Source organism: Ochotona curzoniae, unplaced genomic scaffold (genome assembly GCF_017591425.1).
Source record: "Ochotona curzoniae isolate NIBS_2020 unplaced genomic scaffold, NIBS_Ocur_1.0 scaffold_2453, whole genome shotgun sequence".
In the NCBI taxonomy this organism is placed as follows: domain Eukaryota; kingdom Metazoa; phylum Chordata; class Mammalia; order Lagomorpha; family Ochotonidae; genus Ochotona; species Ochotona curzoniae.
In genome coordinates, this window is record NW_024467094.1 from 5,500,719 (window position 1) to 5,622,614 (window position 121,896).

The 121,896-nt window shown below is 40.3% G+C and overlaps 3 protein-coding genes across 4 annotated transcripts; all 3 read left to right on the forward strand.

The window, feature by feature from the left end:
* The first annotated feature begins 25,365 nt into the window (after nt 1-25,365).
* LOC121169649 (myosin-2) lies at nt 25,366-47,344 on the forward strand. Its single transcript, XM_041000218.1, has 39 exons — nt 25,366-25,409; nt 26,761-26,984; nt 27,077-27,220; nt 28,598-28,754; nt 29,844-29,871; nt 29,955-30,069; nt 30,166-30,258; nt 30,718-30,781; nt 30,887-30,985; nt 31,466-31,569; nt 32,071-32,209; nt 32,559-32,677; nt 32,765-32,914; nt 33,027-33,197; nt 33,288-33,597; nt 34,170-34,243; nt 35,067-35,154; nt 35,237-35,354; nt 36,390-36,513; nt 36,633-36,769; nt 36,855-37,110; nt 38,779-39,021; nt 39,130-39,306; nt 39,387-39,532; nt 39,618-39,708; nt 39,795-40,184; nt 40,786-40,912; nt 41,553-41,671; nt 41,804-42,000; nt 42,719-42,902; nt 42,980-43,145; nt 43,231-43,355; nt 43,517-43,825; nt 43,911-44,114; nt 44,634-44,759; nt 44,852-45,022; nt 45,105-45,209; nt 45,338-45,433; nt 47,065-47,344. Exons 2-39 carry the CDS (start codon nt 26,781-26,783, stop codon nt 47,215-47,217), a joined length of 5,823 nt encoding a protein of 1,940 aa, XP_040856152.1. The 5' UTR covers nt 25,366-25,409; nt 26,761-26,780; the 3' UTR covers nt 47,218-47,344.
* A 4,312-nt stretch (nt 47,345-51,656) lies between these two features.
* LOC121169648 (myosin-4) lies at nt 51,657-73,533 on the forward strand. Of its 2 annotated transcripts, none has more exons than XM_041000217.1 (38): nt 51,657-51,863; nt 51,951-52,094; nt 52,229-52,385; nt 53,465-53,492; nt 54,167-54,281; nt 54,379-54,471; nt 54,591-54,654; nt 55,294-55,392; nt 55,486-55,589; nt 55,718-55,856; nt 56,308-56,426; nt 56,517-56,666; nt 56,778-56,948; nt 57,701-58,021; nt 58,132-58,185; nt 59,325-59,412; nt 59,495-59,612; nt 59,872-59,995; nt 60,114-60,250; nt 60,336-60,591; nt 62,035-62,277; nt 62,386-62,562; nt 63,214-63,359; nt 63,440-63,530; nt 63,617-64,006; nt 64,756-64,882; nt 66,428-66,546; nt 66,663-66,859; nt 68,083-68,266; nt 68,547-68,712; nt 68,802-68,926; nt 69,676-69,984; nt 70,070-70,273; nt 70,590-70,715; nt 70,806-70,976; nt 71,320-71,424; nt 71,524-71,619; nt 73,332-73,533. In XM_041000217.1, the coding sequence occupies exons 1-38, from the start codon at nt 51,660-51,662 to the stop codon at nt 73,482-73,484; spliced, it is 5,814 nt and encodes a 1,937-aa protein (XP_040856151.1). In that variant the 5' UTR covers nt 51,657-51,659; the 3' UTR covers nt 73,485-73,533. The 2 variants fall into 2 exon arrangements, with proteins under 2 accessions (XP_040856151.1, XP_040856150.1); XM_041000216.1 differs by having other exon boundaries at nt 51,660-51,863; nt 57,701-58,010; nt 58,103-58,185.
* Nucleotides 73,534-85,298: 11,765 nt separating this feature from the next.
* MYH4 (myosin heavy chain 4) lies at nt 85,299-107,607 on the forward strand. Its single transcript, XM_041000335.1, has 39 exons — nt 85,299-85,346; nt 87,695-87,936; nt 88,041-88,184; nt 88,546-88,702; nt 89,383-89,410; nt 89,509-89,623; nt 90,062-90,154; nt 90,323-90,386; nt 90,536-90,634; nt 90,745-90,848; nt 91,434-91,572; nt 92,126-92,244; nt 92,354-92,503; nt 93,030-93,200; nt 94,653-94,962; nt 96,082-96,158; nt 96,648-96,735; nt 96,811-96,928; nt 97,165-97,288; nt 97,377-97,513; nt 97,631-97,886; nt 98,560-98,802; nt 98,911-99,087; nt 99,308-99,453; nt 99,666-99,756; nt 99,843-100,232; nt 100,739-100,865; nt 101,269-101,387; nt 101,527-101,723; nt 102,838-103,021; nt 103,101-103,266; nt 103,373-103,497; nt 103,757-104,065; nt 104,589-104,792; nt 105,345-105,470; nt 105,561-105,731; nt 105,813-105,917; nt 106,015-106,110; nt 107,455-107,607. The coding sequence occupies exons 2-39, from the start codon at nt 87,733-87,735 to the stop codon at nt 107,605-107,607; spliced, it is 5,826 nt and encodes a 1,941-aa protein (XP_040856269.1). The 5' UTR covers nt 85,299-85,346; nt 87,695-87,732.
* The last annotated feature ends 14,289 nt before the right edge of the window (nt 107,608-121,896 follow it).

Sequence of the window (121,896 nt, forward strand, 5' to 3'; positions counted from 1 at the left end):
TGCACCCCAGCCCAGCCAGCTGGTCTTTTGGTTTGAAGAACAACTTAATCAGAACTAATCATGTGATCAATCAGCCTCTCAGCTTTTTCTCTACAACATCCCCTCCCTGTCCTTTTCCAATCTCAGCTGCTGCTCCCTGTTCCTGCTGTAACACTAAAGCTATCCACTGATGTTTCATAACACACAAGTCAGCTCCCTACACACAAGTTCTACCCTCAGCTCAAGTCCATTTACACAGGAATATGAACTACATTGATCATATCGAATGAATCTATATAGTCACGCTTCGATGGATAGACATCAAATCTTTATAGATACATAAATAATAAGAAAAATTAAAATAATGAAAGCAAATCTATCAATGTTCTATAATAGGAGTTAGGAACTTTTTTTTTGCCATGGACCATTTAGATATTTATGATGTTATTCATGAGACACATAAATAATCAACTTAAAACCATCAGACTGCCATAGATGTATTGAATTTTGACTCTCATCTGCAGTTGCCTTGGCAGGGCCAGACAAAATCATTTCAGTCAACCTTGCATGGTGTGTGGGTTGGACATTCTGCACCTGTGCTCTATAAAGAAACAGAAACGTGGGCTGGATATTGCCTGACACTGCTTCTAGTGTAGGATAACACAAAAGAAGACCAGTTTCTTCCACAATAATTATGATTACAAAGTAAAACACCTTAAAAAGCTATTGATGTAAACTCCAGTCACAAGCGTGTATTCAGTATCCTGGATCAAATCACTAAAGAACAACCCCCACTTGTTTTGCTATTATTGCTTCTTTATTCACCCCTTAGTGCTTCATTAAGATCCTGATCCTCTACTTCTCACCAATTTACCAGTTCATGTAAGAGATTCTTCTGATGGGCCAAGAGATGAAAATTGTTGCTATGAGTAACTCAAATTTTTTTTTCTTATAGACATGGAATTTTTTGTTGGAAATAAGTATTTCTGAAATCAGTCTGCCAGTAGCAAATTGTTAAATCATGTTAACAGCTTACTCTAAAATTACCATCCCATTATTTCAAAGATTCTCATTCCTAAACTGGATTAAATTTAAACATAGGCAGATTAACCTGTAAGAAGGAGGCTGCCAGGGTAATGCTCTAATTCTTGACTTGGGATATCTTGGGTTCTTGGGTGTATTCAATTGGTTGAAAATTCATAAAGTGTCATCTTATGTCACATATTGTTTCATATTTTTATCATTCTTGAATAAAGATTTTCAAAAAATAGCCATGCTAAATTCATATAAAAATATGGGAATTTGCAAATCTTCATGCAAGTTTTTAACTACTGGTACACTGGTGAACTACTCTAATGGCTGCTGCTTGAAATTAAGAAAGAGTTAAGTTTAAGAACCCAATCTTAGGCTTTGCAAGTACATTTTTATTTGTGGGGGCTTGTCTGAGTGCAGCCCACAGCAGTATCCTTTTAGTAATGACCAAACAGATGAGTGCAGTTCTCAGCTTTGGCTAGACCTTGCAGAAGAATCTGCTTGGTGACTAAAGCAATCCCCAAGAGACTTGGCTCCATGCTAACCAAATGTGCCTGTCCATCCTCCAGGCAGTTCAAGTGCAGGATGTCAAAGCCAGTTGCCACAACCTAGTTACAAAGTCACACACCCAGCCTGTCTGAAATCTTTCTCTTCCTCTCCTCTCCCAGACGTCTCAACTGACTCCTCAGACCCCCAATTCACCTCCTTTCAGTCCTCAAAGGAGCACTAGTGAGAGTACTTCAAAAAGTTCATGGAAAATGAAATGGGAAAAAGATAAGCTTATGTTGGTGCGGAATATTTGGAATCAGTGAATAGTTGTTTTTAAAAAAATAACTACACTAAAAAATTATACACATTTTCCTCAATTGGCATGGACTTCAAGGTTGTGTTGCATTGAAATAAACTTCTCTTTTAATTATATTTTCCACGAAGGTTTTGAGGTATCCTTGTAGATTTCCTGTTTAAAATGAACAACAAAAAGCTCACCTCCTTTCAAAGGTTTGTGCCTCTGTGCTTGTACAACGCTTGTTTCTGTCCATGCCCAGGCCCCTCTCCCCCTCACAGCATCTTCTGATTTCTGGCCGGGCATCTACCCAGGCCCAGAAAAGGTGAACACCTGCCTGCTGGCTCCAGGGACAGGTGAGCCACAGAGTTTACCCACCCCATTTTAAGTTTTATTTATTTATCTGTATTTTACTCACTTGCACCTAAAAGGTGGAGTAGGTAATTTACAGTGGAGAGCAACAGAACAAAAGATTCGAGTGCTCCATGATATTCCTAAGCATCCAGATCAAGCCCGGTCTCACACCTGGCACCTGTCTGGCCTTTCAAGGTCTATTAACTGACCTACTTACAGTTTCAGTCTATTTCTGTTGGAATTCTTGCTGCTGGTAGCAAAAATGTAGTATTTGATATACGTTTAAGAAGTTTCTTACGCTAAAGGTCTACACACTCACCTCGCACCACTTTTCTTTTCACCTCCTCTTGACCTACCTGCAATCAGCTTCACTGAGGAGCATAAACCAGCTCCCACGACTACCCCCTACCATGTAAAAAAAATTATTTTGAAAGAGAGAGAGAGAGAGAGAGAGAGAGAGAGAGAGAGAGAGAGAAATCGTCCATGTGCTAGTTTACACCCTAGATGGGTTCAATGACCAGTGCTGTGGTCAAGCTTAAGCCAGGAGCCAAGAGCTTCATTCAGGTCTCCCACAAGGCTAGGGGTGCAAGCCCTTGAGCCATCCTCCACTGATTTCCTAGGCCATTAGCAGAGAGCTGGATCAGAAGCGGAGCAGTTGGGACAGGAAATTTCATGGCTCTTTTGACAATGGCATTTGTTCTTATCCATCCCATTGTGCACTTTGGAAAACCAAAACACTTTGAAGAGATTAAAAAGCTTTTTGGATTTTTAAAGTTAGCTCTCTGGTTATTAGCCTTGACTTCTAGTGATACAGAAGTTTTTGTTTCTATGTGATCCTTGCAGTGAGACTATTTTTGTGTAGAGATTATTTCACGGCAGGACTATGAGTCAGTGGGCTTGATTCAGCCCTACCATCGATTCTGGGAACATGGTAGACAGTGTGGGCTCACAACCCTAGATCCACGGCCTCAGGGTCCTGTGTGATTGTAATTCAGTGTCTTTGTGATTTTAGGAATGTTCTGCAGTGCATATAAAATACAGTACTTGGCTGGGAGTATTAGGTAATCTTCAGGAGTTTCTTTAGAGAGGAAGCCACTTCCAAAGCAGATAGAACATGCATTGCTTCTGGCAGAGCAGTGGGGAACCACTGACTTGAACCCAGGAACAGATGTCTTGGCAGCCGAGTTAGATTCCCTCATCAATGCGTGGCTCATCTACCCTGGTTGTGAAAGAGAAACGGTCATCTGTGTGAGACTGTAATGACACTATCCATTGGACAAAGCCCTCAGAACAGTTCAGCAGTATGGAGAAGCAGTCCTAGGCTGTAATAACATGTCAATGTGGTTTCATCAATTGTAATAAATGCACCACAACAATGGGAGACGTTAATCGTAGTGCACACTGGTGTGGGAAAGAGATGGAGCTTGAAGGTCCCCAGCTCTGCCCCTGACTCTTGCTTCCTAGTGGTTCAGACTCAGGCAGACAGCAGGGACAAGAGGAACTGGGTCCCAGCCACTTAGGATGCTGGGGGTTGAGGTCCTGGCCCTGCCACCTGGCTGCAGGCCTGGACCAGCCCTAACCATTGCAGGCATTTGAGCAGTGAGTTAGAGATTGAGAGCGCTCTCTATTTCTCCTTCTGTCTCCATAAGCCTCTCTCTTTTCTTTCAGCCTTTCAAATAACATTTTAAAATTTAAGTTAGTGTATATTTTGGGGATATGCTGACTTTTTAATGAATCATATGATAAAGAAACTGGTAGGCTTTTAGTGAATGGGGGCATTTTGAAGGAGCAGAAAGGAGGATCTGTGTCTACCTTCATCTGTGAAGCTAGAGCCCTTACCCCCTCCCCAAGCCCGAGCACTGATACCCATCATTTCTTCTTTGCCTGCAATGCCAGGTGTTACTCAAGTCCCTGGTATTCCTACCTGTTCTGATGAGATGGAGTTTTCCAAGGAAGAGAAGTGGATGTTTTACATGGAGAGAGCTGAAGCGAAGATGTTTGGGAAGAAAAGGCCTAAGTCGGAGGGCAGGAAAGCCACCCTAGCAACCTCGTTAGGGAGAGCTGAGTTTCAGATGCTATTTCTTTCTCTCTCTCTCTCCCTGTCTCTTTTGGCACCTGCAGAAAGAACAGGAATGGGGCATGCAGGTTCTGCAACCACACTCATTGGGTTCACATTTCACTCCCACCACACAGTGGATGTGTGAATCGTGCAGAAGTGACTAAATCTCCCTGAGGCTCAGCTTCCTTTTTGATAGCCCGACAATGCCTTCCTCACAGGGTTGTTGTAAAGAGGGGGCAAAGCCATGCATGCAAACGTTTCAGTATGGTGACAAACACAAAGTAAATAGTCAGGGAAGGTTAATGAACTGTTTACTGGGTTTTACCTGCTACTGTCAAAATTATCCTTCCTAAGATTTCAATAAAGAAATTTACACAAGGATGGATGCTTAACAGTTAGAATGCCAGAGAACCATATCAGAGTGTCTGGGTTTGAGTTCTGATTCCCCTCCAGGTTACAGCTTCCTGCTGATGCGTACCTTAGGAGGCAGCAAAGGATGGCTCAAGTACTTTGATCCTGCCATCCATGTGGGAAGCATGTATCGAGCCTGGCTGTTGCAGGCATTTAGGGAATGAACCAGCTCATTGAACAGCTCTCCTTCTCTTTCCTGTAGATTAAATAAACGAACCAAAGAAATTTGCTTAGGAAACATGGCAAAGGAGTTCATTTTGGGGAGGCTAAGGGGAACAGAGTGGCAAGGGGGGTGAATGGAAGATGAGCTGTTCCCCACCAAAATGTAATATCCTGCAGAATCTGGAAGGGAGGGGTTGTCGGCCTTAAACAGGCTGCAGCTTCAAGTTTGAGAGGGGATGGCGACCAGTGGCAGAAAGAGTCACGATGCTATAAAACGTGTTGAAGAGGACCTATACGAAGACAGGCAGTAGAGCAAATCCTGCAGTTTAAAGAATGCTGCTTTCCTAGATGGCTATGAAGGAGAGAGCACAGTGAATAATTGGACATTCCAGTAGGAGGAAACTTTCTAAAACGGCTTGCTAAATTCAGAGAGGTTAGGTAGTAGTGGGACCAAAGAATGTCAAAGATAGCGTCTAGCCTGTCTATGATTTTTCTGAGAGCCTCCCACTCCTTCGGACTATTTCAGATCTGTTTCATCTCCTCAGTCTTGCCCACTCACTGAAACAGGAATCTCACTCGTCTCTAAGCTTCTCCTTGTACTCTTCCACCCCAGCCTGTACCATCCTTTGAGATTTGTTTCCAACGTTTAGCCTTCCTTTTCTTCTTGCCAGACCTTCAGTGGCTTCCATGACCTACTAAGCCGAAGCAAAAGAGTCCCCCTGGACACTGCAGGCCTTTCTGAATTGAACAGCTTCCCTGCTCCCCTTGCAACCTTTCTGGTCACTCTTCTTCCATAAGGACCCTCTACCACAAAAAGGTAACTGAGTAACTCTTTGGAAAAGGGTCTCAATGCCTTCTTCTCTTGCCTCGTCTCCACCTTTTACTGACAAGTGCCCTTTCAAGTTCTTTCTGCCATTGGGCCAAATCCCTGGGTTTTGATGCATTAAGTTGTCCTCAGCTCCTCTCAGTTGTTCTGCCCTTCTGAAGACTTCTTTGTTCTGACTGAATGTTTCTCCCTTGGAATGGGGCTGCTTACCTAGTTAGAGCTATCTGAACTTCCAAACATTGTTTTCCAAAAGGGATCTTTGGTGAATTGCTCTTTGAATATCTTGTCGTTAAAAAGCTCTAAATCTGAGTTCCACACATTTCAGTTTGTATTACAGATTAATCAGCAGAAAGAATTAATTGTCCCACTGTTTTTAATAGATCAGGAAGAGAAGGGATCATTTTCTTGACACCTAAAAGGATGATTCAATCAGGAACAATTTAGCTAAAAAGGAAGGCATTAACTTGGATTTGAAAGATGTCATTTCCTGTCATTCTTAGATCACAGAGAAAGAACTTGTTCCCTGAGAGCAACATTCACAGTGCCATTTTTCTTGACGTTGGTCTATTTTTTCTTCCATCTTTGTCACCTATTCTTTTGTGGGTGTCAGAGCACATGCCCATACACTGTTAGGAAGCATCCGATACCAACATTGTGTCTAACCTAGACTCACACCTAACATTTCAAAGAGTGAGTCAGTGCTTCCAGGTCCTTGATTTTATTTGTTTTGATGCCAAAGATAGATCAGAGGAAAATTACTGTGAAACTTCCTTTAAAGGTCAGTCCATTTTTTGAGTGACTTGCTACAAAAGATGTGAGGATCCTTCAAATCCAGCAGTCTCAGAGGGAAAAAACTTTCTTATAAAATAGCCTGCTCCTTCAGTAAGTATCACGCACACTTTTCCAAGTAAGTTAACCCTATTTAATGAGCATTTTGACAACACTCTGGATGGGAGAGTTACCAGTGGCCATCTCTTAACATAAAGTCTGAAGTCTGGATGGGACCACTAATTTCACTTGTCCTCCTGGCACTGTCATAGCCACTCCCCCACATGTTGATCAAACACCTGTCTTGATAATGCTGTGAAAATGTTTTGAAAGATGTGATTAATACTTTATTCACTCAGTGGATTCTGACTGGTGCCATCCAGTCAGTTGAGGGCTCTTAGCAGAAGCTACCAAGAACCCCAGAAAAAAACCCTTCAGCTTCAAGGCAGCAACATCAGTTCTTGGGTTTCCCGCCTGCTGATTTCTGATTTGTCAGCCCACCGTAGTCTGAGCTAATTTCTTAAAACGAACTCCTTCTCCATCCCCACCCTTTCTCTCTCTCTTTGTATACAATTTCTCTTAAGAATCCTACCTCCTACAGCAGATAAATAAATTTTTAAATGATCATATTGGCCCAGTGTGATAGTCTAGTGTCCAAAGTCCTCATCTTGCATGTACTGGGATGTGCTGGAACCCAGAGAGATCCAATGACTTGCTCAACACTGCCCAACTTACAAGGAGTGAGAGGTGGCCACCCTGCTTGCATACATGTTCTCAGTTTCACTATGAGACGTCATCAGAGCCCAAGTTAAGGCACATACTATAAAATACCCGGGCAGCATCCTTCATAAAGTAGCAAGGCCATGAAAAAAGGGGCAAGGATCAAGGAACTGTTCTAAGGAAGAAACCCCTAAGAAGACATGAGGACTAAAGGTGAGATGGCGCTCTGGGTTAGACTCTGAAACAGGAAAAGCACATTAGTGGAAAAATGGGAAAGAATTCCAGTAACTTGGGTAGTTTTTTTTTTTAAATCATAATTTCTTACTTTTGTCAAAGTTTCAGAGAATTTTAGCACCAGGGTAAATCTGAGTAAAGGATACGTCAGAGTTCTCTGTTCTAGCTTTGCAACTTTCCTGGGAACCTCCTATTACTCTAAAAATAAGAAGAGTTACTTTGAAAGAAAAGTCCCAAAGAAGAGAAGAATGTGGATTTCCAATGGCTTTACTGAATCCCTGAAATCCCTGAAGAAATTCAGACTTCTTCTTAGGTGAGGGGGGAAAAAGCCTTTTGAAAAGTGTGGCTTGAATTTGAATAAATACCAATACCAATCAATAAAACAGGTTTATAATTTTTCTGCTGTGTAATTAACTCCTAACATGCATAGCTGGGAGCAGCAGTATGAACTGGTCGCTGGCAAGGGAGCCAGCTCCCTACCCTCAGGGCTGGCCAGAGGTGTCTTTTCTTTTTTTTTTTTTTAAAGATTTTATTTTATTTTATTTTATTTTATTTTATTTTATTTTATTTTATTTTATTTTATTTATTGGAAAGGGGGATATACAGAGAGGAGAGACAGAGAGGAAGATCTTTCGTCCGATGATTCACTCCCCAAGTGAGCGCAACGGCCGATACTATGCCGATCCGAAGCCAGGAGCCTCTTCTGGGTCTCCCATGTGGGTGCAGGGTCCCAAAGCTTTGGGCCGTCCTCGACTGCTTTCCCAGGCCACAGGCAGGGAGCTGGAAGGGAAGCAGGGCCGCTGGGATAGAACCGGTGCCCATATGGGATCCCGGGCGTGCAAGGCGAGGACCTTAACCACTGCGCCACCGCGCCGGGCCCGGGGTGTCTTTTCGTCATAGCTTTAGTGATCAGTGCCCCAGCCCATTTTGGGGGCCTGTCTAAAGCAACATTACAGTACAACTTTCTTTTCAAGTTCCATTCATCCACAATTTCTTCTTTTCAACTTCAATTCATCAAGTATGATGAATTAATAAATACATAAAATGGAAAGCAAATCTCATTCAATGACAACCAACACTATAAAATATCTAGAAGCAAACTAATAAAGATGCTCAAGATGTATATGAATAATACCATAAAACTTTACAGGACATGAAAAAAGGCTTGAATAAAAGAAAAAGGCATTATATGTTCCTGGAATAAAGACCCTATATTGTAAAGCTGTCAGTGTTACCAAATTAATCTATAAATTAAAAATATCACCCATCAAAGTTGCAAATGTAAAATTTAAATCCTACAAACAATGCAAAAATGAACTAAAAATGGATCACGTATCTCAGCGTGAAACAAAGCCACATTACGTTTGTCAGATAACAAGAGAAAAATATTCATAACCAGTGGGTTCCCAGATGTGGTACCCAGAGCACAATCCACAAAAGACAACATAAGCTGACAACATCCCATATGGGTGCTGACAACATCCCATATGGGTGCTGGTTCTAATCCCCTAATCCTGGCAGCCCTGCTTCCCATCCAGCTCCCTGCCCGTGGCCTGGCAAAGCAGTAGAGCAAGGCCTGAAGCCTTGGGACCCTGCACCCGCATGGGAGACCTGGAAGAAGTTCCTGGCTCCTGGTTTTGGATTGGCTCAGCTCCGGCCATTGCAACCTCTTGGGGAATGAATCATCGGATGGAAGATTTTCTTCTCTGTCTCTCCTTCTCTCCGTATATCTGACTTTCCAATAAAAATAAATAAATCTTTAAAAAAACAAAAACCACAATGAGATCCCACTACACACTAATATAAGAGTAACATAAAATTACTGATCATAGAGCCTGCCATGGTGACCTAGTGGCTAAAGTCCTCGCCTCAATGCACCATGATCCCATATGGGAGCTGGTTCTAATCCCGGCCACCCTGCTTCCCATCCAGCTCCCTGCTTGTGGCCTGGGAAAGCAGTCGAGGATGGCCCAAAGCCTTGGGACTCTACACCTGCATGGGAGACCTGGAGGAGGCTCCTGGCTCCTGGCTTCGGATTGGCGCAGTACCAGCCATTGCGGTCACTAGGGGAGTGAATCATCAGACAGAAGATCTTCTCTGTCTCTCCTCCTCTCTATATATCTGACTTTCCAATAAAAATAAATGAATCTTCAAAAAAAAAATTACTGACCATAGGAAGCACTAGCAATAACATGGAAAAGCTGAAATTCTCATACTATGCTGGTAGGCATTTAAAAGGACATAGCCATTCTGAAAAAAGTTTGGAGGTTCCTCACAAAATTCAACCTGTGCTTAGCATACAACTCAGTAATTCCCATATACTGATAGTTATCTAAGAAGAGTGAAAACTTTGTTTACCAAGAAGACCTGTACATGAATGTTTAAGACAGCCCTGTTCATAATGACAAACAGCTTAAATGGCCTTCAGCTGGGGAGACTGGAATAACTATGACTTACCAAGATAGTGGAGCATTAACACAAAAGGACAGAGTCAAGAACCTGGGTGAGTCTCAAGGGCATTTGGCCAAGTGAAAGAACACTCTCACAGAGCTTCATGTTGCGTGATCCCATTTGCATAACAACCTCTAGAAAGTGAAATATGGTTACAGAGAACAGACAGTGATTGCCAGAGCACAGATTTAGGAAACGAAGATGTGATATCAAAGGGATGGTGGCACAAGAGAGTTTTAGGGGAAATCAAACTGTTTCACATCTTGACTGCAGAATCCACGTGTGCCAAAGCTCATAAAACTGAACATTCTCCCCCAAAGCCAGTTTACTACCTGTAAATTTTGTAAACTTTCCAACGTACTTCTTATTTTGCTTGCTTTTGAGAGGCACAAAAGAGAGAGAAAGAGATGGATAGAGAGGAGGAGAGAGGAGAAAGCAAGAGCACAGAGGAGAAAAACAGTAGGGCTGGAAAAGGGAAGGAAGGAAGACGGCAAAGAAAAGAAAGGGATTATACTTAAGAAATGAAATAACAAACATATTATGGAATGAGTACAGCTAATGTTATGCCATGAGGATTTTTTTTACATGTAGAACAAATGTACATAATGATTTTTTTTTTCCTTAAAGCTTGAATCAATCTGAAGGGGTATGCTCTGAACTCCAAAATTGGGAATGAAAGGCAGAGGTCAAGGACAATTCATTTTGTAACTCTATATACTGCATGCTTAATCTTTTTCAAAAAATTATTTTGCTTGAAAGTAAGAGTTACAGAGAGAGAGGAGAGATCTTCTATTGCCCAAAAGGCCACAATGGCCAGAGCTAGGCTGGGCAGAAGCCAGGAGCCAGGAGCTTCTTCTAGGTCTCCCATATGTGTACAGGAACCAAAGCCTTGGGCCATCCTCTGTTGCTTTCCTGGGCCATGAAATCAGCCTTAGTCCAGTCCTGCATGTTTCTGTTTCTCTTTCTCTTGGTCTCTGTCTGTATCTCTTTTTCTCTTTGTGTGTGTGTATATATATATATATATGTATGTATATATACCCATGTATATGTATATACATACACCCACATATATGCATATGCCTCCCAAACAAAATGTTTAAAATATATGTTTTTATTATTGTAAAGACAGAGAGAAGAGAGACAGAGAGGCTAGTACATTCCCCAAAGGGCTGCAACAGCTGGAAATGAGTCCATCTGAAGTCAGGGGTCTCTGCTGGGTCTCTCATGTGGGTGCAGGGTCTCAAGGCTTTGGGCCATCCTCCATTGTTTTCCCAGGCCATAAGCAGGGAGCTGGATGCGAAACGAAAAAGCTGAGAAATGCGCTAGTACTCATACAGGATCCCAGCACTTGAAGGTAGAAGATTAGCTAGTTGAGCTATCCTGCTGGCCTTTAAATATGTTTTTTAAAACTTAGTTTCTTTTGCACCCAATACAATGGCTCAGTTGACTAGTCCTCCACCTTCAAGCACCAGCACCCACTCCCCATCCAGCTCCCCGCTTGTGGCGTGGAAAAGCAGTTGAAGACAGCCCAAAGCCTTGAGACCCTGCACCTGCGTGGGAGACTCTGAAGAAGCTCTTGGCTCCTGACTTCTGACTGGCTCAGCTCCAGCTGTTAGGGTCAATTAGGCAGTGAACCAGCAGATGGAAGATCTTTCTCGGTGTCTCCTTCTCTATGTGAATCTGACTTTCTAAGGAAAATAAATAAATCTAAATCTAAAAATTAGCTTCTTTTGATAGAATGTTTAACATGTCAAGTAATAAGAATACAATTTCAATTTACTTCAACAGGATAAATACTCTCAAGGCAAACCAAGTCTTGTCTTGTGTTTTGAGTTATTCTCAATCACTTCAGTTTTACAGATAAAACACATTGCTACAGGAAGAAAATTCCTTTAAGCCATGCTCCTAGTTTTGAAGTCTTTTACTACTACTTGAGTAAATTGTGGTTCTATTTCTATTTGGAAGGCATGTGAGTTAATTAGCACAAGGGTGTTGAGTAAATGTATTTTCTTATGACTGACATAACCTGCTACTTTTACAAAGCTAACACAGCTTTCTATAAACAGTAATAAAAAAATGTTTTAATGTGGCAAATACATTCTTTTAAATACATATACATTTGTAACTTTAAAGTTACAAGTCAGTAGTCCTTGGAATTAGTAAAACAGATTTTTTTCCCCAGCATTACAAACAACGTCTGCTCTCTTAAAAAAAAAAACAGAAATTAAACTGCAGGGGAGACAGGGCAGAGCTTGTTGATTTCTTTTACATCCTATTCTTCTGTCCTTGTGTCTCTCTTTCTGTCTCTCTGCCTTTCAAATAAATAAAGAAATCTTTAAAAGGGTGGATGGTAGGCTGTGTGTACACCAGTGTTGTGGCTAAGCCACCATCCAGAATGCAGGCATCCTGTATCATAGCAACAGTTCTAGTCCCTGCTACTCCACATTCTATCCAACTTCCTACTAAAGCACCTGGGAAGGCAAAGAACGGCGGCTCAGGTACTTAGGGCCATGTCACCTATATGGAAGACCTGGTTGGAGCTCCTAGCTCCTGCTTTAGCCTGGCCCAGCCATGATTGTTGTTGCCATTTGGGGGAGTGAATCAGCAAATCAAAGATCTTATGTCTCTTCCCATCACTCTCTGCCATCATACCCTGCATATAAAAAATTAATCTCTTAAAAATTTCTATGCAAACATGTGGTCAGCTTTAAAAAAAAGATTTATTTATTTTTGGTCCTGGCACAATGGCTTTGTGGCTGGATCCTCGCCTTGCATGCATCTGGATCCCTTGTGGGCATTGGTTCGTGTTCTGGCTGCTCCACTTTCCATTCAGCTCCTTGATTGTGGACTGGGAAAGCAGCAGAGGATGGCCCAAGTCCTTGGGATCCTGCACCCACATGGGAGACCCGGGGAGGATCCTGGCTCCTGGGTTTGGATTGGTTCAGCTCTGGCCATTGCAGCCACTTAGGGAGTGGCCCAACAGGTAGAAGATCTTTCTCTCTGTGGATCTTTTCAATAAAAATAATTTTTTCTTTTTAAAAGATTTATACATTTTCACTAGAAAGGCAGATCAGAATTACAGAGAAGAGAGACAGACAAAAAGCTCCTCTATCTGCTGGTTCACCCTCCAAGTGGCATTAACAGCTAGAGCTGGACCGATCCGAACCCAGGAGCCAGGAGCTCCTGTACAGGTTCAGATCTCCATATGAGATCTAATATATGAAAAGCAGTAATTCACATATTTGACTTTGCATTTTGAGCATCCACATTCCATTTGAGAAATACTGTGTCCACCGAGGAAAGACCTGAGTGCTGATGAGATGTGCGTGAGAACTTAGACTCAGAAGCTGAAGAGCAGGGAAGATAATAAATTCACAAAGAAGCATAAAGAAAAATAGATGAGAATGCTGATCTTTGCTCTCTCTTTTTTTTCCCTAAGACATGAGCCCTTGGGGTAGTAGGAATTCTTACTCTGCATCTTCATGTGGTAGGATGAGTGTACCAGTGACACACAGTTTAAAGAGCCAAGTATGGAGGTTGCCACTGTGGCACAGTGGGTGAACCTGCCACTTCCAACATTCTGTATCAGAATGGCTTATGGAGTCTTGGCTCTTCTGCTTCCCATCCAGCTCCATTTAATTGCATTTGGGTAGGCAGCAAAAGGTGGTCCAAGTGCTTGGGCCCCTACCATCTGTGTGGGAGACTAAGATGGAGTTTGGCTCCAGCTTAGACCTGGCTGTTAAAATCATTTGCGGAAGTGAACCAGCAAATGGGAAGATCTCCATCTCTGTCTTTCCTCTTCTCTCTTCCACTCTGCCTTATAAACAAATAAATCTTGAAAAATAAAGAGCCAAGTAAGCTGTCTGGACAGACTGTTAATTGGATGCAAACACAGTGTGTTTGAAATTGTAGTTCTTGGTAGCTATGTTTGAAGGCAGATGGCAAAATGATTCCCACTTTCCCTCTTAATTCTGTAGGGCGAAAGAACTCACAGCAGTTTCACCATGGTCAAGAACATCACAGAAAACCTCAGAGAGTGCCTCATGGCCAATTCTCCTGATAGAACAAAAAATTTAAACCATCACATAATCCAGTGAAGACATTTAAACTTTTAAAATCTGACCTTTTGACTTGTTTTGCAGAATCCTCTCACCAGCAGAATCATTACCTAGAGTTATTAGATGAGCCACAAGTGCACTGTTTATTACCTGTGTGCTGTCTTACAGTAAATGGCACGCTCAGAGGGAGTATTCATCTTAAGGGTTGGCTGGACCTGATTCCTACAAAAGATGCCAGACCTTAGGAAATATAGTTGCTCATTACTTATCATACGGGCCTCAAAAAATATATAGAATTCCTTTTTCTTTATTTGACAAATACATTTTAGTTCAGGCCATGAGGTAGGCCCCGGAGACAGAATGATGAGAAAAAGCATACTATACCCTTAACCTTCTGGAGTTCACGAGGGATTGGTAGCTTTTCCACATTGGTCGTAGAGTTCACCCCATATCATTTGAACCAGAACCTCTAGCACAAAGATTCTGAGACTGTAGTGCACCCAAAAGTCACAGATTTCTGGGCCTTGCCTCTGGAGTTTCTGACTCAGTAGGATGGAAGTGCTCAATAATTTCCCCTTGTAGCAAATTCCCAGTTAGCGCTGATGCTGTTGGCTCCAGGACATCTGGAGAATCACTGGCCTAGACTACAGAATCCAAATATGTGTTAGGCAATTCTGATGTGTGCCCAGGGCTGAAAAGCAGGGGGGCACATGTGCCTATCACTGTGCTAGTTGCAATTCATGTTGGGAATTTCAAAATGAACACAAGTCCAGGCCCTGTTCCCAGAAACCTACAAAGAGAGGAGAAGAAACACAAAGTTGAAATTTCTTAAACAAGTAAAGGGCCTGGTTGTGTGTTACTGTGATACAGACAGAGAAACCTCAGAAATAAGGGAACGGAATGGAGACTGGAATGAGTGGAAAGATTTTTCCAAGTATTTAAAAGTGAGAAGTCTTTGGATGAATAGTGGAGAAAATAGGGTTTTTCAGAGAAAACTCACCTGGAATCTATTCATTCCCAATATGGTATGGCCAAAAAACTCAAGTATTAGTAGCAATAGGTCTGACTTTATTATCAAGCAGGGTTCTCCAGGGAAACAGAATCAATACAGATGGAGAAAGAGGGAGGAGATGCAGGTAGACTTCCCGAAGAGGAACTGTCTCAGGTAACAATGGAGACTGAGAAGTTCTGCCATCTGCTTTCTGAAAGTCAGAGGCCCAGGTGAGCTGGCAGTAAATCCACCCCAAGCCTGAATGGTTGAAAAGCCAGAAGCAAAGACACCTGAGAGGAGGAGAAGGTGGGTGTCTCATTCAGAGAACAATTTTGTGCTTACCCAGCTCTTTTGTTCTACTCTGGATCTCAATAGGTTGGATGCTGCTCACCCATGTGGGTGTGTGTGAGCCTCTTTAAGCAGTCCACCGACTCAAATGCCAGTCTCTTCCAAAAATTCCCCCGTAGACATACTCAGACATAACATCTTACTAGCCACCTGGGCACTCTTTGGCACAGTCGGGTTGACTCCTAACACTGTCACAAAGATAATTTAACATCACAAAAACAATATATGATCAATTTTTTGTATCTTGGTAGTTGTAGATACTTAAAAAATGTTTCGGGTGGACATCAACAGTGAAATTACAAGGGCTGTAGATCTGCTCCTAGGTTTAACGTGCCGTGTGACACAGAACTATGCTGCTTTGTCAACACAGTCATTAAAACGTTTTAATAGATAGGTTTCTAAATATCTGTTTTCTTTAGTAATCCTACAGGTATCACTTCATGCATCGAATAATGATATTCCAACTAGGGCCTCCATGGCACAATAGCAGGGTGGGAAAAAAACTTTAGAGGACCTGGTAGCTGTGTGAAGTAGGGTGTCCTGGATTGGTTACGTGGGGAGTCTGATGGTTACCGCGGCTACAGAGGTGGGAGGAGTTTGCGTCGGATGCAACGAAACCAAGTACTCCTACCTCCGGCCAGACCCAGAAGAGGCCATGTAGAGCCGGCATTGTCACTAGGGTAACGGGGCCCAGGTGGACCACTGATGCGCTCGGACCAGCATTTGCTGTCCTAATAAGGGGCACCCACTCGGTTTCTGCATCAGCAGGCATATAAAAGCCTCTGGGCCGCTCCTTTGCGTGCCTTTTCGTCCCCACGGCTCCCCGCTTTCTCTCTGCCTCTCTCTTGCCGAAGAAAAGGCCCGAGCGGACTTCCCCTCAATAAAGGCCTCTTGTCAACAGTCGACAGAGGCTTGTTTCTTTCCCTGTCGGTCAGCGACCCTGACAGGATTGTAAAACTCAAGGGCAGAATGCAGAAGGTTTGTGTGGATCAGATATCATCTAAGAAACATGTCAGACTGATACGAACTAGACAGCTGACTCAGGACTTCTCAAATGTAACTAAGCGTAAAAATACCATGAACCCTTATTAAAGCATGGAGTTTCTGGGCCCAAGCTGCAGAGTTTCTGATTCCATAAACCCAACATCTGCATTCCTGCTAAGCTCTCAGGTGATGTTCATTCAGATTCCCCACCAGTTACCATGCTGTACACACAAAGGCACATGCACCAGAAAAATAAAGCTCAGAGATATTGTGATAATCGCTTCCAGTATTTGTCAGTGAGATGCAAGCATGAACTGGGAAAGTCCCATGCCTAATCAAGTTTGTAGAGAAGTGCGCTAAAACACCTTTATTGGGCCAATGGCCACTGTTACACTCAGAATGAGAAGGATATAGTGCACAGTGTGTCTCAAGGCTAAGTGAACACAGAGTCCCTTTGTCATCAGTTGTACTGGACACATTTTGGGCAAAGCTCATTTAGGCTATCTTGGAAGAATAAACACCAAAGATGGCTAAAAAACTGACTACAGATAAAGACGTTTTGTTTGTAAGCTGTTGCATAAACATCTTAATAAGTTCAACTGACATGACAAGATGCAACTCAGGAGACTTTCCAGAAGCCCTACTTCATTTCATTCAAAGTGTTGGTTTTCCTGAATGCCAACTTAGGACAGATGACTTTAGTAAGACCCTGGTGGGGAGTGCCTGTTGGAACACTCAGTGACCGTGATGAGCCTGTACCATCAGGCACAGATGGGCAGTTTCACCACCCCTGTCTTTCTCTGAAGTGCACAGGGCTCTTCTGTTAAGCATTTACACGGCTGCTGGACACACATAAAAACACACTGCACCAATGTGCACGCATACAAATGTCCACCCATTAGTTCTTCACAGAATTTCTATGTTGAAGATGGTTCAATATTTGTTAGCTAATACTTTTCCTCAAGGATATGATAATTATAAGGGATTTCAATGATTACATTTTGTTCTCATTGTTCAAAAGAGAAGGAACACAGAATCTGAGGCTAACACTTCCCCCAGGGCAATAAGAACAAAGCCAATGCCTTGTTCACTGATGATTTATCAAAGCAACAAAGAAACCAGAAAATTGCTGAAATTCTCTATCACCGTATTTTTCAGGTGGGTCAGGGCAACAACTGGGTTTCCAGTGCTTGGAGTCTTGGAACTTGGCCGATAGCTGTGTTCCCTGTGGAGTATGCATCCTGAATCATGCCAACTCGCAGCTCCTGTGCAGGACGAGGGCTTTGAATGACATTGCCATCCTTTCCTTTAAAAAAAAAAAAAGCCTTCATACCTAAAAATACCCAGCCTTGGAGTGCAGCCTTGTTTTCAACAACTCCTCACCACTGGACCAGCTGCTTGACTTGGAACAAGCCACAACCACAAAGAAAAAGCAGCAGTTTTGAGGAAGTCGATCCACATTTGTGCCTCCTTGAAATGTCCAGATCATAGAATAGCAAAAACCTTTCCCCCTTCACGCTCAAGAATTTCAATTCCACTCTCACTCCATTTTTTTTTCTCTTTTAAGATTGAGATTTGGGGCTAGTGGGTTTTTTGTTTGTTGTGTTGTGTAATTGGGGAGGTGTCTTTGTTGTTTGGTTTGATATTATTTTTGAGGGAGGGATGATATTGGCAGAATAAGATAAAATACATTTGGATTGCATTTTTATTCTCACAATTGAGGTAAAGAAAACAGAATTGGGTTCATTAAATACTTTTTCCATTTCTAAAACCTCACTTTAAAAATCTCATCATAGTTTATATACGATTTTTCAAGGAAGCCTTGCATAGATTTGATTTTAGATCATGTGTAAGATTATGTTGGTACTAATTGATTTAGCATTTTAAGTTCATGGCAGTGTTATTTTGGCTAATTGCCCCACATTTGAGATTATTTTACTTAGGGGAAACTCCCATGTCTAGTGTTCAAGGGCCTCTGTTTTCACATTCTGTAGGGGGAATGGCAGAAGAGCCTGCCAGGTGGGTGGGAGTCTTGGTTGTTTCCAACTTCAAGGGGCATCAGTGGAACAAAAGACCACAGGATGAGGCTAGGGATAAGGTGCCTTTCCAGTCAAGTGTGTGGAAGAAGGAGAAAACCAGGCTAGAAGACGAGTCTAACTAGAGAAAACCACTGTGGCTAGTGTGGATGAGAGCAACAGAAATTGAGCCTAAATATAAAACTGAAAGAAAACAAAAGAAAGTTCAGAGAAAAAGGTCTGAGGGCCAAGGCCAGAGGTAGGCAATACTGTCACCCTTGTTTGGAACTTGGGGACAAGGCATGGTTCTTTAGATCAACTGCAGACTCCCTCCTTCCACTTATGTTCTCTCTGCTTCTTTTCCTGCACCTAGAACTTCCTTCTTCCTTCCTAGATCTCCACCTGTCAACTCTTAGGAGTCTTTCCTGGACCATCTCAGATGGTATGGCTATAAAACCTTCCTGGATCTCTCAAACCAGATGCCCCAGTTCATTTGGAAAATCAATTTATACTGTCACAGGTGGCATGTTCAGTTTGAAGAGACTGAACCAACAGGGTAGCAAAGAGTGAGGAGAGAGACCCAGTGCAGTAGCCTAGTGGCTAAAGTCCTCACCTTGCACATGCCGGGATCCCATATGGGCGCTGGTTCTAATCCCGGTAGCCCTGCTTCCCATCCAGCTTCCTGCATGTGGCCTGGGAAAGCAGTAGAGAATGGCTCAAAGCCTTGGGACCTGGGCTCCTAGCTTCGGATTGGCGCAGTTCTGGCCAATGCAGCCGCTTGGGGAGTGAATCATTGGACAGAAGGTCTTCCTTTCAGTCTCTCTTCCTCTCTGTATATCTGACTTTCCAATAAAAAAAAAAATCTTAAAAAATAAAAAAAGAGCGAGGAGGGAGCAGCTATTCCATCCTATGTTCTCTGGGCTTTCCCTGAGCAGGTTCTGCATTCCAGAGAAACTACTGTTACACTGATGATTCTGCCTTCTTCACAGCACTGTAAGATGTCTGGATGAGGTCTGCAGTTTACTGCGATGTCCAAATAGTCACCCTCAAGGAATTAGCACATGTAACTAAACACATCTGGCATCAAGAGCAATGGAGAGCAAAAAAGAGACTTTTTGAGCTCCATTCTGAGTAGGCAAACCACTATCTATCACTCGAGATCATGGTATCTGCAAAGATAAAAACAAAAAGAGAATATCTGCATTTATTCATAGTCCAGATTCTTCAAAAAGCCAAATAACTCCCATTTGGTAATTGCAGGGCATGGCACTATCCACATAGTGCTCATATATTCTTTAATTCTTCACCCAGCATGCATTGATGGCCTGGGTGGCAGAGAGAGCAATGGAGACCATATTGAGCACTTACTCATTAGTGTTCTCAGTTGCCTAATCAGGTTAACTTGATACAAATCGGTAAGGAAACATTGAGATGATAGCAGTGAATGTATTTCTTTTCCCTATGTTCACCATCAGGAAATGCCTCAGGCCTGGTATGATAGATAGCTCAATCCTGGCTAATCTTCCACCTTCAAGCGCTGGGATCCTGTATAGGCTCTGGTTCATGTTCCAGCTACTCCATTTCCAATCCAGCTCCCTGCTTGTGGCCTGGGGAAAGTACAGGATGGCCCAAAGCCTTGGGACCCTGCACCCACTCTGGAGACCCGGAAGAAGCTTCTGGCTCCTGGCTCCTGACTTCGGATGGTCTCAGCTCTGGCCACTGTAGTGAACCAGCAGATGGAAGATCTTTCTGCCTCTCCTTCTCTCTATATATCTGTCTTTTCAATAAAAATCAATAAATCTTTAAAAAAAGCAGAGCAAAGAAATAAAGGTCGGCTTAGTCTTAAGGGAATTAGTTTTACTTCTCAGATTTCCTTTGACATCTAGATTATGCTTGCTGCGCTGGTGGAACTTTTGGGCTTCAGGTATCAAACATGGCCTGTCTTTCACTTTCCTAAGCACTTAGTGTTCATATTGAATTTTAATGCAGCACACTTTTAGTCGTTTTCCCTATAGTCTTACCCCTGAATGCTTACACATGCAAACTTTCCCTTTACCACCTCTATTTTAAATGAGTAATAAAAAATTTAATCTACAAAAAAAGTCGCAATTATATGACAACACTAAATTATGAATGCTTTTTGTAGGGTTCTCATCATCCCTCAATAATTTCAACTTATGATATTTTCCCTGAGAGCATTGCTGGCACTTTCTTTCTATCTAAAGGCAAATTCTCAAGTAAAATTAACACCAAAATATTGAAAAATTATTTATTTCCTTATTTGCATATTATCTGAAAGGCAGAGTGACAGAGAGAGCTTTTGTGCATGGATTCACTTTCCAAATGCTCAGAATCATCAGGATTAGGCCACACTAATGCCAAGATCTTTGAACTCAGTTCAGGATTCCCACATGGGAGGCAGAGACCTAAGTATCTGAGTTATCATCTACTGTCTCCTAGGACTTGAATTTGCGGAAAGCTGAGTGCAAGTGGTTAAGACTTGAATCTGATGTTACAATATGAGATGCTATGACCCAACCACTGCACCAAATGCTTGTCACCAGACTGCACATTTAAAAGGACTGCTTTCCTTTGATGAGTATACATACATATAGGTTGCTGGTACAAAGGTATCAACTTTGAGCAAGAAAATCCATGCATTACTATAAAATAATATCAATACCCCTTGACTTCAGCATGCGGACAGAAGCCCCTGGAGTTTCTCCTAAGACAGATGGACAGAAATGGCTCTTGAAAAATTCCTGTTTTGGATCTCAGCTCCTTTCAGGGTTAATTTCCCATCTCTTTGAATTTCTGGCCTTACCATTTTTAATCCCAACAGTTCTTATCTTTCAATTATAGGGAGGATCTTCTTTTAACAAATAACCAAAAAATTAGACAGCTAAAATAAAACAGTGAGGAAAAATGTCCGGCGTGGTAGCCTAGCAGCTGAAGTGCTCGGCTTGCATGCACTAGGATCCCATATGGGCGCCAGTTCTAATCCTGGCTGCTCCACTTCCCATCCAGCTCCCTGCTTGTGGCCTGGGAAAGCTGTTGAGGATGGCCCAAAGCTTTGGGACCCTGCACCCACATGGGAGACCCGGAAGAAGCTCCTTGTTTCAGATTGGCTCAGCTCTGGCTGATTGGCTACTTGGGGAGAGACTCATTGGACGAAAGATCTTCCTCTCTGTCTCTCTTCCTCTCTCTATATCTGACTTTCCAATAAAAAATAAATTTTAAAAGAAGTGAGGGAAAAAAAGGAGTGTAGGATGAAATATTAGACTTTCTTCCACTTTGTTACCAATCTTTGACTATTTCCTCATCTCGGGATCACCAGTTAACCAATTTCCTGATCAATTTTTCCAAAATTTTATATTTTATTTGAAGGTCAGATTTTACAGACAGAAGGAGAGACACAGAGAAGGCCTTCCATCTGCTGGTTCACTCTCCAAATGAATGCATGGCCAGAGCTGAGCCGATCTGAAGCCAGGGACCTAGGAGCTTCCTCCTGACCTTCTTTGGACCATCCTCTGCTGCTTTCCCAGGCCACAAGCAGAGAGCTGGATTGGAAGTGAAGCAGCTGGGACATGAGCCAGAGCCCATGTGAGATGTCAGCATCACAGGTGGAGGATTATCTTGCTGTGCTACCATGCCAGTCCCCTGGCCAATTGGTGGTAGTTTTGATAGTTTATGGTTTAGTGAAAGCAAGCTCTCATTTACTCATACCCAGTTTCTTGTAACAGCTTACGTAAAATTGTCTGTCTCTATGGGTCAAATAGCTTTTTCTCCATCATGTGGAGTAACAGAAAAACAGCTGAGTAAGGTCTGTGTTGGATTTTGATTCTCGAGGGACAAGATTATAAAAGAGAGGAGAGCATTCCATGGTGATAGTGCGAAGCTTACCCAGAAGCCTGGCATACAGTCACGCCCTGGAAATGTCTATGAGGGAATTGAAATAAGCAGTGGAACAAGCACATGTAATTATCGCAGGGATTGGAAATGACACCAGTTGCATTACAACAGAGAGTTCAGAATACTAGGTAACAGAAGATGGGGCGACAGTGACCACAGCTTCAGAATCAATTCAGTGAGGTTTGAATACCGGAAACTGTTTTAAACCTTCAAGCACTTTACTATTTAATTTCCTCCTCAAAAACACCCTATGAAGTAGTGCTTCATCATCCATTTTGGAGAGTAGGACATGGAGTCCTGAAAAGACTAGTGAATTTGGGAGGATATTCAGTTGGCGCATAGATCAAAATTAAGTCCAGGTCCTAGTATCAATTATTGGGAATCAGATTAGGACAGAAACAAAGAACGTAGAATATCCTGAACTTTGTGAACTGGAATTCCGAGTGACGTCATTTCTGCAGCATTCCAAGTGTCAGTGATGGTCAAACAAAAGTTTAAAATGTGAGTCCTTCCCTGAAGAGGACTTGGACACTGTATTATTTCGATCTGCGATCACACTGTCGTGGAGGTGACTTGAGCTGCTTAATTAACGCTCTCTTGATGCTCAGATCGTAACCCTCCACAAGCAACAGCAGTGGCCACTGCCTCCTTGGAGCCTCCTTGCATAGCATAGATCAAGACTCTTAAATCCCCTCTCTTCCTGAGGTGTCATGAGATTCAAATGTGACCCGTATTAAGAGATAAACAGGGGCAAATAGAATGCCCTTGACTCACTACAGCTGTAGGAAAAATATCGGTGAAATTGAGAGAAAAGCAGTGAGTGAGTGTGTCTCTAGGACCTGTTCTTAGAGTGGAAAAGTTAATTATCCTCACTGACATATCCCTTAAGCCCTAGTTCTTTGAGAACATAGTCAGAGGTCATGAGTCAAGTGACACAGGAAACAATTAAGAAACATCTATCAGCAGAGGGGAATAAAGCATGACAGTTTCTTATTTACATTTAAAAATGTTATATGAGATTGCTCCAAAAAAGTTTGTGGAGAAACTGAATTAAAAATGTATTTTGGTGGGAAAAATATGTTCAAATCCCTGCATATATATATATATATATATTTTTTTTTTTTTTCCCATAATGTGCATCTTCCCTGAACTTTTCAAAGGCCCCTCATTTGGCTTCTACTGGCAGAAGAAGCATCCACTGAAGGAGTTTACAAACTGAGAAGACGGAATACATAACTGTGAGATGACTCAGAAGTGAAGATCATCTCAGTAACAGCATAAAAAGCACCCATGGCAGCTAGAATGGAGTAAGAAAATATTAGAATGATTGCTTGGGCTCTAAAACTGGTTGGTATCCTGGAGAAATTGGACCATCCTACAACAAAGCTGCCCAGGTAGTACTGCATCTGGAAAAGTTACAGATGCGCTAAGCTATGCTGATCCCTCCTCTCTGAGACTGGCTGCATCACGGGACGCAGAGGATGGGGGTGGGGCAGGGCCTTGGCTGCCCAGGGGTTCCTCCAGAAAGTGGCTTCCCCTAGGGCAATGGAGTTTGGCTGGGTACCCCTCTAATGCCGCAAAGAGGCAAGGATAATGGTGGCATCTGCCATGCCCTGAGTGGAGCCAAGGACTTGAGCAGCCTAGTCTGGTGCTGCCTACTGCAGTGAAGGGACCCCTGCAGTGATGAGGCGGGTTAACATTCCAGGCTGCCTGTGGCAGGGGAGCAAGCCAGCCAGGGCAAAGGGGCTGCAAGTCCGAGAAACTTGTATAGCTTGGAGTGAGAGCTCCAAATCCTAGATTTTGCAGGCACCTTTGTGTGTTTGCAATTGATTGTGCCCAATCTACCAACTGGTAGCTTTTGTTTGTTTGTTAAAGATTAGAGCTTTTCCAGCCTCTGAAATTTTTTATATGAAAAAGAATACAAATGAGTTAGAATTTTATTCTCATGATCCTAGCAAATTCAGCATCATGTTTTGTCAATAAAGGGGAACCGGGGGGGGGGCTGTAAAATAGAATTTCAACAGTTTTATGTTTTTATTTCCTTCCTACACAAAGACCTCCTGATGGTAATTATCAAGAACACAGATATTCTCTGCATCATTTAAATAGTTTTGATCAGGAAACGTGTGATACATCTAAATTATAAAGCTAGATACAAACAATTTTTGTGAAATACTATTCAGAACAAATTCTCCTCATACGTGTCAAAACCGATTTCATTTGTACACACTCAGTTTTTAGTTGTACCCTTAATACTGTGGATATTATTAATATCATCAAGACATACAAAGAAACAGCCTAACCAAATCTGCTCCAAATTGCTGCAGTACATTACACTAATACTGTCATTTTTTTTTCTTGGCATGTTCTGACATGAAAAATGTTGGGAGAACTCTCCAGAAGCATCTTTTCCTCCTAAACATTCTTTGCGTGTTCTTACTGCAGGCAAGCTGCATGAGTAGGGGTCTGAGGAATGGTGTGTTGTGTAAAGTGTGGGGAGAAGTGAAAAGGCAGGAGAGCATGCAAATTCCAAGACTGTCATCATATTGGAACAACCGAGAGAAGACTTTCTCCCTTTTCAAAGTGTTGAAAACACATAATTTAATTTGGCAGGGTTGAAAAGAAAAGATCAGCAGGTGAAAATTAACCCCCGGGAAATTAAATATTTGTATTTTTATTTATGTCACTTAATATGTGAAAAATGCAAAAATGATGCAATACAAGTGCGGCTGGTAGACTCAGCGAGGCCAAGAAGATGTTAAGAGAGAAGTCAGGTATCTTGGCTGCCCTGTCACTGCCTTTATCCACCAGCCTGAATCTTCTTTTCAGATCATCTTCTCAAATTATCCATAGGAGATTTATCCACATACTCAATAAGAAAACTATGTCTAATTATATCCAACCATTCTTAATATGAATGAGAATTATGCGGGGACGCTGGATTGCCAAGAGGTTTTTTGCCAAACAATTCCTTTTGACTTAAGAAAGAAGAGGCAGCTGCATTGTTTCCATAACTATCCATATAAAAAAGCCCTTGGAATGAGGCTGACTCGTCTTGCTTTAAAAAGCTCCAAGGTAAGTGGGAGCGCGCCACGGGTCTTTCAAGAAGGACACTGTCCACATCGCCCTGGGTCTGCTGCAGCTGCTAGCTCTGGTACCTTTCACAGCTAAGAATTCAGTTGCCTTCTGCTTACAACAACAAGTCAGACTTCACGTGGAATTTTAAAAAAATACTAAATATTTTAGTTAACTAACTGCTTTTCCTTTTTCTATTACAGGACCTTCTTTCTTCCAGGTTACATCTTCTCATTAACTAGCAAGGTAAGATCTGGACTAACCAGTCCCTGGAGTTAACTAGGGGAACCTCCTGGATGGGACTTCCATCACTGGGCACGTCTGGAGAAAGAGCTTGCCTCAGGACATACCTTCTAACAAGTGCACTTCTATAAAGGGGATGGAGAGACCGAGAAAAGAGGGAGGGATTTCCTGTGAAAACTGGGGACCCACCTTCATTTATGACTCCAGCAGTGGTGGAGTGACATTGCAGCAAAAGAATGCTTTATAATATAATGCCATTTTGTCTCTGAGGAGAAAAAAAAAATCTACACTCAGATCCTGCTGCAGAAAATCTCAAATTTAATTTTTTATACAAATATCTTGCTGTTGGGACTTGTTTAATAAACATAATACTCAATAAATAATAAAGGAAGTTTTTGGGACAATGCCTTTTCTTAAAAGATCTTGTAAAAGGAATGCTGTATGAAATTGAAACACTGGAATTTTCGCCATAATAATAATAATAGTAGCAACAATAGTATTACCTGCCTTATTGCTACACATAACATTTGTAAAGAGAGAAGCTGTTATAGCTGATTAGAATGAGTTTCAAGTAATTCGATCATGCAATAACTGCAGCAGCATTCTTTGCCAAACCTTTCACTCTATTGATACCACTGGGATCCTGAGATAATAGAATGGAGCAACTGGAGCCTGCCTTTTTTCAGGTGGAAATTTGAAAATGCAAGGGGGAGCCTTTGAGGTACAAGAATTAGGATAAGATTTGCTATAGTGGTTTAACAGGCTTAAATTGATTGAATTTAACATGCAAAAAATAATTATGATGAAGAAACTGACTAAGTACCCAGATAAGCAGAAAAAAATAAAAGCCAAATCACTGAACCTGAGCAACTCTGGCTGTACATATGAAGGAAATAAAATTATCTCATGTTACCTCGAAAGACACGGAATATTGTGACATTTACTAAGGGACATTTTATATGTAAACATACTATTTCAAGTTACTACTTTCTTAGTCCTGCTTTTAGCTTGTTGCTAAAGTAGCTTCAGTACGTCTCATGGGTTGTGAATGAGGAAAGGCAGGTATTATAATCCCTATTCTAAAGATGGGAACAGTGAGACTCAGAAGGGTCAAGTGACTCACCCAAGGTCACCGTCAACCAGGCAGCAGTATTGAGACTGTCACGCAGTCTTCTGAATAGGATGCAAGAGGGAAAGAGTTCTTGTGATGATTCTCATTTCACTGACTATGGCGGGGTGTATAGTGGACCTAGTGGAATTTCCAAACGGGCCCATACAGTGTCATCAATAGAAGGATTTGCTGGTATACCTGGCAGTCCAGATTCTCTAGCATGACATCTTTCATCTTCTTTAGGACCTGTGAGTTCAGCAGCCATGAGTGCAGACTCAGAAATGGCTGTTTTTGGGGAGGCTGCTCCTTACCTCCGGAAGTCTGAAAAGGAGCGCATTGAGGCCCAGAACAGGCCCTTCGATGCCAAGACCTCAGTCTTTGTGGCAGAGCCCAAAGAGTCTTTCGTCAAAGGGACTATCCAAAGCAGAGAAGCAGGGAAAGTGACAGTGAAGACTGAGGCAGGAGCGGTGAGTAGCAGCCCAGGAGTCTGTCCCATTCTACTGAGTGGCTGCTATTATTGTGTCACTCAGTGTAAGTGGTTATGTTTCCTGTTTACCAGACCCTCACAGTCAAGGAAGATCAGATTTACCCCATGAACCCTCCCAAATATGACAAGATCGAGGACATGGCCATGATGACCCACCTGCATGAGCCCGCTGTGCTGTACAACCTCAAAGAGCGTTATGCAGCCTGGATGATCTACGTGAGTGCCCCCTGCCAGTAGTCTTCATCATCATCACCGTATGCCCCACCAGCCCACTGCTTCCACGGTAACATAACTGGGCCATGACTTGAGAAATTAGTCGTGTCACTAGTGAAATGGCTCATAATTGCTCCTACAAGGCACAGCCACCAGTCAACACTACATCCTTGTCTTCCCATTAAAAGATGGGGAAGGCTAGGCTACTGTTATTGATTGAGACTGGGTTTGCTATGATTCTCTTGATGACACATTTGAGTGGTCATGGCTTTTATCTCGACTGTGTGCCTACACCTTTGCCTTTTGTGTCCAACTGCAGAATCATCCAGAGGGAAGACATTAAAATATGTTTAACACTTATTATTTTTTTAATCCACATTTTGGAAGAGTAAAGCCTTATCTTCCTCTCTCCAAAAATAGCAGCCATGAGGGTCTCAACTTCTCTGATCTATTCTACCTAAAATACAAACTCCTCAAGGAAACCATTCAACTTGCCCAGGCAGAGCCTGATTTCTGTGTTATTATTTCTTTCCCATCCAACAATACTGGCCATGTTTTTTCTTGATCTTTCACTCACATGACTGTCTCCTACTCGAGGTTTCTCAAGGACATCATTGCATTTATGTTTTCTACTGCCTTGCAGAAGCTGTGAACGATATATATTCAGTCAGTATTTGTGGACTGAACTTTCCACGTTACATTCATATTTTTGCATCACTTAGCCAGTGCTGATATTCAGCTTTGCCTTTACCAGTACACCTGGTATTTATGGTCACCCTCTGTCTCAATTGCTTGGTCTCTGTCCTAGACAAGCTGGTAAAGATTTCTGTAATTTCTGTGTTGTAACTATAATGTATCTACGTGATTTTTGTTCTGCCTCTTTATAACTCAAAACTAGTTTGCAAATACTTTTCAAGTGCTCCTGCAAACTTTTATGTTGCTTCTTAAAGTATCTGTATCATACTGCAAAAAGAGATTTATTAACATTCACCTTATTGTTGGGTACTTATGTTCATATTTACATTCTCTTAAATTTAAATTATATTAATGCCTCAAAAGAAACATCTGCCTGTTTTCTTTGAACAGTAAAAAGGTCACAATGCACACATTTTTTAAAAAACACATCCTTTTGGAGCAATCTGCTATATGAAATTCACTATTACAAACTCTGAGGGAAGCAATAAGAAATATGAATTGTGGTCCTTTCTTTCGAGGACTTTGCTACCTCATCAATTGAATCTGTCAGCTGGTTTCTATGCTGCCTTGGAGAAAGGCAGACTACTTGCTTAAAGTGATCCTTTTTGTTAAAATTCAATCCATAAGTGAATTGTCCAAAAAGCTGGGGAGACATTTGGGTAATTTTTTTTTTCTTTTGCACAGACCTACTCAGGGCTCTTCTGTGTCACCGTCAACCCCTACAAGTGGCTGCCGGTGTACAACCCCGAGGTGGTGACAGCCTACAGAGGCAAAAAGCGCCAGGAGGCCCCACCCCACATCTTCTCCATTTCTGACAACGCCTATCAGTTCATGCTGACTGGTGAGTGGCTCAACTGAATGCATTATATGTGTGTAACTTTTTAGAGAAGAACCATAGACATAGAGTGCAAGTAACCTGTACATAATTTTTTTGAGATGACCACCTTCTGGTTGAGACTGCTGTAGATGTGAGCAAGATGCTTGAGGGAAGATAATCTATATTATCCAACCAATTTCTACAATGTTCTAACTTTTAAAAGTCAATGGAGATTGGCCAGAGTTAGCTCATTTACTTTTGCATGATTCAGAAACTCAAATAAATTTGAGCATAAATATCCATATGTATATATATGCACTCACACTTACGCAATATACATATGAACTGAGCACATTGTTAGAAGAGGAGCAGGAGGAGGAAGAGGAAGAAGATGAAAGGAATTTGCCTCTTTGCTTTTATCCTGAATCAAATAAACTATGGCCAATGAACATCTGTGTTAAGGATGGCAAGATACCATGGCTCTTTGCCCAGAATCAATCTAAACAAGCTGAAGATCCTGAAGTCTATCTAATAGCAAGATAGTTATGTAGTAAATCTGCTTCTCACAATATTTCATGTGGTACAATTTAAGGTACTTGTAACAGCTTGGAAGAGGGCTTACCGAAGACTATACTGACTCCTTTTCACATATTACCCTGTCTGATGCCCTCTTAAAAGTATCTTTATATGCAAAATAAATATGATACAACCTTAAATTGTCATCCAAACTCAAATGAAGAGCCAGGTCCACTCGTGGTATTTACTTAGTGGCAGAATATTAAAAAGAAGAGAAAATGGTGCTTCGGGAAAATATAGCCATGTGATTATCACTCTATGACTTTCAAATATTTCTTTCACTCTAGAAACTTTTTCTCAAATGAAACAGTTCTTGTAAGAGTGGATTATAAAAATAGATCAAAGTGGTGGTGTTGTGTTTGAATGGGTGTATGTTTGTTAAACCTGGAAGGAACAGTGAGAAGTAGGAAGATTATAAAAAAGGTGATAGACCTTGGGCCCACCAAACCTTGAGGATCATAAAACTCACTGAGAATATTATGAAGTTCCTTCAAACATAAGAAAATAATGTTAATTTTTCCATCATTTTTCTTGTAGACCGGGAGAACCAGTCAATCCTGATTACGTAAGTAGATTTTACATTTACTTTTCACGGCTGTGACTGTGACCACCTTGACAACCCCATCTGATTTAATTTTCTTTTGATAGCGGAGAATCCGGGGCTGGGAAGACTGTGAACACCAAGCGTGTCATCCAGTACTTTGCAACAATTGCAGTCACTGGGGACAAGAAGAAGGAGGAACCTACCTCTGGCAAAATGCAGGTGAGTGTGATTGCCATGCGCGAAATACAGGCCCCATGGAAATGTCTGGAAGGAAATTTCAGGATCCCAGTTGAAGAGCTGCTTTTGTTTTTGCAGGGGACACTGGAAGATCAAATCATCAGTGCCAACCCTCTGTTGGAGGCCTTCGGTAATGCCAAGACTGTGAGGAATGACAACTCCTCTCGTTTTGTAAGTCTCTTGGACAGTAGGATGGACACTGTTGACTAATGAAAATTTATGGGATTCTATGAATATATTCTCTGCATCTTTTGCATTCACATTATATTACACTGTGGCTCTTTTCCCCTGAGCATGAAATAACGTGGATCAAAGCCTGTGCTAAAAGACATGTGACCCTTTTCCTGAGTTCTCTCTTATCTGTCACTATCTACAATTATTTAGAATTGCTAAAATTCTATTTTTAATTAAAATAATCCTAAATGATTAGGGGGTACAATGAGTAGTTCTGATAAATGTATGCATTATTAAATGATTAAATCAAGCTAATTAATGTATCATCACCTCACAATTTCTAAATCAAAGATAAAATTTTTTACTGACAAATAGGAGGACATATTTTTATACCTGCTACAAATAAATGGGAGATTGGTTTAACACCCTAGTATTAATATTAGTTTCCCTTTCTAGGGTAAATTCATCAGAATTCACTTTGGAACTACAGGAAAGCTGGCTTCTGCAGATATTGAAACATGTAAGTTATCTTTGAAAATTGTTTCTTTTGAGCTATAAACCTGACCCAAAATTACATTTGTATGGCTCATAAATGTTTACATGTTTTATGTTTGTTTCCCTTTAGATCTGCTAGAGAAGTCTAGAGTTACTTTCCAGCTTAAGGCTGAAAGAAGCTATCATATTTTTTATCAGATCACATCAAACAAGAAACCGGAACTAATTGGTAAGAGATTCCCTTGCAGAATTATCAGTCCAACATCTCTCATTGCATTGTCAAATCCATCTGAATTTTTTCTTGAGTTCATATGTTACTTTATTTTTAGAAGATTCTTTGCAGGTTTGATAACACTTTATTTGTGCTCATTACACAAACACATTAGAAAAAAAAAGAAAAAAATTAAAATGATACTACCGGTTTCTACTACTATGATATTACCACCATGAAAACTTGGATGAATATCATTCTTATTTTTATACATGTATCTTCACATATACAAGGCATACATAATAAGAAGTACATAACTTAAATCGTAGTTGTACACTCCTCTGTAGCTAACTTTTGATTTCAGAAGTAATACATCATAGTTTTGTCTATCTAAATAGAAAAGCTTCACATTATTGTTTCTGATAGTTGCATGGCATTCTGCTCCATAGCTAAGCAAAATTTATTCAATCATCTCCCTGATTTGTTTCATGTTTTTAGAAATGCTTCTGATTACTACAAACCCGTATGATTACCCATTTGTCAGTCAAGGGGAAATCAGCGTGGCCAGCATTGATGATCAGGAAGAACTGATGGCCACAGATGTAAGTATAATATAAGAAAATTAGAATTATTATGTTGAGTTAATGCAATGATCTGTCCAGATGAATATTCAGTCTCTAGAAGTAAAAGCAAAGAGAGACTCAAGAAAGACAAATGTGCATGTTCCTACTGGAGTCGATCAAAAAGACTAAGATGTGCCCCAACAGCATTTTACTTTTTCATAATAGTCTTATGAATAGTTACCATTCCTACACCTCTAAAAGGTTGCCTTGCCCACACCACCAGTTCTCAAGATAATCAATTCCTTAGGTCACTGTGCTTGTTCTCTGTCCTAAGTTTGCTTTTTGAATCTTAAGAAGATAAACATGAGCAATTCTACCACCTTTGGTTTACCAAGGTTCTCCACACTCAATCTAATGGGTCCTTGCCCTCCATTAGTCTTGGTGGTTTGAGCCTATGATTCAGGAGTGGAAATATAAGCTATTAATACTAAGTGAGTGTACCCTATAATCTAACAGCTATCTTGTTGGCTATATTGACAGAGTGCTATTGATATTCTGGGCTTTACTAATGAAGAGAAGGTCTCCATTTACAAACTCACGGGGGCTGTGATGCATTATGGGAACATGAAATTCAAGCAGAAGCAACGTGAAGAGCAAGCTGAGCCAGACGGCACAGAAGGTACCAACTGACTCCTTCACCTGCTTTTGTGTTTGTCTGAAAATCACATATTTGTTATTCAAGAAGTTTCCCTTGGAAGATAAATTCACTTTTAAGAGTCTGGTTTTAAAGTACATCTAATAATATGACACGTGAAGCATGGGCATTAGATGTATGTTTCCTATAATTACAAATTCTGGAGTGCATAATTAAAATCTTGGACATAGTGGGAACGTGGGCAAGAATACTTGATAATGCACATTACGTATTTGTGCATCCACAGAATGTATGCAGCTTAAAACAGGCCTTAAGGAAGTGGATTTTCAATGGCAATAGCACTGTTCATTCCATCCTTTATTTTTTCATTCAGTTGCTGACAAGGCAGCCTATCTCCAAGGTCTGAACTCTGCTGACCTGCTGAAAGCCCTCTGCTACCCCAGGGTCAAGGTCGGCAACGAGTACGTCACCAAAGGGCAGACTGTGGAGCAGGTAGGTACAAAACTCAAATTCATTAGAAGAGTGAAAGCATTCCATAATTCTCAAATAATTTCCTGAGACATAAATTTGTCTTTCAAGGTCATCAATGCAGTGGGTGCTCTGGCCAAAGCCATGTATGAGAAGATGTTCCTGTGGATGGTGACCCGTATCAACCAGCAGCTGGACACCAAGCAGCCCAGGCAGTACTTCATCGGGGTCTTGGACATTGCAGGCTTTGAGATCTTTGATGTGAGTTGTTTGGGTAAATGACCAAAAAAAAAAAAATCCCCCTACTTAGATCTGTTTTACCAAATCGCCAGTGGATTTTCCAAACTCACACTCTGGTGTTTGAAACCCTCAGTTCAACAGCCTGGAGCAGCTGTGCATCAACTTCACCAACGAGAAGCTGCAACAGTTTTTCAACCACCACATGTTCGTGCTGGAGCAGGAGGAGTACAAGAAGGAAGGCATCGAGTGGGAGTTCATTGACTTTGGGATGGACCTGGCTGCCTGCATTGAGCTCATTGAGAAGGTATCCTATTCCACCCACTCTTACACTCTCTGATGTTCATTAATACTATTTAGATTTACCCACATGTGTTCTGCATTGCCTCCCTTCAAGCCCATGGGCATCTTCTCCATCCTGGAAGAGGAGTGCATGTTCCCCAAGGCCACAGACACCTCCTTCAAGAACAAGCTGTATGAACAGCACCTAGGCAAGTCTGCCAACTTCCAGAAGCCTAAGGTGGTCAAAGGCAAGGCCGAGGCCCACTTCTCCTTGATCCATTATGCGGGCACCGTGGACTACAACATCACTGGCTGGCTGGACAAGAACAAGGACCCCCTGAACGAGACTGTGGTGGGGCTCTACCAGAAGTCTTCACTGAAAACTCTGGCTTTCCTCTTCTCTGGAGCTCAAACTGCTGAAGCAGGTAATGCTCCCAAGTGCAGGTATGACATGTGATACTGAATTGAGTTTGGTGATCTGGCCATGGCAAGGGGAGAGCTGCAGGCCTAATCGCCTGTTCTTCCATGGACTGAATATGGAGACTGCATTATGATTAAGAATTTGCAGTTCACCCACTTCTGACAAGAACCCTAAAAGCGTCAGAGAGGAAACACCAGCTTCAGAACCAACAAAAATCCCTTTAGCTTCCATGATTTCTGATTCTTCCTTCAGATCTTCTGGATACTGAGTATCAAGGGAGGGAATTATTTCAGGTGACAGAGTGACAACAGATTTTGAAGTTTATAAATGTCCCAGTAGTGGGCAGTCCCTCTTCAGATGCTAAAGTGAATGCCTTTTACTTCAGTTCCCAGAGGGGGAATGGATTATGCAAAAATTGATGCAAGCGCAGTGAAAAAAGAACACTCGAACACAGGGGTCAATTGAGTGGGAAACATGTCATATCTACTGGGCACAGAAAGCAGAAAACAGGAAAGCTGTAACCCTATTCATTCAGAATTGTGTTTGAATAACAACTTTTCTTCTTTTTTCCCCCAGAGGCCAGTGGAGGTGCCAAGAAAGGTGGCAAAAAGAAGGGTTCTTCTTTCCAGACTGTGTCTGCCCTTTTCAGAGTAAGGAAGATATTATTTTTGACATGCACCTATTTCTTGGACAATTTACTTTTAAAAGCACAATATCTGCCTTCCATGAATTGTTTAGGAAAGGACTGAAAGTGACAACTTTTGTTGACACAACTTTGGAAAGAGGGTGGTTAATTACTTAGGAATGATAAAATCATCTGCTATGCTAAATCAAGCCATGAAGAATACTGCATAGGACATTTTATAACATTTAACACCATACTGTGCCATTCATAATCAAGTTAAGTCATTAAAAAAGGAGAGTGACATATATTCAGAGAAACTGCACAAAGGCATTAAGGCTACTGTATCTAGCCACAATGAACCTAAGATGGTATCTTTGCTCTTAATCCAGATTTTAAATGAATGTATTCTCTTATGAATATGTGCTAAAAATGCATAGAGTTTGAAACAGGAGTATGCTTATGAGAAGATGCCCAAGTATGGATGAAGCTCTCCTTTTCCTACTGTAGAACCATGGCATTTAGTAGAAGCAAGTGTGACCATCCAGTCTTGTTCATGGACGTGAGTGGGAATGGAGCAGAGTAGGAAAAAAGGTGTTGCTGGTGTAAACTGAATAGAAACACATGTCAGGCTGTTTGGAATGCATAACTCTTGCTAAGCAAAGTATGGAGAGATACACCAAGGCAGACACTGCCTCTCAGGAGGTGCATTCGAGGTGCTACTTCCAGTGGAAGTATCCCATACTGCTTATGAGTCTCTGCTACAGGCACTGATGACACAGACATGACCAGTGACTCTTAACCATGTTGGCAATCAGAGTTAATAGAATTTTTCCTGCATGGGTCCACAGGAGAATCTGAACAAGCTGATGACCAACCTGAGGAGCACTCACCCCCACTTCGTACGGTGCATCATCCCCAATGAAACCAAGACTCCTGGTAAGATACTTGTGATACCCACACAAGCCCCTGTGTGTCTGCTGGCTTCCATGACCTATGGCTTGTGTGTGCTTCCTCTCAGGTGCCATGGAGCATGAACTGGTCCTGCACCAGCTGAGGTGCAACGGTGTGCTGGAGGGCATCCGCATCTGCAGGAAAGGATTCCCAAGCAGAATCCTCTACGCTGACTTCAAGCAGAGGTCAGAATCTCCTAATTATGACACATGTTTTAGTTTAGTATGAACAGATTTGATGAAGTTATGAGAAGCATGCCCCTATTTGTTACTTTTAATTTGTCACAAAATAAGAAAAAAAATTGCAGGTCTCAAAATATTCTTAAGTGACATTTTAAATACTGTGAATAATTTTTAATGGCTTTGCCAAGCTCAGCCTAGCTCACTGATGTACTCACTAATTCTGTAACTTTACTAACTGTGAGAACCCATTTTTTGTGCTTAACATATTTGGATTATCTCATAATTCCTCAGAAAAATCCAACACTGGTAAGACCCAATTTTGTAGAACAATAAGCTGAGTTTGAGAGAAACAACCATTTGTCCAACATCACACAATGAGTAAGAGGTTGAGTTAGGAATTCTTATACATGCATAGGGACAAATCAGTCATTTTCTGGTATTTCCTTGAATGCCATCCATCTATTTTTCTCACACATTATTTTCTCAGTAAGAGAGGACATGTCACCATCACAGTTCCTCTGATCCTTTTTCTCCTCCCTAGATGATGTTGGCAATCACAGAAGGGGCAGAGAGGACAGCTGCAGGAAATCTAGGTCTGGTGGACATGACGATGCTTGAGACATAAGGCATCCCTTGTTCTGATGCTAGGTGATGAGGGCAGTTCCCCATGCTGAATATCTATCTCGTCCCAGGTCTCTCAGTAACAAGTAACTTCCTTGGACTCAGTGTCTTAAAAAGAAGATGGATCTAGCAAGAATAACACACATTTTAACATCTTGATGTCAACAAGATGATAAATCTTGTCCTGAGAATGGGTTCTCATTAGGTGGAAAACAAGGTTGCAACAAGGATACAAAGTAAAAATAGATAAAAATTGATAGCTAATACTACAAGCATCAATGCAAATAATATCTTCACTGTGAACACAGAATTATCAGTCATATGAAGCCTCTGATTTTAAAACATGGATCATTTAATGTTTAGCTATTATTGGTGTCATCACTAAATCAAGTTTTACAAAGCTATCTACTTTAATAGATACAAGGTGCTAAATGCAAGCGCTATCCCTGAAGGACAATTCATCGACAGCAAGAAGGCTTCTGAGAAGCTCCTTGGGTCCATCGACATTGACCACACCCAGTACAAATTTGGTCACACCAAGGTACTCTTATTCTCTACATCTCCCCTGATGGGATGTAGCCCATCTCTGTCCTAGCTGTGTCTGTCTCCCTCCCTTTGTTCTTCACATAAAGTTTCTGAATCACAACTGTCTGGGCACAGGTCTTTTTCAAAGCTGGTCTCCTGGGGCTCCTAGAGGAGATGCGAGATGACAAGTTGGCCCAGCTGATCACCAGAACCCAGGCCATGTGCAGAGGGTTCCTGGCAAGAGTGGAGTACCAGAAGATGGTGGAGAGAAGGTATTCATGAAGAGAAGTTACTCAACCTCATCAGCCTTTTCATCCTGCTTCCTGCTCTAATCTGACATCTCTTTCTGTATCACAGAGAGTCCATCTTCTGCATCCAGTACAATGTCCGTGCCTTCATGAACGTCAAGCACTGGCCATGGATGAAACTGTTCTTCAAGATCAAGCCCCTGCTCAAGAGTGCGGAGACCGAGAAGGAGATGGCCACCATGAAGGAGGAGTTCCAGAAAACCAAAGAAGAGCTCGCCAAGTCAGAGGCAAAGAGAAAGGAACTGGAGGAAAAGATGGTGTCACTGCTGAAAGAAAAAAATGACTTGCAACTGCAAGTTCAGGCTGTGAGTTGGGGGACCACCATGGGCATCAGTAATCAAGACTCAAGTGATAGAAATCTGTCCATCAACGGCAGTGAATAGGTCACCAGCTTAGAAAGTCACCTGCTGGAGAAGATTATAACACTCCCATACATTCCTCGAGGCCCATACATTTCATCATTGTCCCAACCAACACCAAGGCAATGAGACAAAACTGCCTGACAGAATAACTTTATAAAACCATTCTGAACAACTTTATAAAATCATTCTGAACAACTTTATAAAACTATAGGATATGACTTATTTTCTCATTGTAAATATCCTTCAAAATGCTTTTTAATATGAAACCTTATTTAATAATATATTGCTGAACTAATAGCATACAGTGAATGAATTTATTTTCCCTGAAACTTTCTTGAATTTATCTTAGATGTCCAGGGGTTTTAAATCACTATAGGGACAGCTGACTAATAGCACTATTCCACATCAAAACAGATTGAGTTATTGCTGGTTATTGATCTCAAAAACTCAGATGCTCTCTCTCCAGTTCATCTTCACAGTCAGTGCCCCATCATGTCATACCCAGATTTCTGCATCAGCATCTCTGTTGTTCTGCCCACCTCCCACTCACTTTTCTGCCATTCACCTGCTCATTGCTCACTTCTGGACCGCTGATTTTTGAACTGCCTCCATCAGCTTGGAAATGCAATTTTAAGACTCTTTCATTTGGGTCAAATTGAATTGGTCTGTATAATTTACTCATCATAAAGTCATATTTTTTTTTCTTTTAAGATTGAGCTCTACTGTCAACTTGGGGCAGTGTAATAATTCTTCTAAATTGCAGAAGGAAGAACACTCTTTTTTTTCCCCCTGCTGCTACTCCCTTCAAATACAATCTGAATTCTCTTTTGTTGTCCCCAGAAACTTACTAAGAATCTTTCTAATGCCATTGTATTCACTCTGTGATTCTACATTTCACAAAACTATAAAGGATCACTGAAAATATGGGTTTAATGTCTTCCTCCTCTCCTTCCTGCCCTGCCCCTCTTATTTGGAAAGGGCAGGTTGCAAGAAGTTTCTTGCTTACTTTGTGCCTCAACATGAATTTACAGCACCATGATCAGGATCATCTTCCAGTGCTACAAAGAAAAATATTTCTTTAATCTCTCCATCATGAATTTGTCTCACTAGAATGCTCCCCCATATTACTCCTTTTCCTTTTCCTAATAATTTGGTTTTACAATTCTAAAGCCTGCTCATTTTTCAAGGGACAACTATCGCTTTTCTCATGAAACCATTGCTGATCCATCTTCTGTGATTGCTTACGTATCCAATTGTATTCTATATTGAGGCAAATTGGGGAGATTAGCTTTCTAATCTACTATAAAATATACTCTTATAAAGCAACAGTATAACCACCAGTCCATTTTTGCTTCTCCAATTTGGAATACATGTTGTATGATGTAGGTGATCCATGAAACAAAAGTTCGTGCAGATAGTAAATGGGAGGGAGAAGGAGCAGGAGAGGGAAGAATCTGTATACCCACATAACTGTACCACGGAAAATAATAAAACAATAAAAAGAATAATAGAACAAACAATACATACAACCTGCTGTCAAAACGTACTCTGTTATCACTGTAAAGTACTTCATTCTATCTTCTGAATTTTGATTTTTGTTTCCAAATCAAGGAAGCTGAAGGCTTGGCTGATGCAGAGGAAAGGTGTGACCAGTTGATCAAAACCAAAATCCAGCTGGAGGCCAAGATCAAGGAGGTGACTGAGAGAGCTGAGGACGAGGAAGAGATCAATGCTGAGCTGACGGCCAAGAAGAGGAAGCTGGAGGATGAGTGCTCAGAGCTCAAGAAGGACATCGATGACCTTGAGCTGACCCTGGCCAAGGTTGAAAAGGAGAAGCATGCCACAGAGAACAAGGTAGAAAACACACATGTAGAAAGGTTGTGAGTTTCTAGCACAAAATAAAACACAGAACTGAATCTGTCAAAATGTAATACTCAGTCCTAAGTCTTATTACTTCCCAAGGTGAAAAACCTCACAGAGGAGATGGCAGGCCTGGATGAAACCATCGCCAAGCTGACCAAGGAGAAGAAGGCCCTCCAAGAGGCCCACCAGCAGACCCTGGATGACCTGCAGGCAGAGGAGGACAAAGTCAACACCCTGACCAAAGCTAAAATCAAGCTGGAGCAGCAAGTGGATGATGTAAGTCTAGTGTTACCAGGAAATTATTTTCTTTTAAATGAAGCTAAGCACTCTGCCGGTTTGACATTCTTTACTTTCAGCTTGAAGGATCCTTGGAGCAAGAAAAGAAACTTCGCATGGACCTGGAAAGGGCTAAGAGGAAACTTGAGGGTGACTTGAAGTTGGCTCAGGAGTCCATAATGGACATTGAAAATGAGAAACAGCAACTTGATGAAAAGCTCAAAAAGTAAGCATGAGAGCTGTGCTTTTATAGATTTGTTTCTAGGGCTGGGTATGGGCTAAATCATTATCCTTTGCTACTCTCTAAAAAGGAAAGAGTTTGAAATGAGCAATCTGCAAAGCAAGATTGAAGATGAACAGGCAGTTGGTATTCAGTTGCAGAAGAAGATCAAAGAATTGCAAGTAAGTACATGATTTTCATCAGTCTGGTTCAAAGAGGCACAGGTGTGACATAAAGAAGCTGAGTCTGTGTTTTTCTCGGCTTCCAGGCCCGCATCGAGGAGCTGGAGGAGGAGATTGAGGCTGAGCGGGCCTCCAGGGCCAAGGCTGAGAAGCAGCGCTCTGACCTCTCCCGGGAACTGGAGGAGATCAGTGAGCGCCTGGAAGAAGCTGGTGGGGCCACGTCCGCCCAGATCGAGATGAATAAGAAGAGGGAGGCTGAGTTCCAGAAAATGCGCAGGGACCTGGAGGAGGCCACCCTGCAGCACGAAGCCACAGCAGCCACCCTGAGGAAGAAGCACGCAGACAGCGTGGCTGAGCTTGGGGAGCAGATTGACAACCTGCAGCGGGTCAAGCAGAAGTTGGAAAAAGAGAAGAGCGAGATGAAGATGGAGATCGATGACCTTGCTAGTAATGTAGAGGCCGTGTCTAAAGCCAAGGTACTACAGGTCCTGAAAAAGTATTATTCCTGACAATAATCCACTATGAACACATCCATTGGCACAGAACAGTTCAAACTCATTAAGTTGTTATTCATGATAATCTAGAGACATAAGCAGAAATAATATTAGCGTTTTCATGATTTCCATTATATAAGTGGATGAGCATACATACAAACATCCTTATTCACATTGTCCCCATCACACCATCTTTAAACTGGGTCATCTGTGTTCTCCCAGTCCCCAAGTGAAGAACGCAACTCTTTAATATTTGCAATTATCCAATAGGTAATATTTCAGTGCATATAAAAACAATGAAGTATTTCTGAATATGTTGTTCTGTAAATCAACCCCGCTATTCTCAGCAGATCTCACAATTTGGACCCTATTTCTAAGTTTTTCTGTCAATACTAAAGTTTCATGAATAATTTTCATAAAGTAGAAACAGTTTCTTATATACCGCACTAAACATAGGAAAATTTAATTTATTTGATGCAGGAGAATTAATATTTTATCTTCCACTTTTGGATCAAGCATAGCTACTGTGAAGATTATTAGCTTGAAATGCCTTCCTTGACTTCATTGCCGTTTTGTCCACCAGGGAAACCTGGAGAAGATGTGCCGCACCCTAGAGGACCAAGTGAGTGAGCTCAAATCCAAGGAGGAGGAGCAGCAGAGGCTGATCAACGACCTGACGACCCAGAGGGGCCGCCTGCAGACCGAGTCTGGTAATCCTGTTCTCCTCTGCACTCTCAGTGGGGACGCTGTGGTGAGGAACAAATGATTGGGTGATGTGAGAACCTAATAAAAGCAGCTGGGAACAAGTGTGATTCCCTGAATGGCTCCGACTCTCATCCTGTGTGCCATTTGAGGACAATGCTGGAGATGAAGATGGACCATGCTTGGTTCCAGAGAGTTCTTGAGGAGTTGTCCACAGAGGGGATGCTGGCATGTGGGGTCATCCAACACAGGCATCAGGCTTCTGCTACAGACTGAATTCCTTTTTATTTATGTCAGCATGAAGTTAATTCCTAATTGGAGTAGTAGACAGCCCCATCTCTCTCCAAAGTCAGAAAGAACTGGTATTATGTAGAATTAGATCATTCAGCTCCCTTGGAAAAGTTCTCACTGGATTTTTCTCGATGTCATAAAACTGAAAGAACCAGTTATGAGAAAAATAATAAGAATATAAGCTGGGACCATTCATTTAGGTTCACATGTAAGTTTTTCCATAGAAACCCGGAAATGGAGAAGTCAATCATCTGAACACTCAAGCTGAGGGGATGAAAGTTAAAGTGGATTTCTACCATAGCCTTGCAAAGTTTTTCCTTTATTTTCAAACATGATGGCATGTCTCTCATCTACCAGGTGAATTTTCACGCCAGCTTGATGAAAAAGAAGCTTTGGTGTCTCAGTTATCAAGAGGCAAGCAAGCATTTACTCAACAGATTGAGGAACTGAAGAGGCAACTTGAAGAAGAGATAAAGGTAAAGACATATATTATTCAAAGATGGATTTTTTTCTCATCAATCCATTAAATGAACATTGAAACAGTTTTAAGTTTTAAGAATTACATACTTAAATATCCAGCAAACTTAAGGCACTAACTACCTCCACAGGCCAAGAACGCCCTGGCCCACGCCCTGCAGTCCTCCCGCCACGACTGTGACCTGCTGCGGGAGCAGTATGAGGAGGAACAGGAATCCAAGGCTGAGCTGCAGAGGGCAATGTCCAAGGCCAACAGCGAAGTTGCCCAGTGGAGGACCAAGTACGAGACGGACGCCATCCAGCGCACGGAGGAGCTGGAGGAGGCCAAGTATGTTCACAGATGTGAGAAAGCTTGATTAGAAAGCTACTATCAGTCAGAAAATTATTCCACAAATATTCATTGATTAGCTTCTATTTTCTAGTCACTATCAGGCTCTGAAATTAAGATACAAATACAGCCAATGTCGTCCTTTGGCCTTCTAGCTTAAAATCTAAGGAAATGAAGACTAGTAAAATGATTTACACAGAAATTAGAGGACTTCTTGGTGTTTGTGAAGCATACCAAGCTCATCACTCTTCCCCTGGCTTGCACCTGCTATTCACATTTCTGAAATACCCTCTCCTCAGGATCTCCTTCCACTTTTCTTTCTGACTTCTTTTAGATCTTTACTAAAATGTTATCTCTTCTGGAAAAGCTTCACAGAATGCCTAGAGTAGTTGCTCATCACTTACTTTATTTTACTTTTCTTCATTACAATTACATATCTGCAAGACTATACATCTCCTAAACTGATTACTTTTCCCTCAATTTTAAATAAGCATCATGAGGTGGGGCCTTATTTTTCTCAGTAACAGCTTTGTACCCAGTTCTGCCTCATAAAAAGAGATCATCAATACTTGCTGAGCAAATTGATGGATGGATGGATGAAGTGGATGGTTGGATGGATGGATACTTTAAAAGGAAGCTTCCAATACTATGCAGTATAGTACAGTTCCTAATGCATGGTATGGATCATCATTCTCTAAAAACATCTGTAACCTTCTAGGAAGAAGTTGGCCCAGCGGCTTCAGGCTGCTGAGGAACATGTGGAAGCCGTGAATGCCAAATGTGCCTCCCTTGAGAAGACGAAGCAGCGATTGCAGAATGAAGTGGAGGACCTCATGCTAGATGTGGAGAGGACAAACGCTGCCTGTGCCGCCCTGGACAAAAAACAAAGGAACTTCGATAAGGTATTTCCTGAAGCATCCTCTGCCCTTCACTGTGTTCCTCTGGCCTTCACTGAAGGTAACCAGTCTTGATGTTTCAGATCCTGGCAGAATGGAAGCAGAAGTATGAAGAAACTCACGCTGAACTCGAGGCCTCCCAGAAGGAGTCCCGCTCCCTCGGCACTGAGCTATTCAAGATGAAGAATGCTTATGAAGAATCCTTGGATCAGTTGGAAACCTTGAAGCGGGAGAACAAAAACTTGCAGCGTGAGTTTCTTTCACTTTCAACACTATGCATGACTTTTCTCATGCCTCAGCTGTTTGATCAAATTCCAACCTTTCTCAACAACAGAGGAGATTTCCGACCTCACGGAACAGATAGCAGAGGGAGGAAAACGTATCCATGAACTTGAGAAAATAAAGAAACAAGTGGAACAAGAAAAGACGGAACTTCAAGCTGCCTTGGAAGAAGCAGAGGTACTGGTGAAATTTTGCATGATAAACCAATAAATGTAGAAAGAAGTTAAGCCCATCCACATATGTTAAATAAAAAGATACACAGCCCCAAATTATTGGTGAACAGAAGGACTATAAAATGCTGCTACTGCCTTATTAATTTCACTTTCACTGTCATGAAGGCATCTCTTGAACATGAAGAGGGAAAGATCCTGCGCATCCAGCTTGAGCTGAACCAAGTCAAGTCTGAGATCGACAGGAAAATTGCTGAAAAGGATGAGGAGATCGACCAGCTGAAGAGAAACCACATTCGAGTGGTGGAGTCCATGCAGAGCACGCTGGACGCAGAGATCAGGAGCAGGAATGACGCCATCCGGCTCAAGAAGAAGATGGAGGGAGACCTCAATGAGATGGAGATCCAGCTGAACCATGCCAACCGCATGGCTGCTGAGGCCCTGAGGAACTACAGGAACACTCAGGGCATCCTGAAGGTAATGGGTCCAGGAAGTGTTCCCAGGAGGAAGGGATGATGGTAGCCCTGAGAAGGGGATGGCTCACAGATGGTTCTCTCCACAGGACACCCAACTGCACCTGGATGATGCTCTGCGTGGCCAAGAGGACCTGAAGGAGCAGCTGGCCATGGTAGAGCGCAGAGCCAACCTGCTGCAGGCTGAGATCGAGGAGCTGCGGGCCACACTGGAGCAGACGGAGAGGAGCAGGAAAATTGCAGAACAAGAGCTCCTGGATGCCAGTGAACGCGTGCAGCTCCTCCATACTCAGGTAGAATCTTTCTGAAGTCAATGTTTGTGTGTTCCAGAATATACAAGTCTGAAATTTTTAAGTGACATTCATGGTTTCCATTTCTACTAAACCTTCACTACATTATTAAGAACTCTTTCACTAATTTATTGGGAAAATTTGTTACCGATTCCTTTCTCCAGTGGTTTAAGATTTGCCTATATTCTGTTGAATTATTGTCTCTATTGATCCTCCTCATCAACGGAGGTATTTTGCTTTTGGGGAATGTTATGATCATCTGTCATTATTTTGGCTGTATGAATGGTCACATTGGTAAATGGTGGGTATAAAATTATAGTTATTACATCTATTCATAAGCTATGCAGTGAAAGCTGCTGCATCTGTTTTATTTACTTGTATAACACAACACAATTTTTTAATGTTAAAGGGTATTATTTGTATTTGACAATTCTTTAGTTGCTTTTTTTTTTCCAAGAAATAGTTGCCATAGTATCTACTTGGGCAACATGCTAAAAAAATATGTAACTTATATTTAACCAGAACACCAGCCTGATCAACACCAAGAAGAAGCTGGAGACTGACATTTCCCAGATCCAGGGAGAGATGGAAGACATCGTCCAGGAAGCCCGCAACGCGGAGGAGAAGGCCAAGAAGGCCATCACTGATGTGAGTTGCAGGTGCATTTCTCCATTGATCTGGCAGTGAGATTCTCTAACATCTGTGGCTTTTGTGACTTTCTTGGTGTATTTGCTAATAAGGCTGCCATGATGGCGGAGGAGCTGAAGAAGGAGCAGGACACCAGCGCCCACCTGGAGCGCATGAAGAAGAACATGGAGCAGACGGTGAAGGACCTGCAGCTCCGCCTGGACGAGGCCGAGCAGCTGGCGCTCAAGGGTGGCAAGAAGCAGATCCAGAAGCTGGAGGCCAGGGTGGGTCTCCCAATATCTACCTATTTCCACCTGCTTCCAATGCCTTACTGGATCAACCATTTAAGAGTCCATTTATCCGCAGGTGCGTGAGCTGGAAGGAGAGGTTGAGAGTGAACAGAAGCGTAATGTAGAGGCAGTCAAAGGCCTTCGTAAACATGAGAGGAGAGTGAAGGAACTCACCTACCAGGTAGGGCAGATGTTTCTATCTGCTAAGCACTCTTTCATCTACATGTGAAATATTTACATGTGATGATATAATCCATAGTCATAGATTTTATAAGTGAGGCCTTATTTATGCTTTCTAAAATGTTTCAGACTGAAGAAGATCGGAAAAACATTCTCAGGCTGCAGGATTTGGTGGATAAACTGCAGGCTAAAGTGAAGTCTTATAAGAGACAAGCTGAGGAAGCTGTAAGTATCCTTATGCTATGTTAAGAAAAGCTAATATAGCATTATATTCATTACCCATTGTGGTAACCAAATTGCTTACTTTACAGATGATTGTGCTTTTAAATAACTTTTGTACATTTCTGTACTTACTGCCTATCACTTATGTCAACTACTTGATTTTAGAATTTAACTTTGAGTTCATAAAGAAAAGCTAAAAAAGAAAATGAAGAAGCAGAAATGTCATAGGGCATATTTTCTGACAACTGTACAATAAAATTGTGAAACAATGAGCAAAAAACGAATACATTCACCCACATTTTAAAATCTAAACAAAATGAACTTTCTTAAATATTTTTGGGTTGCGTTAGAAGTAAAATACATAATTACGGCATCATTTATTAATCATAAGATTACAAAAAGACAGTACAAAATCCACAGAATATAGTCAAAGCTGTGCTCAGAGGCTAATTCATTCTTTTTTTTTTTTGTTTTGCTCATTCACTCTTTAAAGTGTTTTTATTTATGATCAAAACATTTAAGATTGAATAACCTGACAATACATTGAAGAAATTGTAAATAATAATTCTAAAGCAACAAAAAAGTACTGCTAAAATGAAGGCAGAAATGGGTGGATTAGAATGTTCTACTTTCTAATTTGAGTGTTTCAGCAATATTTAATAATTTCTGGGTAATTAATAAATGCAAGTGTAACTAGGTTAAAGAAAGAAAAAGGAGAATACAAACTCTCATCGTTAAAAGGGCAACCCACCCACATAGAGGGTTATTTTCTTTTTAAAAGATGTTAAATATAAATAGTATCACAAAGTGAAATCCTGAAGAAACCAGTTCGGTTTTCTGGGAGAATATGAATTAAGAAGTTGACTAAGTCACTTCAGAATGATTTCTGAAGTGAAAATGGAACCAGGTCCCAATAGAGCTTTCAATATTTCAAGGAACAGATAATCCCCAAGGTATGTAAGCTGTTGAAGAGCATGAGAAAAGATGGAAAGCTTCCCAATTCATGTTCAGAAGCTCACATAACCCTCATACCAAAATCTCTCCAAGGGACAACAGGAGAAAGAAACTAAAGGCTGTTTTTCCCATATCCATTGCTACAGCCAACAATAAACTGCTAAGTAGTAAAACCTGTACTTTATTAATGGAATTGTCTATCAGTGATTACATAGACTTAATTCTACAATGCAAGGGACACCTAGTATCAGGAAATATGTCAACAGAATCATTACATCCAAAGTGACAGGGAAAAAAAAGTGATCATCTTATGCTAAAATGACATGATAAAATTCAACATTTGTTTCAGTTTTAAAAAATTCATCCTTAATATGATAAAAAAATCTAACCCAAGTGAACAATTATCATTGTACAAAAAGCTTCAACAACTCTGACTTTTTAACATTCCTGCTATCTTCTTCAAATCTTGTTTTTTCTCTTACTCTAAATCTCTTCACTACATTTTCTTGCAAAAATAGGATTGTTATTATTTGTGAGGTACCAAGCCCCTCCAAAGTCATGAAATTAATTTCAGTGATAAGCAAAACTTAGGAGCTGGCAAGATTCTGCTTCTCCTTAGATGCCCAGTCCTTTCTTCTCTTAGGTCTACAGAACCTAGACAATTCTGTTTCTATTTTCAGGAGGAACAATCCAACACAAATCTATCCAAATTCCGCAAGCTCCAGCACGAGCTGGAGGAGGCCGAGGAGAGGGCTGACATTGCCGAGTCCCAGGTCAACAAACTGCGGGTCAAGAGCCGGGAAGTTCACACCAAAGTCATCAGTGAAGAGTGATCAAGACCTGAGGCTGTGGGATGTCTAAAGAGAGGCACATAATGTGAACTCTTTGGTCATTTCCCTTTGTAATTACTGTCTATTCTGCCCTATTACAAAGGAAATAAAAGAGCATAGGGTGCTTTGCAAACAATATCCTTTGGCTGATCTTGCCTTTCTCTCTCCTGAAACGATGCTAACGTTCAACTGGACACTAGGAAATACGTATGTGTCCACCTTTGTTTTAGGTCCGTAGAAATACTCTGACTAAAAGTGTGTTACGTATCAAAGAAGCCTGTTCTGATGAACAGAAATCTGGGCATTGTTTTAATTTCTAACGTTTCCTGATATCTGAGAATAACAACAGCAAAATCCTAGAAAGCTCTTGCTTCTCCTAATAGGAAACTAATTTTCCAGGACTATGTAATGGGTGGTTATAAAATATCATATTATTTTATGTAAGGAATTAAGATAGACATATATCATTAATTCTCCTTGCTGAATAATTGTTATCAAGGATCAAATGCCAACTAATCTAAATTAGCCAGATAATCTAAATTACAAAGATTTTCATCACCACTACCAATATTCTGTGTTCCTTGGGTAATGGATTTGATGTGAGATATGAACTTTCCCCCTATGAAAGCCACAAAGTGATTGTCAAGTCTGCACATACAGAGAATATTATTTTATATATTGTTCTGTAGTGTTAGTAAGCTACTGGCCTATGCTTCAAGACTTTATGATCTCTTATAAAATTATTTAACAAGCCACATGAAATGAATAACAGTATCTGTAAAATATGAATCTCAAAGCAGATTATTCAAATACAATATGCACATAAGAGTAAGTGTGAGTTTGGTGCAAAAAAAGTAGACATGGCAGCAATCCAGATCACTTAATGAAGTTTTCCTAGAGGATTGAGTTTTTAAATTGGGCACAGGAGAAACACAGCCAAAAATATAGCCTTCCTGGACAGCGTCAGGGAAAAGTAAATAGTAACTTCCTTCTGAATAGAAAGCAAGAGTATCTTGGCTTAAACAGAAGCAAGGGAGGATCATTTAAATTAGATACAAGAAAGTGATGTTCACAGGTAAACTGGATTCACACCGTTCCTCCGGCCTAAAGGTAGATGTGAAACTGCTCTTCTCAATGGGCTGGTCCTTCTGTTGTTTTGCTCCTGTCTCATCTGCAATGCTCAAGTGCCTCCTACCTTGGCAGAAATGACTAGACACAATGCCTCGTTGTCTATTGATTGGTCTATTTATCCACAGCAGGATGCAGAACGTCTTAAGATCGATACTGAGCCCTAGGGATAGAATTATTAGCTCTCTTCCTGAGACCCCTGACTGCATTTTGCAGATTCCAGACAAAGACACATAGATAGAAATTAGCAAAATGATGTACCTGGGTTGAAGGCAGGCTAACAGCTGGCTAGGGAAGCACCTCTCAGATGCACAGGCCCTGCAAGACCCTTCCTGGTGGCTCTAATGTATTCCAGATGCAAGTGTCAGCAAGCAAGCATGCCCAGTGCCAGTCAGGTGACCAGAGAGTTTTATGGAGAGTTTTTATTAGTAAAATGAAGAACATGTATTACATGGTCCCTTGCAGTACCAAAATCCTATGGCAGTTATAATCAGTATCTATAGAGAGCTGTTTTTGTAGGCAATTTATTTCCACTACTTTAAATGAAATATAGATGCAGAGATGAGAGGAAAACAGGATGCACTGGGTCCCAGGTCCTACAGAGATGTGAAGCCACAGAGAAAATAAGATGGACATTTTAAAATTAAAAATCCGAATTTCAAGTGTTGTATGTAAACAGAGCACAGAGTACATACCATGGGGAGCCAATAAGGGAAGTCATACAGGCTGTGTTCTGACAGAGAAATGTCATCTTTCTAAAACTTTCTAGAGTTTCATAGAAGAAACAAGATTGCACAAGCAACTTCCTTTTTTTTTTTTTTTTTTTTAAAAATGAGAAAACCAGGACATCTTTGCTCAGCAAAGCAATACAACCCAATTTCGGAACAAGTCTGAAGTGGGAGTGGAATGATCTGACAATGAATCAAAGGCGACCGGAGGAAACAAAAGAAGCTGTCTATCTTTGGCTAGTCTTCATAAAGCAAGCTTAAACATTAAATTTCCAAGCATCCTTGAAAAAGCACAATAAATTCTGGGAGTAAAAAATAAAATTATGCTATCTTGGGAGGACTCAACAATCTTTTTTGTAATACTCAGCTAAGAGGCAGAGATCTTCTCCCTGGTATAACACTGCAATTGTGCAGGCAATGGAAAGCACTTGCACAGGCAACTTGGTGAAACAGAAGAGCAATAGGCAACAAAGTCCAGGGATTCTTGGCCTTTGCTGTCTTAAAACAACACCTTACATTATTCCAAAGGCAGATCACTTTCAGATTTCCAACAACTCAAATTATTTATAGGAGATTGATTCATATACTTAACCCAATGTGAGAGGAAATATTTCTAATTATATCCAAACATCTTTAATATGAAGGGAATTAGGCTTGGAGACCTTCATTGCCAAAAAGGTGTTTTGCCAAATATGTTTTAAGAAAGAGGAGGAGGTTACGTGTTTTCCATATTTGATCCTATAAAAGTACCCTTGGAATGAGTATGACTTGTCTTTCCTCATAAAGCTTCAAGGTAAGTGTGTGTGAGGACAGGGCTCTGTCTGTGGGACAGAAGGGATGCCTGGCTGCCCGCATGCATGCCACACATCCTTGCTCCTTCTGTCCCTGGCAGCCCCGCCAGTGAAACATCAACTTACTCCGTGGCAATTTTAATTCGATCTTGTACTCTTCCCACTCATTTCCTGTTATCCATTCAGAATTATGCTATTATTGGGAACTGTTAGAATTTAATCGGAAGCCATCTGTTCTGTTTCTTACAGTTCTGACCCACTTCAATATTTCATCTCAGAGGTAAGCCCTGACTTTTTCCCCTGCTTCTTTACAGAGTGCAGGGAGTCTTCTGCAGGGGTTTGGACAGTGGTTGAGGGAAAGGGGATAAAAGGGGGTGAAGAGCACTTCAATTTTATGGCTCATCATGTTTCTCTTGAAAAATTCTGAGGGGCTTTAGAAGTTGGTTCTCATTAACTCGCATTCTTTGGAACATATGAAGATGTTTTCTGGAGTCTTGGGGAGCTTTATGCAGTTTTTTTCCTATTTCTATTATTGTCATTTGTGTTTTAGAAGACTGCACTATAGCATACAATGCACCACTTCAGGGTGTAAGTCATTTGTGGAGAAGATGCAAATTTTCTACACTAGAGCCTTTACTTGGCACTAAACTTTGAGATGATGCCTGAATGTAGAAATAGAAGGGTCTGAATCTTTGCTTTGGAGAAGGTGCTTAAACCTAGTAGTGGTTTCACAACCTATAGAATGGGCTTTTAAAAAATGAGTGTACAAATGATTGTGAACACTTATGGTGAGTCAAAGCATTTTAATTGTGTCTTCTGAGTCACTTTTGTTTGAATGGGAAAAAATGCAGAACAGTTTACCCAAGTAGACTTTCCTAGAAAAGAGAATTTGAAGATTATAAAATTAATTATCTACTGTGCTTATTGGCAGCATTAATGAATAAGTGACATGAGATGTACCTTTTAAATAAAAAAAGTATCTGAAATTTTTATGACAATGTTGGTAGTAGGGCAAGAAAACATGGGTAATAACATTTTGTGGTGAATCGTGGAGAAACAGTCATGATGGCAGAAAAAGCTAACTTTGTTAAACTTATGGTATAGGAAAAAGAGAAATTGATGTGTAATAAAACTCTAACAAGACAGTGCATAACAAAACTCTGCTTTCCTTCATATTGGGCAGGCTTTGTAACTCCCAGGTCTATGTCTATAATGAAGACCTTCACCACATATAAAGCAGTTGCTGAAATTTTAGCAACATATTTCTATTGTTCGTCTCACTCACAAAGCCAGCTTTGAGCTGTTCTCTGCAGCCAGCATGTGTGCTAAGTGTGGTGAAGGACGCTACCAAGAGCAGTCCCTGCCTGCAAGGTGCTTATAATCCATTTGGGAAGGTAAAGCTCAAGTTGAAAGAGCTGGAAAACATCCTGTCATCATTTTAGCCCTGTGTTCTGTATAAGCCAATGACCTGAAGCTAATAAAGATTAATTTCCATAGCAAATGAAACAGACAGTGCCGCTACAGTATCACAGTAGGTAAGCCAGCAACAACAGTAGCAGTTTCCTTCCAAATGCATGATTAAGTGTCTGTCAACATTGGCACAGTACAGGGAGACTTGACATTTCATTTACAACCAAGCCAAAAAGGTTTTCATGCCTGATGTCCTGCTCAAAGCACTCAGTTTGGTCTGTGAATCAAAGAACCAATATTTTTTTGTGTGAATCTGAATTTCTGCAATCTCTTTTCTTCCCCTGCCAGGCAGGATCCTTAACTGGGCTGCTGCCAAGAACCTGCAGCCATGAGTTCCGATGCTGATATGGCTGTGTTTGGGGAGGCGGCCCCTTACCTCCGCAAGTCTGAAAAGGAGCGAATTGAAGCTCAGAACAAGCCTTTTGATGCCAAGTCATCAGTCTTTGTGGTGGACCCTAAGGAGTCCTTTGTGAAAGCAACAGTGCAAAGCAGAGAAGGGGGGAAGGTGACAGCCAAGACTGAAGCCGGAGCTGTGAGTAAAACATCTGGAGCTGTTCAGACTGTGGGAGAGGGCAGCTGACACTTGCTGTGTTTAACCTTGCCTCTGTTGTTTGGGCAGACCGTAACTGTAAAAGATGACCAAGTCTATCCCATGAACCCTCCCAAATATGACAAGATCGAGGACATGGCCATGATGACCCACTTGCATGAGCCCGCTGTGCTGTACAACCTCAAAGAGCGTTATGCAGCCTGGATGATCTACGTGAGTTCTTTCTCATGGCCTTCTGCACATGCAGGTGGTTGACTTTTTTTTTTTTTTTTTTTTTGCAGAATAGTAGCTGGTTAAAATAACCATCAAATAATCATACTCTTTTCTGTGGGCTTCTTTTGGTACAGACATACTCAGGGCTCTTCTGTGTCACTGTCAACCCCTACAAGTGGCTTCCGGTGTACAATCCCGAGGTGGTCACAGCCTACAGAGGCAAGAAGCGCCAGGAGGCCCCGCCCCACATCTTCTCCATCTCTGACAACGCCTATCAGTTCATGCTGACTGGTGAGTGGCTCAACTGGATTTTCTGTGAATTACTTACCATCCAGGGCCACAAAATTCTAGAGCTCTTACAGTCTTTGGAAACTGCCTTCCCCAACCCCGTGACTGTTTGGAAGAGGTAACTGCAGCACAGAAAGGCAACCGCACACACAAAGCTGGAGCTAACACTCAGCTCATCTCAGTCCACTGCCATGATGTTACCCCAGCCTCTACTCCACCTCCATTACCTGCGTTTATAGTAGACTTTTTTATTTAAACACATGATTTACTTCAAATATTTCAGCAATAAGAGTAAGATAAGCCCAGCTAAATTACGTATGTCAAAAAAGAAATGAAAAAAAATATGTATTCTGTCTTTTTAGTGTTTCAGTTTCTTGGTGATTGTGTTTAGAGACTTTAGAAGCAGTCATCTCTTTAAAGTCATCAGTACGTCTTAGTTTTAACAGCATGTCCTTCATTTAAAATGTTTTGAGATGCATACATACAGAGGGTCTCCTCCACACTAGTAAAAGGATTTTACTTTAACTAGGGCATTTGATCTTGTTTGAGTTTTCAAATGGTAGTTAAAGAATGCCGATCATACTTATGGTGGCTGTGTATGGCACTAAGGCATTTTTGTTATGTTTTGTTTTGAGACCAACTGACCCGCTTAGGAACTGCACCATGACCTTAACTCAATTAGCAATATCTTAAGCTAACAAATTAGTCTAAACTCTTACTACACTATGCATTTTAAGTTATCTGCATTATGTATGTCATATATATATATGCCATATGCCATATATATATATATATATATATATATAAGAGTTCATGGAAAAATGCATTCTATGAAAAAAGTATGCATTAATTTCTAATTTTTGTTGCCCTAAAATAAGTTTAGCTATTAATTTCATTTTAGCATCTTCAGGAACTTAAGATGAAGTATTTTGTGTTTCTCTTCCTCAGCCTGAGAGGCTGAAGAATACCATCCATAATTTTATATAGCTAGGATAGTATGGCGCTTACACAAAAATGTCCTTGGTACTTTCCTGTAGAAAGTTTTGCTCAAGCATACTAACTGTCCATTGTTTTTCTTCTAGATCGCGAAAATCAGTCTATCTTGATCACGTATGTATTTTTATTCTGGGACTTACTGGCATTTTATTCCCACTGGGAAAATGATAGCTCAAAAGAAACCAGTGAAAGCAGTGGCATGATCAGTCTAGAAGCAGATGCTGTTTTAGCTTCATTACAGGGTATAGATTGAGTCACAATGTAGAATAACAGTGCTTCAAAGAATCCAAAGAACTTTCTTTAAATCAGGAAATGTAAAATATCTTCTCAGAGCCTGGCTGAAGACCAACAATTGGTAGTAAGCAGTCTATAGACTCCTCAAAGTGGAACATATTAGGAATACTGCCATTAATTCATTTATAAGATCTCATTAGGGAATGCATGTGCCATTGAAGATTTACCTGAATCCTCACACCTAGTCTAAGAAAGCTAAAGAATACCCATACATTTATTACACAGTTGTTGAGTAGCTATTTTTTTGGACCCTCAGAACCAGGCTTACGTATGTAAAAAAAAATCTGACACGTAGAAATGCATGCTGAGTAATGAATTAACTTATCTTCTTGTCATTAAAATCCAACATAAATGACGTGACCTATATGCAGGCTGAGGAGAAAGATCTAGAAAATTTTCTGTCAGAGATATGAAAAAACGCATAAAATGAAAAATGGAAGATGTAATTTTGTTTCTCAGAATTTCACTTCTCACATATGTTTGGTCTGTGACAGTGGAGAATCTGGTGCAGGGAAGACTGTGAACACCAAGCGTGTCATCCAGTACTTTGCAACAATTGCAGTCACTGGAGAGAAGAAGAAGGAGGAAGCTCCTTCCGGCAAAATGCAGGTGAGTATGATTCTCAATGGAGGAATTCAAGCTCTGTCAGGGCTATGAAGTAAAAATCCCCAAGTTTCAGATATGAGAACTACTCTTGCTTTTGCAGGGGACACTGGAAGATCAAATCATCAGTGCCAACCCCTTGCTGGAGGCCTTCGGCAATGCCAAGACCGTGAGGAATGACAACTCCTCTCGCTTTGTAAGTCTCTTGGTCGCATAGGGCATTCTCATAGATGCCAGAGAAACAGAACTGTTTCAATTGCATCATTCTTATGTGCTTCAAATTTTGTATGTAACATCATCTTTTTTACTTGCAAGGGTAAATTCATCAGGATCCACTTTGGTACCACAGGGAAATTGGCTTCTGCTGATATTGAAACATGTGAGTAGCAGAACCTCTTAAATGGAATCCAAGAATGATAAATGATGGTTCAGAGGAATGCTTTGCAGCTCCTGCTGAGCCTGGGGTCTGTTGCCAAACATGCCACAGTTAATGCCAGTCTTATCCACAGTTCACAGTGTGCTTTACTCATTCTAGTCATAGAGCTAATAAATTTTGTAGGAACTGCCAGGAACTTTTAGGCTTGTCTGAATTATCCCAGCTTCAAAATTGTTATAATTTTTTTTTCTAAGGAAAAAAAAACCATTAGGGGCAAGTGAATTGCCCATGGGTTGAAAATATATGATTATTTCTTAGTCTGAGCCTTGACAGCTGTCATTTTCACTCAAAAGTGGCTCTCTACTACAGAGTGACAGGAGACCCTGGGGAGAGAGGGCTCAGTTACAGTCCAAATATCAACAATACACTGCATAGGATATGAAACCGTCTTGGGCCAAGAATGTCTTGCTTTCTCTCTAGATGTGCTAAGAGCAAATGGGGTTGTGTGTAGAGATGTAATATGTGATGTCTCATATAAACATTTAAGTGAAATCTCCAGGGGTTAGTGAGATTTAGCTAATGACAAGTTCCAAAACCCCTCCAGGTCACTTTCTATTTTGTTCTCTAACCTGATGTCTGCAGATCTTCTGGAGAAGTCTAGAGTTACTTTCCAGCTAAAGGCAGAAAGAAGTTATCATATTTTTTATCAGATCATGTCCAACAAGAAGCCCGATTTAATTGGTAAGAAAGAACTTAAACTTATGGGTTACAAGACAGTTATTGCACTAACATCTTCCAATACAAAATGCATACCTTGAATTCCTTGTCGCCCAGAAATGCTCCTGATCACCACCAACCCATATGACTATGCCTTCGTCAGCCAGGGGGAGATCACAGTCCCCAGTATTGATGACCAAGAAGAGTTGATGGCCACAGATGTAAGCATCATGTGTAGCTAGCCTACCCTCCACCCCCCAAAAAAAGAAACACTATCCAAAGAAGTAATAACATCTAAATAAATTAAAGTTTTCTGCCTTAACTTTTGCTTTCTCATCTCTCTTGGTAGAGTGCCATTGACATTCTGGGCTTCACTTCTGATGAAAGAGTGTCCATCTATAAGCTCACAGGGGCTGTGATGCATTATGGGAACATGAAATTCAAGCAGAAACAACGTGAGGAGCAAGCTGAGCCAGATGGCACAGAAGGTACCAAAAAACACCAATCTGAGTTGAATAAGAGGACATAGGCTTTTTTGTTAACTTATCTTTTTTTAAAAAATTATTTTTAAATTATTCTTTTATGATACAGTTCCATATGCTCTGGGATTTCCCATTCCCTTCCTTACCTCCCCCACTGATTTTCCCTCCAGTGTTACAATGGGTCCTTCATGACCAGTCATAAGTCCATCATGCTGTTATTAAAGTGCTTCTCGACATTGTAGCCATGAACAATGCCAGAGTCCAGCATCCTACTGGAGGATACAGGCTTTTAAATTTTATACTTATCTCTCTTTTACAGTCAAGTTTCTGATAAGCATAGGCAAATTTTGCATAGGCAAATTTATTTTATAAAGAAGGTGATTTCCTCAATATTCTGCCCCTATGAATGTGGCCCGAAGAGTATGTCATGTTGGGGGCCTGAATTATGTCTCTGCAGTTGCTGACAAGGCAGCCTATCTCCAGAGTCTGAACTCTGCTGACCTGCTGAAAGCCCTCTGCTACCCCAGGGTCAAGGTCGGCAACGAGTATGTCACCAAAGGCCAGAATGTGCAGCAGGTAAACACATAACCTCAATGAATCATACACTTTCCAAGCCACCTAGACATGGCTTTAACAACACTGACACATGTTACTCTCTCTGTGAAGGTGTACAATGCAGTGGGCGCTCTGGCCAAAGCCGTCTACGAGAAGATGTTCCTGTGGATGGTGACCCGTATCAACCAGCAGCTGGACACCAAGCAGCCCAGGCAGTACTTCATCGGGGTCTTGGACATTGCAGGCTTTGAGATCTTTGATGTGAGTTGTTTGGGTAAATGACCAAAAAAAAAAAATCCCCCTACTTAGATCTGTTTTACCAAATCGCCAGTGGATTTTCCAAACTCACACTCTGGTGTTTGAAACCCTCAGTTCAACAGCCTGGAGCAGCTGTGCATCAACTTCACCAACGAGAAGCTGCAACAGTTTTTCAACCACCACATGTTCGTGCTGGAGCAGGAGGAGTACAAGAAGGAAGGCATCGAGTGGGAGTTCATTGACTTTGGAATGGACCTGGCTGCCTGCATTGAGCTCATTGAGAAGGTTTGCTTGCTTTTTCTTTTCTTTTCTTTTTTTTTTTTTTTTTTGGACCACAGATTATACTACTAAACAATATTTGAGATAAAACCAAAAACTCACAGTACAGTACACGGTAATGATTGCTACTTAGAAACAAAATGCTTTCTTCTGTCAACTCTGAGGTAGCTATTCTAAATCTTTTTTCTTTTCTAAATCTTTTTCCAGAGTTCAGAATTCCACACTTACAGTTTGCAATGAAATATCATAATTTAAAGCTGCCTTTCCTTATAGACAGCACTGACCAGAATATTCTTTATGTATTATTTTCTCACCATCTTTGGATTCATTATAACTTGAACATAAAGCGTGCATTTCCAGTGCTTCACAACATGGACTCTCCCACTCCTGTCATGCTAAGGTTCACAAGGACTAGTTGATGAAATTACAGAATTTCCCTGTTCTTATCATTAGAAATACTTGCTGGCAACTGTGGCATGCTTTGGAATCTGCATTTTATCAAGTGATTTTGATGTAGCCAATTTTTCAGTCACACTTGGAGAAACATGGTTGAAGGTTTTTGCGATAAAGACAAATTTGACTAGATGGCTTTGCACAGCACCTGGATCTTGACAGGCACTTAAATTAATGACTTCTTCAACAAAATGTTGGGTTTTCATTAATTCCATAGAATTAAGGGAACTGGGAGTGTTAATATCTCCTATCTTTTTTTAAGCAAAAAGAATTCAAATGGCAATGGTTTCTTTCCAATCTTTCAGCCTATGGGCATCTTCTCCATCCTAGAAGAGGAGTGCATGTTCCCCAAGGCCACAGACACCTCCTTCAAGAACAAGCTGTATGAACAGCACCTGGGCAAGTCCAACAACTTCCAGAAGCCCAAGCCTGCCAAAGGCAAGGTGGAGGCCCACTTCTCACTGGTGCACTACGCGGGCACTGTGGACTACAACATCGCTGGCTGGCTGGACAAGAACAAGGACCCCCTGAACGAGACTGTGGTGGGGCTCTACCAGAAATCTTCAATGAAGACTCTGGCTTTCCTCTTCTCTGGGGCAGCAGCTGCTGAAGCAGGTAGGTTTTCAGTGAATTACTCGTTCATTCGATGTGTAAAACATAAACAGAAAAATCTGACTTATGATTGCTTGTGCTTTTTTTGTCTTCAGAATCTGGTGGTGGCGGCGGTGGTGGCAAGAAGGGTGGCAAGAAGAAGGGGTCTTCTTTCCAGACTGTGTCTGCTCTCTTCAGGGTAAACTTTAGCCTCTCTACTTAACATTCAGATATTAAAATTTACTCACTAATGTGGGGAAAGGAAATTAATCTTACAAAGGTGCTAGACCCAGATGTGACTCCAGGAGGTAAATCAGCTGATGATGACTAAACTGTGTGTGGGGAGTTTCTGGATTGTTTGGAAGATACTTCACTATAGAGAAGACTCAAGAGTCAAGAGGGATGCAAGGAAAGTACAGAGTCAGGCATGAGATGGAAAAACTCAACTCAAATGACCTGCAGATGGGATTGACTGACACATGAAAGACCCAATTAGGACAAGGTAGATACAGCATGAGATATGCTTGAAGCTTTTGAGAACCTTGAAGTCATTTAAGTATGTAACTATACATTGGCATAAAATGGAAATGGGTAGATTTCAACAGTTAAGATAGAACAACAAGGGTACAGGAACAGTGGCAGCAACTGGAGGGTTAGTCAAAGGAAGAAAATAAGAAAATTAAGAGTGATAAGAAACTCTTTAAGAAATATTGACATTTCTGTGTGGTCATTTTACTTCTAGTTCAGTGTTAATAACTGAAGCTCTATATCTGAAAAAAACCAAAGCTTCCACATGACAGAAAATGTCTCACATTTGGTAATATGGCAGGAATTTTCTGACTAGTCCCAGAAACACTAACACATGACCTTCTATGGAAGCAGCAAAAGGTTACAGCTCTGTGTCTGTGATAAGAAATGCACATGTGATAGAAAGGCAGAGAAAACTGAAAGCTAGGGAAAGAAAGACCTAAGTGATGAGTAAGAAGTAACAAAACCAGAACACAAATCTGGGCAAAAGAATACAGGTACATTATTTCATATTTTATGGTAATACATTAAATCTGTAGCATACATCATGAAATTCAACAGTAGTTAACAACAACTAGTATTACAAAAAAAAAACCCAGGTAATATAAAATTGCACTTAAAATGCACAAAAATAGAAAACAGAAGGACACATTGGATCTGCAGCAATTTCAGGGATAAATCTGAAAATTCTAATTTGGTTACTATTCAGTAGAACTAACCCAATGCCAGGACCTTAAAAATAATGTATGTCAATATGAACGTATGAAAATAGTGGGTTTTTTTCAATAATATATTCCCATGGGTCCACAGGAGAATCTGAACAAGCTGATGACCAACCTGAGGAGCACTCACCCCCACTTCGTACGGTGCATCATTCCCAATGAAACCAAGACTCCTGGTAAGATACTTGTGATACCCACACAAGCCCCTGTGTGTCTGCTGGCTTCCATGACCTATGGCTTGTGTGTGCTTCCTCTCAGGTGCCATGGAGCATGAACTGGTCCTGCACCAGCTGAGGTGCAACGGTGTGCTGGAGGGCATCCGCATCTGCAGGAAAGGATTCCCAAGCAGAATCCTCTACGCTGACTTCAAGCAGAGGTCAGACATTCTCATTGTGAATTATTTAGGAGGATGTTGCCATTTTAATTTTTCACTGATACTTTTTCTTATATTTTTCTTAAAACTGAAGAGAAAAAAAATTTTTCACATGCATGGACATGCCAAGTTCTGTGAATATAAAGAGGATAAAGGGGAATATATTATTCTTGTATATGTTAGATTGCTATGCTGCTTCAGGAATATTTATTGTTGTGGAAAAAAGTGACAGAAGTCTCTTCTATTTGTTTGGATCAAACAGATACAAGGTGCTAAATGCAAGCGCTATCCCTGAAGGACAATTCATCGACAGCAAGAAGGCTTCTGAGAAGCTCCTTGGGTCCATCGACATTGACCACACCCAGTACAAATTTGGTCACACCAAGGTACTCTTATTCTCTACATCTCCCCGATGGGATGTAGCCCATCTCTGTCCTAGCCGTGTCTGTCTCCCTCCCTTTGTTCTTCACATAAAGTTTCTGAATCACAACTGTCTGGGCACAGGTCTTTTTCAAAGCTGGTCTCCTGGGGCTCCTAGAGGAGATGCGAGATGACAAGTTGGCCCAGCTGATCACCAGAACCCAGGCCATGTGCAGAGGGTTCCTGGCAAGAGTGGAGTACCAGAAGATGGTGGAGAGAAGGTATTCATGAAGAGAAGTTACTCAACCTCATCAGCCTTTTCATCCTGCTTCCTGCTCTAATCTGACATCTCTTTCTGTATCACAGAGAGTCCATCTTCTGCATCCAGTACAATGTCCGTGCCTTCATGAATGTCAAGCACTGGCCCTGGATGAAGCTCTACTTCAAGATCAAACCCCTCCTGAAGAGTGCAGAGACCGAGAAGGAGATGGCCAACATGAAGGAAGAATTTGAAAAAACCAAAGAAAACCTTGCAAAGGCTGAGGCCAAAAGAAAAGAACTGGAGGAAAAAATGGTTGCTCTGATGCAAGAGAAAAATGACCTGCAGCTCCAAGTTCAAGCTGTGAGTATCTGAACTCATTTGTTCCAAGTATATGCTGGAGTTCATCTGGAAGAACACTATGGAACAGCCCAGATTCCACCTAATGAGAGACTAGTTGTCAGTCTCTCCTATTTCAAAATATGCTGAAATGTTCTGTGAACACTCACATTCAGCATCACTAAAAAGCACACTGGGAGAATTCCTTGCTGTAAAGAAGGGGGAAAATAGAAATAACTGATCTTTCCCCTGCTATTTTTTTTTTCTAGAAGAATATATGGACAGGAAATATGATTTTGTTTCCTTTTGAAAGGTGAAACTAAGAACAGGAGAAACAACAATATTGCCAAGGAAGTCAAAGAAAATGCTGGATAAAAACATGTCACCTTGAAAACAGTATTATGAATTTTCCATCAGCCTTCCTCTAGCAACTTTCTGTTCAACTTTGCTTTTCCATCTTTTGTAATATCCGAATAGCAGCATTATGGCAAGGATAATAATAAAGCTTTTTATAGATAGTGCTCATTTTCTGCAAAGTGTAAGAGGTTGCTCTCTTCATTCTGATGTCCCCCTTAACATCCCAATACCTGAAGAGAAATATTGTGCTCAAAAACCACTATCTTAACTGTTTTTGTAGCATAAAAAAATAAGACAGTTCAGTTGTTCCTAACAAAATTATGAAAAGAAACATTAAATACTACTATTTAGTTGTCTGAATTCAGAAGGAAAACTAGTTGGTTCACGGGGTCTATTGGTTGTGGACACATAATCACAAAATTGCTGGGTTGGATTGGCACGATGACTCTAATGTGCCTTGCATAAATGAGGGTTTTCAAGGTTGGGAAGTTCACGATGCCATCAATAATCAAGACAAAACTGAAAGGGGTATCCCAACTTCATCTAAACCTACTCCTATCCCTTCACTAGTATATGAGTTTCTCAATAGTACCCATGTGCTCTCCACTTTCTCCTAGCTCTTATAAGAAACAGCCATGCTATTTTCAAACACTGCCATTTACTGTGTTCCAGTCCACTTAGTTCTTGCCATCACTTCAAACTGTTCTGTCACTGGAGAATGTTTTACTTTAAGTTACTTATCTGCTATTATCCGTTCCTCTAAGCAACTTACCAAATACACAATTATGTTTTGTTGGCTTTTCAAATACTAAACACTCCTGAAAATAATACCAAACAAGGAAGATGGATTTGAAAGCATAAGCCATTACAGTAATATAGGTTACAGCAAGCAGAACTGCATCGGAATTTCACCAGGAATCATGAATTAAATTTGCTTTTTTTCTGGTCTCCAGTGTTATAAATGCCCAACAAATATTTTTCTGGATGGTGGAAAGCCAATAAATTTTAACCTGAGGCCTTAAAGGGTAACTTTCTTGGTGTCAACATGCTACTAAAACTAGAAGATATCCTGCAATACCACACCTAAATGTACCTATTATCTCTTCTCAGGAAGCAGATAGCTTGGCTGATGCAGAGGAAAGGTGTGACCAGTTGATCAAAACCAAAATCCAGCTGGAGGCCAAGATCAAGGAGGTGACTGAAAGAGCTGAGGACGAGGAAGAGATCAATGCTGAGCTGACGGCCAAGAAGAGGAAGCTGGAGGATGAGTGCTCAGAGCTCAAGAAGGACATCGATGACCTTGAGCTGACCCTGGCCAAGGTTGAAAAGGAGAAGCATGCCACAGAGAACAAGGTAGAAAACACACATGTGGAAAGGTTGTGAGTTTCTAGCACAAAATAAAACACAGAACTGAATCTGCCAAAATGTAATACTCAGTCCTAAGTCTTTTTACTTCCCAAGGTGAAAAACCTCACAGAGGAGATGGCAGGCCTGGATGAGAACATCGCCAAGCTGACCAAGGAGAAGAAGGCCCTCCAAGAGGCCCACCAGCAGACCCTGGATGACCTGCAGGCAGAGGAGGACAAAGTCAACACCCTGACCAAAGCTAAAATCAAGCTGGAGCAGCAAGTGGATGATGTAAGTCTAAGATGATGTAAAAATATCTTCTTTTAAAGATTCATAATGAAATAAGCATAAGTTGATATTCTCATAATGTACCAAGCATATGGGTAAAAGGAATTAAGAGAAATGCAAGTTAATGTTTCCACCAGGAAAAGCTATACCAACTGAACAGATCTTTAACTGGCCTTTAGTGATGATGGGAATATGAGAAGAGGCATTCTAAGCAGGAGCACAGCAATAGCAAAGTTCTAATTATCAATGAGGTTTTTTCTTTCCCCGGAACAAAAACCATTCTGAATAAGTCGTGTATAAGACAAATCTGATGTTACATGTTATCAGCTATATAATAGACAGTCCCTGTGAAAGGAAGGTATTAATAAAGGTCATGGTTGGGAAATATTACCATGACTTACATCCTGTGTGGTAAAATGTTTAGTAGGAAGATTCACTAAGCATGAAACCTCAGTAGCAGTTCATTATAATAATGTGATAATGAGGCACACTTCACCTTGTAAATGGTGAATCCTTGAGCTAGATAAATACCAGTAGAATAAATCTGCCTACTTCATAGAAAAATCAAAAGAATTTACTCATTATATATCAATTAAAGTTTAAAAGTTCAACCTGGGATAAAAGGAACCGAAGTAATGAATCATCAATGTTTAGCTTGAAGGCTCTTTGGAACAAGAAAAGAAAATCCGGATGGACCTAGAAAGAGCCAAGAGGAAACTGGAGGGAGACCTGAAACTGGCCCAGGAATCCACAATGGATGTAGAAAACGACAAGCAGCAACTTGATGAGAAACTCAAAAAGTAAGCAGTGAGGACAAAAGTCTTATGAGGTGTCTACCATGAATTTTTCAGGGACATAAAATGCTTTTCTCTTGTAACAGGAAAGAGTTTGAAATGAGCACTTTGCAAAGCAAGATTGAAGATGAACAGGCCCTTGGAATGCAGCTGCAGAAGAAGATCAAGGAGTTACAGGTAGGCACCTGACTGCTTCCAGTCTAACATGTAACCATCTCTAACTAATACACAGAAGCCAAAGCTGTGCACTTCCTGCCTTCCAGGCCCGCATCGAGGAGCTGGAGGAGGAGATCGAGGCTGAGCGGGCCTCCAGGGCCAAGGCTGAGAAGCAGCGCTCTGACCTCTCCCGGGAACTGGAGGAGATCAGCGAGCGCCTGGAAGAAGCTGGTGGGGCCACGTCCGCCCAGATCGAGATGAACAAGAAGAGGGAGGCTGAGTTCCAGAAAATGCGCAGGGACCTGGAGGAGGCCACCCTGCAGCACGAAGCCACAGCAGCCACCCTGAGGAAGAAGCACGCAGACAGCGTGGCTGAGCTTGGGGAGCAGATTGACAACCTGCAGCGGGTCAAGCAGAAGCTGGAGAAGGAGAAAAGCGAGCTCAAGATGGAGATCGATGACCTTGCTAGTAACATGGAGACCGTCTCCAAATCCAAGGTACCATCATGATTTAAGTCTCAGGGACTTCTGCAGGACAAACGGGAGTATTTCAATAATCGTTAGTAACAGGTGATCCAAGGCTGGAAACTTGAAAGGGAACAGCCCTGATGTACTCATTCTATTTAACAGCAATAGTGAAATATTATGGAGAGTGAAAATGTCAACTCTTGTAGTTTGAGAGTTTATCACTAGTATTATTATTATTGATTTATTTGGAAGAATGACACAGTGTAAAGGAGAGGAAGACAGGGATGTTTCATCTGTTGCTTCATTCTGCAAATGCCCACACCAGCCATGGGTAGGCCAGGCTGATACAGTGAGTCAGCAACTCCATCTGGTTGTCCCCTATGGGTAGCAGGAACCCGAGTGATTGGGCCATCACCCGCTGTTTCCCAGGTACATCAGCATGATATTGGATCAGAAGTGAAGAGGATCCAGGATTATAACCAGCCCTCAGATACAGGATTCAGGTTTCCCAATTGTCCCAATGGCAGCTTGATCTGCTTGGGTTGCAGGTTGAAGTTGGATATTACTTCACAAAGTAATTTATGAGTGATTGGTGTCTCAACTCTGTCCTTTGTCACTCTTTCCTAATTCCTGTTCTGTTTTGTTAAGATAGTTTTTTTTTTTTAATTCAAAATAAATGAGTAGCACAGCTCCAATGGACTGCTTGGGTCACTGAAACGTTCAACTTTTTGTGATCCAAATACATGCTTGAGATGCCTTCTTCCACCTTGTGCATGCAGGGAAACCTAGAGAAGATGTGCCGCACCCTGGAAGATCAAGTGAGTGAGCTGAAGACCAAGGAGGAGGAGCAGCAGCGGCTGATCAACGACCTGACGGCACAGAGAGCGCGCCTGCAGACGGAATCAGGTGAGGTATTTGTCAGTGTTCTACTTGAACGACAAATCTACCTTGGGCGGTTAATTTGTTGGAAAATTCTGCATTGAGGTATCTTGAGTTAATGAATTCCCTCCCTGGAAAGCATCCACTAATATGAACACATAACTAATTCACTGACATGTAGCTGCTTTGTTTCATATACAAGTACTTATGCAGATAGACAGGCAGGCCCAAGCCTGCTGTTTTTCAGCATTTTAAAGCAGATTTAACTCTAATCTTAAAAACTTAGCAAACACAAAATATATCTTCGCAGTGTCTGTATTCACTTTTCAAAATGTGTTCCTGGCTGTTTTTCACTTTATTTTCTTCATTTAAGAAATGACAGGTTCTGGTAGCAAGCAGGTGACATGTCCAAGAAGGCTTACTCTAGCTTTTTATTAGTTTTATCTTGTTTTGTTTTAACTTGATTGCCAACCGGTCAAATAAGGGAATAGCCAGGGACACAACCCAATTGAGACACGTTCAGAAGGATGTTTGCAGAGTGCGCATTGGCAGCCAAATTGAAAATTCTCTGTATTTACTCTTCTTTTTTTCAAACGGACTGGCACCAATTCCTACCATCCAAAGTAGAGGTAGGGAGATAGAAACTGTTTTATGGGTCACTCAGGATATGAAAATAATCTACAGGTGAAAAGATTCAAGATCTACTCTTTCAAATATTGTTCTTTCCAATAAAAAAAAAGCTCAAAATAAGGTTTGATTATTGGTAGAAAGTGGTCAGTACACTTCATGGAAACAAAAACTACATTCTCAAGAAGTCAAAATGTTCTTTTTATACTCTCTTCCTCAATACATACTTCCAGTCACTCACGAATATGAATAACACATATTAATGTGATACTTAACAAATGTCAAGACAAGGTTTCCAGATAACTAGTTCAACAAAGCTGCTGAGAGGTTTTTCCACTTTTTTAATGCAATCTAGTGATGAATTATGAAAGAGTCAAGACAGATTTAAATATCAGTTAGTATGGAGACTGATCAGGCATCCATGAACCAACTCATTCTAGCAACGGAAGGACACTCAATGATTTCTTCATACAGAAACATATTTATAGAGTTTTCTTTTGAACATCATTTCCACTTACAGAGGCAATTATTCAAAGTCTCCTACAAGATAAATGCTTTCTTTCAAGCTGTTCACAAGATAAATTCTTTGTTCCAATCAACTTCCAATGAAAAGTAAACTAGTACAACATTACTGTCTTAGACAAAAAAGAACTGGTATATTCAACTCTGATTTACACTTCTCTTCACATTTCTTCATTGACTTCAGATGTGGTCAAATAATCTTAAATATCTTGCCAAACCTTTCATGCTGTTTCTAAGCAAATACTTTGCCTCAAAGTTCTCCTGTCGTTTCAGTGTTGCCAAGTTTTACTCATCAGTGTTAGAGCAGATATTGATGATTTTTTTAATATACAGTCTGTATCAGGTTCAAACTGTTCCAGCTTCTAATGTAGAACCTTTATTTCCAAAGTCAGGCTGAATTTTCTGGCTCTTGGTTGTTAACAGGTGAATTTTCACGCCAGCTAGATGAAAAGGACTCATTAGTTTCTCAGCTCTCCAGGGGCAAACAAGCATTCACACAACAGATTGAGGAGCTGAAAAGGCAGCTTGAAGAAGAGATAAAGGTCAGTCCAATGTTTATCTTTATGCTTGTTTCTGTGGTTCTCTTTGCCTACTTTTACAGATTTACTTCTCATAAAATTCATATACCAAGCTAAGACACCAATTTCTATGTTCTCAGGCCAAGAGTGCCCTGGCCCATGCCCTGCAGTCCTCCCGCCACGACTGTGACCTGCTGCGGGAGCAGTATGAGGAGGAGCAGGAAGCCAAGGCTGAGCTGCAGAGGGCAATGTCCAAGGCCAACAGTGAGGTTGCCCAGTGGAGGACCAAGTACGAGACGGACGCCATCCAGCGCACGGAGGAGCTGGAGGAGGCCAAGTATGCTCTAGACTTAGTTAAAATTGAAATATCAAATAAGTACTACTTGTGAAAACAAGGCCTTATTCCCAAAGCACTTAAAAAACCTGGGGTAATACATGCATGAGATTAGCAAACCTAAGCAAGAAAACAAATATTCTAAGTTATCTATTGAAAGGAATTATGCCAAAGAATACAAAGAGAAGGCAAGTGAAGGTTGAGTACCGTTTTGTTGTTGCTATTTGTTTTTAAATAGGAGAAACTTTTGGCTTTATTCTAGCTAAACAGGTGCAGGAAGAGCAAGAGTAGTTTGTCCTGTCCTGTGCCTCTCCTTCCTCTAGGCCTCTTGAAATAAAAGTAGTCCAGGGTGATAGGTATGAAAGAGAAAAACCATCACACTTCTGTTTTGCAACTTTGACAAGTTGCAGGAGGAAAGCAAAAATGTACTGATAAAGACCAAAATGCATACAGAAAGGCCCCCAATGAGAAAGGAAATATTGTTTTTTAAAGGGTTTATCATGCAATACATTTTAAAAGTTCCAAACTGAACTGTGGTGTGGGGGGAAACTCCACAGGAATGAAACTCTGTGTCCAGAGGAAAGCTTAAGATGAAAGACAACTGTTTGCTCTGTGAATAATGCACAGTCTCATTGCCGGGAGTTGCTTCTTAGTGGCTGCCTCAGAAGAGATTGTGAGGGGAACTCTTGTACTAAAACTCAAGTCAGCTTGGGAAAGCTTCTTTTTTAATGAGCGGCCTCATGAAAAACTGGTAACATATGGAGTACACTTAAATAGACAAAATTAAGTATATTTCAATTTATGTAGCATTTGAGTCCTTACTGTGCAACAGCCTACTAGAATATAAGGCAAGAATACCCTGTGGAAGTGAAAATCAAATGGAAACATGAACAACAGCCAGTCAAGATATTCTGTAAGAAAAGAATAAACCAGCTACTGTGAGGTATAAAATGTTAGCTTATGCTTATCAAAGATAGCCTTTCAGCTTGACTATGAAGTACAGCAAAACTGAAATTTGCTTCTTGGAATTTGGTAGTAAGACAATGGGAATGAATTAACATGGCATCAGCTATCTATCTATCTATCTATCTATCTATCTATCTATCTATAGCTGATAGAGTTTGATTAGCAAAATGTTCAAGAAGTGTGTCTCCATAATATCAACTCTGAAACAGCCAGTTCTGCCCATGACCTTTCACCTCTTTTGCCCATGTTTCCCCTTCTAGGAAGAAGCTGGCCCAGCGGCTGCAGGATGCTGAGGAACACGTGGAAGCTGTCAACGCAAAATGTGCTTCTCTCGAGAAGACAAAGCAGCGGCTGCAGAATGAGGTGGAGGACCTCATGATTGATGTGGAGAGGACAAATGCTGCCTGCGCAGCCCTGGACAAAAAGCAAAGGAACTTTGATAAGGTATTCTGTCCAGTGTCTCTTCAGTTGACAATGGCCTGCACACTCTGCATTGTTCAAAGCATCGGGGCACAGTTCTGCACAGTTTTCAGTAGCTCTTACTCCACTGGCCAGTATATGTGTGAGGGAGGAGCAAGAGGTGATTTTTCTGTGGTATCTATTCTCAATCACAATAATTTTTCAGTCCCACATCACCTCAGATGTACCTGAAAGCTGCCAAAAAGACAGCTTTCATCCCATCCAAACTTCTCCACTAATCTTCCTGGCATTCCATGTCCTTTAGATCCTGGCTGAGTGGAAACAGAAGTATGAAGAAACTCATGCTGAACTTGAAGCTTCTCAAAAGGAGTCCCGCTCTCTCAGCACAGAACTGTTCAAGGTTAAGAACGCTTATGAGGAATCCTTAGACCAGCTTGAAACCTTGAAGCGGGAAAATAAGAATTTGCAACGTAAGTAGGTTTCATCTGTTCTTTAACAAAAGCTATTACATAATGTTTTCCCTCTCTGGACAAATGTTTCTACTTTTGTTCACCAACAGAGGAGATATCAGACCTCACGGAACAGATTGCAGAAGGAGGGAAACGTATCCATGAATTGGAAAAAATCAAGAAGCAAGTTGAGCAGGAGAAGTCAGAACTTCAGGCTGCCTTGGAGGAGGCAGAGGTACAGATATTTTTACATGTTCTGAAAAGCAATGATCAGAATCAGGTTCTACTGAATGTAAGGAATAGTAAATTAGAAGAAATAAAAAATCATCTTTACTCTGTGTACTAAGGCTGAGGATGGAAACTTGACCAAGTGATGTAATAAGTGATTTATACAAGTGCTCTATGTACATGCTAGGGACTGTGACAGACATTGGAAACACAGAGGTGAGTAAATAAAAGGCCCTGTTCTCAAGAGCATGACCTAACTGGAGAGTATTAAAAATCAACAATAACATACTGCAGAAATTTCTCCCAGGGGTATGTACATACAGTCATACCACACAAAGCACCATTTCAGGAAATAAGGGAGAAAATATACAACAGTAGTCTCATAAGACAGTCAAAGAAGGTGAACATTCCTATTACACAGTATTTTTTAGCATGCCTTTTTTATGTTCAGATATGTTCAGATATATGAAGACTGCCATATGTTACAATTACCTACAGAGTTCAATACAATAACACGTCATATGGGTTTGTAGCCTAGGAGAGACCATAAAATTTAGCCTAACATATAGTATGCTATATCCTGTAGATCTATAGGATTGTAGAGTGACACAATTATCTAATGGCACATATCTCATACGTATCCCTGTTGCCATATGACTTATGAGGCATTATGGTAGTACAAGGATCATAGTCACTCCTGTTTCTAGAAAACTACGCCCTTCCATTCCCTTAACATTGCCTCTTGTTGTCCTGAAGGCATCTCTTGAACATGAAGAGGGAAAGATCCTGCGCATCCAGCTTGAGCTGAACCAAGTCAAGTCTGAGATCGACAGGAAAATTGCTGAAAAGGATGAGGAGATCGACCAGCTGAAGAGAAACCACATTCGAGTGGTGGAGTCCATGCAGAGCACGCTGGACGCAGAGATCAGGAGCAGGAATGACGCCATCCGGCTCAAGAAGAAGATGGAGGGAGACCTCAATGAGATGGAGATCCAGCTGAACCACGCCAACCGCATGGCTGCTGAGGCCCTGAGGAACTACAGGAACACTCAGGGCATCCTGAAGGTAATGGGTCCAGGAAGTGTTCCCAGGAGGAAGGGATGATGGTAGCCCTGAGAAGGGGATGGCTCACAGATGGTTCTCTCCACAGGACACCCAACTGCACCTGGATGATGCCCTGCGTGGCCAAGAGGACCTGAAGGAGCAGCTGGCCATGGTAGAGCGCAGAGCCAACCTGCTGCAGGCTGAGATCGAGGAGCTGCGGGCCACACTGGAGCAGACGGAGAGGAGCAGGAAAGTTGCAGAACAAGAGCTCCTGGATGCCAGTGAACGCGTGCAGCTCCTCCATACTCAGGTGAGTATAGTAATAGAAAATAAAAGGTAAAAGTGATCAAAACGAAATTATTGCTGAAATCAGTGCCATCTGGGAATTTCCATAATGTTTCATGTAGAATAAAATTTTGAATGATTTTTTTGTCTAACAGTATTTCTTTTGAACTGTGACAGCAAGTTGATTGTCTTAAAAATGTATTCTCAACACAGATTTTATTGATGGAACAAGAGACATTATACTTAGTTAATTTAAGTAATGTTTATGAATTCAATAGACGTTCAGGCATCATCACTTGCGCTCATATACTTACTGTTTCTAAATTTGTTATTTTAACCAGAACACCAGCCTGATCAACACCAAGAAGAAGCTGGAGACCGACATTTCCCAGATCCAGGGAGAGATGGAGGACATCGTCCAGGAAGCCCGCAACGCAGAGGAGAAGGCCAAGAAGGCCATCACTGATGTGAGCAGAGGGCCACACACTGGGGAGGAGACGTGCAGCACGACACGCTCTCTCAGCTCTCCTAACCGAGTCTGTTTCCCTGCTGCACAGGCGGCCATGATGGCGGAGGAGCTGAAGAAGGAGCAGGACACCAGCGCCCACCTGGAGCGCATGAAGAAGAACCTGGAGCAGACGGTGAAGGACCTGCAGCACCGCCTGGATGAGGCCGAGCAGCTGGCGCTCAAGGGTGGCAAGAAGCAGATCCAGAAGCTGGAGGCCAGGGTGGGTCTCCCAGTGCAGCATGAATTACCATCGTTGTGATCCAATATATAGGTTTGAATACCTAGCACTACGAGGTGGTTGGAACTATACTGAGATGAAGGAGATTCCTTGTCGCTTGAGAACTTTCAATGGAGTAACTGGACTAACACTGTGCTAGTCATGTAGCATCTACAGCAATATAGATCATGTACAGCATGTACTGTAATAATGCACAGTAATCACAGTACAGTCAAAAACTACATGTAAAGCAGAGTAAAAGAAGTATGGTGCCCACTTGAGTTAATAGGGATTCACAGAGAGACTGGAAAGGGCCACTATCTGTAAGATATCCATCTTGTTCCAGGTACGTGAACTTGAAGCAGAAGTTGAAAGTGAACAGAAGCGCAACGTGGAGGCTGTCAAAGGTCTACGCAAACATGAGAGAAGAGTGAAGGAACTCACTTACCAAGTAAGGGAAATGACCTGTCTAGGTTTTCACCAAGTCTTTTCGAGACTGAAAATCCTGGGTTCAGCATAACGAAATGGATGCTTTAAAATCTCATTACAGACTGAGGAAGACCGTAAGAATGTTCTCAGGCTCCAGGACCTGGTGGACAAATTGCAAGCCAAGGTGAAAGCTTACAAGAGACAAGCCGAGGAAGCGGTGAGTCGGGGACTTGGGGTGCGGACGGGGCAGGCTTCCATCCTCAACTGTGAGCAGGCCAAGGGACTTCGAGGGGTGAAAGGAAAGACTAGTCAATGAGGAAGAGCGAAAGGAAAGCAACTGAAAGAAGCACTTGATGAAGTAAGGAGGCATGTTCCAGGGAGTGGGCAGGTAAAATAGAGAGCTTTGTAAAATGTCCAGCTCAAGACCTAAAAGGAATCAGAAGAAAAGACTGTGAGCTAAGGGGGAGGCCAACTACAAGGTCTCCTAGGAAACACGGAGTACCAGGATTTTCCCTCAGATGCAGTGAGCACTTGGAAGCCAGGCAAGGATTTCAGTGGAATTGCCCTTGATATGATTTACATTTTATGAGCGGTTTCTTGGCGACTCTGTGCAGAAAGGATTCTTGGATAACATAGAGAGCGATTATGATCAGCTGGGAAATATGTAAGGAAGTTTTCCAGGTTGTTCGGTGGCTTAGATTAAGGTATTAATAGGGCAGGAATAGAAATGCAGAGGTTCAAGATCTATTTTTGAGGCAGAAGCTACAAGATATGCTAGTAATTTGTGCATGAGAGATGGAAGAAAATCAGTCAAGGTTAGTTCATCAGGTTTGTACTGTGAGTCGCCAGGTGAGCAGTGTGACACAAAAGTGGGAAAGGAAAAACCAGATTTGTAGGGCAAAAAGAGAATAGATTTTGTTTCGAGTACATGAAGTATGAATGCCATTGTATAAGCTGGTGAAAATGTCAAGTAAGTAGCTGAATCTAGAATTCTGGAACTCAAAAGGCTTTAGTTATGTTCAAAGTAGCACATTCTTGGCACTCCATTTTATCTCCTTTCCTCATCCTGTGATTTCTCTGAAATAGTAATCAACTCGTACCCATTTTTTAAGTGTGCATGTGTGTGTATACACATACGTATCATAAGGGTGACCCTCCAGTCACTGAGGGCTTTCTTTTTGCCTAAATTCTAAGGTCTGAGAAGAGAGAGGCAGAGAGAGAGACAGCCAGGGCAGAGGATGAAGGAGGAAAAGAGAACAAATACACACAAACTCACACGCACACCACAACTTTCACATCTATGACAGCAAGACTTGAGATTTTCCTCAAGTTCTATTCCTTAGTGATGCTAAGCTTTATGATGTCCTAAATTTGAATGCTGTATTGTGGATGGTTCTAAATGGGACTTTTAAAAATAATGATCATTGGAAATTAAACTAAAATTAGTTTCCTCAAACGCCCTGCAGTGTATTCAAGCATAATCAGAGAACAATGAAACTATTTTTGGAAGCACTGAACTTATTTAATTTCTAACCTTCATTAAGTGGCAATAATTTACATTTAAATATAATAGTTTAGTATAATATCAACTGCTTATATTCATTTCTATCAAATTTGGCTTCATCCTCAGAACTCTAAAAAAATAAGTAAATAAACAAAGCTGTATACTTATCACATTTAGTAGAAGCCCTGAAATGCTTGGCTTTTCCAGAAGTTCAGAGACAAGTGTCATCAGTGATTCCTTGTTACCTATGAATTCAAAAAGCCTAAGGAGAGTGGATCTGGGGAGAAAGGACAAAACTCAAGGTTTCTTTAAAAGTTTACTGGAGTGAATCACCTTTAAGGAAAACAAAATTCAAGACCCACTGACCTGAGACTCTAGAAACACTAAACATTTTTTTTCCCCCTCACAAACTTTTCTATTCACAGGAGGAACAATCCAATGTCAACCTCTCCAAATTCCGCAAGCTCCAGCACGAGCTGGAGGAGGCCGAGGAGAGGGCTGACATTGCCGAGTCCCAGGTCAACAAACTGCGGGTCAAGAGCCGGGAAGTTCACACCAAAGTCATCAGTGAAGAGTGATCCATCCCAACGCTGCAAAGTGACCAGAGAAATGCACATAATGTGAAACTCTTTGTCACTCTGTTTTATACTTATGATTCTGGGAGATAAAAAATTTATCTGCCAAGAACTTGTGAGTCTCTTTTTCTCCCATGTCATTTGTTTTTAATGTGAAAAAAAAAAAGAGAGAAAATGAAAAACAACCTTCTTACATATTAGAGAAAAGCATTTAGTTTTCAAAATTAAAACATGACAGAGCAGCTGCACCAAGTCCATGGAGTGCTGCCATCCTCATCCTATCCCTGTGGGAAACAGGAGAAGCCCAGAGCTATTCATAGGCATGCAGAAAATGGGGTAATTGGCAAACTTCACTTGCCAGAACATCACCTAGTCTCTGTTAGTGAAATGGCTGATTTTCTTAAAATATCCTAAAATGCATAAAATGAAAGAAAAAGTTAAAAAGTTAAAAAAGTTGAGATTAAATGCTGTAAAAAATATTTAAAATGAAAACTCTTCACTTTAACCACTGAATTGAGAAATACGCTCTATAGTTTGACTCTTCCCCATGCTGCTTTTCCTCATGTAGAGAGGCCTTTTGCTTTGCTTTTAGCTCTTCCATATTATCTATTTTTGACATCTGACTTATTACTTATTAAGAATTCTGGCACCTGCCTTCTCTCTCCAGGCAGTTCTTACCAATTTCTTAAAGATTTCCAAATTCACATAAACAATTAATTCATTTTATTCATTCATTCATTTCATTATTTTTCTCTTCACCTCTTCCATAATCTTGCTCTAGACAACATTTTTTAAAGTACCCCATCTCTAAAGTCAATAAATCAACCATTTCTTACTGATTTTGTAGGTCACTTTTCAGATATTGCAAAGGTAAATTTTCAACCTACTGACATTGGCAGTTCTCAAATCTTTTGCTTTTGTCACATCCATCAACCTATTCTCTTTCCAACTCAGCAAATTTTCATAATCTATGCCCACTTTAATCATAAAAAGGAATAAAACAGAAATCTTGGAGCTAAAAAATACTGTTAGAACGGAAAAATTTTACATACAGCTTCAACAGCAGATTCAGTCATGCAAAAAAAAAATTTAGAGAATTCAAAGAGTATCATTTGAAAATACCAAATTAGAAAAGAAAAAAGAACCCTCTAAAAGTGAAGAAAGTATAAGAGACTATAGGAGGCCATCAAGCATACGAATGCATTAACTATGGTAATTCAACAAGGAAAAGAGATATAAAAAAATGGGGCAAAAAGTTTATTTAAAGAAATACTTGCTGAGGGGCAGATGTGCACAGCAAGTCAAGCCATAGCTTGCAAGGCCTACTGTCCCCACTGGGGTGCCAGCTTAAGTCCTAGCTGCTCCACTCCAACTCAGCATCCTGCTAATGCAACCCTGGAGGTAGCAGATGATAGATAGTTCAAGTGTTTGTCAACCATGTATGTGTATGGTTGGAGTTCCAGGCTTCTGGCCTGGGACTCCAGCCCTGGCTCATTCTTTAAAGTAGATACAAGTGGGCCTGGCACAGTGGCCTAGTGGCTAAAGTCCTTGCCTTGCACACACCAGAATCCCATATGGGTGCCAATTCTAATCCCTGCAGCCCTGCTTCCCATCCAGCTCCCTATTTGTGGCCTGGGAAAGCAGTAGAGCAAGGTCTGAAGTGTTGGGACCTTGCACTAGCGTAGGAGACCTGGAAGAAGATCCTGGCCCCTGGCTTTGAATTGGCTCAGCTCCAACTGTTGTAGTCACTTGGGCAGTGAATCATAGCATGGAAGATCTTCCTCTCTGTCTCTCCTCATCCCTGTATATCTGACTTTCCAATAAAAGTAAAATAAATCTTAAAAAATAAAGTAGATGCAAGTAAGCATTTTAACTTTTTAATTTCAGAATAGTTCTAAATTTACAAAGTGAAAGTTGTAGAATTGCAGTGTCCAAATATTTCCACATAGCTCCTCTTATTAACATATTAGTCTATTTGTCAGAATCCATAAACTGTACTTAACTTCCCTTATTTTTTTTTTAAATACAAATTCCTTTTATTCCCTCTCACCCTTCCTAGGCTCTAATAATCAACATTCTGTGTTCATACTGGAGATTTTTTTTTTGGCTCTCACTTACAAACAATAGAGAATAATTGTCTTTTTGTGTCTGACTTACTTCACTTAATATCATACCCTCCAGTTCCATCCATTTTCCTACAGATGACAGGATTTCATAATTTTTATAAATAATAATGAACTAATGAAAATAATAGCTATTTCATAAAACTGGCTGAAATTTTCCTAAATTTTGAGGTTAATGACATCCAGAATTATAAATCTCAAAGGGTGCCAGGAAAGATCATATATATGATCAAGTGTCTCTCTTGTAAATATATATCCAAAAGAAATGAAGCCAGACATGGTCATAGTTAAGACTTACTCATCTTCCAAGTCTTAACTTACATTTTACTTTTTTAGGAAAACCTTCCCAAATCATCCAGAACAGTTCATATTTCCCAGAATTTCTATACTTATTAGTAATTGCAACTATAAGCAAATATCTTTCTCTCTGTTAAAAGGTAAGCTACATAAATTTAGTTTCCTGCTTGTTCATTCCCATATTCTGTAACTCACTGTACTTTGAACAGAATTTGTGCTCAAGAATTGTATTTTAAAAGCATGAGTGAGTCAAAGTTTCCAACCCTTTGAATTTCTTGCCTGTATACCCTCTAACTCTGTTAAAATTATTAGTTCTTCAAGTCTCAGTTCAAACCTTATTACCCTTCATATCTTAATTTTCAGGTAGACTTGGTTTCTTTCCTCATACTTTATTATCACATTGACAAACTCCTGTTCCTACTATTTCCAGAGGAAATACTTCTTTTCTCTTTGCAAGTCAGCCACATCGTTCTTGAATGTCACTGGCTCCAGAGCCGTCTCTAACAGGAAGGAGAACCCAGAGCAATTGCCTAATGTTTCTCCTGTTCCAGTATTGCTTACTATCTTACCTCTGCTACTGAATTATTCCATCCTGAATATCCCCCCCTTTAATTCAGTTATTATATTCTGTCTCTGGTCTCCTGTGTAGTTATTGTAGCCCCTCTTATCTTTCTAGTGCAGATACTGCACCTTTTCATATCTCTCCTGATCTATTATTGCAGCCTCTTACCTTTCAAGTTCATTTACTGCACTTGTCATCTCCCTCCTGTCCAGTTTTTCTACCTTGTCTTATCTTTCCTCCCCAGTTATCTAATCCTGATCTGTCCCTCTTGCTGTTGTTATTGCAAGCTGCCTCATCCCTTCTGCATCTACTGCATCCTGTCTTATCTTTCCCACTTAGTTATCCTCCCATACACTGTGCACCTAGTCTTACCTAGCCTGCTCACTGTGTCCTGTCTGGTCTCTGCAGCTCAGTTACTCCATTCTCTTGTCTTTCATGCTCATTTATTGGATCCTGCCTTATCTCACCCCTCATTTATTCCCTCCCATCTTATCTCTCTCATTTATTGTATTCTTTCTTCCTCTTCCTCTTCAATTACTGCATTTTGTCTTCTCTTCCCATTCAGTCACTGCATCCTCTCTTACCTCTTCCATTCCACCTCATTTTATCTTGTACCTTTAGTCATTGCATCCTGTCAAATCTCTCCTGTTCAATCCAGATTTTGGATTGACGTCCTCTTTATCTTATATAAAGAGAATAATAGCTATTTTATTCACATTTCGCTTCTAAATTTTCCCCAAGCTACAACACATATTTAAGAAAAACTGTTGTCCAATCATTTCTCTCAGCTTCAGTATCTCCAAAATCAATATGTAACTGCTTATACAATTTATAGAAACCTTAAGTTCCCATAACTAGAACACAAAAAGGAAAGTACTTGTTCTATTTGTCTTATTTTTAACTGATTCCCCACTACTCAGTAAAATAATATCTTCTTTCTCTGCCTCTACCTCTATTTCTGCGAGGTCAGCTGTCAGCAGGGACAACTGTCTTCCTGGCACTTCTTTCCTATTAAAGGTATCTTGGTGTCATAGCCAACACTTGGGCTGAAAAAAACATAAAAATCCTTCTCCTTCTCTTAGTATGCATTTCTGTTTAATGGGAACTAAAAAGGAAGTGAGAATTTAGAGGTATAAGTTATAGCTAAATTTGTTTGCAATTTACCTTTGTTAAAGCTCATCAATGAGAAACTAGTTTATCAAATAAATATTCACATGACCGAGCAAAGAGAAAAGCACTCGATTTCCCACATCTTACAGTGGAAATGCCAGATAACAACTTGAGTGGAAAGTCAGAATACCACTGGAAATTTTAACAGCCGCCCTTAGGAGTCAGTGAGGCCCCACAGAATAAAAGAATAACCAGAAAACATCGAAAGCTTCCATCTCCCCAACGTCTGCACATTTAGACTTGCTCCCCCCAAATCTGTGTTAATTAAAATCGGAGTTAATTAAAACATCTAGCAATTTACTCATGACTTCAGTTTATTCACGGTATCCAGGTTAAATAAATACCTGCTTCTGCTGGGCAAGCAATTGCAGTATGCTCTGCAAGTCATCAACTCCAGATGCAGTACCCATACATTCAAATTTGAGTTGAGTAATTGGAAATCCCTCACTCAATATTACATTAATTTTTAAAGATTTACATATTTTTATTGGAAAGGCAGATATGAAGAGAGGAGGAGATACAGAGAGGAAGAGCTTCTGCCTGTTGATTCATTCCCTAGTGACTGCAATGGCCGGTGTTGAGCCGATCTGAAGCGAGGAGCCTCTTCCAGGTCTCCCATGCAGGTTCAGGGTCCCCAGAATTTGGCCTGTCTTTTACTGCTTTCCCAGGCCACAAGCAGGGAGCTGGATGGGAAGTGGAGCAGGCAGGATACGAACCAGCACCCATATGGGATCCCAGCACATGCAAGGCGAGGACTTTAGCCACTAGGCTACCATGCCCGGCCCCACATAATCTTTTACTTATGCAAATGTCTTTATGGGTCAGGAATGCATCACATTCAGTACAGAAATGGGATGGGACCTTGCAGGCTAGATAGTACCTAGACAACAACCTCTGGGGTCACCTAGCCTGAGAACTAACTCTCCACATACTAGCTGTGTGGGTCTGGGTAACTGGCTCAACTTCTTTTCAGTATTTAGGAATAATTGTATTTTCTATTCTTTGGATCTGCATAGGGATAAAAATGAAGCTATGCACATCAAGAGCTGAGAATATGGCTTGCAGGTGTTATTCAAACTACAGACCTATTTTTTCTCACTCACAATTTTCCCTACTTTTACATGGTTATGTCTTTCGCAGTATTCAAGTCACAGCTCAGAGAAGCCTACCTCTGCTTGCCATACCAAATGTGGCTCCCTGATCATGTTAATCTCCTTCTCAATAGTCTAGCAGCATATGGCACTTAGGATAGGAAACTAACTTCAAGTAGTTTTATGAGTTTTGCATCTCCCCTATTCCTTCCCATCAAAATGTAAATTCCATCAGAGCAAGGACTTTGTTTTTAAATTGATTTGTGTCTACTCAGTAAATATCAATTAAGTGGTGGATATGAATATGTCAAGAAATTTAAAATATGCTGTGAGCAGAAAAAGAAGAACGCCATCAGTAGCATGTGATCCCAGTTATATATGTACCATATATGTACCACATATGTGCAGAGATGTGGCTTGAATATAAGAAAAATTCCTTTTAGGTAATAGTTTGGGTCCTCTTTTTCCTAATCACCATCAATACCTGTGCCTCCTCAAAAACAAAAACAGTTTCAAGCATTCCATATTCTATGTCTGTACAAAGTGTTAAAACTCACATAAGGAGAAGTGAATAATATGAATAGGTCTCTATTTATTAAGGAAACTCAATAATGAATCCTATCAAAAATCCTTTCATCGAGGCTCAGTAGGTTGCACTTGTGAAATCTACCAAACATTTCAGGAAGAACCGATACTGGTTCTCCACTCTTACCCTCAAGAAAGGAAAACTACAGAGTAGTGATGCTTTTCAACAAGATGTCTGCAAATCTAATTCAACAGTGTTATGTGTGACAACTAGCTGGGAGTTACTCCAACAGCTTCAATGCCTCTGCTCTGTGAAGCTCACCTACTCCAGACTGTCTATCCCCACGACTCTGTGACATCAAGACTTCCTATCCACTGATACTCATTGTTCTGGCATCATCACTCGTATCACCACTTCATTCCTTAACCAAATTTGGGTTTCATGGTTGAATATTAAGTCACTTAAAAAGATTAATTCTTTGGGGTTGGTACTCTAGTCTCGTGATTACACTGTTGCTTGTGATACTGGCATCCAAGTTTGGATTTCTGGTTCTAGACTCAGCTGCTCCATTTCCAATCCTGCTCGCTTGTTAATGCGAAAAGGAAGCAGCAGATAGCCAAAGTACCTGGGAATCCTGCCACTTATGACAGAGATCAGGATAGAGTCCTAGCTCCTGTAAGAGAGCTGGTCGGGCCTAGGGGTTTGGGAGGGTGAATTAGTGGATGTAAGATTTGCCTCTGTCCACTGTGTGCGTGTATGTGCGGATGTATCTGCCTGTCTCCCTTAATCACTTTTTCAAATGCATAAATCTTCTTTAAGAAGAAGATAATTTCCTTGCTCCTCTCTACCTATATTCCACTTGCCTGACAAGTCTCGCTTTGGTTAAGCTCAACTAATCAACTTTTCTGAGACCACAACCAAGCAACTGAAGTTTCTGGAGGAAAATATTCTGTTTTATTGAATCAATGTGTTAAACTGGTCTCATTTTAACTTCATAATTAAAACTCAATGCTCTGGGTAAATGTAGGACATCTCCCACTCTCCAAATTAAACACTATACATCCCCTGTGTACCTCTACATCTCTGCCACTGTCCTGGGAAGTCCCAGTAACCTTGTCTCATCCTTCATTGAGAAAACTGAAGCAGGCAAACAGGAACTCTCTTGATTTCTCATCATCAAATCTACCAACTAACACGAATCATGCCTTCCCTCCCAATCCTGCTTAATATACAACGCGTCCCTGCTGTCATCAGAGTCCAACATTTCCATCTGGCCTCAGACCAGCACCTCTTGTCATGTCTTAACAATTAACCCCTCTCCCTGTAGTACCACCCATCTAACTTACCTTGCCCGTCTTTAGTCTAAGTCTGCCTCTAAACTCCACTTCATTTATTAGGTACCTTTCTCAGCCAGTCTCTTTTTGTCTCTGATTTTAGGACAACCTATATGCCCCTAGTTAGATATGGATTCTTAGGGTCTCACACATTACAGTACAGAGACTATTGTGTCCTTTCCAAATTTCAAGTCCTGGGCCCACAAAACACATGTGATTAATAAAGTGATCCAAGCAGTGTGGCAGAGTCTACCTACCCACACCTTTGCCTATCCTGCTCCATCCTTACTGCCTACATATACACTCCACTCAGAAACCAGAGTGGTTCTTTTCAGTTTCAGCCTGATTATATTGCTCCTCTCCTCTCCTTTCAATTCTCACTGGTTTTGCATCTCAGGTGGTAAGTTCAGGCTCCAGATGGTCTCACCATGGCCCACCTTCTCTGGCCCTCTCTAACTCCTTGCCTCCCACTCTCTCCTTCATCCATTGTGCTTCTGTCACAGGCTTCCTTGATAATTCTTTTTTTATTAAATTTATTTATTTATTTTTAAAGATTTATTTATTTTTTATTGGAAAGACAGATTTTTCAGAGAGGAAAAACAGAGAGGAAGATCTTCCAATCGCTGACTCACTTCCCAAGTGGCCACATTGGCTGGAGCTGAACTGATCTGAAGCCAGGAGCCAGGAGCTTCTTCTGGGCCTCCCATGTGAGTGCCAGGTCCCAGGGTTTTGGGCCGTCCTTGACTGCTTTCCCAGACCACAAGCAGGGAGCTGAAACGGAAGTGGAGCAGCCAGGATACGAACTGGCGCCCATATGGGATCTCAGCGCACGCAAAGCAAGTACTTTAGCAACTAGGCTACTGCGTCAGGCCTGGTAATCTTGTAAATTGACAAATAAAATAGTAAATGTGTACATATATTTTGCATATCATAGTGTGACATTTTAAAATATGTACACACTGAAGAATGAATGAAAGAAACTAATATATATATGGCTTCACATCTTCTTATCTTCTTTGTCAAAAGAACACTTAATTTCTACTCTCTTAGATATTGCCAAGTATGCACACCATGATACTGTCACCATGTTATGGAATAGATCCCTTGAACATATCCCTGTTGTCTAACTGATGTTATATACTCTTTGACCATCCTCTTCACAGCTCCATTCCCAACCCCTACCCAGTCTGATGTTTCTGCTTCTATGAATTCAATTTCTAGAAAATCGCATTTAGAAATGAAATCACACACTGTTTCCCTTTTTTTGTGCATGGCTTATTTCACTTATTGTAGTATCACTGAGGTTAATCTCCTTTGTCACAAATTCCCTGTTTGAAATCATCCTTTTCTAGATGTTCATATGGCTTTCTCCTTCGTCTCTCATATTTTTGTGCAAGCAGCACCTTAATCTAGGCGCCTGCCCGGATTACAAACCCTGGTGTACTATTCCATTCCCCCTTATTCTATTTTACTGTTCCTTTTAGCATGTAATACCTTGTGATATAAGAACATATGTGTTTATTTGTGCTTGACTGACATTCCCTCAAATGTATGGGTTTTGTGTTTTTACAGCTCTGTCTGGGCTACAGCAGGAGACAGCACAGAGTGGATTCTCGGGAAACATGGACTGAAAAAACCAGTGAGTGAATGTCTGCACCACCGGGAAGGATGAGAACTGCTGTGGAGAGTCAGCAGCGCATTCTCTTTTCACTAGTGATGTCCCTTTGAAGCTACAGAAAAATGTAAAACAAGACACCAAGCAGATGTGCTGAGTCTCGAGGGCTTTATTGACATGTTGCCGTGGCAGACACCAGAGGTACCAGGACCGGAATATCTCCAACCCAAGTCCAGACTCTACATTTTTAACAAAATCTATGTAAGAAAACAACAAACACTTGTTCATCAGACATTTCCTAACCACAGTCTACCTCCAGACCTTCATTACATCTCTACTCCTACGATGTACTTGGGAGAAATGTCAGTATGCCACTGCCACCTCAATCTCTCGGTAGGAAGTATTGATCACAGCAGCTCCTGGTGATACCTCTCCAAGCAAGTAAAGTAATAGGTGTGTGTGTGTGTGTGTGTGTGTGTGTGTGTGTGTGTGTGTGTGTGGTGTGAGAGAAAGAGAAAAAGAGAAAACATTAAAGGTCATACATAAATAATTAAATGTAAGTATAAAAAGTAAACTATAGTATATATATAAATCTAACTTAATGCACACAACTTGTGTATGCTGAAAGCGCTATTAGATTTTCACCAAATTTATGTCTTTAATAAATAAAGGAGTACAAGATCACAGAAGGTTATATATATATATTTTTTCCTAATTTGTGAGGGTAACAGGGAAGGAAGGTAATGCCAGACAGAAGCTTTTATCCAGGCTGCTTAAGCACAGCCCGAAAATAACTCTCCCAATTTAGACAAAGCCATCCTCCCCGCCACGGATAATCATAAAGAAACCACAGAAACACAGGAAGGCTTAGCAGTCACTCCTTGTGTTTTCTACACAGACAAGCCGTAGAGAAGGAAGTCTAAAGGCAATGTCTCCTCCCTGTCTCCCTCTTGCTTCTCTTCTCTCTTGCTTCAAGCTCTGAAGCAGTTTCTGATGCACTCCTGAGAGTCTGTGTTAGCTGTCACTCGACCATGGCTGTCCTGCATCACAGCTTTCAAGCTCTCAACGATCAAATCTATAATTGATCAAAGCTCTGACTTTTAGGCAGGGTGTTCTCATTAGCTATAATTCTGTAATCCACTGTATCTGTCTTAGTCTCATCCATCTCATCGATATTTTCTTCTTTCATTTTTCAGTTTTAAATGTTGTACATATATTTAATAAATACTTATCATGTCTATAATTCAGTTCTAAATTATAAGATAGAATTGAAAATAAGTGGATTTGTGAAAAGTCAGGACAGATTTCTGACTTACAGTCTAACAGTTTGGATACTTTCCTAGACTGTGAGTCATGTCCATGGAGATCTAAAAGAAACCGGAAAACCTGTACCATACTACAATATCAACAGAAATTTAAAAAATACAGAAATTTCATTTAGTTAAGGTGTTAAAAGATAATTTTCTAGGGGCCCGGCGCGGTGGCGCAGTGGTTAAGGTCATCGCCTTGCACGCCTGGGATCCCATATGGGCGCCAGTTCTATCCCGGCAGCCCCACTTCCCTTCCAGCTCCCTGCCTGTGGCCCGGGGAAAGCAGTCGAGGATGGCCCAAAGCTTTGGGACCCTGCACCCACATGGGAGACCCAGAAGAGGCTCCTGGCTTCGGATCAGCAGAGCATGGGCCGTTGCGCTCACTTGGGGAGTGAATCATCGGACGGAAGATCTTCCTCTCTGTCTCTCCTCTCTGTATATCCGCCTTTCCAATAAAAAAATAATAATAATAAAAAAAGATAATTTTCTAATCAATAGGATTATACACAGAAATCTCATTAATCAATGATTTAAATTAGCAGACAGCAGTTGAAAACATCACATCAGATATTCAAGATGCAGCATGGGGAGATTTCCTACCATAATCAGGAACACCTACCTTTGTAGCAAAAGCATCAAAATCTATTTTAAAATATTATGGCCGTATGTGGTGGCACAACCATCTTCTAAACTCACAGGGAGACCCCATGCTTTCCTCCCACCTTAAAGGGAAAAGAAGAAGAAGAAGGCTGTACCCACCTTATGTGAACTACAGCTAGTCACAAGGTTTTGCCCATGAACTGGGAATTTACGCTTGTGTCTCCTCCCATTATGCAATGGAAACATGCATGGAACAACACAAAGCATCCTGCTGTCCCCAAGTGAAGACACGTAACCTAGAAATACCCACTACAGTTCTCTCAGAAAAGCAACGGACATGTCTGTATCCTCTGTAACTCCCTTATGCCTTCCCAATTGGTTCATCACCACTGCTTAATTTAAGAACTCACTCTACTCTTTCGGTTTGACTGTCAGATTTCAAAAGAATCTTTCACCTTTCATTCTAAACTGCAGACTCCAGCTAGGAAATTTCTGTCTTAATATTCATCACTCACTGATTCTAGTCATGGTGTTGATCTAAAATTCATCCCAGACTCCTCAATGGTTCTAAGGACTAACAGATTGATTAGTCCGATACTCTTCATGCCTGCTCATTCTGTCAAACCAACTTAATAGTCAGGAGAGTAAGTGCAAAACTGGCTTTGGATCCTGTGATGAATGATGCAGCAGCCAAGCTGGAGAAACAGTCTGAGGAGTCCTGAATCCCCATCCCCTATCAAATGCCTATAAAGAACCCTAGATCATCTTCTGTCAAATTATTTATGGGTGACAAGAAATATTTCTAATTATATCCATTCACACAGTCACAGTCAGTGAATATTGTGCAAAGAGATTGCCAAAAAAGGTTTTGCCAAGTAGGTTCCCAGCTAGGACAGCTGAGATGGCTGCTGTGTTTGCAGAATGGTCTCTATAAAAGTGGAGCAGAGATGCTCCTGTCCTGTCCTTCCTCAATTTCTTCAAGGTAGGTATACGTCAAACACTCGGCTAGTTGTACATTCGCAATGATAATGCTTTCTTGGTTAACAGAGATGTCTACCATTTCCCAGTTCTTAATTTTATCTTCCAACATTCCTGAGCATCGCATTCCTAATACAGTTGCTAACATTTTATGATAAAATGGGTGAAAAAAAGAATCCCACATTCTCTTTGCTTTTGTTTGTTTCAACAGTAGTCTCTGCTTTGAACCTGCCACCTTCTCCATCTGGTAACACAAGAGGTAAGAGTGATTTATTATTATGCTCTAAAGAACAAAGGGATCTCTGCATTGCTATATCTTAGGGAGCTATCATTTTATTTCTTAGTGTAGCACTGGAATAAGATGCAAGCTGTTCTTTAAAAATAGCTTCTTACCCAATTTTCACTTTCAGACGACTTAATATTCTAATGAATATTAGAATCCCAGAAGAATGCAACCATCACATCTAAATTTCATGAGAACTACTCTGTTCTAACTTGGTTGTCAGGATGTATAAGGCAAACAGCACAATACGCTAACAGTGCATGGATCTGCAAAGTCACAATTTTTAGGTGCCAACCCAGGTTTTTCACTGCTTCTAGTTGCCTGGGACAAGACAAGTTTGTTTTTATCTAACTTGAAATGCAATGTGATGCTGTGGAATTAGAGGAATTAGCAGTGAATTAGGATTTAGGAGAACAGGACTCATCACACTCACACCTCTGTGACACTGAATGACCCTTCACCTTTCTGGGCTTTAGCTTCCTCATCAGTAAATTGAGGAGCTGGATTCTAGTCTGCTGCTAATGTCTCTCCAGCTCTCACCCCTGTGAGCTGTCAGGGGTTTCCAGAGACTCCCGCATCAACTCAAAGCATCGAAGGGCCTGGCCCTCCAATGGGATACATGATGTACATCCAACCTTACGTTAAGAATATTCGTAATAATGAAAACTTACTAGGCATCCAGTATTGTTTTAAATGAGTTTATGTGTAAGAGAGATAAATCTATTTAGGAAAGAACAGAAAACAAGTGTTGATGTAAAACACTGCTCAAGTTTGTTTGTTCAAATTTGAACAAACTATATGAGTTAGTTCCTGAAACATATCAGAGACCCACTGAGGGTTGTGACTCGAAAACTGAGGATTAGCTGACTTCAGCTTTGAAATAGAAAAGGTAATATCCTTTCTGTGCTTTGTGGACACACGATAGTGATCTCTACACGTGTTAGCATGACTGCCTAGTGCAAAAACAGAACAAAATAAAAAGTATGTAATAGAAAAGTATTTTCTATGTAATAGAAAAGTACATCTTTCATGAAAGAACTGTTAATGCTAGATGTTCTGGTATCTATGCCCTGAAAATGTCTGAATTTTGCTCCATCATTTGGAGACTTTTACAGACAAGACTCAATCTAGAGTACAGTATATGGAAAAATCTGTACCTTACATTCTAAATTGACAGGAAGTTTCATGCTGATGATAGGATACAATACCTTCTGGAAGGCTCACGAAAGGTTGAGGCCGTTGCTGTCATGGTGGTTCTATGACAACCATGACGTTGCTTTCCACAAACTGCCCTCTTCCAGTTCCCGGCATCACCTTCTTTTACTCTGGCCACACATTCTGGCCTTGCCACTACAGCCACAAGACTCATGTTGTTTTCTCAGTTAATAACTTGTCACTGAGGAAAATTTTCTAAGCTAATTTTGGCTTGAAACCTTATACTGCCTATCAGATTCAGAAGAGCTAGCTAGAAGATTAGCATTTTTTAAAGGGGGGGTAGGGAGGAGAGATAAGTATTACAAGCCTCAAACAGCAAGAATTAAGATTTTAGAAAACAACTGGTTTGCTGAAATTCAACTAAAAAAAAAAGAGGAAGACAAACTAAAAATACACAACCACTATGCAATTTCTTTAAAAATTGAGATGTTTATCTCTAAGAACCTCATAAGAAGTTACTTTTGGTTTACATAATAATTTCACATAATTTAAAAACTGATTGAGAGAGATTTAATTTTGACTCAAAGCAAAATGAGATTTTACCTTTTCCTGTATTTCTCTCCCCATTTATGATGCTTGCCAGCTAATAGGAGCTCATTCATGCCTCCCAGGAGATCTCAACCAGGGTTTGTGTGCTGAAACAACAGACGCGCCTTTAACAACTACTTTTAATTATTTGAAGCAGGAGGGAAATTTGCCTAAATAGTTGATGTTTGAAAATTGGATCATTTCGATTGTAAAATCATTAGAAAGTGTACTTTCATTTCTATCAATGCAACACCAAAACGTTAGGGGGGAAAAAAAGCAGGAAAAGGAAATATTCTGAACACACTTGGAGGATTACACATGTTGACTGGATATCAGTTCCTCTACATTCCTCAGCTATCATTTACATTATAGAGAATAGAATGGAGACGAATTTTGCAAAAAATTAAATTACACAGGGGGGCACACACAAGTCAAGGGGCTGATCTGTCAACAGCATGACAGGAGTGGTCCACAGGAGTGACTCCTAGAGGCAGGGTGGGGAAGCAAGCATGGTGCAAGTCAATGCCAAATGGGGTGCTCATTCAGCTTAACCCTGTGTCATTTGTCCCTGTCTTCCCTAGGTGTGCCCTTGCTGAGCTGCCCTTAGTAATCTGCAGCCATGAGTTCCGACGCTGAGATGGCTGTGTTTGGGGAGGCGGCCCCTTACCTCCGCAAGTCTGAAAAGGAGCGAATTGAAGCTCAGAACAAGCCTTTTGATGCCAAGAATTCTGTCTTTGTGGTGGACGCTAAGGAGTCCTATGTGAAAAGCACAGTTCAGAGCAGGGAAGGGGGGAAAGTGACTGTGAAGACAGAAGGTGGCGCTGTAAGTTAAAAACAAAACAAAACACCCAAGGAGTGGGGAGGGGGAATCATTGACCCGCATCTACTATTTGCTTGATACTCATTGGCTCCTTCTTTTCTTACAAGACTGTCACAGTTAAGGAGGACCAAGTCTTCTCCATGAACCCTCCCAAATATGACAAGATCGAGGACATGGCCATGATGACCCACTTGCATGAGCCCGCTGTGCTGTACAACCTCAAAGAGCGTTATGCAGCCTGGATGATCTACGTGAGTGCCCCCGTGACCTCCCTCAATCCATGAACATGCTGTGCTTGCTGAAACAAATTAAGGACTCTATTTTCAGATTTTACTCTGGCCATCTTTGCTTAAATAAGCACCATCTGGTTAATGTTGTAAATTCTAATGGATTTGAAAATGTACATGTATAAAACCAAACTGAATTCACTGAACAATATAGTATGTTTGTACAGCAGCAGATGAGAAAAGACATTAAAAGTGCATGAAATTACTCAGCGTCAGAAGAACAAGCATAGTACTTAGGTCCTTTCGCCCCTTGCCCTGACAGCGGGATTTCCAACGTGGATTAAGAAGGTGATTGCTAATTGGACAACTCTGTGCTTTCCCCCAGACCTACTCAGGGCTCTTCTGTGTCACCGTCAACCCCTACAAGTGGTTGCCGGTGTACAACCCCGAGGTGGTGGCTGCCTACAGAGGCAAAAAGCGTCAGGAGGCCCCGCCCCACATCTTCTCCATCTCTGACAACGCCTATCAGTTCATGCTGACTGGTGAGTCCCTAACTGCTACAGCCGTGGGTAAAATAGCTGTATTCAGATAGCTAAGAAGATAAAGGGTCCGAAGTGCCTAGCACAAATATGATGATAGTAATAATAAAGCCAGAGAACTATATTTAGAATAAAATGCAGCCATTCAAATATATATATGCACTTTTGCTTAATTTCTGTGCTAACATTCATATAATGAATGCTGGTTCCAATTTAAAATTAACCAAATTTAGGCTTCAAACTCCATTTCAACTGCAACTAATATACAATTTTTCCTAAAAAGTAAGTTTTGAAAACTCACAATGGGAAACTATGGCAAGCATTACATGAAACTTTGCACACTAATAACATGATACAATTATGGAATAAGGTGATCAAATGGAATGTGAAAATATTATTTATGTGATATTCATAAAGTAATATCATGGGTAAAGTGGTGATACAGCATATTACATATTCTATCACATTAAGCATAACATGGGTCTACATGCTGATTAATTGGCACATCTTCTGTTACTTATTTTAAAAAGAATCATGTAAAAGCAAAGCACAAAATTACAGGTTTTTTTTCTAATGGGGATTCTAAAGATAATTTTGAGTTTACAAATTCTGTGTTGGCCTGTGTGCTCTGTGTGTGTATGTTGTGTGTGTATTTAAACTTATCTTCTGTTTCTTTTCAACAGATCGCGAGAACCAGTCAATCCTGATTACGTATGTAGTCTTCAGCCTTTGTTTCTGTTGAGTGTTGACCAATGTGGTGGTTACTACTGCCTTAGGTTCTGACTGTTTATTCCATTTGGACTTGACAGTGGAGAATCTGGTGCAGGGAAGACTGTGAACACGAAACGTGTCATCCAGTATTTTGCAACAATTGCAATTACTGGAGAGAAGAAAAAAGAGGAACCCACTCCTGGCAAAATGCAGGTGGGTAAGATATTCACCTGAGGATGAAGGAGACAACAGATTATTCAAAACTCTAACTAAAGACTTTAGAATCACCTCAACCAATTGTATGCCATACCTGAATTTGAAAAATAATTCCTGGGAAGGCTTGTGAGAATAAAATGGATAAGTCACCATTAACAGCTAACGATATAATTATATAGCTATGAAACAGACTTAAGCACCCGCAATTATGTGTTAAGACTAAAAAGTGGGCCTGATGGATACAGAAACTGAGGCCACATCACTGGGTCATCTCACTCTCAATTTGCCTTCCTTTAAACTCCTGTTAGAAAGCCTAAAGTTGTAGAAGAGTGTGAAGGGACAAAATGGAGGAGAAGGAGGTCAAGTGAAAAGCTATTTTAACTGACGATCCACACTCTCCAGAGTTCTTTACCTATCATATTCATTTCTCCTAAGGGGACCCTTGAAGATCAAATCATCAGTGCCAACCCCCTGCTGGAGGCCTTCGGCAACGCCAAGACCGTGAGGAATGACAACTCCTCCCGCTTTGTAAGTCTCTTGGTCTTCCTTTTCATGTGAGATTTACCACTGGCACTCCACACATGTGGCACTCCACCACACAAGTGATGTCACTTCCTTCTCCACTTATCTGCTTCATAACTAAAGAAAAAGCTTTGCCTTTAATTTGTACAGTACACCTCTTTTTGTCTTTTTAAGGGTAAATTTATCAGAATCCATTTTGGTGCCACAGGCAAACTGGCTTCTGCAGATATTGAAACATGTAAGTTAATAAATACCAGTGGCTGAAAATCTTTTCTTTGGGAATACACAGAGGAAGTTCTTGTCCTTAACTGTATTGTGTGACATTTCAAAATGCTTAAATTATCAGTGTGGCCTTTTCTCTTAACTGTGTTTAATCTGACTTTCCAGATCTGCTGGAGAAATCTCGAGTTACTTTCCAGCTGAAGGCTGAAAGAAGCTACCACATATTTTATCAAATCATGTCCAATAAGAAACCAGAGCTTATTGGTAAGAAGTGTTTTTGATGTATGACTACCAAGAAAGTTGTAAGAAAGCCCACTGAAACGTTTTTGATGACCGAAGTAACTCTGTGTATATACTCTTTTTCCTGTTTTCAGAAATGCTTCTGATCACCACCAACCCCTATGACTTTGCCTTTGTCAGTCAAGGCGAAATCACTGTGCCCAGCATTGATGATCAGGAAGAGCTGATGGCCACAGATGTAAGTAATGCATATGAAACAGGAAAAGGCCAATTGATTTTCCAGTTTACAACTTTCCTGTATTAGAATGAAAAGTATTATCAGAAAGGCTATAAATAGGCTATATAACTTTTAGGTTTTATTACATAGGAGATTATTTACAAAATACTTCCAACCCCTTCTGCCACATGTATTAGAGAACTTTAAATATCTGCAATGAATGCTATGTTATTGGTATTCCTTGCCTAGCTGCTTATTTTTCTTTTTCTTTATCTTATTAATCATTTTGGTTAGTAGCCAAGAAACCATTAGGAATACATGACTAAGGAGTAAGGGCCAGTTGACATAGAAAAATGACTGGGTCTAGCTAAGTGACTGTCGCTAAATCTTATAAAATCTCTACTAGTCAAGGGACTCATCTGATAAACATCTCTTAGTGTTGCTATGTGGATCAAATAGGTCAAGACTATGAGTGTCTTCTGAAAATGGTAATGTGGTATCTAAGGCAACGCATGATGAGGGAAGAGGGAGAGGTAGGGCCCTGAGTTTAGGGGGAGTCTGCCATGGTAATAATTAGGAGGTAATGAAATTCAACCCTTTCAACAGAGTGCTGTGGACATCCTGGGTTTCAGCTCTGATGAAAAGGTAGCCATTTATAAGCTCACTGGGGCTGTGATGCATTATGGAAACCTGAAATTCAAGCAAAAGCAAAGGGAAGAGCAGGCTGAGCCAGATGGCACTGAAGGTAACCTCCCCTCATCAACTTTCCAGAGCCCGAAATTGTGTCTTCCTTTTCTTTGCTCTATCTTTTGAGGTGTAAAAATGTCAGGGAAAGGAATAGATGATACTCTGATGTGTTAAATGATTGAACAGATTGTGGAGATTTCTGACTGCTCCATTCTTCATTGACTTCTAAGCTAGGATTTGTGATGCAATTAAAACCTTTTTTTTTAATTCCAGTAATTCCACAAATTTCGGTGTCCATATGTACTGAAATGTCAACTTTCCTTTCACTACTATATTAAGGTTTCTCAAAAATATATTTACCTGTGACCTACTTTCACCATATTTTAAATACCCCGCAGAACACTGATTCTCAAACCTGAAATTTATCATTACCAGTAACGATTAAAGTTAGTGTGAATGGTGACAATGCTTTTAACAACATGAACAAATGGATAGGTGTCACAACATTTGCACATGAGTTTTCAAGGAAAGCTTTCTAATTTGTAATCACCATTCATATTTTAAGTGGCATAAGACATGGTCAGAATCACTGTTCTCCCCTTGTCCCACAGTTGCTGACAAAGCTGCCTATCTGACAAGTCTGAACTCTGCTGACCTGCTGAAAGCCCTCTGCTACCCCAGGGTCAAGGTCGGCAACGAGTACGTCACCAAAGGCCAGAATGTGCAGCAGGTGAACATGACTTAAACACCTTCCTGCCCTTGTTCATTTGAAGCACTGATGACTAAATAGTTTATCCTTATATCCAATTCAAAAAACTAAACTACCACTCTTCTTCAAGGTGTACAATGCAGTGGGCGCTCTGGCCAAAGCCATCTACGAGAAGATGTTCCTGTGGATGGTGACCCGCATCAACCAGCAGCTGGACACCAAGCAGCCCAGGCAGTACTTCATCGGGGTCTTGGACATTGCAGGCTTTGAGATCTTTGATGTGAGTAGAGAATGGATAGAAACTCAGCCAACTCAGTTTGCTCATCAGTTCATTAAATTAGTCTTATTAGGCAATGAAAATTATCCTCATAAAAAGTACAAACTGTAATTCTTGCCAAAGGCTCTTTGAAAGAGGTAGGAAAACAAGTAAATAAGTATAAGTAGGAAAAGAAAGAAATTTATTTTTTTCAGTTCTAGAAGTCTCATGGGCTAAACCATGAAAGATAAGAATATTCAAAATCTAGCCAGGATTCAAATGGCTGAGTACAAAAACACTTAAATTACTCTAAGAAAATATTTAAGAGTCCCCATTTAACAGTCGTTTGCCTAATGTGCATATTTCACAAAGTTACTTATAAAGTACAGTATTTGAGGATTCAATTCTCCTTTTCTTAACATTATATCATTAAGAAAACTATCTTGAGGCTTATAATTTAATAAGCCAAAATCCTAAATTCTGAAGAAAATATTGGTAAGTTCTCTATAATCACTTATAAGTTACTTCCTGTGTTTATCCTTTCCTGTAGTTCAACAGCCTGGAGCAGCTGTGCATCAACTTCACCAACGAGAAGCTGCAACAGTTTTTCAACCACCACATGTTCGTGCTGGAGCAGGAGGAGTACAAGAAGGAAGGCATCGAGTGGGAGTTCATTGACTTTGGGATGGACCTGGCTGCCTGCATTGAGCTCATTGAGAAGGTTTGTGTGACTTATCAAACATTTAGATTAGGAAAAAACAGCTCACTTCCCTATGCTTAACTAAGATCCTAATTCTCAAAAGAGGAATGGTGTTTAGTGACACACTTGTGCACACTGACCAGCTGTGAGGTCAATGAGTGTTACTAATGAATAAAGTATAGTAGCTGGTAGAAAATCATTATTACACATGCATGTAGTTATGCATTTATCTATCTAATAAATTCACTCTCTGTTATTCTTATTTGATTTTATGGTAGAAAAGGAGGAAATTATAGCAAGTCCTACAAGTACTAAAAATAACTTTGATACATCCATAACAATATATTGTGCATACATCATTTTTCATTTGGTACAAGGCAGCATAAAGGTGGGAGGTTACCATCTCAGTTCTTGCACTCATTATTTTTTTCTCAATTCATATTAACTAGTAAATAGACATCAAACTTCCACATGACACTGCCCAGAAAATTAGTCCTGAGTGTCCCAGTTATCAAGGGGAAGGAGCAATAGTTAGACCACATTTGAGTACGTTGTCAAGCAATCATTAGACAGTTTCAAAACTGTACTGGGAGCTCACTATTGACATTAATATGCGAATTCTGCTGTAAACAGTGGAAGAGGGAATAAGTTCAACTGCCACTTAAGAAACTTTCAAATACTCCAGTCAAAACTCACAAAATGATGACGACAAGAGCATAAAGGCAGGCTGAGTATGTGTGATTTTGAAAACAGATGTGAATTTTACCATGAAAGGTCTAGATTATTCATGAAAACTCTATGATCCTTAGGAAAGGCATGCATTTTCTTTCCTAGCATTTTAGTTTTGGGATCATCAAAATATGTTTTTCTGAGGCGATTTCTGAATTTGTAAAATCATCAACGCTGAATTTTCTTTCAATCTTTCACAGAAAATTTGCCACTGAAAAGAGACAAACTGCTTGGAAAGCAAAAACAAATTACCATCACTTAACTCCACAGTGGTGGTGAGCAGGGCTTAGAGTACAAAGAGTTTTAATGACAAAACACAACATGCATTTTTCTCCTGGGAATAGTTCATTTTTAGTCATTATACATAATTTATCTTCTCTTCACATTTTTTCATGTCTAGATCTGAGAAGAAAAAAAAAATTACCCTGCCAGTAGAGAAGAAAATATTCAGATATATACACTTAAGGAATAAAAGTACAATTTGGAAATAGTATACTTAGTCTTACATACTAAGTTGAACTTTGCCAGGCCATAGATGAACTTTTTAACTGTCTTCCTAACAGACATTATCCATATATTCTTGGTACATAATAGTGGTTCCCTACTCCAGTGCTGGAGTATAAGTAATTTCAGAGGCTTCCCTTAATTTGCTATTTCAAGGTTTCTTTTGAAACTTGGCAGTTTCAGATTTTCACCAGCCACGGAAATCCCTGATAATTTTTTTTTTCTTTTTCCTATTTTCAGCCTATGGGCATCTTCTCCATCCTAGAAGAGGAGTGCATGTTCCCCAAGGCCACAGACACCTCCTTCAAGAACAAGCTGTATGAACAGCACCTGGGCAAGTCCAACAACTTCCAGAAGCCCAAGCCTGCCAAAGGCAAGGCGGAGGCCCACTTCTCGCTGGTGCACTACGCGGGCACTGTGGACTACAACATCGCTGGCTGGCTGGACAAGAACAAGGACCCCCTGAACGAGACTGTGGTGGGGCTCTACCAGAAGTCTGCAATGAAGACTCTGGCTTTCCTTTTCTCTGGAGCGCAAACTGGTGAAGCAGGTAATTTTAAGCATCAGTGTGCTCTAAGAATCACATAATAGAAAAACAGAAATCACACTGCTCATCAGAGACAAAATAGTTACAGCAAAAAATAACATCAAAATACAAGCCAGTATAGATTCAATGACTGGAAACATTGAACAAGTATTATACAACCTTCTAATCACATGCTTTACAGCTAAAACTGACACAGTGCATGATTTAATCTATAGCCTAATTTCATCAGTGAAAAAATCAAGACTTGGGTAGGTTGAGTAACTTGCTAAAAATCACACAACTCAATTCTATAATCTTCATACTATTAATTTCTTTAAGTATCTAGCTAACTTGGATATAAGGAAATCATTTGTAGGGCTTGGTGCTTGAGAAATTGAACTCTGTTCTCTTCAGTCACCAGGCATGTGAGAGATCACATACAATTAAAAACAAACAGGATATCCTTTCCTCTGATGAGATGTCACTACACATTTTCAACAACAGGAAGAAACATCGAAATTAACCACATCATGAAGTTAATTAACATGGTATTGAGCTCTACTTTCAGACCCAAGGATGATCTCCCAATGAAACTGTTAAATTTATCTGGACAATAAGATGCTGGACTCTCCACATGGTCCATACCCGCAATGAAGGAATCATGACAGGATATGATCTGTACTGCTGTAACAATATGCAGGAATTCAATATGGGGGAAGGGCTTAGGGAGGGACTGGGGGAATCCCAGAGCCTATGAAACTGTGTCATAAAATGATATTAAATTTAAAAAAAAATCAGGAAAAAGGATTTCCCTTCAGAGGAGCAGAGCACAGGAGCTGGGAACTCAGTTTATCCTGGAGTACTAAAGTGCTACTACAACCTGGTCTATGGGCAACTCCTTACTAACTGTTGCTTTAGAAAAGGGGAGTACTATCCCTTACCAATATCTGCCATCTTCACTGCCATTCTTTAATATTCTTAGTATTTTTTCCGGAATGCCTAGAGAACCAATCATTATATTACACTAAAACTGAGCACAAAGAAATATTAAAATAAGAATGATGTAATTTTGGCAGTCTTCACTAGGCATAGTACTAAAAGAACAATTACAAACAGTTTTAACTTTTTGCCTTTACTTTTCAGAGAGTGGTGGTGGCGGTGGAAAGAAAGGCGGCAAGAAGAAGGGTTCGTCTTTCCAGACTGTGTCTGCTCTTTTCAGGGTATGCTATATTTTTGGATTTGATAGGACTAGATTTGCTAATTAAATTATCCTAACAGAAAAAAATATTACGACACATAAAAATGCCTTAGAAAAATTTTAACAAAAATATGTCTCTTCACATCAAATCTATGATGAATGCATGCTTTCTGCCAATCTTCAGAACGAAGAGCTCTGAGGTTGAACAAATTTCCCACACATCAAACCCTCTTTTAAGAGCAACCGCATTTGGTTGCAATTACTCCAACACAAATGTTCTCTGACCAGGAGTGCTTGAGGATAACAAACGGAAACAGCCAAATGTGTAGAATCTGTAATTTCCTGCCCATACTTCACATGGACAGCTCCTACAGGCCATCATGATTATTTTCTCATTGAGGCAGTTCATTAGAATGTTAAACTGGAGGAGAGGTAGCCATGGATCAATGATAGGGACTCTGGTGTAGATGCAAACAGAAATTATCTTAATACTTTTCATATGGCTTTATAGGAGAATTTAAATAAGCTGATGACCAACCTGAGGAGCACTCACCCCCACTTTGTACGTTGCCTCATTCCCAATGAAACCAAGACTCCTGGTAAGACATCTCTGATATCCCAATGAAACTCCAGTGTGCCTTCTCTTTGGAATACTCTAACATATCTTTTTACAGGTGCCATGGAGCATGAACTGGTCCTGCACCAGCTGAGGTGCAACGGTGTGCTGGAGGGCATCCGCATCTGCAGGAAAGGATTCCCAAGCAGAATCCTCTACGCTGACTTCAAGCAGAGGTCAGTGTCTAAATACTGCACTCTTATCCTAGCCTATGCCTTGTTCAAACTGTGATCATAAAAGGAGTCGAGCTAGTATTGTGTTATCCTAAGATTTTGTCAAACTGACCCAGATTTTTAAATGGCATTTTGTTGGCCCAGCATTATTTATCTTTTCAATGATAACTACCATCTGTTCTACCTTTTTTATTTTAGTGAATAAAGGGCACTTTTTCTGGTTATTTTTATTCTGACAGATACAAGGTGTTGAATGCAAGTGCCATCCCTGAGGGTCAGTTCATTGATAGCAAGAAGGCTTCTGAGAAACTTCTTGGATCTATTGACATTGACCACACCCAGTACAAATTTGGTCACACCAAGGTACTACCAGCCTAAATGTCTATCATCTTTTCAAAACTTTTCAGCTTTCTCATGAGTGGAGATAATACTCTTTTTATTATTTGTAAAGGTTTTCTTCAAAGCTGGCTTGTTGGGACTTCTAGAGGAGATGCGAGATGAAAAACTGGCTCAACTCATCACACGCACTCAAGCCATATGCAGAGGTTACCTGATGAGAGTAGAGTTTAAGAAGATGATGGAGAGGAGGTGAGGGATCAAGCACATGGCTTCTTTTTCTGCATTTTCACAATGGAATCTAGAGCAGTGATCACTTTTTTCGTTTTACACATTTTTTTTCACTTGCATCTATTTTCTGTGTCGCAGAGAGTCCATCTTCTGCATCCAGTACAATGTCCGTGCCTTCATGAACGTCAAGCACTGGCCCTGGATGAAGCTCTACTTCAAGATCAAGCCCCTCCTGAAGAGTGCAGAGACCGAGAAGGAGATGGCCAACATGAAGGAAGAATTTGAAAAAACCAAAGAAGACCTGGCTAAGTCAGAGGCAAAAAGGAAGGAACTAGAAGAAAAGATGGTTGCTCTGATGCAAGAGAAAAATGACCTGCAGCTCCAAGTTCAATCAGTGAGTATTGCACATTACACAGTTCACCCACATTTCATTTTGCAATAATTGTCTAGCTGAATATGAGAATTCTTTTTTAATTTAAGGCTTAAGAACAAATGCTTTTTCATGAAACATTTATGATTGTTCGCTTTTTAAATATACTAGCGTTGATACCAAAAGAAGGAATAGAAGCAGATCCACACACTATGCTGCATATGTCCACATAATCAACATTCATAAACACCTTGTCATTAGCATGCAAAGTCTTCCTTCTAAACGGGGTTTTCTTTTAGTTTAGGCTCTTAGTGAACATTTCTGAGTGTAAAATAAAAGTTATGTTGTTTTTCTCCTAGTAAAATAAATTCATACTTAATACAAGAAAACTAAGTCCCAGAATAAATGACTTTTTAAAATAGTAAAGGTTAATAAACAGTTGATTTTAAGACAAGTGACTAGTTTTCTTGATTTCCCCTTCCAGTAATGGATATTTGCAGGAAATGTGTTATAATACTTTCTCAGTCGACTGAAATTATTAACATTTTATCTATTTCATTTGTACAAGTTGGCAAGTGAATCGGTATATGCATTTTCCAAATATGTTGCCACCGGTGTTTTTTATCTTTTAATAAACTATTTTCTGTTTACACATATGGATTAGCCAAATAAAAATGTTTTCTTTTTGCCCCCTTAGGAAGCAGATGGCTTGGCTGATGCAGAGGAAAGATGTGATCAACTGATCAAAACCAAAATCCAACTGGAGGCCAAGATCAAAGAGCTAACTGAGAGAGCTGAGGACGAGGAAGAGATCAATGCTGAGCTGACAGCCAAGAAGAGGAAGCTGGAGGATGAGTGCTCAGAGCTCAAGAAGGACATCGATGACCTTGAGCTGACCCTGGCCAAGGTTGAAAAGGAGAAGCATGCCACAGAGAACAAGGTAGAAAACACACATGTGGAAAGGTTGTGAGTTTCTAGCACAAAATAAAACACAGAACTGAATCTGCCAAAATGTAATACTCAGTCCTAAGTCTTTTTACTTCCCAAGGTGAAAAACCTCACAGAGGAGATGGCAGGCCTGGATGAGAACATCGCCAAGCTGACCAAGGAGAAGAAGGCCCTCCAAGAGGCCCACCAGCAGACCCTGGATGACCTGCAGGCAGAGGAGGACAAAGTCAACACCCTGACCAAAGCTAAAACCAAGCTGGAGCAGCAAGTGGATGATGTAAGTATGAAAAACAAAATGCTTCCCCTTAGAAGAAATAAACAATTGAGACATACAACCATCTCTGATGCTCACAAATCTTTAGTGGCTGGTTTATGAATGACAATGTTCTTATGCTATTTATGAACCTTGTACATTTTTTTCTGTAGACCATTGAAGGTTAGTGGTCTAAAGCTCAGTCCTTATGAATGGATTTTTTAAAAATTTATTATAAATTTAGCTTGAAGGGTCTCTGGAACAAGAGAAGAAACTTCGCATGGATCTGGAACGAGCCAAGAGGAAACTGGAGGGAGACCTGAAGCTGGCCCAGGAATCCACAATGGATATAGAAAATGACAAGCAGCAACTTGATGAGAAACTCAAAAAGTAAGTGTATCTCAGCTTATTGTATATCATTGCAGATGAATATATGTTCAAAGAATCTCCTAACATGCAAAGAATGAATAATAACCCCAATGACTTTTTAAAAATGAAAATAGTATATTACTCTCAAAAAAAGCAGCAGTGATAATTCAGTTATACATACAACAGAAGACCTGCAAAAGAACTAACTTTGAGCTAATGCATTGTTTTAATAGGAAGGAGTTTGAGATGAGCAATCTGCAAAGCAAGATTGAAGATGAACAGGCCCTTGGAATGCAGCTGCAGAAGAAGATCAAGGAGTTGCAGGCAAGCCATAACCCTCTCTCTTTCCTGGGAAATACCGGAAACCAAACTGCATGATTTCACACTAATGCTGATGTGATCACACACAGGCCCGCATCGAGGAGCTGGAGGAGGAGATTGAGGCTGAGCGGGCCTCCAGGGCCAAGGCTGAGAAGCAGCGCTCTGACCTCTCCCGGGAACTGGAGGAGATCAGCGAGCGCCTGGAAGAAGCTGGTGGGGCCACGTCCGCCCAGATCGAGATGAACAAGAAGAGGGAGGCTGAGTTCCAGAAAATGCGCAGGGACCTGGAGGAGGCCACCCTGCAGCACGAAGCCACAGCGGCTGCTCTGAGGAAGAAGCACGCAGACAGCGTGGCTGAGCTTGGGGAGCAGATTGACAACCTGCAGCGGGTCAAGCAGAAGCTGGAGAAAGAGAAGAGCGAGCTCAAGATGGAAATCGATGACCTTGCTAGTAACATGGAGACCGTCTCCAAAGCCAAGGTCCTTACCAACTTGTTTCATTTTCATCTTTATTTGCACTAATTCAAAACGTCGAAGTTTATATATCAGTAGTCAAATCACATAAATACTAGATATTATTTGAAGTTTAACAGTTATTCCTAGCAATTGTTAAAGGTTCGGTGATTGAATTGATTGAATTACTGGTTTGCACATCTTCCTCATAGAAATAACTTCAGATTTTCATTGTAAATGCAATTACAAAAAAGACATATCCAAAAAAATCATATTTTGCATCCAGAATGTATCTTCCTTCTCTTCAAAAGAAAACACTGATTTTGATCACCTTGTGCTGTGGCATTTAGCCCAAACTATAAGCATGCTTCTTTTAATTTCTGGTCACCACACAGGGTTTTACAGAAACCTGTGTTTTATCAAAACAAATAAGTAAAACTCAGCCCCTTTCCACGAGTAATTACCTATCTCCAGATCCCAGGCTTCCAAATAGAAACGAGTTATCTTTTCCTGTCTTCCACTTCCCACCACAGGGAAACCTCGAGAAAATGTGCCGCACTCTCGAGGATCAGCTCAGCGAAGTGAAAACCAAGGAGGAAGAGCAGCAGCGCCTCATAAACGAGCTCTCGGCCCAGAAGGCGCGTTTACACACAGAATCAGGTCAGTCCGTAAGGACCAGCAGCCTGTGGAGAGGTTAAGAATAAAGGCGAAGCCTCCGCCTGAGAAACAAAGCCATTCATCACTTCTAAGTTACTTCTTGATCTTTTTATTATTACATGATAACATGATAAAAAGAGATGCTTTTACTAGAATTGTAGCAGGGAAAAAAGCCATCTAGGCTCAGGAGATTTCACCTCAGTATTACTCAAAAAAAAAAATCGAACAATCTAAAATCTGAGAAAGCTCAGCCATTTTTGAAGAATCAAGAAATAATCTTCTCAACAGCATTGATGCTCTTGAGTTTTTCATCATGTGAAATAAGGTGGTCCTAATGCTATTCAGTTCTTTCAATTATCCCTCACCTAGATAACAGCACTGAGTCACTCACACTTGTTTTTCACAGGTGAGTTTTCACGGCAGCTAGATGAAAAAGATGCCATGGTGTCTCAGCTATCCCGAGGCAAACAAGCATTTACACAACAGATTGAGGAATTAAAGAGGCAGCTAGAAGAAGAGACTAAGGTATGGTAGGCATATGGTCTACAGTTAACATTTTTCCATTTTCAGTCACTTGAATTGTGCAACTCAACACAGTACTGAACTTCATGTAGAGAACATCAAAAGAAAATAAACTCACATTACATACTTCTTCATAATCTAGGCCAAGAACGCCCTGGCCCACGCCCTGCAGTCAGCCCGCCACGACTGCGACCTGCTGCGGGAGCAGTATGAAGAGGAGCAGGAAGCCAAGGCTGAGCTGCAGAGGGCAATGTCCAAGGCCAACAGCGAGGTTGCCCAGTGGAGGACCAAGTACGAGACGGACGCCATCCAGCGCACGGAGGAGTTGGAGGAGGCCAAGTATGTGCTTTCAATGATATGGTCGGTCGGAGGAAATAAAAGTGAAAACAGTGTAAGAAAAATAGAATAAATTATGGCAGGCATGGGGATAGGTCAAAGACTCAACCTGTTTTCACGTACGGTGGTATATTCAACATAGTCTTCTTCTTACTGCCATGGAAGCACCTTAAATTTCTTTCCACCTGAATAGATTACTATCAGCATACCCTTTATGATTTAAGTATAATTAATTTTCTACACTTGAAGGGAAATGGAAACATTTGAGACTATCTAGTATAACATAATGGAAATTATAATCAGATTTTCCTTATCTAGAGTGCCAAATGTTCAGAATCAAACTACAATACACTGTCATCATTTTAAGTAACAGCCAGTATTAGTGGTTTTGTTCAAAACTATACACATGGCTTGTAGCATAATAATCATAGGAGTTACACAAGAGTAGGAGACAGAAATTACATTCTTAGAAAGTCTTCCTAAATTTGATCTGTTCAGTAGTTATTAGAGTTAAACCAAATGGGAGGGTCTAGCAAGGATATGTACAGGGAATATTCTTGTTAAGACTGTAGGTTGGGAGAGATTAAGAATTGAGTGGTTGAAGAAAACAGTATGTCAGAACTGGGACAATATTTGAGAATAATGGCATACTATTTAGTACCTATAGTCACTGAACCCAGAAGGTTACTAATTACACGACCTTAAATATGCATGTCATTGTGGGCCATAGATTCTATATGAGAATGTATGGGAAGGGTCCCATTTACTGCTAGCCCCCCACACCTGGCTCCCAGTATTATCTCACCTCACTTTTTACTCACATAAATATCCTGACCCACTTCCCTGCCCCGCCCAAATAAATGCAAACGGACCAATAAATGTTTGACGACTCCTTGGATAGTTAAAAATAAGAACTCATCAAAGAAAACAAAATTCTATAGGAGAAATAAAATGAGTATGGAGAAGCTATTTCAGAAAAAAAAATGTAACCTATGGATATGAGGGCAAAGTAACTGGAGCAAATATGCTGTTTAGTAGCTTTATTTAGTAGTTTTATAAAGTTAACTGTGGTGACTTTGAATCTGCTCTTGGTCATTCATTTTGACTAACTTTTCAGGAAGAAGTTGGCCCAGCGTCTTCAGGATGCTGAGGAGCACGTGGAAGCTGTGAATTCCAAATGTGCTTCTCTTGAAAAGACAAAGCAGAGACTACAAAATGAAGTGGAGGACCTCATGATTGATGTGGAGAGATCTAACGCTGCCTGCGCAGCTCTGGACAAGAAGCAAAGGAACTTTGACAAGGTAGCTCGTGATTACAGATTCCCGTGGGAGGAAGGACTTCACTCGTGACGTCAGAGGCTCACTCTCAATGTGCTTGCAGGTTCTGGCAGAGTGGAAACACAAGTATGAGGAAACTCAGGCTGAACTTGAGGCCTCCCAGAAGGAGTCCCGTTCTCTCAGCACAGAGGTGTTCAAGGTGAAGAATGCCTATGAGGAATCCTTGGATCACCTTGAAACTCTAAAGAGGGAGAATAAGAACTTGCAGCGTGAGTCATTCTAATCATCCTAGCAGAGATGGTACAGGCATATATATATGTAATTGTTTTTTTTCATTCTCAATTTTGAATTTTGGTATTTATTATTAAACTACAGAGGAGATTTCTGACCTGACTGAGCAAATTGCAGAAAGTGGAAAGCACATTCATGAACTGGAGAAAGTAAAGAAGCAGATTGACCAAGAGAAGAGTGAGCTGCAGGCTGCCCTAGAGGAGGCGGAGGTAGGTATTTCAGTTGCTCACCCATACATTATAAATGAACTGAAAAATGAATAGCAATTGAGATCCATCATGTTGTAAACTTCTAGGGGCTAGTGCATATAATTCAGTGAAAAATTAACTGTGCTTTGGGAATGCAGAACTAATAGGATAAATTAAAACATATGATTATAAGTTTTTTAAAAAAATATGTTCTTAGAAGAAATCATTGCAATATGGGAGAAGAATCTCTTTGAGTAACCTACATTTTGCTTTCATTAAGGGATCTCTTGAGCATGAAGAAGGCAAAATTCTTCGCATCCAACTTGAGTTGAATCAGGTGAAATCTGAGATTGACAGAAAAATTGCTGAAAAAGATGAAGAAATTGATCAGCTAAAGAGAAACCATCTAAGAGTGGTGGAGTCCATGCAGAGCACACTGGATGCTGAGATCAGGAGCAGAAATGATGCCCTGAGGATCAAGAAGAAGATGGAGGGAGACCTCAATGAGATGGAGATCCAGCTGAACCATGCCAACCGCCAGGCTGCTGAGGCAATAAGGAATCTCAGGAACACACAAGGCATCCTGAAGGTACTCTAGGAGTACTCACTCATACCTTGGTATAGTCTGGGCAACAATGTATAACTCAAGTGTTAAGGTTTTGTGAGGACCATAAATATTAAGAAATCTAGATTAGTTCTGAAATCTAGTATCATATTACTGAGGTATATTTAACTGTTTTACTGGGAGTGCTCCTTTTATTCAGGGGTAGAAATATTCAAGGGTATCTTCAGAGAGAAAAAGAGGCAACAGGTGGGAAGATAGGGAGTAATCAGAGCTCAGCCACATGCAACAACTCAAAATGATTCATTTTTCTGGACTTCATTTGTTTTACATATGAAACAACAACACTGAACCATGTTACCATTTTTTATGCTTCAGATCTAAAATAATCTAACATCATGTTATTTAAAGTAAACTGCTACTCTAGCCACTAAGGAATTTGTCATTATACATAGTTACGGATTGTTCCTACCCTGAGTTATTAAGATCAAAGTATTTGCGTGACCCCTTTAACTGGAGAGGGAGTAAACTGTATTCTGTTTCTGTGTAGGACACTCAACTACATCTGGATGATGCCGTCAGAGGCCAAGATGACCTTAAAGAGCAACTGGCCATGGTTGAGCGCAGAGCTAACCTGATGCAGGCTGAGATTGAAGAGCTCAGGGCATCCCTGGAACAGACCGAGAGGAGCAGGAGAGTGGCAGAGCAAGAGTTGCTGGATGCCAGTGAGCGCGTGCAGCTCCTACACACTCAGGTAAGGCTCAAGAACGTCTCATAAAGTGAAGATGATTGGATAAAATCAGCTTGTTTATAAAATACGATGTGCTCATGCCAGTGGTCTTTCCTGGAATTTTGGAAAATGTACAGTTAATACTGGGACCTAGCTGGTTCACATGTGTATTATATATTACAGGCTGGTATAATCAATGCCAAAATAATCTGGACTTCTAGAAACATCTGTAAAGAAACATAAAGACCGCCTGCAAATATCCATGTAACCAGCACTAGTAGACATCTTGCATTTCACTATTCTATGCGGTCAACAGCAAATACAATAGAGAATGATAATATGCAAGTAAATAATAGCTATGTACCATGTGTACACATGAGATAAGTTAACTGGATATAAAAAACGACAAATCCAAATTCCTGGAGGCCATTATTACTACTATCAAAATGTGTTGTTTATAGTAAAATTGTTAAAAACATGGTAGTATTTCCTTGCAATGCTAATAAACTACACTAGTTTCAATGACAATGTGAATACTTAAATGTGGTTTTTCTTTTTAAAAATATCTTTAACCAGAACACCAGCCTGATCAACACCAAGAAGAAGCTGGAGACTGACATTTCCCAGATCCAGGGAGAGATGGAGGACATCGTCCAAGAAGCCCGCAACGCGGAGGAGAAGGCCAAGAAGGCCATCACTGATGTGAGCAGAGGGCCACACACTGGGGAGGAGACGTGCAGCACGACACGCTCTCTCAGCTCTCCTAACCGAGTCTGTTTCCCTGCTGCACAGGCGGCCATGATGGCGGAGGAGCTGAAGAAGGAGCAGAACACCAGCGCCCACCTGGAGCGCATGAAGAAGAACCTGGAGCAGACGGTGAAGGACCTGCAGCACCGCCTGGATGAGGCCGAGCAGCTGGCGCTCAAGGGTGGCAAGAAGCAGATCCAGAAGCTGGAGGCCAGGGTGGGTGTCTACAGCTCCACTGGATTCCCACCTGTTCACATGGTTATGGCCAGGCTGTCATATACCTTTGATTTCTTGCAGGTGAGGGAGCTTGAAAATGAGGTGGAAAGTGAACAGAAGCGCAACGTGGAGGCCGTCAAGGGCCTGCGCAAACATGAGAGAAGAGTGAAGGAACTCACTTACCAGGTGACTGGCCTTTGCAGATTCCCAAGCCTGCAGCTTTTCAAGCGATTAAAACCACCGGTTGGATTCAAATAACGGTACCAACTGCCTCCTCTTTCAGACGGAGGAGGACCGCAAGAATGTTCTGAGGCTGCAGGACTTGGTGGACAAACTGCAAACCAAAGTTAAAGCCTACAAGAGGCAGGCCGAGGAGGCTGTGAGTATCTCCACAGGGACTGAGGCCGTCGGGTTTCGTGCGGCCTGGAGCTTATGGAATTTAAGGGATATCCTTTAAGGCAAGGAACATAGCACTGGAAGCACAGAAGTCCATATGAAAAGTACTCAGGGTGGAAAAAGCTTGCCACAAATTCTTAAAACTTTTAGACATACAGGCTCCTTTCTGCTGAAACAACTTTAAGCAATTTTCCAGAAACATTGCAATATAAATGCTTCTTGGTTGCAATGTACTTCCCTTACTGGCTAGAAAACTCTACAACTCCCACCATCACAGGAACAGCAAGCACATTCAGAGACTGAATTCACACATTTTCTTAACTTCATGATGAATCTACCTCACGGCTTTATTTTTTCCAGTTTCACTGTAGCTTTCGTTCTCTCCCTGCTAATTCTGAAAGCAATGTTAAGTTCTTTGCACCCAATACCACCACTGTATCTATTCTCTAAAGTTTATTTTAGAGAAATAAGTTTGAATCAGCTCTTTGCCTTTTTAATTTACTTATTGTATCACTGTATCATCTTTACAAATATGCATATATTTATAAAGATGATACGGTGATATATGTATATGTATATATATATGTATACATTTGAAAGTCAGAGTTACAGAGAGAGATGGAAAGACAGAGAAAAATAACTTCCATCTAATGGTTCCCTCCCCAGATGGCTACAACAGCCTGCACTGGGTTAGCCTGAAGCCAGGAGCTTCATCCAGGTGTCCCATGTAGGTAGCAGGGAGCCAGACACCACATCTTCCACTGCCTTCCCCGCTGACTTAGTTGTGGACTAGATCAACATGGACTGGCACTCATGTGGGATGTTGGTGTTATAGGAGGCACCTTTACCTGCAACAGCACATTGCTAGCCTCAGTCATCGTCACAGGTTTTCCAGGAAGACAGTCAGATGAAAGCCTGCTGAGACCAGTGGTGTGTTGTGAGTGCACTCATTAAGACAGGCAAGCTTGTGCCCAGTAAGAATAAGGAGATACCAGAAACTTTAAGGAAAGTGGAATTGCAAGGGAAATTTATTTTGGTGCAAACATTTTTGTTCTTGGCAGTTTTCTCACCATAAGTATCTTCCATTAATTTTTTGAGAATCCTTTGTATGCATGATTTTGAAAAACTTGTATCAAATTCATCTTTTAGTTCCAATTTCCATGACCTTTCTGAAATACCTGTATGCATCACAAAGTAACAAAACTTTTGCTTTCTTGCTCATAAAGTAAATCCTGTAGCTGCTTTTGGTAACAATCGTAATAAGAATCAGAGCGTGTCAAATTTTCTTGTTCTCTCTTACGCATTCTATTCACATTTTTATTCACAGGAGGAACAATCCAACGTCAACCTCTCCAAATTCCGCAAGCTCCAGCACGAGCTGGAGGAGGCTGAGGAGAGGGCTGACATTGCCGAGTCCCAGGTCAACAAACTGCGGGTCAAGAGCCGGGATGTCCACACAAAAGTTGTCAGCGAAGAGTGATTCACTCTATTGCTGAAAGGTGACCAAAGACACGCACAAAATGTGTAGTTCTTTGTCACTGTGTTGTATACCAAGGAAATAAAATTTGCAGACAATCTTGCAATCTAAAAGTACATTTGTCTCTTAATTATAAGCTCTCATTAGAATTAACTCATTTATCCATAACTGTTGAACTCCTACTGTGAGTAGCAGAAATGATGACAAAATTGAAATGTTGGTAGTGAACCCACTTTAATAGTGGTTTAAAAAAATGCCAAAGTGATAAAAGTACAAAGTGATAAAAGAACAGAGTGATTTGCTAAGCTACAGCATCCAGAAAGGCTCCTTGGAGCATCCCATGAGGGGCAGGTGCTTGGCCTAGAGCTGTACTGGTTAAGATGCCTGCATCCCGTATCAGAGTACCTCGGCTCAGGTTCCAGCTCTCTGAGTCCATCTTCCTGTTAATCCTGATTCTGGGAGGCAGAGGTGACAACTCAAGTAGCTGGGTCCCAGCTACCCAAGTGGAAGACCTGGACTGAGTCCCTAACACTCTGCTTTAGCCCAGCCCAGCCCTGGCCTTTGCAGGCAGTTACAGAGCATATCAGCAGATGGAGGTTTCTCTTTCTCTTTATTTCTCTCTCTTTCTCTTCTTCTTCTTCTTCTTCTTCTTCTTCTTCTTCTTCTTCTTCTTTCTCTCTCTCTCTCTCTCTCTCTCTCTCTTCCTCCTCCTCTCCCTGGGTGCATGTGCTTGTGCGTGTCTCCCTGTCCCTGTGTGTGTCTCTGTCTGGTTCTCAAGTGACATAAACATTTTTAAAAAGAAGAACACACTAGCTAGTTTTCCTAGAGGATGGATGGTTATCAAATAAAAGAGAAAAGGAGATGATCATCCTGAGAAAACAAGCTCCAGAAGTGTGAACCTAGGCTTCATGAGCAAGAACAACAAATGAGGCCAGACTGTGAAGAGTATGGCTTCACATGCAGGGCTGCAGAGGCAGACACGGATCAAACTGGTTAGCTTTCATGGATGACAGTGGAAACAACTGGGGCACTCACGTGGGGAGTAAGTAGGATGGAGAAGTGGACAAGAACACAGACGCAAGGCAGGGTCCTCACATCATTATAAAGAAAGGGCTGGAACACGCAGTGAAGGAAATCTCCCCAGTGTGGCTGTATGTTCGATTTCCTTTTGGGAGGATTTCTTTTCTTCTCAAAGTTCTTCCTTTCTGAGAAGAACTGACAGGATCTTTCAGATCAATCTACCTTGTTAATCTGCTGATGTCTAAACACAATCTGCTTATCAAAGAAACTACCTTTTTTTGCATTATCTTACATATTTCATAGAGGAAAAAATTTATTTTTTAAATTCAAAGATAATTATCTGAAATTTACCACGACTGAGTTTTTATTTGTCAGATTGAATTTTTTTTTCTTTAAAAAAAAAACTTCCTTAAAATTTAAGGTATTTGCGTATCCAAATATGATAGTAAAATACTAATTTATTATTTTACAGTGATGAATGTCCCTTTCTAACAAGATGTTTGCTCTGGGAAATTTCCTCCTTCATTCCTAATTAGTAATGAGAAGCTTGCTTCATAAGAAGAGAATCTGAAAGAGGTAGGCAGTAATTACAAGGCATATTTCACCTAGGCAACGACTAATAAAATATCCTGCACAAGGCATTTATTTTCAGATTTTAATTAAGCTCTGTAGAATTAACCTAATGACCTCAAAAGCACTGGGCAACTGCTATATCATTCCGTCATCCAACTATTTAAATAATGGCTTCTGCAGAACGCTGAGAGTGGATCCTATATATTAGTCAGTTGTTCTTTGTTCCCTGATGAAAACATCAAGCACATAGTATCATTCTGGTTGATAATCTTCCTTCCCTTTCTCACAGATGAGGTGAATCTAATTTCCTTATCTACTAAACAAAACCACATGTAATAATCTAACGCTGCTTCTACCATTCTTTATTTTTCTTTCACTGTTAGGTGGCATCACTGAGAACCGTTCTAACCCACTGAGGCCGGGTGTGAGAACCCACTAGGACACATATGAGGAGAGAACAGGAGGCTGTCTTTGAGGACAAACTTGAATTAGGAGTGATGGCAGTGATTTCAGTCTGATTCCTACCATATCACAGCACGAACACTACAATATAAAGAAAGAAACTGGGGGAAAAATGATGAAATGTTGCAGGGAACAAGGACTTTTTTTTCTATGTTACAGATGAAATTTATTTAAAATGTACACTCAAGGAACTATACATATACGATCATACCCTAGAGTGTGATAGTAACCAATCAGACATCATGACTGTAACAAATTTCTTAAAAATCCACAATAAGGCCACTATTCTTCAGAGAACTTTATTAGGAGCAAATTTTGGAAACACTAACATAATTACTTCTACATGGAAATACTGTGAAATCTTTTTCTCTCTGAACTTCCTACGTGTTTAAATAATCAAACAGATATCAAGAGCAGAAGAAACCTCAACATTCCTCCACATGAAACATGACCCCTCCCATTCTATTAGGGACTACTTTTGAGTGATCCTGGAGGTTGTTCACTTTATTTAACCTCTTATTAAATTGAAAGTACGATGATATCAACTGATAAGTAGTTACTAGCCAACGAACACAGAAACAACCTAAAGAAAGAGTTTTGTTTTTGTTTTTGTTTGTTTTTAAGAGGTCTATCTGGGGGAAAGCAGCCCTGAAACAAGAAAAGGAGGGAAATTTAAAATACGTCTCTACAAAGGTCACTGACTGACAATATTACTGAAGACTGATTCCTGATTTTAAGTCTTTGTGCATTGTTCTCCATGAGTTAAGGTATTTGTGAACATTCACATCAGTGGATCTCAACTTGACCACACATCAGAATCACATGGCAGCTTGTTAAAGCGTACAATGCCAGGGTTTCTGATTTAGTAGGTCCAGGCTGTTCTCAGATGACACTGATGCTGTTAGTCCAAGGACCATACTCTGGAAACCACAATTTTACCAACATAAAATTTTTCACAAAGAAATCACATACATATTCTAAATCCTAAATTTGCATCTATACATTAAAACACAGTTTTTGCAAGTAATTGCATGAGGAAACTGAGCTTAAAAAATTCTCTAAAAAACATGACCTAAATACTTTTTATTCCAGGTTAGACAGCACTGTCAGTAATAATGACACTGTTAAGAGTGTGTTACACCAATAGGATGTTTCATTTGCAAAAAGCTTGCAAACCTGATCCACACATATGCTAGTGGGTACTATAACCTAGGCTGGTCTGAGCTGCTCTTTGCTTTGGTTCTTGAGGCAGCCAAGAGAAATATGACTCACTCATTACAAGCTAACAATACGATCAAAGCCAACTTCTTAGTAAATATAAGAGAAGCAAGAAGGCAGTGGGATGACAGAAGCAGAATGTTCAGAGATAATGTCAGAGATAATGTTTAAGCACCTATCAATCAGAAATCTATGTGCAAAAAAGCTATCTTTCAAAAATGAAAGCAAAATAATTTCCCAGATAAACAGAAACTAGCAGACTTGACTTACAAGAAAAACTGGAAGTGAAGGGAAGTTTTCAACCCGGAAGCAAACTAACCCAGATATACAAAAACGGAAAGAACTCCAGTGAAAGAAACTATGTAATTCCTAAAAACAGTGCTAATACAAATTTTCTCCTTATTCTCATGTTAGTATAGAATAGTACATATATAATACATTGTTTGACTTATAACAAAGAAATGTGTAATATACAAGTGTAACCTTCTTGCCAATACAATATAGAGGAGGTTTGTGGAAGTAAAGATTGTATTAGATTTAAAAAATCACCATAAGAACTGTAATAATGTATTGTTAGGCTTAGGTAACATTAAGAGAAACATAATATGTAACAACATTATAAAAAAAAGGGTGGGGGAAGGAATAGAGATATAGAATTAACATATCCGTATTGGAATTAACTAGTATAAAATTGAAACTGATTCTGATAAGTGCAGGTAAACCCTAGAGCAACCATTAAAAAATTCAAAAGAAGCAAAAGAAAAAAAAAAAGCTAAAATGTTACATTAGAAAGCACTCATTTAACACAAAAGCAGGCAATAAAGGAAAAATACATGAGTTAAAAAATATATGAGACAATACATAAGATAATTTCAACTGCACCAATAACATTAAATATGAACAAATTAAATAATCCTATTCAAACACTCTCAGATTGGGCTAAGAATATATGATTCAACTATATGCTGTTTATAAGAGTCACAGTTTTGAACTGAAATATATATACATAAGCTGAAAGTAAGGAATAAAAAAATGCATCTTAAGAGATACTATTGCAGCACAGCAAGTTATAACTGTCACTTGCAACACTAGTGCCCCATGGGAGTGGGAGGCTCAGCTGCTGATCCAGCTTCCTGTTAACGTGCCTGAGAGGCATTGGAAAAGATTGGCCAGAGTACTCAGGCACCTGATACCTATGTGGACTAACTTGATGGTTGGACTAGCCCTGGTATTATGGTCACTTGGTCTCACTCTATCCCTCTCTCCCTCCTTTTATCTCTCTCTCTCTCCCAAATAACAATCAGAAGCTGAGAATAGCCATAGTAAAGGAAGACAAAAGGACACATTCATCAGAAAAAGCTAACATAGCACACCTAAGTGCACCTTAGTAACAGAGCAACAAAACATATGAAGGAAAAACTGACAAAAATGGAAGGAGAAACAGACAATTCAATATCAATAACTGAAGACTTCAATATCGCACTTTCAATAATGGATGCAATAAGAAAGATAAAGATCAACAAGCAGCCAAAAAAAAAAATTGAAAAACACTACAAAGTAGCTAAACATTTCTAGAATACCCTTCCAACAGTATGAGAATATAGATTTTCAAGTACACATGCCACATTCTCCAGGACAGATAAACTCAGGGGTGGGCAGCAGCTACAACACTGCTTAGAATGCCTACAACGCCATGTTAAAGTCTCAGAGTTAGATTCCTGGCTCCACTCCCAATTTCTGCTCCCTGTTAATGTCCACCCTGGGAGGTGCATGATTCAGGGGCTCACGTCCCTGCCACCGCATGGAAGATGGACATCAAAGTCCCAGCTCTCGGCTTTCACTTGGTCTAGCTCTGCTCTTGCAGAAGCCACGTAGGGAGTGAACCAGCTGATGGGAGAGGTCTATTTATCTCCATTTCTCTTTTCTGCTCTGACTTTCAAATAAATAAGATAAATAAATGTAAAGGTTTTCTTTTTTAAAAAATGAGTGGAAACTAATGCTATAAAGAATAGAAAAGTCATACAGGAAATTAATTACAGCCTAACATACCTCACAGATGTAAAAATTCAAACAAAATTGAACATATTCACAGAAAAAAAGAGAAGAAATAATATGCTTATCTCAAGAGATACGATAAAGCACCAGAAACACCCAACATTCATTTATGCGGGGAAAAAAATTCTCTCAATAAGCTTTCTCAATCTAATAAAAAGCAACTACAAATAAAAAGGACAGCCAACATATCTTTTTAAATGATAAAATAATAAACATTTCCTGCCTAAAACTGGCAGTAAGAAAAACATGTCCACTTTTGCCACTTCTAACTTCACTTCATACAGCCAGTGTAATAAGGCAAGAAAAGGGGAAAGTAGCACCGATATTTGGAAAAAAGGAAGCTAAATTTGCAGACAATAAAACTGTACACATTAATGATAAAGCTGTGTACTTCAAAAAGTCCACAAAAATAGTCTGATCTGTAAAGTTCTTTGAGCATGTCTCATACTCTGAAGCCAATATATATAAGTTGATTTTAATGGCAAGCAAGTAGGAAATAAAACCTTAAAAGCAATGCCACTTAGAATAACCTCAAAGAAACCATGAAATTCTCTAGGAATAAGGAAAAGGGAAAAACAGTGCCTACACTGAAAACACTCAATCACTGCTGAGAAAAAGTGAAGATTAAAATCTGTTATACACAGAGGGAAAGAAAAAAGAAGAGGGAGGGAGATGGGGAAGCAGGAGACGAGATGCAATGTAATTCCAAGTAGAACAAAACATCTTCGTGAAAGCTTACGCTACATCAATTACCTATCTATAAAAAAATAAAAACTAACATAATCAATTAAAAAATACACAAAACATCTTTCTGTAAATCCTAAAATCAAACATCTCCTAGAGAAAAAGGGAGCATGATTTTTACAATCTTGAACAATAATTCTTAGAAATCAATAAGCACCATATATACTAGCAAAAATAATCAGTGAATCCTCTTCAAAATTAAAATCACTGCTCAACTGTTCATCAAGACACTGTTGAAAACACAGAAAACAAACCATAGGCTGAAGACAAACACAATACATATATTCAACAAGTGATTATATGTATATATAAGATACTTCATAAAAAACAACTAAGGCCAAATAACCAATTAAAAGATGCTAAGCATCGATGGTTTAGGGAAATACAGATTAAATCTACAGAGATTGCACTATAGTATCACAAGAATGGCTTTATTTCTAAAGATAAACAATGACAAGCAGTGAATAGGAATCTGATGAACTACATTTCTCAAACATTTCTAGCAAGGAGGCAAAAGTACACAATTCCTATTGGGTAAAAAAAAAAAAAAACCTGAGCATTTCTCAGAAATTAAATACATATCTACTTGCTGATTTAACAATTCCATGCTGTGTTTTTTTTAAACCAAAATGAAAAATACGTCCACAGAAAGACTTTTAACACTATTAATTAGTGGAAGAACATGTAACACAATGGAATACTACTCACCAGTAAAAAGAAAGGACCTACTGATACGCACACAAGAACACAGAACATTCCTCTGTGAAGTGAGTCCCGTGAAACGTGGTTGGCAAGGAGATAACCACAGAGTTTCGTATTAGAAACAGTAGAGATGCCTTCGTGACTATAATTCATTTGCTTTACTCACTGGAGGACAAACGCAGAAAGACTTTTAGAGCAGAGGGAATCTTAGGAATTGCAAGCTACTTTCTGGCAGTGACTCCAAGAGCAGAAGGCTCATTAGATATGGTAACCTAATGCTTGTCCTGTGCTTACTTGTAAGTGGATATCCGGGAGAAGCACAAGCAACGGATACAAGCCAAACCTTGGGAGAGTCTTTAAGTTAAAGAAATGAGTTGTCACACAAGAATTGTGTTAGATGATCTCTCTGCATTGGAAAAAGCTTGGAAAACAGTAGTTAGGCCTCAGCAAAATACACGTCATTGGTCCAGTTTTCTTATACACATTCATGTTACAATTATTCACTGTTTAATGTTTTTAAATACTGCTTTTTTAGTTTTTAGTATTATATCTCAAAGGCAACCAGTGGAAAATGCATTATGCTGATCCAAATCTCAGATTAAACAGAGTGTCCAGTTTCAACCACTGACCAAATCATCAGGACATCATCCCTTAACAGGTGGTCACCAAATTAAACTACAAAGTAACTTTGCACACATTTAGGTTGTTCCTGAACTTTGCTTGACATAAGAAGAAATACAAAATGCATAGCCCTGAACACATCTTCCCATCACAATGTAAAGATGGTGATGAGTTAAAATGCTGCAATTTTATATACTAAAACTGATTGTCTTGGAAATTGTACACTCTTATTTACTTACTGAGAGCATCCATTTCCCCACACCATCACCATTTGCAACCATTAATTTTTTTGTCAATCTGATGTGTAAAAACACATTTAGCTCTCTATTATTTGATCTTCCACCTACTAAGACTATAAACACATGTATGTTTATTGGACATATGCATTGTTTGATCCATGAATTATTTATATTTTTTGGCCATTTTTCTATGTTCACATCTCTCCTGTTGACTTGAAAAACACATGCTACTTATATATTATACACATTGCAAATACTTCTCCCAGTCTGACATTTATCTTTCAATTGGCTTTTTCAGTCATTCAGAGGTTTTGTACCTTATGTTAAAACTTAAGCTCTACTGAGTCATTGATTTCACCACTTCTGAGGTGCCTTTTTTTCCAAGCACATAATTTCCTAAGAGATTCAAGTTTTTCTAGTTTTATTTTTGTGTTACACTTGAATGAACTCAATTTTATACATGTGTATTCTTTTCGCCTTCCTTATTAACAATCTCCTCTATGCCTAGGACATAAACATATTCTCTTACATCTTCTTTAAGTACTTTTACTTTTTTTATGCCCAAGGATTCAATTCTTCTGGAATTTATTTTTATAAATGGTGCTAGGCAAGGAGATGATCTTATCCTTTTTCAAATGATAATTCTGAACTACTCATTAAATTATCCCTCCTAATGATATGAAATGCCAACTTTCACATACCAATTGCCACACACGTAAAAGATATTTCTGGGGCTCTATTATGTCCTACTAAACTACCTGTCTTTACCACCTCTAATTTTATATTGGTTCAGTTCCTTTTTTTTTTTTCCTTTTCCCACGGTCTTGCCCACAAGTGTAGGTTGTATGTCCTAAAAGTCCTGGTGTCCAGAGACTGAATGTTTCTGCCACATGCTGTGTGCCCCTTTTGGTCAATGGCTTCCTTTTAAAATCTGTTTTGGTTGCAAATGGTAGAATCTCATTGTTTTTAATGGCTAACTAGTATTCCACAGAGTTGATGCACCACATTGTCTTTACCCACTCCTTTTTGGACAGGCATCTTGGTTGTTTCCATGTCTTTGGTATTATGGATTGTGCTGTTGTAAGTATAGGATTACAGATTCCTTTCTCATACACAGATTTTATTTCCGTTGGATATATTCCCAGAAGTAGAATTGCTAGGTAATGCAGCAGGTCAATTTTCATCTCTCTTTGCACTTACATACTGATTTCCATAGTGGCTGTATCAGCCCATACTCCCACTAGCAATGAATGAGGGTACCTTTCTCCCCACATCCATGCCAGAAGGTGTTAGTAGGGTTCTGAACATAGACCAATCTCACTGGAATTAGATGGAACCACAAAGCAGTTTTCATTTGTATTTCCCTGACAAATAGCGAGCCTGAGCATTTTTTCATACGCCTATTATCAATACGAATTTAATCTTTTGAAAAATATCCGCTCGTTTCCTTCACCCATTTCTTCCCAGGACTGTTTGCTTTGCTGTCACTGAGTTTCTCTGCAGCTCTTTGTAAATCCTGGCTATTACTCCCTTATTGGTTATTATCAGATATTACTACCCTACCATTTGCACCCATACGATCCCAACTAGAGACCATTATGCTCAGTGAAAAAAGCCAATTACAAAAGGACAAATATCATTATGTTTTCTCTGATATAAGACAAACTTCATGCAAAATATGAAATCAATAGCCCTTTCAATACTATTTTTGCTACATCTCAGGGGTTGATATTTTAGTTTTTATTTTCATTCATTCAACAAATTTTGTTTTTCTTATTAATTTCCTCACTGATTCATAGGTCACACAATAGCATCATTTGCTTCAGGAAGGTAGAGACTATCATATACAAATGTGAAGATATAATGCAGTGTGCATTTCTACTTCCAAATAAAAAGTGGATTCCCAATGAAACTGTTGAACGTATCTTGACAACAGGATGCTGAACTCTCTGCCATTGTCCGTGACTACAAGGTCAAAATACACATAGATAGCAGAGTTATGGACTTGTGACTGGTTATAAAGGACTACATTTTTATAATGACATGGGGCATGTTTCCAGAGCCTATGGAACTGCATCATGGAATAATAAAATATAAATTTAAAAATCTGTTTTGGTGTGGTATATGCCTTTTATTTCTGGAAACTTGCTTTCTTTTATTAAAGAAATCTCTTATTGTAATTCTCCATCCAGATAAAGATCACTACCCTATCCAAGTCTATTTTCTTTCCACGAGAAACATTATCTCCAATTTCAGAAACTTCCATTTACTTCTAATTACCCTGGAGTAGAACCAATTTAAATGGTTCCTGAATATCTAAAATTATCTATCTTTCACTGAAAGGGCAGTCAAACCTACAGCCTAAATACCTCTTGATTTTTATTCCCTTCTTTCCTTCTTCAACAGCTACTGGCTTAGTTCACGTCCTCAAGCCTTTCCTAAAATAGCACAACAACTGCTTAAGCAGGCCCTTTATCTCCATTTCACTGCTCCAATCCATCTTCCACGCTGCCATCACGATTGTCTGAAACACAAATCTTAATGTCAGTTCTTTATTTAAAACACTGCCACGATATTCCATCACTCAGAGGATAGGGCTCTATATCTTTTATATTATTTTAAACACAGTGATAAACGTCAGTATTTTTTTCTGTATTGTCTGTGCTGTCATGTAAATGGTTTACCTCTGTGTGAGGGGGTGGGAGATTATTATTTTCCTTTCAATAGATGAACAAACAAAGGTTTAAAAAGGTTGAGTGACTTGCATAAAACCATACAAAATAACACGTAGTTGGTTATGGTGGTATGTAAAACATTGTGCACAACACAGAAGGCATGCCAGCCAGCTTCCACCCTAATCCACTGTGATGAGCATTTAGTTTTGCAGTTAAAATCACCACATCCTAACTTCAAAGCTGAATTCATCCCAACTCTTCCTGAATCCAGCTTCCCAAGAATGCAGGCCCTGGGAAACAGTAGTGATTGCTCTTGTAATTGGATTCCAGCCATTCATGTGGAAGACCACAATTATGTTCTCAAGCCCAGCTTTGGCGCTGGCCTGGCTCCATGTCTGTTCATTTATTTGGTGAATGAACCAAAAAATGAGAGTGCTCTCTCTCTCTCTCTCTCTTTCTCTCTCTCTCTCTTTATGTCTCTCTCTTTGTTTCTCAAATAAAGTTTTAAATAAAAAAAATTCTATGAAAAGAGGAATATATGTTATTTAGTTTTAGTTTTTAGAAGTCAAATGTATTATGTATACATATAAAAATTAAATGTATAATTCAGCTCATAATGAATATTTAGCTACTTAGTTTTAAAAATTATATAAAGTAACTTAGAAAGGATGCAAATAAAAGTGTGGGAAAATATAACCCGCATACATGCTACCAGAAAGTGAACCCTATAGAACATCACTGAAATAAGATGTAATAGGTTTCATGGCAAAATATCATGAGTGCCTTTAAAAAGTTGATGGAAAATGCATGCTATGAAAAAACACACACACATTTGAAAAATTAATTGCACTAAAATTAACCTACACTTTAATTCCATTTGTTTTTCCATGAACCTTCTAAAGTACTCTCATATTAAAAGAGACAGGTACACCTTATGTTTTATTGTCACAGGACACAATGTGCCAGAAAGGTAAAATGGTAAGAAATTTCTAGAAGATTAGCAATTATCTTTGAGTTATACTGATGAAAATCTGATATATCTGAGCAAAACCATGTTGGAGGATTTTGACTTATACCATAGACAAACGGCAGATCAAGCAGACTAAAACAAATACACAGGTAATTTGAAAACACAAACCACAAGTTCAATGGTAAAGATAAGTATAAACCCTCAAAGTTAACAATGAGAAAATATAAAGGTTTTTGCACATCTAACATATGTGTTTACAACACAATGATATTGCCCCTAAGGTAGTAAAAACTAGAACTACAAAGAACAAAAATAATCTTAGATATTGCAATGGCTTGCACTCACCTTCAATGCTAAATCCCACTTGGAAAAAATATTTGTTGTTTAGATTTTTTTTTCTTTTTATAGGAAGAAATTAAATTGAATTTACATTTATCTTATTTTAACTAAATTTTAATTCTTTGTGTTTCTCTCTAAAAGGAAAAGGAAACCTAAAGAATTTAATTGAATTAGTTATTTCATCTACAGCCATACCACCCTGAATGTGCCCGATCTCGTCTGAATTAGTTCTTTCTCTTGTTTAGGCAAAATGGGAATAAAAGATTTAAAACACCAATTTAAAACTCTCAAAAAAATGGAACCATGTAGGTGAGAAAATGAATATTCACATATTTATACACACCTAATACCTATTCACAGATACACAAAATCTGCTGTTACTGATTCTGAAAAGATGGAGAACAGATATGTGAAAAAGAGTTATATTTTTGTGTGTTTCTGTAATTTAAAAGGTATAAATGTATAAAGTACACATGTAAAAAGTAACTGACTTCAATTTAAAATAAGAGAAATGATAAAATGTTTTGACAAAGTTATCAAGACAAGCTAACAAGGAATAGATGGCCTTTTCAACCAATGGCACTGAAGCAACCATCTATATGTAAAAAACAAATTGTCTAGAGCCTTACTTACACTATACACAAAATTAACTTGAAATGGATTGCAGACCTTAATGTTAAAACTAGAAACATACCGACAAGAAAACACAGAAGAAAAATCTTGTGACTTTGTATTAACAAAGCATTTCTAAATTTAAAACTTGCACTCTTAAAGACATTATACAGAAAATGAAAAAAAAAGTAAGCCACAGGCTAGAAAAAAAATGTCGGATAAAAGACTCATACCTAGAACATACATATGAATAGTCACAATGGACTATAACAACTATGTAACAAAAAATGAGCTCAACTGTTTTTTTTTTTTAGATTTATTTTTTATTTTTATTGGAAAGTCAGATATTCAGACAGGAGAAGAGACAGAGAGGAAGATCCTCTGTTCGCTGATTGACTCAACAAGTGGCCACAACGGCCAGAGCTGAGCCGATCCAAAGCCAGGAGCCTGGAGCTTCCTCAGGCTCTCCCAAGCGGGTACAGGGTTCCAAGGCGTTGGGCCATCCTTAACTGCTTTCCCAGGCCACAGTCAGGGAGCTGAATGGGAATTAGGGCCACCAGGATTAGAACTGGCACCCATACGGGATCCCAGCACATATAAGGCGAGGACTTTAGCTGCTAGGGTACTGCGCCTGGCCCAGCTCAATTGTTTTAAATGGGCTAAAAATTTGGAGAGATGCTTCACCTATAGTAAATAGATGGCTGGATGGTAAGCACATGAAAACATAACCTAAGCTATTATTCATTAAGGAAATATAAATCCTGCTTCACATCCAACAGGATTGCTATAATCATAAAAGAAAGACAACACAGGTATAGATGTACTAAATGTACCTCTTAATATTTTTGGTGAAAATATAAAATAGTATAATCTTTTTTTTTTAACAAAAAAAGAACCCTGATGGTTTGTTAAAAAGTTAAAAAAAAACAAATATAACAATTCAAGTCCTTCATATCTAACCAAGTGTCTGCAAGATCTGCCTGGGATATTAACAACAGCAATATTCAGAGGCTAAAAACTAAAAGGATTCCAAGTCTTGATCAGCTAGGGAATAGGTAAACAAAGTCTGAGTAAAAGAAATGGTCTGCTGAGACTACTAACACACGCAGCAGCATGGATGGAATCTCCACAGTGGAACGGAGCCAGACACAAGAGACTGCTACTATAGAATTTACTTACATGAAACTTCTTAAAAACAAAAGGTAAAGCTAGTAAAACCAAAAGAAAATCAGTGGTTGTGGGTTTTAGGGTTGGAAAGAGAACTGACTGCAACTGAGTGGAGGGGAACTTTATGGGTTTCCACAAAAGTGGACTATGGAATGGGATTATAGCACTGAATAGTTTCATATCAACCAAAAACACAACTTCATGAGAAAAAAACAAAAAGTCAGATAAAAGAAGTCAGATACTCAAGAATGAAAAAGGTTGTACCCAAATAAAGCTCAAAAGCAGGTAAAACTGAATTATATTGTTTAGGGATGCACATAAAATACTAAAAAGAAAAGCAGAGAAATGATGATCATAAAAATAAATATTATAACAATTTTGAAGAAAAAAAGTGGAGGCTGGTGCAGGGAGAGCTGCTGCCTGTGACACAGTACCCAGATGTTTGCCAGTTCTAGTCCCAGCTGCCCCACTTTCCATCCAGCTTACTGCTGACGGCTTGGGAGAAACAGCAGAAGATGGAGAACCTGTCTGGGCTCCTGTCACTCACATGGGAGACCCAGATGAAGCTTCTGGCTTCTCCTTCTTGCCTGGTCTAGACTAGCACCTTGCAGCCACTAGGAAGTGAATCACTGCACGGAAGATTTCTGTGTCTGTCACTGTATGTAACTCTGACTTTCAAATAAATAACTAAATCTTTAAAGAGAGAGAGAGAGGTTTGTGAGCTACAGACAAGGTGCTTACCCTAACAATAACTCCATCGTGTTGCTTTATTACTTTTGCACAGAAACAGGAACTATATCCCTCAGTCCTCCTAGGACTAGTAGGGTATGAATTTCTCAAATTCAGATTAACAACTGAAAGACAGTCCCTCATCCTCTCTCCTTCCTCAGGCAAT

Bases quoted from the DNA above. Each gene is read 5' to 3' on its own strand.
- LOC121169648 (XM_041000216.1), top strand. From the start codon at position 51,660: ATGAGTTCCGATGCTGATATGGCTGTGTTTGGGGAGGCGGCCCCTTAC. The intron at 56,949-57,700 runs GTTTGCTTGCTT...CCAATCTTTCAG, and splicing joins GCATTGAGCTCATTGAGAAG to CCTATGGGCATCTTCTCCAT. The intron at 59,996-60,113 runs GTACTCTTATTC...GTCTGGGCACAG, and splicing joins ACAAATTTGGTCACACCAAG to GTCTTTTTCAAAGCTGGTCT.
- LOC121169649 (XM_041000218.1), top strand. From the start codon at position 26,781: ATGAGTGCAGACTCAGAAATGGCTGTTTTTGGGGAGGCTGCTCCTTAC. The intron at 35,355-36,389 runs GTCAGAATCTCC...CTACTTTAATAG, and splicing joins TACGCTGACTTCAAGCAGAG to ATACAAGGTGCTAAATGCAA. The intron at 44,115-44,633 runs GTAGAATCTTTC...ATATTTAACCAG, and splicing joins TGCAGCTCCTCCATACTCAG to AACACCAGCCTGATCAACAC.
- MYH4 (XM_041000335.1), top strand. From the start codon at position 87,733: ATGAGTTCCGACGCTGAGATGGCTGTGTTTGGGGAGGCGGCCCCTTAC. The intron at 88,703-89,382 runs GTGAGTCCCTAA...TCTTTTCAACAG, and splicing joins CTATCAGTTCATGCTGACTG to ATCGCGAGAACCAGTCAATC. The intron at 105,918-106,014 runs GTGACTGGCCTT...CTCCTCTTTCAG, and splicing joins TGAAGGAACTCACTTACCAG to ACGGAGGAGGACCGCAAGAA.